The following is a 131,526-nucleotide window of genomic DNA, read 5'->3' as shown; positions in this document are numbered from 1 at the left end:
AGTCTACGAAGTAAACTAGTTAAAGAACTCTTTCTCGAGTTTGTCGAGAATATGAACGTGTATCCTTTGTACTATACTTCTAAAATAGTTTCTAATGGTGGATTTATGATTATACGTCAAAAAGTTTTTATAAATAGTACTAGTATGTGTTATGACTCCTTTATAGTATACGATACTAAAATAGATGGCGAGTTTCATATTATTGACATGAGATGTCAAGTAAAACATATAAGTATTTATTGCAAGAACAAGTTTATTGGCGAGTTTCATATCATTGACATGAGCTGTAAGTCAAACAAATAGGTAATTATTACAAGAACAAGTTTATTGAACTTGACCAAATAATAATAAGCTTATTTTGAGTGTTAATGACTTATTATACATTTTAATAGACATTATATTTAGTAATGGTCTTTAAACCAGAGGCACCACAAATGTCTTATACATAGACATCTATGGTATGTTAAAGTATAAGTAATCAAGAAAGAGATCCAGCAGTAGCTGCCATGGTTGGTTGTATAGAGACGAGTATGGCCAATATGGAATTCATCACTTTGTAATGAACAAAAAGGATGCCCTTTGTAAGTTAATATAGATTGGCTTGAGAAATCCTTCGCCACGGTTAAATATATTTTAAGAAGTTCAAATTATATTTTTCATTCCAACTTTCCAAGTTCATTTAGATTTATTTTGAGATAAAACATAAGTGCTTAACATATTAAATCATAGGCATGCTTTTCTCTGGACATGGATGATGAAAAGACCGGGACATAGAGAAACAATAGAATAGGTTCTATAGATCCAACAATTCTTATTGTTTGAATAGTCGTAAAATACTGATAGGCGTCACTCATGACCTGTAAGAACCTTAAGATCAGTATTGCTAAAGGGCATTAGCAATGCATCTTAAAGTCATTAGAAAAGTTCTAATTGATAACTGAAGAGTCTAGCATATTTTAATAAATAAAGAGTTATTATTAAAATAATTCTACTGTCTTATAATAAAGAACCTAAAAGGTCACACACATAATAGAAATGGAAAAAAGAGTTATTAGAAAATGAGAAGTTAAATTTCTTAATTTTAGGAAAATCGATATTTATGTTATAATTCATTAAAATATGAATATGTATCTTAAATATGATTTAAGATAGAAATTTTGTTATTCCATATATAGTTCAAGGAACAAAATAAATTTCATAAATCTTTTGTCAAACATTATGTTTACGATTGAGCATGTAAAATGATCAGATTGGACATGTTTCGGTTCATAAATAATTATGGACTTCTACACCAATTTTGGGTACAAAATTTTGGACTTTTATTCGACATAATATGGATTAGGAAAAAGCATAAAAACCATGTCAGAGAAATAAGGCCACAATTAACCATTTGATTTTATCAAAATAGGCTTAATTTGTTAAAGACGAAATTAAGCAACTGAGTTATTTATTTATTCAAAATTAATTTAATTAAATAAATTATTAAGGTGATAAGATCACATATAATAGAAAATGACTTAGTGAGTGGGTCTATCTCATAATAATGTTAGGTGTTATTATTGAAAAGATAGTGATGGCTTTACTTGGTGGAATGAATGATCATGAACTAGCATTCATGTTTCTTTGTTATCTCTCTCATTTCGAAAACGAAATTTGGTGATTCCAAATCCAATGAACTCCTATAAAATTTTTTTAAGTGTAGATTGATTAAAGACATCATAATTGGAATAATTTAAGGATCTCAAATCACGCAAAAACAGAAGCTGTTGATGCAGTGGTCTGTTTCATAGGCAGTATTCATAACTTTCAGTTTTTGACCTTTTTCTTCTACCTCACAAAGTTATTTATGAAATTACAAGTGAGATAATTAAAGTTCAGTTTTTTCTCTTAATTTTAATTTTTGAATAAAGCTGATCTAAGGTTTTTAGAGCTTTCGTCATACATTTTAATTTTATTATGCAAAAATTGTGTTTTTAAGAATCTCATGTACAAACATTGTCCTTCAAGATCATGGAACTATATATATACGTGATTTACTAAGGACATGTAGTATATAAATTTTTTAAATTTAATGAGGTCGAACGGGAAGCACGTATCGGGCATGTGGTAACAGCCACATTCTACTGTTACACATGAAATTAACTTGACTTCGTTATTGACAGTTTTCAATTTGCTTCCTTATGCTCTGCAATTAAATTAGAATCCACAATCAGTGATTCTAATTTGGGCCCCGGTCAATATTCTACCTTTATTGTAAAGATGGCTTCACACTTGCATAACTCTTCCAATAATGAATCTGCAAGCAAACTAAAACGTACTGCACAGGATTACAGTTTTAATTCAAGATACGGAAACAATTATGAAAGCAATAGGGAATTATCTTTTCATTAGTAATCCACCACGTAGCAAGTTGATTCACTTTGAGTGGACTGTTAAATCATTTTAACTTTGTTACTGTACGTAAGAGACATCCTACTTGGAATCCACTTCACAAGTGACCTACAATGAAATTAGAATCCTTAAGTGATCTAAAGGATTCTAATTTTAGCCCCCAGACTACGTATTTACTGCCGTCATCGCAGGACCATTTGTCTCTACACGCACGTTTGAGTTTTTCCTATTCAGAATCAGTATCCATTATTAGAATTTGGACTATCCATTCAAGATTAGGAATTAACAATTCTTATCAGGATTAGGAAATTAATAGTATATATTAACTGCATATCTGGCTTGGCATCATCGCTCATCAGGTCATAAAACGTTCTTTAAAATTTTTTTCAGTCTTTCTGAGCAATCAATCAATTACAAGAAGATGTCAGCTTTACAGGATTTTAAGAAGAGAAAGATAAACAAAAACTGGACTCACCTGCAAATTTTATCAGAGATTGCGTTGCTGTCTGATGCTGATGCTGATGCTGATGGTGTTACATCGAAAGAAGAAAGAAATTCGATAGAGAAAAAATTAGCCCTAAAGAAGGGAAAAAAGAGAGTTGATTTTGGACCAAACCCACCTCCAGTTTTGCCTACAAACTTCTTGAATAAAATTAGGCACATGCATGGGAAATATATCGTTAGGGTTATACAGAAACCGTTGTATAAGTCTGATATAAGTAAGCCGGAATGCCGGTTTTCGATACCAGTGAAGCAAGTTCAGCAAGAGTTTCTGACAAAGCAAGAGAAGATATTGCTGGACACTTGTGATTCCCATAAGAAGAAGGCGTCGAGGATTGAAGCAACGTTGATCGATCCTTCGCTTACTGAGAAGAAAATAAGCTTGAGGAAGTGGGAGACGAAGAAAAAGCATCATATATATGGAAGCGGCAGCAGCTATTCAACATCATCATACGTTTTGATGAATAAATGGTGCAACATTGTTGAAGAAAACCAGTTGAAGAAAGGTGATGTTGTTCAGGTGTGGGCTTTTCGAGCCGCCGCAGCCGCCTCCGCCTCAACGTCGTCATCAAGACTCTGCTTTGCTTTGGTTGTTGTCAAAAGATCACCATCAGATGATCAACAAGAAGAAGAAGAAGATAAAGAAAGTGATCATTCCGATGACAAAGTACTTTCCCGTGGAATCCGCTTTCCATTGTTTTGATCAAGATGCATGCTGCGTTTAATTAACGATTAACCGTACTTAACATGTCGTTTCACACAAAAAGTAAATCCGAGGAAATTTGTCCGTCTAGCTCTCCCATCCGCAAGACCGCAACTGATCATCAATTTGCTTCTTCTTTTTTTAAACATATTAATTGCTTGATTTATGATGAATAACATTAGTATACTGATTAACAATCAATAAATATTCTCTACTGAGGTGAGAAAAATGATAAATAAACAAATTAAAAGAAAGAGATATGGTGTTGCCGTGTTGAAGCGTTAATTGATTATTTTTTATTTTTTATTTTTTGCCTCTTACATTGTATGGTATTATAGTTGACTAGGGTTGTTCAAGATCCTATCCAATCCAATTGAATCAGTAGATCCAACTCAAATTAATCTGATTTTTATCGGATTGACCGTTTGATTGGATTGAATTGCGAAATGAAAAATCTACTGTTATCGGGTTAGTTTATGAATTTATGATTTTTAATCTAATATATACCAAATTAATTTTTGTGTTCTTTTTTATTTTTTAAAAAATTTCATGTTTTCTAAATTCACGATTTCTTGCCCAAAATGGTATAATTTAAGGCTTTTTCTATTTTGATCTCTAGAACTTCAGGCGCAGAGAGAACTTCTCCTTCATGGCATCAACTTCCTCTTCACCTCCTGTTACTCTTTCTTCCACTCTTTCTTTACCGAAATCTTGCACTTCTCATACTACTAATAAAATTGAAAATCTTGTAGAATACTCCTACATCCCTGAATCCGCCCAAATCAGTGAATCTTCTTACCCTCTCCTCAGCCCTTATCAGTTGTATAAACGACCTAGCTCCTTTACCCGCAGTATCCGCACCCTTATCTCTACCAGACGCCCTCACCCTAAAGAATACATCCAGTCTTCCCGCCTGGATCAGTGTGCTCTTCAAGCCACCTCTGCTGAGCAATATGTCACTCTGGAGATTCCCTCCGAGTTGCTCTCCAACTGGAAACGAGAAGGTTATACTCATCTTCATCTTGGAGGCATCAGATTAATCCTTACCCTTCATGGGAGAAAAGGATTACCGGTTACCGCTCGACTTGCTATGCTTGATACCCGGTTTAAACAGTACCAAGATGCTGTTATCGGTACTGTCCTCACAACCCTTCATGCAGGAAGTGTTTTACTCACTTTCTATCCCAATTTCAATCTTTCTCTTCAAGATCCAAATTTGCCCACAACCTTGAAAGTCCAAGTTCAGATTCAAGGTGCTGAACAAATTTCTTCTGCAAAAATTGCCACTTTACATCACCAACTGGTCTACAGGCTTCAAAATCATGCCTTAGATCTACCCGCTCCAGAACACCACTCTGACACCCTCATGGTGTTAGCAGAATCTGACCAGATCCCGACAATCATCCAGATTCCCCGACAAATTCCCCGTCATGAGCTCATCAAGCTTATGCCTCTTGAATGGATCTCCAACTATGAACAGTTCCACAACAATACAGCTCCAATTCAGACCTCTGAAAGCATGTTTGAAAGACGACAAGATGGAACAGTCAGAATGACTTTTAAACCACCTCCCAGTGCTCCACAAGAGCCTCCTAGGCTCTCCTTTACCTATTCTTCAATGATCACAGCTGTTCAGACAGCGCAGGAAGATCTGCCCATTACAGGGTTTAATTCTCAAGGCTACCCTGTTTATCCAGCCAAACACAATGGCCATTTCCTATGGGATGCCCCTGGTTCCGGCATGTGTGACCCAAATTGTCCCTGCTGGGATGATTGGGAAGAAGACGATGATTATGCAACCACAAGGAAAAAGAAACCCAAAAAGAAAAAACCTCCTGTCCCATGTCACCACTGTGACCCTAAACCACCATCAGATCCTCCACCTCCACCGGCTCCATTACCCATCTACCGAAAAGAACTCACATGGATTGCAAAGCATTGCAAATCTGAGATTCCATCACCAATCTCAAATCCCACACCACCACTGGCTTGTATGATGTTCTCATCTACTTCATCCGACTATTCTTCCTCTTTTCCTTCTTTAGACACCCACACAGATTCTCAACGAAATGTTGTGTCCAAACCCTTTGTCCCTTCACCAATTACTTCATCTGGCCACCTAGAACCTCCCAAACCTTTTGAATCAGTCCTCAACTGGCAAACCCAAAATGCTAGAGCACAGAATGATACTTTGGTCAATATCAATTCCAAAGTTGAGAAAATCAGTTTACGAACTGAACAGCTTGAGACAAAGGTTGACTCCATCTCTGCACAGATGCAGCAGATCCACCAAAATCTCCAGTCCAGAATTGGCCAACTCGATTCAGAGTTACGAGCCATGCTAGCCCACAGATACAATGGTCCCGAATTTGACCAAAAAGAAAGGGAAATCAGGCGATTAAAAGCTGAACTTGCTCAGATTGAATCTGAAAAACAGAGACCTACCCTTTTCACCAGTTCACCTCTTATTCCTTCTATCGGTCCAACTTACCATCCTTTTGCCTCTATGCTCTCTCCTATTAAACAATATGACCCTTCCAAGTTATTTGGCATGACTCATACTCTTTTCAGAGACAATCCTTTGCCACCGCCACCTAAACCTAAACCCAAACCTAGACCGCAGCCTCGACCTCCCCCTCTTCATCCTTCCTCTCTGACCATCCCTGGCCAACCATCTCCTACTTTTACACCGACATCACCACCAGCTCCTTTATCAGTCCCTGCCCAATCAAAAGATAAAGAACCCATGAACCAATTTACTGCTCACGCAGTCATCCATTCATCTACTGACGATCAAACTTCTGATTCAAATCTAGCTGTTTCAGATAGCCATACCGAAACCGACTCAGAATCTTCAGCATCCACCAGTGACTCTGAAAAGTCCTATGCTGATATTACCAAAATCCTGATGGCTCAACCTGATCAAGGCCAAACCTCTCATACAGAACCATATGTTGATATTCCCTCCGAAGTTGAAGACGAAATGCCTGAATCTTCTGCCACAAACCAACCTTCTCCAGCCCAGCCCAATCCACCCAGTCAAAAATCGTCAAATGGTCCATGGTTCACATTTGATGATCTTCCATCTCATAAATGGCGTGACCGACTCAATGAAATGTCTGCCTGGATTGATCTACAGATGCTAAGACCAGGAGCAACAACTCAATCAGTCCTTAGAGAATTTGCTACTCGTTTTACGGGTGCTCTAAGAGATTGGTTTGATTCGTTAGGACAATATCGCCAGTTACAGTTTGTTGACCTTCCAGAAGTTTCAAGTGCTCTTGCTGTACTTCATGATCAATTCCTTGGCGACCCTTCTGCAGTCTTTGAAGCTGCCAGACGAGACTACCTCAACATGAAATGCTGCTCCCTCAATGCTAAGGATCTTGACTTCCATTATAAGCGAATGTCCCTGCTGTTCTATAAGCTTAATGGATTCAATGAGCCGACATTAAAGCATGTCTTTCTGGCTTCCCTCCCCGAAGAACTCCAACCTGACATCCAGAGACAACTTACAGCATCCAATCTTTCCCTAGACAACATCTCCCTTGGCAAAATCTTCCAGCTTGCCAAAACCTGTCTTGACAAACTTTGCGAGCAAAAACAGTTTTTCAAAGAACTGTTGAAAGACAAAGAACCTTTCCGCAGTGCTTGCAAAAAGCCTTATTTACAGATCAAATGCCACAAGAAAAAGGATTGCGATTGCAGTTCAAAGAAAAAACGGCATTTTCGGAAATTCAAAACTCCAGAATTTTCATCCAAACCTCGCAGATCCCGAAAGCCCTACCGGTTCTTCAGAAAGAAATCTTCCTCCTCCAGAGAATTCAAACGAAAGCAATCAAGCAGATGTTTCATCTGCAAGAGAAAAGGCCACTATGCCAAAGATTGTCCCAACAAAAGAGAAAAGGCCATCCGGTTGGTTGAACATCTTCAAGCAACCACAGACTACTCTCCTGCCAAAGATGAATTGGAATTCTATTTCTCTGAACAAGATGAACCCAACGATGAAACAGTGTTCGCACTACAAAATTCCTCTGACTCAGATAGTGACCAGTCTCAAGTGATTTTCCACCAACAGTTACTCTCCCTTGATACTACAGTTCCTATCCCATCCATCAAACTCCAGATCTTGCCCTCAAAATTCCAAAGGCCCATTCCAGCAATTGGTCTTATAGATACTGGTGCCCAACGAAGCATGTTGAACCCCCATATTCTTCCACCAGAATATTGGACCCAGTCTGAAGAACATTTCAAAGCTGTCAATGGCAAACTCTTCACCACCTCTTTGATTACCAAAAAATCCATTGGTATTCAAATCTTCCCAAATTGTGTCATTTGGACCAAGGTTATTGGTTCCACTCTTCCTAATAAGGATATCTTATTAGGATTTGACATCCTTCACCAAATCAAACACCTCCAAATCATTCCCACTGGAATCCGAGTCAAGTCCATGTTCAAACCATTCACAAACATTCTGAAACTCTACAATTTGTCTGAAACTCCCCAGTCTTACCAGGATATTTCAACCAAACTTTTGAGTTTCTGTCCAGAGTCCCATTCTGAGTTCACCCATCCAAATCCATTGTGGAAAAATAAGTCTTTCTTCATTAAGTTACCCTTCAAACTCAATGAAGACATTAACCCAACTAAAGCTACCCATCCAGGAATGAGTCCTTCTGACTTACTCCTAGCCCAACAAGAATGTTCACAATTGTTAGCCCAAGGTTTAATCGAGCCCACAAGTTCCCAATGGGCTTGCCAAGCCTTTTATGTTGAAAAGCATTCTGAAATTGTCCGAGGAAAGAAACGCCTAGTCATTGACTACCAGCCATTAAACATGTTTTTACAAGATGACAAATTCCCTTTACCTCGCCGACAAAGCATGTTCACTTTTCTCAAAAATGCCCGGATCTTTTCAAAATTTGATTTAAAATCTGGTTTTTGGCAACTAGGCATTGAACCCTCCGAACGTTACAAAACCGCTTTTTGTATTCCCAATGCCCATTTCCAATGGACCGTCCTACCCTTTGGCCTCAAAACTGCCCCCTCCATTTTCCAAAAATCCATGGTCCAAATCTTCCAGCCCATTTTGCATCATGCATTGATTTACATTGACGATATTTTGCTTTTTTCAGGATCGCATGAAGAACATCGCAACCTATTGTCCCAATTCTATGATATTATCCAAAGTCATGGAATCATGTTATCGGCCAAGAAAAGCACCATTGCTACAGATAATATTGCATTCCTTGGTATGATCATTAAAGATGGACACTACCAGCCAGGAAAGCACATTGCCCAAGAATTGCTTCACTTTCCAGATCAGCAACTTTCCAAAAGGCAAATCCAACAGTTTCTCGGCATTATCAATTACATCCGTGATTTCCTCCCACATGTGGACCATCACACTCATCATCTCTCGGCTTTATTGAAAAAGAAGCCCCCAGAATGGAATGCTGACCACACACGTGCTGTCACTACTCTCAAGCAGATTGCGCAAAATCCGCCTCCTTTAAAGTTGATTACTGATGGCAAGCGCATATTACAGACAGACGCAAGTGATGAATCATGGGGTGCCATCCTCCTCGAAGAACTCAATGACAAGGAACACTTTATCGCTTACGCTAGTGGACATTTTTCTGAAACACAGAAGCACTACCATAGCGTGTTTAAAGAAATCTTAGCGGTAAAGAATGGCATCAAAAAGTTTGAGTATCATCTGATTGGACACCATTTTCTCATCCGAATGGACAGCTCAGCCTTCCCCAATATCTTTCATTTCAAAGGTAAAACTGTTCCCGAAAAAATGTTACTCAGATTAAAAGATTGGTTTTCCAAATATGACTTTTCAGTCAAGCATATAAAGGGATCCCAGAACCTCATCCCTGATATGCTCTCCAGACTCTCTAAACCACAAGACCCTCTCACCCTGTTTTCCACCACCTACCATTTTCCAATTATCTCCATGGCTACCTCACTACCCCCAGAAGCTCTCACCAAGAAAACTTTTCCCTTCAACAAAACCTTCTCTTCTGTTTTTGATATCCAAGAATTTGCAAGAAAAGCCCTCTTTCGCTTTTTCATGAAAGCCTACCTTGTCACCGACCCTTTTCCTTTTTCCACTTTCCACCCAGAAAATCTGTTCCTTACAGGTTTAACCCTTGATCCGACCAGAGACACCACTGAAGACGTGTTATGGTACATCTGGTGCCTAACAGTCCTTTACGCAACCAAGTTAGTCCTCCCCATTTCTCCCACTCTGGACCACCTCCTTAATCCAGATAACGCCACCTCTCTTACCTGGACCCTACTTGAATGGTTCTCCCCCATCCCATGGTGGAGAATGAAACTGCAACAACTGTCCGAAATTTACAACCTTGACCGTATGCCTGCCCCTGAAGCACAAATGTTCACATCAGTTTTTATTATTCACAGGCCATACTTCCAACATCCAGACACCCATCTCTTTTGGACTCAAGATCAGGTATATGAATGGTTCACTGCACCACATATAGCTGTGATTGAAAATGACATACAAGACGTCCTGCACAATTACCTTTGCCAATTAAACCACCAACCTCCGCCACTTAAAGATATCTCTCACACCTCCTTAGGTCCACAACATGACCTTCTCATGATACCCACTCCATCTGCCATATCTAAACCTAAGTCCACTGGCATCATCATCAAAGAAGAACGACCAGACTACACTGACTTCCTTTATCAAGACTCACAAGATCCATGGGAAGATTTTCTTCCTCTGAGCCAACACCTCCACCAGTTTCCCCAACCAACAATGGATGAACCTGGCCCCTCCGTACCAGGACCCTCAACCCAATCTTCCAAACGACCAGCTCAACCATCCAAAGTTGACAAAGCCACCCAAACTTCCCCTAAGTATACTCCGAAGTGTACTCCCAGAGACTATAATTGCCCTTATCCACCATGCCGTGGTCCCTCCTGTAAGCATCCAAAGCTCTCCAAAACTTTCTTCCAAAAGCATCCTCACTCTGGTGATACGGACCCAGATGAGACCGAAAGCTCATCCGAAGACGAATACATGAATCTCCGCTCTCCATAAAGTTGTTTGTCTTGTTGCTTTCAATAAAGTAGTTTGTCTTGTTGTCATAATGATGTTTCGCTTTATGTTTGCATAATTATTAAAGTTTGCTTTTACTTTAATACTTTTGTCCAAGTCATGCTTTAATTATTAAAGCACTTTTGTCTTTTGTAATAATTAAAGTCGTGCAATTATGTAAAAGATAGGGGTCCTGTCCTATCTTCTCACGAATCCTCCTCTATATAAAGGATTCTCCCCTTGCTTGTAAGATATAGAAGTTTGAAAGAAATAAACTCGTGTTTTTCTCTTACACCATGAATCCCTAAAACTCTTCTCTCTCTCTGCAAATGAAGCTCTAAGAAAGAAAAAGAATAAAGAATTAAATTTGTTCATTTTGAAAACCTAAGGAAGTATGCTCTGCACTTGCCTTCTAGTAAGGATCCTGTGCATCAGAAAACTTTTGATCATTTCTTATCTGGTTTGGTACCCTGTTTTAGACTAAAGGAAAGTCTGTTTTGGGTTGTATAACCTGAGAAAAATGTTTTAAAGGTTTTTGATTACAGAGGTATATCGGCTGGAAACCCGAGCTTGCGGACTACTGGTCCAAAGAACAGTCTTAACTGTTGTAGTTCTGGTATAACAACGCCACGTACTTCACCATAACTGGTATCGGTAGATGGGTAATGGAGCCGGTGGAGGTGGAGGATCTGATGGTGGTTTAGGGTCACAGTGGTGACATGGGACAGGAGGTTTTTTCTTTTTGGGTTTCTTTTTCCTTGTGGTTGCATAATCATCGTCTTCTTCCCAATCATCCCAGCAGGGACAATTTGGGTCACACATGCCGGAACCAGGGGCATCCCATAGGAAATGGCCATTGTGTTTGGCTGGATAAACAGGGTAGCCTTGAGAATTAAACCCTGTAATGGGCAGATCTTCCTGCGCTGTCTGAACAGCTGTGATCATTGAAGAATAGGAGGTTTGGCCTTGATCAGGTTGAGCCATCAGGATTTTGGTAATATCAGCATAGGACTTTTCAGAGTCACTGGTGGATGCTGAAGATTCTGAGTCGGTTTCGGTATGGCTATCTGAAACAGCTAGATTTGAATCAGAAGTTTGATCGTCAGTAGATGAATGGATGACTGCGTGAGCAGTAAATTGGTTCATGGGTTCTTTATCTTTTGATTGGGCAGGGACTGATAAAGGAGCTGGTGGTGATGTCGGTGTAAAAGTAGGAGATGGTTGGCCAGGGATGGTCAGAGAGGAAGGATGAAGAGGGGGAGGTCGAGGCTGCGGTCTAGGTTTGGGTTTAGGTTTAGGTGGCGGTGGCAAAGGATTGTCTCTGAAAAGAGTATGAGTCATGCCAAATAACTTGGAAGGGTCATATTGTTTAATAGGAGAGAGCATAGAGGCAAAAGGATGGTAAGTTGGACCGATAGAAGGAATAAGAGGTGAACTGGTGAAAAGGGTAGGTCTCTGTTTTTCAGATTCAATCTGAGCAAGTTCAGCTTTTAATCGCCTGATTTCCCTTTCTTTTTGGTCAAATTCGGGACCATATGTTGATATTCCCTCCGAAGTTGAAGACGAAATGCCTGAATCTTCTGCCACAAACCAACCTTCTCCAGCCCAGCCCAATCCACCCAGTCAAAAATCGTCAAATGGTCCATGGTTCACATTTGATGATCTTCCATCTCATAAATGGCGTGACCGACTCAATGAAATGTCTGCCTGGATTGATCTACAGATGCTAAGACCAGGAGCAACAACTCAATCAGTCCTTAGAGAATTTGCTACTCGTTTTACGGGTGCTCTAAGAGATTGGTTTGATTCGTTAGGACAATATCGCCAGTTACAGTTTGTTGACCTTCCAGAAGTTTCAAGTGCTCTTGCTGTACTTCATGATCAATTCCTTGGCGACCCTTCTGCAGTCTTTGAAGCTGCCAGACGAGACTACCTCAACATGAAATGCTGCTCCCTCAATGCTAAGGATCTTGACTTCCATTATAAGCGAATGTCCCTGCTGTTCTATAAGCTTAATGGATTCAATGAGCCGACATTAAAGCATGTCTTTCTGGCTTCCCTCCCCGAAGAACTCCAACCTGACATCCAGAGACAACTTACAGCATCCAATCTTTCCCTAGACAACATCTCCCTTGGCAAAATCTTCCAGCTTGCCAAAACCTGTCTTGACAAACTTTGCGAGCAAAAACAGTTTTTCAAAGAACTGTTGAAAGACAAAGAACCTTTCCGCAGTGCTTGCAAAAAGCCTTATTTACAGATCAAATGCCACAAGAAAAAGGATTGCGATTGCAGTTCAAAGAAAAAACGGCATTTTCGGAAATTCAAAACTCCAGAATTTTCATCCAAACCTCGCAGATCCCGAAAGCCCTACCGGTTCTTCAGAAAGAAATCTTCCTCCTCCAGAGAATTCAAACGAAAGCAATCAAGCAGATGTTTCATCTGCAAGAGAAAAGGCCACTATGCCAAAGATTGTCCCAACAAAAGAGAAAAGGCCATCCGGTTGGTTGAACATCTTCAAGCAACCACAGACTACTCTCCTGCCAAAGATGAATTGGAATTCTATTTCTCTGAACAAGATGAACCCAACGATGAAACAGTGTTCGCACTACAAAATTCCTCTGACTCAGATAGTGACCAGTCTCAAGTGATTTTCCACCAACAGTTACTCTCCCTTGATACTACAGTTCCTATCCCATCCATCAAACTCCAGATCTTGCCCTCAAAATTCCAAAGGCCCATTCCAGCAATTGGTCTTATAGATACTGGTGCCCAACGAAGCATGTTGAACCCCCATATTCTTCCACCAGAATATTGGACCCAGTCTGAAGAACATTTCAAAGCTGTCAATGGCAAACTCTTCACCACCTCTTTGATTACCAAAAAATCCATTGGTATTCAAATCTTCCCAAATTGTGTCATTTGGACCAAGGTTATTGGTTCCACTCTTCCTAATAAGGATATCTTATTAGGATTTGACATCCTTCACCAAATCAAACACCTCCAAATCATTCCCACTGGAATCCGAGTCAAGTCCATGTTCAAACCATTCACAAACATTCTGAAACTCTACAATTTGTCTGAAACTCCCCAGTCTTACCAGGATATTTCAACCAAACTTTTGAGTTTCTGTCCAGAGTCCCATTCTGAGTTCACCCATCCAAATCCATTGTGGAAAAATAAGTCTTTCTTCATTAAGTTACCCTTCAAACTCAATGAAGACATTAACCCAACTAAAGCTACCCATCCAGGAATGAGTCCTTCTGACTTACTCCTAGCCCAACAAGAATGTTCACAATTGTTAGCCCAAGGTTTAATCGAGCCCACAAGTTCCCAATGGGCTTGCCAAGCCTTTTATGTTGAAAAGCATTCTGAAATTGTCCGAGGAAAGAAACGCCTAGTCATTGACTACCAGCCATTAAACATGTTTTTACAAGATGACAAATTCCCTTTACCTCGCCGACAAAGCATGTTCACTTTTCTCAAAAATGCCCGGATCTTTTCAAAATTTGATTTAAAATCTGGTTTTTGGCAACTAGGCATTGAACCCTCCGAACGTTACAAAACCGCTTTTTGTATTCCCAATGCCCATTTCCAATGGACCGTCCTACCCTTTGGCCTCAAAACTGCCCCCTCCATTTTCCAAAAATCCATGGTCCAAATCTTCCAGCCCATTTTGCATCATGCATTGATTTACATTGACGATATTTTGCTTTTTTCAGGATCGCATGAAGAACATCGCAACCTATTGTCCCAATTCTATGATATTATCCAAAGTCATGGAATCATGTTATCGGCCAAGAAAAGCACCATTGCTACAGATAATATTGAATTCCTTGGTATGATCATTAAAGATGGACACTACCAGCCAGGAAAGCACATTGCCCAAGAATTGCTTCACTTTCCAGATCAGCAACTTTCCAAAAGGCAAATCCAACAGTTTCTCGGCATTATCAATTACATCCGTGATTTCCTCCCACATGTGGACCATCACACTCATCATCTCTCGGCTTTATTGAAAAAGAAGCCCCCAGAATGGAATGCTGACCACACACGTGCTGTCACTACTCTCAAGCAGATTGCGCAAAATCCGCCTCCTTTAAAGTTGATTACTGATGGCAAGCGCATATTACAGACAGACGCAAGTGATGAATCATGGGGTGCCATCCTCCTCGAAGAACTCAATGACAAGGAACACTTTATCGCTTACGCTAGTGGACATTTTTCTGAAACACAGAAGCACTACCATAGCGTGTTTAAAGAAATCTTAGCGGTAAAGAATGGCATCAAAAAGTTTGAGTATCATCTGATTGGACACCATTTTCTCATCCGAATGGACAGCTCAGCCTTCCCCAATATCTTTCATTTCAAAGGTAAAACTGTTCCCGAAAAAATGTTACTCAGATTAAAAGATTGGTTTTCCAAATATGACTTTTCAGTCAAGCATATAAAGGGATCCCAGAACCTCATCCCTGATATGCTCTCCAGACTCTCTAAACCACAAGACCCTCTCACCCTGTTTTCCACCACCTACCATTTTCCAATTATCTCCATGGCTACCTCACTACCCCCAGAAGCTCTCACCAAGAAAACTTTTCCCTTCAACAAAACCTTCTCTTCTGTTTTTGATATCCAAGAATTTGCAAGAAAAGCCCTCTTTCGCTTTTTCATGAAAGCCTACCTTGTCACCGACCCTTTTCCTTTTTCCACTTTCCACCCAGAAAATCTGTTCCTTACAGGTTTAACCCTTGATCCGACCAGAGACACCACTGAAGACGTGTTATGGTACATCTGGTGCCTAACAGTCCTTTACGCAACCAAGTTAGTCCTCCCCATTTCTCCCACTCTGGACCACCTCCTTAATCCAGATAACGCCACCTCCCTTACCTGGACCCTACTTGAATGGTTCTCCCCCATCCCATGGTGGAGAATGAAACTGCAACAACTGTCCGAAATTTACAACCTTGACCGTATGCCTGCCCCTGAAGCACAAATGTTCACATCAGTTTTTATTATTCACAGGCCATACTTCCAACATCCAGACACCCATCTCTTTTGGACTCAAGATCAGGTATATGAATGGTTCACTGCACCACATATAGCTGTGATTGAAAATGACATACAAGACGTCCTGCACAATTACCTTTGCCAATTAAACCACCAACCTCCGCCACTTAAAGATATCTCTCACACCTCCTTAGGTCCACAACATGACCTTCTCATGATACCCACTCCATCTGCCATATCTAAACCTAAGTCCACTGGCATCATCATCAAAGAAGAACGACCAGACTACACTGACTTCCTTTATCAAGACTCACAAGATCCATGGGAAGATTTTCTTCCTCTGAGCCAACACCTCCACCAGTTTCCCCAACCAACAATGGATGAACCTGGCCCCTCCGTACCAGGACCCTCAACCCAATCTTCCAAACGACCAGCTCAACCATCCAAAGTTGACAAAGCCACCCAAACTTCCCCTAAGTATACTCCGAAGTGTACTCCCAGAGACTATAATTGCCCTTATCCACCATGCCGTGGTCCCTCCTGTAAGCATCCAAAGCTCTCCAAAACTTTCTTCCAAAAGCATCCTCACTCTGGTGATACGGACCCAGATGAGACCGAAAGCTCATCCGAAGACGAATACATGAATCTCCGCTCTCCATAAAGTTGTTTGTCTTGTTGCTTTCAATAAAGTAGTTTGTCTTGTTGTCATAATGATGTTTCGCTTTATGTTTGCATAATTATTAAAGTTTGCTTTTACTTTAATAATTTTGTCCAAGTCATGCTTTAATTATTAAAGCACTTTTGTCTTTTGTAATAATTAAAGTCGTGCAATTATGTAAAAGATAGGGGTCCTGTCCTATCTTCTCACGAATCCTCCTCTATATAAAGGATTCTCCCCTTGCTTGTAAGATATAGAAGTTTGAAAGAAATAAACTCGTGTTTTTCTCTTACACCATGAATCCCTAAAACTCTTCTCTCTCTCTGCAAATGAAGCTCTAAGAAAGAAAAAGAATAAAGAATTAAATTTGTTCATTTTGAAAACCTAAGGAAGTATGCTCTGCACTTGCCTTCTAGTAAGGATCCTGTGCATCAGAAAACTTTTGATCATTTCTTATCTGGTTTGGTACCCTGTTTTAGACTAAAGGAAAGTCTGTTTTGGGTTGTATAACCTGAGAAAAATGTTTTAAAGGTTTTTGATTACAGAGGTATATCGGCTGGAAACCCGAGCTTGCGGACTACTGGTCCAAAGAACAGTCTTAACTGTTGTAGTTCTGGTATAACAACGCCACGTACTTCACCCTAACTGGTATCAGTTAGGGTGAAGTACGTGGCGTTGTTATACCAGAACTACAACAGTTAAGACTGTTCTTTGGACCAGTAGTCCGCAAGCTCGGGTTTCCAGCCGATATACCTCTGTAATCAAAAACCTTTAAAACATTTTTCTCAGGTTATACAACCCAAAACAGACTTTCCTTTAGTCTAAAACAGGGTACCAAACCAGATAAGAAATGATCAAAAGTTTTCTGATGCACAGGATCCTTACTAGAAGGCAAGTGCAGAGCATACTTCCTTAGGTTTTCAAAATGAACAAATTTAATTCTTTATTCTTTTTCTTTCTTAGAGCTTCATTTGCAGAGAGAGAGAAGAGTTTTAGGGATTCATGGTGTAAGAGAAAAACACGAGTTTATTTCTTTCAAACTTCTATATCTTACAAGCAAGGGGAGAATCCTTTATATAGAGGAGGATTCGTGAGAAGATAGGACAGGACCCCTATCTTTTACATAATTGCACGACTTTAATTATTACAAAAGACAAAAGTGCTTTAATAATTAAAGCATGACTTGGACAAAAGTATTAAAGTAAAAGCAAACTTTAATAATTATGCAAACATAAAGCGAAACATCATTATGACAACAAGACAAACTACTTTATTGAAAGCAACAAGACAAACAACTTTATGGAGAGCGGAGATTCATGTACTCGTCTTCGGATGAGCTTTCGGTCTCATCTGGGTCCGTATCACCAGAGTGAGGATGCTTTTGGAAGAAAGTTTTGGAGAGCTTTGGATGCTTACAGGAGGGACCACGGCATGGTGGATAAGGGCAATTATAGTCTCTGGGAGTACACTTCGGAGTATACTTAGGGGAAGTTTGGGTGGCTTTGTCAACTTTGGATGGTTGAGCTGGTCGTTTGGAAGATTGGGTTGAGGGTCCTGGTACGGAGGGGCCAGGTTCATCCATTGTTGGTTGGGGAAACTGGTGGAGGTGTTGGCTCAGAGGAAGAAAATCTTCCCATGGATCTTGTGAGTCTTGATAAAGGAAGTCAGTGTAGTCTGGTCGTTCTTCTTTGATGATGATGCCAGTGGACTTAGGTTTAGATATGGCAGATGGAGTGGGTATCATGAGAAGGTCATGTTGTGGACCTAAGGAGGTGTGAGAGATATCTTTAAGTGGCGGAGGTTGGTGGTTTAATTGGCAAAGGTAATTGTGCAGGACGTCTTGTATGTCATTTTCAATCACAGCTATATGTGGTGCAGTGAACCATTCATATACCTGATCTTGAGTCCAAAAGAGATGGGTGTCTGGATGTTGGAAGTATGGCCTGTGAATAATAAAAACTGATGTGAACATTTGTGCTTCAGGGGCAGGCATACGGTCAAGGTTGTAAATTTCGGACAGTTGTTGCAGTTTCTTTCTCCACCATGGGATGGGGGAGAACCATTCAAGTAGGGTCCAGGTAAGAGAGGTGGCGTTATCTGGATTAAGGAGGTGGTCCAGAGTGGGAGAAATGGGGAGGACTAACTTGGTTGCGTAAAGGACTGTTAGGCACCAGATGTACCATAACACGTCTTCAGTGGTGTCTCTGGTCGGATCAAGGGTTAAACCTGTAAGGAACAGATTTTCTGGGTGGAAAGTGGAAAAAGGAAAAGGGTCGGTGACAAGGTAGGCTTTCATGAAAAAGCGAAAGAGGGCTTTTCTTGCAAATTCTTGGATATCAAAAACAGAAGAGAAGGTTTTGTTGAAGGGAAAAGTTTTCTTGGTGAGAGCTTCTGGGGGTAGTGAGGTAGCCATGGAGATAATTGGAAAATGGTAGGTGGTGGAAAACAGGGTGAGAGGGTCTTGTGGTTTAGAGAGTCTGGAGAGCATATCAGGGATGAGGTTCTGGGATCCCTTTATATGCTTGACTGAAAAGTCATATTTGGAAAACCAATCTTTTAATCTGAGTAACATTTTTTCGGGAACAGTTTTACCTTTGAAATGAAAGATATTGGGGAAGGCTGAGCTGTCCATTCGGATGAGAAAATGGTGTCCAATCAGATGATACTCAAACTTTTTGATGCCATTCTTTACCGCTAAGATTTCTTTAAACACGCTATGGTAGTGCTTCTGTGTTTCAGAAAAATGTCCACTAGCGTAAGCGATAAAGTGTTCCTTGTCATTGAGTTCTTCGAGGAGGATGGCACCCCATGATTCATCACTTGCGTCTGTCTGTAATATGCGCTTGCCATCAGTAATCAACTTTAAAGGAGGCGGATTTTGCGCAATCTGCTTGAGAGTAGTGACAGCACGTGTGTGGTCAGCATTCCATTCTGGGGGCTTCTTTTTCAATAAAGCCGAGAGATGATGAGTGTGATGGTCCACATGTGGGAGGAAATCACGGATGTAATTGATAATGCCGAGAAACTGTTGGATTTGCCTTTTGGAAAGTTGCTGATCTGGAAAGTGAAGCAATTCTTGGGCAATGTGCTTTCCTGGCTGGTAGTGTCCATCTTTAATGATCATACCAAGGAATTCAATATTATCTGTAGCAATGGTGCTTTTCTTGGCCGATAACATGATTCCATGACTTTGGATAATATCATAGAATTGGGACAATAGGTTGCGATGTTCTTCATGCGATCCTGAAAAAAGCAAAATATCGTCAATGTAAATCAATGCATGATGCAAAATGGGCTGGAAGATTTGGACCATGGATTTTTGGAAAATGGAGGGGGCAGTTTTGAGGCCAAAGGGTAGGACGGTCCATTGGAAATGGGCATTGGGAATACAAAAAGCGGTTTTGTAACGTTCGGAGGGTTCAATGCCTAGTTGCCAAAAACCAGATTTTAAATCAAATTTTGAAAAGATCCGGGCATTTTTGAGAAAAGTGAACATGCTTTGTCGGCGAGGTAAAGGGAATTTGTCATCTTGTAAAAACATGTTTAATGGCTGGTAGTCAATGACTAGGCGTTTCTTTCCTCGGACAATTTCAGAATGCTTTTCAACATAAAAGGCTTGGCAAGCCCATTGGGAACTTGTGGGCTCGATTAAACCTTGGGCTAACAATTGTGAACATTCTTGTTGGGCTAGGAGTAAGTCAGAAGGACTCATTCCTGGATGGGTAGCTTTAGTTGGGTTAATGTCTTCATTGAGTTTGAAGGGTAACTTAATGAAGAAAGACTTATTTTTCCACAATGGATTTGGATGGGTGAACTCAGAATGGGACTCTGGACAGAAACTCAAAAGTTTGGTTGAAATATCCTGGTAAGACTGGGGAGTTTCAGACAAATTGTAGAGTTTCAGAATGTTTGTGAATGGTTTGAACATGGACTTGACTCGGATTCCAGTGGGAATGATTTGGAGGTGTTTGATTTGGTGAAGGATGTCAAATCCTAATAAGATATCCTTATTAGGAAGAGTGGAACCAATAACCTTGGTCCAAATGACACAATTTGGGAAGATTTGAATACCAATGGATTTTTTGGTAATCAAAGAGGTGGTGAAGAGTTTGCCATTGACAGCTTTGAAATGTTCTTCAGACTGGGTCCAATATTCTGGTGGAAGAATATGGGGGTTCAACATGCTTCGTTGGGCACCAGTATCTATAAGACCAATTGCTGGAATGGGCCTTTGGAATTTTGAGGGCAAGATCTGGAGTTTGATGGATGGGATAGGAACTGTAGTATCAAGGGAGAGTAACTGTTGGTGGAAAATCACTTGAGACTGGTCACTATCTGAGTCAGAGGAATTTTGTAGTGCGAACACTGTTTCATCGTTGGGTTCATCTTGTTCAGAGAAATAGAATTCCAATTCATCTTTGGCAGGAGAGTAGTCTGTGGTTGCTTGAAGATGTTCAACCAACCGGATGGCCTTTTCTCTTTTGTTGGGACAATCTTTGGCATAGTGGCCTTTTCTCTTGCAGATGAAACATCTGCTTGATTGCTTTCGTTTGAATTCTCTGGAGGAGGAAGATTTCTTTCTGAAGAACCGGTAGGGCTTTCGGGATCTGCGAGGTTTGGATGAAAATTCTGGAGTTTTGAATTTCCGAAAATGCCGTTTTTTCTTTGAACTGCAATCGCAATCCTTTTTCTTGTGGCATTTGATCTGTAAATAAGGCTTTTTGCAAGCACTGCGGAAAGGTTCTTTGTCTTTCAACAGTTCTTTGAAAAACTGTTTTTGCTCGCAAAGTTTGTCAAGACAGGTTTTGGCAAGCTGGAAGATTTTGCCAAGGGAGATGTTGTCTAGGGAAAGATTGGATGCTGTAAGTTGTCTCTGGATGTCAGGTTGGAGTTCTTCGGGGAGGGAAGCCAGAAAGACATGCTTTAATGTCGGCTCATTGAATCCATTAAGCTTATAGAACAGCAGGGACATTCGCTTATAATGGAAGTCAAGATCCTTAGCATTGAGGGAGCAGCATTTCATGTTGAGGTAGTCTCGTCTGGCAGCTTCAAAGACTGCAGAAGGGTCGCCAAGGAATTGATCATGAAGTACAGCAAGAGCACTTGAAACTTCTGGAAGGTCAACAAACTGTAACTGGCGATATTGTCCTAACGAATCAAACCAATCTCTTAGAGCACCCGTAAAACGAGTAGCAAATTCTCTAAGGACTGATTGAGTTGTTGCTCCTGGTCTTAGCATCTGTAGATCAATCCAGGCAGACATTTCATTGAGTCGGTCACGCCATTTATGAGATGGAAGATCATCAAATGTGAACCATGGACCATTTGACGATTTTTGACTGGGTGGATTGGGCTGGGCTGGAGAAGGTTGGTTTGTGGCAGAAGATTCAGGCATTTCGTCTTCAACTTCGGAGGGAATATCAACATATGGTTCTGTATGAGAGGTTTGGCCTTGATCAGGTTGAGCCATCAGGATTTTGGTAATATCAGCATAGGACTTTTCAGAGTCACTGGTGGATGCTGAAGATTCTGAGTCGGTTTCGGTATGGCTATCTGAAACAGCTAGATTTGAATCAGAAGTTTGATCGTCAGTAGATGAATGGATGACTGCGTGAGCAGTAAATTGGTTCATGGGTTCTTTATCTTTTGATTGGGCAGGGACTGATAAAGGAGCTGGTGGTGATGTCGGTGTAAAAGTAGGAGATGGTTGGCCAGGGATGGTCAGAGAGGAAGGATGAAGAGGGGGAGGTCGAGGCTGCGGTCTAGGTTTGGGTTTAGGTTTAGGTGGCGGTGGCAAAGGATTGTCTCTGAAAAGAGTATGAGTCATGCCAAATAACTTGGAAGGGTCATATTGTTTAATAGGAGAGAGCATAGAGGCAAAAGGATGGTAAGTTGGACCGATAGAAGGAATAAGAGGTGAACTGGTGAAAAGGGTAGGTCTCTGTTTTTCAGATTCAATCTGAGCAAGTTCAGCTTTTAATCGCCTGATTTCCCTTTCTTTTTGGTCAAATTCGGGACCATTGTATCTGTGGGCTAGCATGGCTCGTAACTCTGAATCGAGTTGGCCAATTCTGGACTGGAGATTTTGGTGGATCTGCTGCATCTGTGCAGAGATGGAGTCAACCTTTGTCTCAAGCTGTTCAGTTCGTAAACTGATTTTCTCAACTTTGGAATTGATATTGACCAAAGTATCATTCTGTGCTCTAGCATTTTGGGTTTGCCAGTTGAGGACTGATTCAAAAGGTTTGGGAGGTTCTAGGTGGCCAGATGAAGTAATTGGTGAAGGGACAAAGGGTTTGGACACAACATTTCGTTGAGAATCTGTGTGGGTGTCTAAAGAAGGAAAAGAGGAAGAATAGTCGGATGAAGTAGATGAGAACATCATACAAGCCAGTGGTGGTGTGGGATTTGAGATTGGTGATGGAATCTCAGATTTGCAATGCTTTGCAATCCATGTGAGTTCTTTTCGGTAGATGGGTAATGGAGCCGGTGGAGGTGGAGGATCTGATGGTGGTTTAGGGTCACAGTGGTGACATGGGACAGGAGGTTTTTTCTTTTTGGGTTTCTTTTTCCTTGTGGTTGCATAATCATCGTCTTCTTCCCAATCATCCCAGCAGGGACAATTTGGGTCACACATGCCGGAACCAGGGGCATCCCATAGGAAATGGCCATTGTGTTTGGCTGGATAAACAGGGTAGCCTTGAGAATTAAACCCTGTAATGGGCAGATCTTCCTGCGCTGTCTGAACAGCTGTGATCATTGAAGAATAGGTAAAGGAGAGCCTAGGAGGCTCTTGTGGAGCACTGGGAGGTGGTTTAAAAGTCATTCTGACTGTTCCATCTTGTCGTCTTTCAAACATGCTTTCAGAGGTCTGAATTGGAGCTGTATTGTTGTGGAACTGTTCATAGTTGGAGATCCATTCAAGAGGCATAAGCTTGATGAGCTCATGACGGGGAATTTGTCGGGGAATCTGGATGATTGTCGGGATCTGGTCAGATTCTGCTAACACCATGAGGGTGTCAGAGTGGTGTTCTGGAGCGGGTAGATCTAAGGCATGATTTTGAAGCCTGTAGACCAGTTGGTGATGTAAAGTGGCAATTTTTGCAGAAGAAATTTGTTCAGCACCTTGAATCTGAACTTGGACTTTCAAGGTTGTGGGCAAATTTGGATCTTGAAGAGAAAGATTGAAATTGGGATAGAAAGTGAGTAAAACACTTCCTGCATGAAGGGTTGTGAGGACAGTACCGATAACAGCATCTTGGTACTGTTTAAACCGGGTATCAAGCATAGCAAGTCGAGCGGTAACCGGTAATCCTTTTCTCCCATGAAGGGTAAGGATTAATCTGATGCCTCCAAGATGAAGATGAGTATAACCTTCTCGTTTCCAGTTGGAGAGCAACTCGGAGGGAATCTCCAGAGTGACATATTGCTCAGCAGAGGTGGCTTGAAGAGCACACTGATCCAGGCGGGAAGACTGGATGTATTCTTTAGGGTGAGGGCGTCTGGTAGAGATAAGGGTGCGGATACTGCGGGTAAAGGAGCTAGGTCGTTTATACAACTGATAAGGGCTGAGGAGAGGGTAAGAAGATTCACTGATTTGGGCGGATTCAGGGATGTAGGAGTATTCTACAAGATTTTCAATTTTATTAGTAGTATGAGAAGTGCAAGATTTCGGTAAAGAAAGAGTGGAAGAAAGAGTAACAGGAGGTGAAGAGGAGGTTGATGCCATGAAGGAGAAGTTCTCTCTGCGCCTGAAGTTCTAGAGATCAAAATAGAAAAAGCCTTAAATTATACCATTTTGGGCAAGAAATCGTGAATTTAGAAAACATGAAATTTTCAAGGATGGGTATGGCTCTGATACCAGTTAGGGTGAAGTACGTGGCGTTGTTATACCAGAACTACAACAGTTAAGACTGTTCTTTGGACCAGTAGTCCGCAAGCTCGGGTTTCCAGCCGATATACCTCTGTAATCAAAAACCTTTAAAACATTTTTCTCAGGTTATACAACCCAAAACAGACTTTCCTTTAGTCTAAAACAGGGTACCAAACCAGATAAGAAATGATCAAAAGTTTTCTGATGCACAGGATCCTTACTAGAAGGCAAGTGCAGAGCATACTTCCTTAGGTTTTCAAAATGAACAAATTTAATTCTTTATTCTTTTTCTTTCTTAGAGCTTCATTTGCAGAGAGAGAGAAGAGTTTTAGGGATTCATGGTGTAAGAGAAAAACACGAGTTTATTTCTTTCAAACTTCTATATCTTACAAGCAAGGGGAGAATCCTTTATATAGAGGAGGATTCGTGAGAAGATAGGACAGGACCCCTATCTTTTACATAATTGCACGACTTTAATTATTACAAAAGACAAAAGTGCTTTAATAATTAAAGCATGACTTGGACAAAAGTATGTGCGTTAGGGTGAAGTACGTGGCGTTGTTATACCAGAACTACAACAGTTAAGACTGTTCTTTGGACCAGTAGTCCGCAAGCTCGGGTTTCCAGCCGATATACCTCTGTAATCAAAAACCTTTAAAACATTTTTCTCAGGTTATACAACCCAAAACAGACTTTCCTTTAGTCTAAAACAGGGTACCAAACCAGATAAGAAATGATCAAAAGTTTTCTGATGCACAGGATCCTTACTAGAAGGCAAGTGCAGAGCATACTTCCTTAGGTTTTCAAAATGAACAAATTTAATTCTTTATTCTTTTTCTTTCTTAGAGCTTCATTTGCAGAGAGAGAGAAGAGTTTTAGGGATTCATGGTGTAAGAGAAAAACACGAGTTTATTTCTTTCAAACTTCTATATCTTACAAGCAAGGGGAGAATCCTTTATATAGAGGAGGATTCGTGAGAAGATAGGACAGGACCCCTATCTTTTACATAATTGCACGACTTTAATTATTACAAAAGACAAAAGTGCTTTAATAATTAAAGCATGACTTGGACAAAAGTATTAAAGTAAAAGCAAACTTTAATAATTATGCAAACATAAAGCGAAACATCATTATGACAACAAGACAAACTACTTTATTGAAAGCAACAAGACAAACAACTTTATGGAGAGCGGAGATTCATGTATTCGTCTTCGGATGAGCTTTCGGTCTCATCTGGGTCCGTATCACCAGAGTGAGGATGCTTTTGGAAGAAAGTTTTGGAGAGCTTTGGATGCTTACAGGAGGGACCACGGCATGGTGGATAAGGGCAATTATAGTCTCTGGGAGTACACTTCGGAGTATACTTAGGGGAAGTTTGGGTGGCTTTGTCAACTTTGGATGGTTGAGCTGGTCGTTTGGAAGATTGGGTTGAGGGTCCTGGTACGGAGGGGCCAGGTTCATCCATTGTTGGTTGGGGAAACTGGTGGAGGTGTTGGCTCAGAGGAAGAAAATCTTCCCATGGATCTTGTGAGTCTTGATAAAGGAAGTCAGTGTAGTCTGGTCGTTCTTCTTTGATGATGATGCCAGTGGACTTAGGTTTAGATATGGCAGATGGAGTGGGTATCATGAGAAGGTCATGTTGTGGACCTAAGGAGGTGTGAGAGATATCTTTAAGTGGCGGAGGTTGGTGGTTTAATTGGCAAAGGTAATTGTGCAGGACGTCTTGTATGTCATTTTCAATCACAGCTATATGTGGTGCAGTGAACCATTCATATACCTGATCTTGAGTCCAAAAGAGATGGGTGTCTGGATGTTGGAAGTATGGCCTGTGAATAATAAAAACTGATGTGAACATTTGTGCTTCAGGGGCAGGCATACGGTCAAGGTTGTAAATTTCGGACAGTTGTTGCAGTTTCTTTCTCCACCATGGGATGGGGGAGAACCATTCAAGTAGGGTCCAGGTAAGAGAGGTGGCGTTATCTGGATTAAGGAGGTGGTCCAGAGTGGGAGAAATGGGGAGGACTAACTTGGTTGCGTAAAGGACTGTTAGGCACCAGATGTACCATAACACGTCTTCAGTGGTGTCTCTGGTCGGATCAAGGGTTAAACCTGTAAGGAACAGATTTTCTGGGTGGAAAGTGGAAAAAGGAAAAGGGTCGGTGACAAGGTAGGCTTTCATGAAAAAGCGAAAGAGGGCTTTTCTTGCAAATTCTTGGATATCAAAAACAGAAGAGAAGGTTTTGTTGAAGGGAAAAGTTTTCTTGGTGAGAGCTTCTGGGGGTAGTGAGGTAGCCATGGAGATAATTGGAAAATGGTAGGTGGTGGAAAACAGGGTGAGAGGGTCTTGTGGTTTAGAGAGTCTGGAGAGCATATCAGGGATGAGGTTCTGGGATCCCTTTATATGCTTGACTGAAAAGTCATATTTGGAAAACCAATCTTTTAATCTGAGTAACATTTTTTCGGGAACAGTTTTACCTTTGAAATGAAAGATATTGGGGAAGGCTGAGCTGTCCATTCGGATGAGAAAATGGTGTCCAATCAGATGATACTCAAACTTTTTGATGCCATTCTTTACCGCTAAGATTTCTTTAAACACGCTATGGTAGTGCTTCTGTGTTTCAGAAAAATGTCCACTAGCGTAAGCGATAAAGTGTTCCTTGTCATTGAGTTCTTCGAGGAGGATGGCACCCCATGATTCATCACTTGCGTCTGTCTGTAATATGCGCTTGCCATCAGTAATCAACTTTAAAGGAGGCGGATTTTGCGCAATCTGCTTGAGAGTAGTGACAGCACGTGTGTGGTCAGCATTCCATTCTGGGGGCTTCTTTTTCAATAAAGCCGAGAGATGATGAGTGTGATGGTCCACATGTGGGAGGAAATCACGGATGTAATTGATAATGCCGAGAAACTGTTGGATTTGCCTTTTGGAAAGTTGCTGATCTGGAAAGTGAAGCAATTCTTGGGCAATGTGCTTTCCTGGCTGGTAGTGTCCATCTTTAATGATCATACCAAGGAATTCAATATTATCTGTAGCAATGGTGCTTTTCTTGGCCGATAACATGATTCCATGACTTTGGATAATATCATAGAATTGGGACAATAGGTTGCGATGTTCTTCATGCGATCCTGAAAAAAGCAAAATATCGTCAATGTAAATCAATGCATGATGCAAAATGGGCTGGAAGATTTGGACCATGGATTTTTGGAAAATGGAGGGGGCAGTTTTGAGGCCAAAGGGTAGGACGGTCCATTGGAAATGGGCATTGGGAATACAAAAAGCGGTTTTGTAACGTTCGGAGGGTTCAATGCCTAGTTGCCAAAAACCAGATTTTAAATCAAATTTTGAAAAGATCCGGGCATTTTTGAGAAAAGTGAACATGCTTTGTCGGCGAGGTAAAGGGAATTTGTCATCTTGTAAAAACATGTTTAATGGCTGGTAGTCAATGACTAGGCGTTTCTTTCCTCGGACAATTTCAGAATGCTTTTCAACATAAAAGGCTTGGCAAGCCCATTGGGAACTTGTGGGCTCGATTAAACCTTGGGCTAACAATTGTGAACATTCTTGTTGGGCTAGGAGTAAGTCAGAAGGACTCATTCCTGGATGGGTAGCTTTAGTTGGGTTAATGTCTTCATTGAGTTTGAAGGGTAACTTAATGAAGAAAGACTTATTTTTCCACAATGGATTTGGATGGGTGAACTCAGAATGGGACTCTGGACAGAAACTCAAAAGTTTGGTTGAAATATCCTGGTAAGACTGGGGAGTTTCAGACAAATTGTAGAGTTTCAGAATGTTTGTGAATGGTTTGAACATGGACTTGACTCGGATTCCAGTGGGAATGATTTGGAGGTGTTTGATTTGGTGAAGGATGTCAAATCCTAATAAGATATCCTTATTAGGAAGAGTGGAACCAATAACCTTGGTCCAAATGACACAATTTGGGAAGATTTGAATACCAATGGATTTTTTGGTAATCAAAGAGGTGGTGAAGAGTTTGCCATTGACAGCTTTGAAATGTTCTTCAGACTGGGTCCAATATTCTGGTGGAAGAATATGGGGGTTCAACATGCTTCGTTGGGCACCAGTATCTATAAGACCAATTGCTGGAATGGGCCTTTGGAATTTTGAGGGCAAGATCTGGAGTTTGATGGATGGGATAGGAACTGTAGTATCAAGGGAGAGTAACTGTTGGTGGAAAATCACTTGAGACTGGTCACTATCTGAGTCAGAGGAATTTTGTAGTGCGAACACTGTTTCATCGTTGGGTTCATCTTGTTCAGAGAAATAGAATTCCAATTCATCTTTGGCAGGAGAGTAGTCTGTGGTTGCTTGAAGATGTTCAACCAACCGGATGGCCTTTTCTCTTTTGTTGGGACAATCTTTGGCATAGTGGCCTTTTCTCTTGCAGATGAAACATCTGCTTGATTGCTTTCGTTTGAATTCTCTGGAGGAGGAAGATTTCTTTCTGAAGAACCGGTAGGGCTTTCGGGATCTGCGAGGTTTGGATGAAAATTCTGGAGTTTTGAATTTCCGAAAATGCCGTTTTTTCTTTGAACTGCAATCGCAATCCTTTTCTCCCATGAAGGGTAAGGATTAATCTGATGCCTCCAAGATGAAGATGAGTATAACCTTCTCGTTTCCAGTTGGAGAGCAACTCGGAGGGAATCTCCAGAGTGACATATTGCTCAGCAGAGGTGGCTTGAAGAGCACACTGATCCAGGCGGGAAGACTGGATGTATTCTTTAGGGTGAGGGCGTCTGGTAGAGATAAGGGTGCGGATACTGCGGGTAAAGGAGCTAGGTCGTTTATACAACTGATAAGGGCTGAGGAGAGGGTAAGAAGATTCACTGATTTGGGCGGATTCAGGGATGTAGGAGTATTCTACAAGATTTTCAATTTTATTAGTAGTATGAGAAGTGCAAGATTTCGGTAAAGAAAGAGTGGAAGAAAGAGTAACAGGAGGTGAAGAGGAAGTTGATGCCATGAAGGAGAAGTTCTCTCTGCGCCTGAAGTTCTAGAGATCAAAATAGAAAAAGCCTTAAATTATACCATTTTGGGCAAGAAATCGTGAATTTAGAAAACATGAAATTTTCAAGGATGGGTATGGCTCTGATACCAGTTAGGGTGAAGTACGTGGCGTTGTTATACCAGAACTACAACAGTTAAGACTGTTCTTTGGACCAGTAGTCCGCAAGCTCGGGTTTCCAGCCGATATACCTCTGTAATCAAAAACCTTTAAAACATTTTTCTCAGGTTATACAACCCAAAACAGACTTTCCTTTAGTCTAAAACCAGTTAGGGTGAAGTACGTGGCGTTGTTATACCAGAACTACAACAGTTAAGACTGTTCTTTGGACCAGTAGTCCGCAAGCTCGGGTTTCCAGCCGATATACCTCTGTAATCAAAAACCTTTAAAACATTTTTCTCAGGTTATACAACCCAAAACAGACTTTCCTTTAGTCTAAAACAGGGTACCAAACCAGATAAGAAATGATCAAAAGTTTTCTGATGCACAGGATCCTTACTAGAAGGCAAGTGCAGAGCATACTTCCTTAGGTTTTCAAAATGAACAAATTTAATTCTTTATTCTTTTTCTTTCTTAGAGCTTCATTTGCAGAGAGAGAGAAGAGTTTTAGGGATTCATGGTGTAAGAGAAAAACACGAGTTTATTTCTTTCAAACTTCTATATCTTACAAGCAAGGGGAGAATCCTTTATATAGAGGAGGATTCGTGAGAAGATAGGACAGGACCCCTATCTTTTACATAATTGCACGACTTTAATTATTACAAAAGACAAAAGTGCTTTAATAATTAAAGCATGACTTGGACAAAAGTATTAAAGTAAAAACAAACTTTAATAATTATGCAAACATAAAGCGAAACATCATTATGACAACAAGACAAACTACTTTATTGAAAGCAACAAGACAAACAACTTTATGGAGAGCGGAGATTCATGTATTCGTCTTCGGATGAGCTTTCGGTCTCATCTGGGTCCGTATCACCAGAGTGAGGATGCTTTTGGAAGAAAGTTTTGGAGAGCTTTGGATGCTTACAGGAGGGACCACGGCATGGTGGATAAGGGCAATTATAGTCTCTGGGAGTACACTTCGGAGTATACTTAGGGGAAGTTTGGGTGGCTTTGTCAACTTTGGATGGTTGAGCTGGTCGTTTGGAAGATTGGGTTGAGGGTCCTGGTACGGAGGGGCCAGGTTCATCCATTGTTGGTTGGGGAAACTGGTGGAGGTGTTGGCTCAGAGGAAGAAAATCTTCCCATGGATCTTGTGAGTCTTGGTAAAGAAAGTCAGTGTAGTCTGGTCGTTCTTCTTTGATGATGATGCCAGTGGACTTAGGTTTAGATATAGCAGATGGAGTGGGTATCATGAGAAGGTCATGTTGTGGACCTAAGGAGGTGTGAGAGATATCTTTAAGTGGCGGAGGTGGGTGGTTTAATTGGCAAAGGTAATTGTGCAGGACGTCTTGTATGTCATTTTCAATCACAGCTATATGTGGTGCAGTGAACCATTCATATACCTGATCTTGAGTCCAAAAGAGATGGGTGTCTGGATGTTGGAAGTATGGCCTGTGAATAATAAAAACTGATGTGAACATTTGTGCTTCAGGGGCAGGCATACGGTCAAGGTTGTAAATTTCGGACAGTTGTTGCAGTTTCTTTCTCCACCATGGGATGGGGGAGAACCATTCAAGTAGGGTCCAGGTAAGAGAGGTGGCGTTATCTGGATTAAGGAGGTGGTCCAGAGTGGGAGAAATGGGGAGGACTAACTTGGTTGCGTAAAGGACTGTTAGGCACCAGATGTACCATAACACGTCTTCAGTGGTGTCTCTGGTCGGATCAAGGGTTAAACCTGTAAGGAACAGATTTTCTGGGTGGAAAGTGGAAAAAGGAAAAGGGTCGGTGACAAGGTAGGCTTTCATGAAAAAGCGAAAGAGGGCTTTTCTTGCAAATTCTTGGATATCAAAAACAGAAGAGAAGGTTTTGTTGAAGGGAAAAGTTTTCTTGGTGAGAGCTTCTGGGGGTAGTGAGGTAGCCATGGAGATAATTGGAAAATGGTAGGTGGTGGAAAACAGGGTGAGAGGGTCTTGTGGTTTAGAGAGTCTGGAGAGCATATCAGGGATGAGGTTCTGGGATCCCTTTATATGCTTGACTGAAAAGTCATATTTGGAAAACCAATCTTTTAATCTGAGTAACATTTTTTCGGGAACAGTTTTACCTTTGAAATGAAAGATATTGGGGAAGGCTGAGCTGTCCATTCGGATGAGAAAATGGTGTCCAATCAGATGATACTCAAACTTTTTGATGCCATTCTTTACCGCTAAGATTTCTTTAAACACGCTATGGTAGTGCTTCTGTGTTTCAGAAAAATGTCCACTAGCGTAAGCGATAAAGTGTTCCTTGTCATTGAGTTCTTCGAGGAGGATGGCACCCCATGATTCATCACTTGCGTCTGTCTGTAATATGCGCTTGCCATCAGTAATCAACTTTAAAGGAGGCGGATTTTGCGCAATCTGCTTGAGAGTAGTGACAGCACGTGTGTGGTCAGCATTCCATTCTGGGGGCTTCTTTTTCAATAAAGCCGAGAGATGATGAGTGTGATGGTCCACATGTGGGAGGAAATCACGGATGTAATTGATAATGCCGAGAAACTGTTGGATTTGCCTTTTGGAAAGTTGCTGATCTGGAAAGTGAAGCAATTCTTGGGCAATGTGCTTTCCTGGCTGGTAGTGTCCATCTTTAATGATCATACCAAGGAATTCAATATTATCTGTAGCAATGGTGCTTTTCTTGGCCGATAACATGATTCCATGACTTTGGATAATATCATAGAATTGGGACAATAGGTTGCGATGTTCTTCATGCGATCCTGAAAAAAGCAAAATATCGTCAATGTAAATCAATGCATGATGCAAAATGGGCTGGAAGATTTGGACCATGGATTTTTGGAAAATGGAGGGGGCAGTTTTGAGGCCAAAGGGTAGGACGGTCCATTGGAAATGGGCATTGGGAATACAAAAAGCGGTTTTGTAACGTTCGGAGGGTTCAATGCCTAGTTGCCAAAAACCAGATTTTAAATCAAATTTTGAAAAGATCCGGGCATTTTTGAGAAAAGTGAACATGCTTTGTCGGCGAGGTAAAGGGAATTTGTCATCTTGTAAAAACATGTTTAATGGCTGGTAGTCAATGACTAGGCGTTTCTTTCCTCGGACAATTTCAGAATGCTTTTCAACATAAAAGGCTTGGCAAGCCCATTGGGAACTTGTGGGCTCGATTAAACCTTGGGCTAACAATTGTGAACATTCTTGTTGGGCTAGGAGTAAGTCAGAAGGACTCATTCCTGGATGGGTAGCTTTAGTTGGGTTAATGTCTTCATTGAGTTTGAAGGGTAACTTAATGAAGAAAGACTTATTTTTCCACAATGGATTTGGATGGGTGAACTCAGAATGGGACTCTGGACAGAAACTCAAAAGTTTGGTTGAAATATCCTGGTAAGACTGGGGAGTTTCAGACAAATTGTAGAGTTTCAGAATGTTTGTGAATGGTTTGAACATGGACTTGACTCGGATTCCAGTGGGAATGATTTGGAGGTGTTTGATTTGGTGAAGGATGTCAAATCCTAATAAGATATCCTTATTAGGAAGAGTGGAACCAATAACCTTGGTCCAAATGACACAATTTGGGAAGATTTGAATACCAATGGATTTTTTGGTAATCAAAGAGGTGGTGAAGAGTTTGCCATTGACAGCTTTGAAATGTTCTTCAGACTGGGTCCAATATTCTGGTGGAAGAATATGGGGGTTCAACATGCTTCGTTGGGCACCAGTATCTATAAGACCAATTGCTGGAATGGGCCTTTGGAATTTTGAGGGCAAGATCTGGAGTTTGATGGATGGGATAGGAACTGTAGTATCAAGGGAGAGTAACTGTTGGTGGAAAATCACTTGAGACTGGTCACTATCTGAGTCAGAGGAATTTTGTAGTGCGAACACTGTTTCATCGTTGGGTTCATCTTGTTCAGAGAAATAGAATTCCAATTCATCTTTGGCAGGAGAGTAGTCTGTGGTTGCTTGAAGATGTTCAACCAACCGGATGGCCTTTTCTCTTTTGTTGGGACAATCTTTGGCATAGTGGCCTTTTCTCTTGCAGATGAAACATCTGCTTGATTGCTTTCGTTTGAATTCTCTGGAGGAGGAAGATTTCTTTCTGAAGAACCGGTAGGGCTTTCGGGATCTGCGAGGTTTGGATGAAAATTCTGGAGTTTTGAATTTCCGAAAATGCCGTTTTTTCTTTGAACTGCAATCGCAATCCTTTTTCTTGTGGCATTTGATCTGTAAATAAGGCTTTTTGCAAGCACTGCGGAAAGGTTCTTTGTCTTTCAACAGTTCTTTGAAAAACTGTTTTTGCTCGCAAAGTTTGTCAAGACAGGTTTTGGCAAGCTGGAAGATTTTGCCAAGGGAGATGTTGTCTAGGGAAAGATTGGATGCTGTAAGTTGTCTCTGGATGTCAGGTTGGAGTTCTTCGGGGAGGGAAGCCAGAAAGACATGCTTTAATGTCGGCTCATTGAATCCATTAAGCTTATAGAACAGCAGGGACATTCGCTTATAATGGAAGTCAAGATCCTTAGCATTGAGGGAGCAGCATTTCATGTTGAGGTAGTCTCGTCTGGCAGCTTCAAAGACTGCAGAAGGGTCGCCAAGGAATTGATCATGAAGTACAGCAAGAGCACTTGAAACTTCTGGAAGGTCAACAAACTGTAACTGGCGATATTGTCCTAACGAATCAAACCAATCTCTTAGAGCACCCGTAAAACGAGTAGCAAATTCTCTAAGGACTGATTGAGTTGTTGCTCCTGGTCTTAGCATCTGTAGATCAATCCAGGCAGACATTTCATTGAGTCGGTCACGCCATTTATGAGATGGAAGATCATCAAATGTGAACCATGGACCATTTGACGATTTTTGACTGGGTGGATTGGGCTGGGCTGGAGAAGGTTGGTTTGTGGCAGAAGATTCAGGCATTTCGTCTTCAACTTCGGAGGGAATATCAACATATGGTTCTGTATGAGAGGTTTGGCCTTGATCAGGTTGAGCCATCAGGATTTTGGTAATATCAGCATAGGACTTTTCAGAGTCACTGGTGGATGCTGAAGATTCTGAGTCGGTTTCGGTATGGCTATCTGAAACAGCTAGATTTGAATCAGAAGTTTGATCGTCAGTAGATGAATGGATGACTGCGTGAGCAGTAAATTGGTTCATGGGTTCTTTATCTTTTGATTGGGCAGGGACTGATAAAGGAGCTGGTGGTGATGTCGGTGTAAAAGTAGGAGATGGTTGGCCAGGGATGGTCAGAGAGGAAGGATGAAGAGGGGGAGGTCGAGGCTGCGGTCTAGGTTTGGGTTTAGGTTTAGGTGGCGGTGGCAAAGGATTGTCTCTGAAAAGAGTATGAGTCATGCCAAATAACTTGGAAGGGTCATATTGTTTAATAGGAGAGAGCATAGAGGCAAAAGGATGGTAAGTTGGACCGATAGAAGGAATAAGAGGTGAACTGGTGAAAAGGGTAGGTCTCTGTTTTTCAGATTCAATCTGAGCAAGTTCAGCTTTTAATCGCCTGATTTCCCTTTCTTTTTGGTCAAATTCGGGACCATTGTATCTGTGGGCTAGCATGGCTCGTAACTCTGAATCGAGTTGGCCAATTCTGGACTGGAGATTTTGGTGGATCTGCTGCATCTGTGCAGAGATGGAGTCAACCTTTGTCTCAAGCTGTTCAGTTCGTAAACTGATTTTCTCAACTTTGGAATTGATATTGACCAAAGTATCATTCTGTGCTCTAGCATTTTGGGTTTGCCAGTTGAGGACTGATTCAAAAGGTTTGGGAGGTTCTAGGTGGCCAGATGAAGTAATTGGTGAAGGGACAAAGGGTTTGGACACAACATTTCGTTGAGAATCTGTGTGGGTGTCTAAAGAAGGAAAAGAGGAAGAATAGTCGGATGAAGTAGATGAGAACATCATACAAGCCAGTGGTGGTGTGGGATTTGAGATTGGTGATGGAATCTCAGATTTGCAATGCTTTGCAATCCATGTGAGTTCTTTTCGGTAGATGGGTAATGGAGCCGGTGGAGGTGGAGGATCTGATGGTGGTTTAGGGTCACAGTGGTGACATGGGACAGGAGGTTTTTTCTTTTTGGGTTTCTTTTTCCTTGTGGTTGCATAATCATCGTCTTCTTCCCAATCATCCCAGCAGGGACAATTTGGGTCACACATGCCGGAACCAGGGGCATCCCATAGGAAATGGCCATTGTGTTTGGCTGGATAAACAGGGTAGCCTTGAGAATTAAACCCTGTAATGGGCAGATCTTCCTGCGCTGTCTGAACAGCTGTGATCATTGAAGAATAGGTAAAGGAGAGCCTAGGAGGCTCTTGTGGAGCACTGGGAGGTGGTTTAAAAGTCATTCTGACTGTTCCATCTTGTCGTCTTTCAAACATGCTTTCAGAGGTCTGAATTGGAGCTGTATTGTTGTGGAACTGTTCATAGTTGGAGATCCATTCAAGAGGCATAAGCTTGATGAGCTCATGACGGGGAATTTGTCGGGGAATCTGGATGATTGTCGGGATCTGGTCAGATTCTGCTAACACCATGAGGGTGTCAGAGTGGTGTTCTGGAGCGGGTAGATCTAAGGCATGATTTTGAAGCCTGTAGACCAGTTGGTGATGTAAAGTGGCAATTTTTGCAGAAGAAATTTGTTCAGCACCTTGAATCTGAACTTGGACTTTCAAGGTTGTGGGCAAATTTGGATCTTGAAGAGAAAGATTGAAATTGGGATAGAAAGTGAGTAAAACACTTCCTGCATGAAGGGTTGTGAGGACAGTACCGATAACAGCATCTTGGTACTGTTTAAACCGGGTATCAAGCATAGCAAGTCGAGCGGTAACCGGTAATCCTTTTCTCCCATGAAGGGTAAGGATTAATCTGATGCCTCCAAGATGAAGATGAGTATAACCTTCTCGTTTCCAGTTGGAGAGCAACTCGGAGGGAATCTCCAGAGTGACATATTGCTCAGCAGAGGTGGCTTGAAGAGCACACTGATCCAGGCGGGAAGACTGGATGTATTCTTTAGGGTGAGGGCGTCTGGTAGAGATAAGGGTGCGGATACTGCGGGTAAAGGAGCTAGGTCGTTTATACAACTGATAAGGGCTGAGGAGAGGGTAAGAAGATTCACTGATTTGGGCGGATTCAGGGATGTAGGAGTATTCTACAAGATTTTCAATTTTATTAGTAGTATGAGAAGTGCAAGATTTCGGTAAAGAAAGAGTGGAAGAAAGAGTAACAGGAGGTGAAGAGGAAGTTGATGCCATGAAGGAGAAGTTCTCTCTGCGCCTGAAGTTCTAGAGATCAAAATAGAAAAAGCCTTAAATTATACCATTTTGGGCAAGAAATCGTGAATTTAGAAAACATGAAATTTTCAAGGATGGGTATGGCTCTGATACCAGTTAGGGTGAAGTACGTGGCGTTGTTATACCAGAACTACAACAGTTAAGACTGTTCTTTGGACCAGTAGTCCGCAAGCTCGGGTTTCCAGCCGATATACCTCTGTAACTTGCTAAAAAAATAATTTTCCTAGAAAAATTAAATAAAACCTAATTTTGTATAACTATAAAAATAGGATAATAATGCAAAGTATTGCAACTAGTGTTCTTTTAGTATTCAAATTATAATTATTTTTTTCAACGATATTAATAAAACAGGTGAATCATGAAATATTAAATAAGTTGATATTTTTTTAAAATTGTTAGTAATTAGAACTCTGACAAAACAATTGATAATTTTTATTTCAATAAGATTGATAAGATTAAATTAAATTTAAATTAGCTCTTTATTAATTTGAATTATATTGAATTTCAATCAATAGTTGAATTGGATTAGATCAAAAATATGAAATTTTTATATACGATGTATTGGACCTAAATTTGACAAATCCACGCCCCCATAATTTAAATTATCTTCTTTCTATTTAATTTTTCTGATTACATATCGGCTCATGATTATGGCTGTTTTATTAGGCATGTAAAAATTTGAAATTTGTAAGAGACATGCACGTCAGTCATTTTCTTGTCCCCACTACGCATTAAGTGTAATAATAAGTGCATTTAAAACGACATGCAAAATAAGGGTCCGCTTATAATACAGCCCCTCTATGTCATACACCCAAATTTAATATTTTATTGGAAAAAAAGGGTAGCCATTACATAGAAGAAGTAGGCACATCCAATGTTTAATATGTAAGATTAACCATCTTGGCTACCGGATATGCCAATTATTATTATTTCATCATTTATCTTATTTAAAAATCATAGCTATTGGATTGTGATGCTTCTCTCTATTCTGATTATAACAGCCTTCGTGTTCTCTCTGCCATAATTTGCTGTGTAACTGTTTTCTCTTGAATGTAGTATTTTGGATGAATCAACTTGATATTCAAGAACAGTCACCACCCATCACAGCAAAGAGCAAAGATGTAGTCGAAAGAGTGCCATTTATTCAGGCTTACTCGATCTCTCATTCTCGCTTCAATTTCTAGCGCTCAGCTTCAATCAGTCAATCTCAGCTTCAGTTCGTCACTCTTAACTTCGATTCGTCAATGTCGTGAATCATCTCTCTCGTTGGATCTCTCTCTCTCATTTAATATATGATTAAAAATCTTATCACGTCATTTAAATATGCTTGAAATTCCAATTTTAATAATTTGATTTGCAATTGAGAAATTATTACTAAAAATATTGGGATGATTTCTCAGAATTGATAACTGAATGATAATTTCTAGGGGTCTCATTTTTTTTTTTGAATAGATACAGCTATAATTAAGTCATAATGCAATATTTTATCTTGAGATTCGTTTGTTCACAAAAAGGAAAAAATCAGAAATTGAGGAAAAAAAAAAGGTTACAGTACTGAGGTCAAGCAGCTGAAAATGAGCAACTTTTTTTCCATTATATACAAGAAACCCACAAGAAATAGAAACATCATGCTGTTATTACATGGATCCCAGTTAACTTAAAAAAATTATGCCTAGATAAAAGTGTACATAGCTGATAGGAATATTGACAAAAATGGCCTTTTGCACATGAGTAACTTCTTCCTAGAAGTTGTGAACTTATTGACCAAAACTTGTGACTAAAACTTCTATCAAACAACTACTAATTAGGTTTTGTTTAATGATGCATAATTTGCAGTTAAATCTATTCAACCCATCAAAACACCTCAATTTTTTAGCCTGAAGCTGCTGATTTAAAACTTTTATCCTTTCAAGTAAGGCTTTATTTTTCTTTTGATGCATTACAATTTTTTTGGTTGATGTTAGCAGGATCCTTGACCTGCTTCTAGTGACTTTGAATTGCAGGTAAGGCAAACTCATTTTTTTGAAATTTAATGGATATTGATAGAATAATTGTCCTTCATTTAATTATTTGAAAATTTTCTTTTGGAAGGATAGAAATTGATAATCACCAACGGAAGCGTAAACAACTATCAGTGGGCTTACAGAAAAAAAAAAGTGCTCTTATTGCAAAAGTAGATGATCAGGATGCAGTTCCAACATCTTCAACTTACAGATTTTTCTCTTACTTGTGAGTAGTCATTGCGACTTACCTCTCGGGAAAGAAACACGCGCAAATTAGATAACACTAATTGGATGTTATGCTCTTGTATCAATAAAGAAGTTAAGCGTTTGAGAAGTCAAAACTCATATTTGTCTGTCACTACTGGGGTTAGTATATTGATTAAATGTAGCATGTACAAATATTATTTGTGGGTTTTTAATGTTTTAATACATATTCATTACTTTTTTTTACAGTTAAGATTGGAAAAACCTACAAAGAACTTCCACCTGAACTTCAAGATACTAAAGGAAAGATGAAAGCATGGGTTACTCAAACTTACGTTCTGATAACAATAAAATAGTGGAAACTAAGTGCGTACCTGAGCAGTTTTGTACATTGGTTAAGAATCTTTCAAAAGAGAATAAAAAAACAACAAGAGAAATAGGAAGTTATGGCATTGGTTAATTAATCAACTTAAACTTAAACAGAGCATAATTGAACTTCATGGTTAGAAAGTGAAGCTGTCTCCCAAAATATTTTTGAAAATCATGGATGTAAAAGATAGAGGTATGCCTATGCAGACTAATAGTGCTAGTGAAAATATTGTTGAACTGCGACTTATTTTCTTGCCATTAGTTAAAGGGATTCACATCCACACACTTAAGGAACTGATAGATCGATTAGAAGAAGCCAACAAAGATTTTCAAGGTTTGTGAATAGCTCAATTATAGCAAATGTAATTTCTTACATTGATTGTCTTTTTAATCATAAGTCTTTGTCTGTAGCCCTCATTTTATCTATAGTATTTGTAATTGTAGTTGTATGAAACATTTAAAATTATTTTGAAACATGCGGACACTTAGGCTATTTATCAAGCCTATTAATGCTTGCAACTGTTCACGATGTTGATAATCTTACAAAAAGTTGTCGCAGGTTGTATTTACCTTATTTGCTCTAGCAACATTATTATGTCGAATGTTATATTTCACCAATGTTCTTGCATCCCATTATGGATATCAGCACAATCAAATCACTTAATTCAGCTACGTTCTGTTATAATTGGATGGTGAAGTCTATTTGTAGATTTAAGAATCAACAAGCAGCATACATTAGAGGTTGTCTGCACTTCCTACAGGTGACGTGGTTTTTGTAACTAAAGCTGAGCATATTCTTACCATGAATAGTATCAATAATACTATTTTCTTAATTATGACTTGTTTATTTATATATTTTATTTCCAAAATGTTGCATATGACAACATTCAACTTGACACGAATATGCTTCCTATCACATTCTAGAATGAATCAAGGATCAATAAGTTCATGAAGTGGCTTAGATTTATATGAGGGATTAGAAGTGATAAGGTAATCTTTTCTTGTAGGGCGCTTAATATTTTTTAAAATAGAATATTATTTGCATTAGAGATTACATACATGAATTCATTCTCTATGTCAATTCATTCATAATTTTATTTCAAATAAGCTAATAGATTATCATAAATTTCTTGATATATCACTCATGTTTAATTTCGCATTTAGTTTTTAAATTACAATATCTAAAACTAAAATCTATTATATATTCATATAGTTGATCTTTAAAAAAATACAAGTAAAAATTAAAAAAAAAACAACACTTTAGTAGTGATTGGGTACACTTTTGTATGCCACAACTAGTGCTAGTCTTTGTTTCCTGAGTGGACAGCTGGTCCAGTTTCTGTTTTTACATCTTCTTTATTAATACATTTTTGAGTTTGTTATAAACAAAATTGAAAAAAAAACACTAGTTATTACCCATATAATTAGTTCTCATTCATAAAAATGAAGGATATAGATATTGACCCTTAAATCCAATGGACAATTAAAAAAAAGAAAAAAAACATTATCAATGCTGTAAAAATTCATACATCATTATAAAATTTTCCTAATTTGACATATTGACATTTTCCTAGTTATTTGATGTCATTCATTTTGTGATTAAATAGGTCAAGATGCATTATGTTGACACTAGTGGACTCTTTCAGCAAAACATTGCTGGGTATACTAATAGTGAAGAAATAATTAAGAAACAATATTTTGCATCTAGGATATTGACCCTTAAGGTTGATGAGGTATGGCTGATCAAACTACACTTCTAAATGAAGTATTACATATAAGGAAAACCAATGGCCATCTTCATCTCCTAACAATCGTCTCAGCACAGGTGACACTCAAAATCCATTCCCTGATTTTGTTTGTTTGCAAGAAAAAAAAAATATTGGCACTTTGGTTGTGTAAATTACATCGAATGAAGGTTCAATTTCATGTCGTCGGGCTAGTCCTTGTGATGATTCCATCTAAAACTCAAAGGAAAGACAATTACATGATTTATTATATAGAGTAGAAGGGGCTTTGGATGGTGAAAGTAATGATACATTTCAATCAAAATAATTGGAAATGGACCAGAAAACATCAAAAGTGATTCCTAAGGAATATAGGTATTGATGTGTATTTGTTACAATTGCTTTATGTATTTACCGTTATTGCACTTGGTGATATTACTATACTAATGTAAAATGTATTTTGTGCTATTCATATGCTAGGTGGACATTCTCGAGATAAGAATGACATTTGTAAATATATATATATATATATAGAAAATTTTCAATTCAGAATTTTAAAATACGGAAAAGTTTAGAAAATTTTAAAACCCACAGTTTTATCTAACCCAAAATATTGAAATATTATTTAGTTAGTTGGAATACACAACACAAAAATAGTGAAATTATTAGGTGGAACATGAGAATCATGAAGAGAAACTTTAACAAAATATAGGAACAAATCAAACCCCAAAAAAACTTGAAAAGTATATGTGGTGATTAACTCGTTGTACTGAAATATTACCTAGTTAGTCGAAATACTCAACACAAAGATAGTGAAACAATTAGGTGACAAAATGAAAACCATATTTTGAGAAAGTATAACGAATTGTAGGAACAAACTAAGCCAAAATATGTATATTATTTTTGGTAGATAACCCACAAAAATATAATGTTACCTAATTAGTTGGAATGCTTAACACAATTTTGGTGAAACTATTAGTTGAAATATTTCCATAAGATGAGAAATGATAACGGAATATATAGGAAGAAATCAAATAAAAAAAAAATACTTGATAGCATATTTGGTATTTAACCCATAGTGGTGAAATGTCACATATTTAGTTGGAATACTCAACATAAATCTGATGGATCTATTAGATGAAAGTATAGAACCATAAAATGATAAAGTTTAACGAAATGTAGTAACCGATTTAATCAATTATAATAGCCTATAATATAAACTTGGAATCTAACTCATTTCATTAGAATTTGGCCTTGTTAATTAGAATATGTAACACAAAACTAGTTGAAGCATTAGAACCAATAATAGAGAAAGTTTTACCAAATTCAAAATTTATAAACATAAAACTAGTTGAATGATAAGTTGAAATATATGACCTGGTAATTGAGAAAGTACGACCAAATTAAGAAACATAGGAAATACATTTGGAACAATTACTCTACATATTGATATTTAATCAAATTGTCTGGAATACAATTATTTCATAGGGTTTTTTACAATTCATTATTTTTTTGAAATTAATTTTTTCAAACATTTTACAGCATTCCACTATTTTGCTGATAATTATTTGTAATTTTTCTCTATTTTTAATATTTTTTCTTATACAAAGTCAATTAAATAAATGTAAAAAATATTTACAACCGGTAGAATACCGATAGTCCAAGTTGCCTTTTCACTGTTCAGCTGGTTGTATGTCAACAGCACTGTACTCTAGGATGGCTCACAAAATAATACATCCGACATTTGACTTCACGTCGTTGACTAAGTAAGCGCTAAACTTGCAGTTGCGTAAGCAAGTTTAATCAGAAGCAGGGTAATTTTTAGAGACTTCCCCTAAGGTTTGGAATAATTTCAATAAGTTGATGAAGGGTTTGTTTATTACTGAAGACCCCCAGGTATTCTTCGGCTGACTACTGAGAAATTACTATAGTGCTCTAAACGAAAGATCAAGACTTCTATATTTGTAGAAATTGAATCCCATAAATTTAAAAAAAAAAACACTCAAATAATGAGTTTATCATTCATATTTCGATTTACATTCTCATAATTGAATTATTAAATTTTTTAAATTTATTTAGGGTGTGTTTGGGAGTGAGGTACTGTAACTTTTAAGCTGCAGTTTTTATGGAATAAAAACTATAGCTGTGGAGTAGAAGTTGAGATAAAAAAAATGCTAAGCTGTCAAACCCCAACTATAAATATTACTAAACACTTTAATAACTGGATTTTGACAGTTCAGTTATTTCACCACACTCTCAAATGGACTCTTAGTCCTCACAAACACCCTCTTCAAACCAAATGGAAAAATAAAATTCCAGAGAGTGAAGGAGAGAAGCACATTTATTCCATTTTACCATTATAACCAATTAATATATGCCACATGTTAAACTTCTGTACGAGGGTATACACTAATACACGATCTTTCACCATGTAATAGCAGTTATCCCGCCACTCGGCCTTTGGCAGTTGGAGAGCAGCAGCTCGAACCTCCACAATGCATGTGGGGGTGTTTCCTTCCTCAAATAAAATTGAGTGAAGGCAATCTGCTACCTTGCCCCAGTGCGAGGAGTAGACATCCCTCGAATATTTGAGAGGGTTAAAATCTGGGCAGCGCTCCATTAGCTTTGATGTATATTGGTCCCAGTTATAATCTGATTTGTACATATCAGTTATATTCTCATGTAATATGAGTTATAATCGGAGCAATAATCTCATGTAATCAAAAAAAAAAAAAAATAGCAGTTATCCCAAACCTGAGGGTAGCCTTTTAGAAAATACACTTGATAAGCATGAAATAAAATTTATTTTAAAAAAAAAGTGTCACTGCTCAGTGCTATAAGGTCTGTTTTTAAAACAGCAAGCAGCAGCAGCCGCCTCCACTCCTGCTCCCGCTAGCTTCCAGTTCCGTGTCAATGGCAGCCACCACCGCCGCCGCGGCGTTCTTCACAAACCGACAACCCACTTTCATCTCCTCGTCTCCAAAAACAAAGGCAAACGCATCCCAACTCTTCTTCCATTGCAACAACTCAAAACCGTTCTTCAAAACTACCATCTCATGCTCCCTCCAAAAGCCTCCTCCCTCTCTCTATCCCCGCATCACCGCCACCCGCCCCGAATACATCCCGAACCGAATCCCCGACCCGAACTACGTGCGCGTGTTCGACACCACTCTCCGCGACGGCGAGCAGTCCCCCGGCGCCACCCTCACCTCTAAGGAGAAGCTCGACATCGCGCGTCAGCTGGCCAAACTTGGAGTCGACATCATTGAAGCCGGGTTCCCAGCGGCGTCCAAGGAAGACTTCGAGGCGGTGAGGACGATAGCCAAAGAGGTGGGCAATGCTGTCGATGCTGAGAGTGGGTATGTGCCCGTAATTTGTGGGCTGTCGAGGTGTAATGAGAGGGATATTAAGACGGCTTGGGAGGCCGTAAAGTATGCTAAGAGGCCGAGGATTCATACGTTTATCGCCACGAGTGGGATTCATATGGAGCATAAGCTGAGGAAGACTAAACAGCAAGTTGTTGAAATTGCTAGGAGTATGGTTAAGTTTGCTCGCAGCTTGGGCTGTGATGATGTTGAGTTTAGTCCTGAGGATGCTGGCAGGTTTGGTTTTATAATGTTAATTTGCTTCAATTATGTTTTTAAATTACGTTTCAATATCAGTTTGATAGGCAAATTGAATTTTCAAGTGTGAACGAGAGCTAAGCTTATAACCAATAGGATATGAATTTGGATTAGGTGCTGATGCATTTACAGTAGTTGGTTGAGAGTTAATTGTCGAGAAAAAGATAATGCATAGCTAAGCTTATAGCCTATGGTTATATTGAGATTGTCTATTTTATACCATGTACTGTGGAGGAAGATTATGATTCTTTTTTGGTGCTTCATTTTGTTGCTGTTCAATGCATGCCCTTATTTGTCCAGATAAAGATAGTCGGTAGCTAAGATTTAAAGACATTGTAATTTTCAGTCAATTTTCTTTTTTGCATGCAGAAGAAGGGTTTTAGATTATTTTTCTTACTGAAATATGATGATAAGATAACATCATTATTCAATTGGCTATCAACTAAAGCTAAAAGTTACTTAGGCAGTGCTTAATGAGGTGTGTTGGTTTTTTTAACCTAATTGTTTCTTGATTTTTCCCTTCTAATAGATCAGACAGGGAATTTTTGTATGAGATCTTGGGTGAAGTTATCAAGGCCGGGGCAACGACACTCAACATACCTGATACTGTTGGTATAACCATGCCTACTGAATTTGGAAAACTGATTGCAGACATAAAAGCAAATACACCTGGAATCGAAAATGTTGTTATTTCAACCCACTGCCAGAATGATCTTGGACTTTCTACTGCCAACACTATTGCTGTATGTCATTTCTGTTTTTTTCACTCTATTCAGTTCCTAGGTCACCATAACTGAGTTGCACTCTTATTCTAGCTCTTTTAAGTTCAGGGGGCGTGCGCAGGTGCTAGACAAGTGGAAGTAACAATCAATGGCATTGGTGAAAGGGCTGGAAATGCTTCATTAGAGGAGGTGACCATTGTACTTTGTACTCAAAACATGAGAATTTCTTAAATTTGTTGCCTGGAGATGGTTATTTTTTTCTACATTGTTTTAAACAGCAAGATGATTAGCGAATATTTTTTTATCTCATTAAAGCATAAAAAATCGTAAAATTGGGTTAAATTTATAGATTATTTTGTATGTCAGGGGACGAGAGTTATTTTAATATCCTTTGGCTTATCCAGCCAAATGGTTGTAGAAACCCATCACTTGCTTTAGATGAAGATTACTTTGATTTCTGATGTAGGAATTTATAGAAGCATGGCCTATTAAATAAGTTAACTGAAATTTTTGATGGACATATTTGTACATACCTTGAAAAGGACCAAAATAAGACCGAGTATGGTTTGTGAAAATAAGCAATTTCTAAACTGTAAGTAGACTTGTTTGCCTGTGCCTAGAACACCTGTGCTTGATCAGTAATGTCCAAAAACCATTAGGGTACACCTCACTTCCTGTCAGTTTAATCTGTTAAAAACTTTGTTTCCTTGAATTTCATGTTTATTAATCCATGGATATCCAATGAAAATCATCAATGGAGAGGGAGAGAAGCCACATACGAATAATGGTTATTGTTTTCTTTAACAATACTCATAGGGGTATGAAACATCCCCAAATGCTATTTATTTTGTTTCTTAGTAAATATCTTAGTTAAGTATAATGTTCTGCCACCCAAATTATGCTTACTCTAATAGTGGCTGAAGATTTTCATATCCCTAAAGGAAAAGAAAAGAAAAGGGGGAAAAATAAAAGAAAGGGTTGTTTGCAGCAGATTGTTTTTTACGTCCTATGTCTTATTTGATTGCTCTTTTCAATGTTGGATTTTCGGTTATATTTTTTTATTCACCTATTTTAGTATCTATTATGTAGGTTGTCATGGCCTTTAAATGTCGTGGGGAGCATATATTAGGCGGTCTGTACACTGGCATCAATACTAGACACATTGTTATGGCGAGCAAGATGGTATTGTTTTAAGGGAAAATTTTACTACTAAAACTGATTTCTCTTGGGAATACAAATGTATTTGAGATGGTATTTCTTACTTATTCTCTTGATAATTTAGGTAGAAGAATACACTGGCTTGCATGTTCAGCCACACAAGGCTATTGTTGGTGCTAACGCTTTTGCTCATGAAAGTGGTATCCATCAGGTTTGTGCCATAGAACTCTCAATGTGATGGGATTCGCTGTACATATTAACTTATTGTGTATCCAACCATAGTTTCTATTCCATTACATGATGCCCAGATTGTGTATATTCAGTGCCAATCTACTTTTGGCTGAATTGACTGCGGTATAACTGATCATCAGTTGGCTGCATACATCGTGTTTTAGGATATTATTTGTTTTTCTTGTTTTTCTTATGGTTGAAATTTAGCTGATTTTTGCTCAGCAACTGTTGAAACCAATGTCATAGACTTCTTTTTGGTATCCGGAATATTTAAGCTAGATTATTGTGCTGTTATCGCGCAGCAATTACTTGTGCCTTGTGCAATGGTCTGTACCATCTTGAATTGATACCCTGCTATATTTTTTACTTGGTTTAAATAAGATCTCTGAAAATCACTTCCTTTTCTGCACTCTGTAGGATGGAATGCTGAAACACAAAGGTACATATGAAATTATATCCCCTGAAGATATAGGGCTTGAACGATCCAGTGAAGCTGGTATTGTCCTTGGAAAACTTAGGTGTGTCGTTTATCTCTTTATTTATTATTCATTTTCTGTTTCCTTTTGTTTTCCTTTGCCATCTATCTTCCAATTCATTGGAAGTTAAATACGTTTTGCTGATTATGATGGCATGCAACTGTAAGAATAACTATCTCCATTATTATGTGCCATTAAGCAGATAAAGTGTTGGCTGAATTTAGAATGGCAATTTTCATGGCTGCAATGCATTGTGTAGGAAGAGGCAAAGATCAAATATAGTCTTATGGGAAGGAAATTGAATCATTAACGAACACATTCTCTAAGAAATAGGAAAGCTCACACCTCAGTGGAAGCACCAAAAGTATACAGGAATCAATATATTGACACCAAAATTTTAGTTCTCGTTTAAGATACTGTAAACTAGTTGCAAGTTGCAAAATTTTGTTGCATTGTTTCTTGTACACAAATTAAGACAGTCTTTAAATTGTTGGATTGCTTTATCAAAAACGAGACTACATTTTGCATGCAAAATAAGGAAGGTACATGTCAACTATTATATCAACTGTTCAAAAATGCATTAATATAACACCGAGTTGTGTAGCCTTAAAAAATGGTGATTGCCTGGTGTATTTTATAGATATTTCAATAAGGCAGAAGAATTCTTCTGAATGTTTCTCATACTTTAGCATATAAATCCAGCTCTGTTTGCTTCTTCTTCCTCTTTTTATTTTTTATTTTGCTTTTTGTTTGCATCACCTAACCCTTTCCCCCCCCTCCCCCCCCAAAAAAAATTTTGGGGTAAAGTGGACGGCACGCTTTGAAGGATCGATTGAAAGAGGTATGCCAGTATGTTATATTTATAGATTGATGATATCAGACTCCTCTTTGTGGTTCTGACATAACATTGCCATATTCCTGATTTTTCCAGCTTGGTTATGAGCTTAATGACGAGCAGCTTGGGACTATATTCTGGCATTTCAAAGCAGTGGCTGAACAAAAAAAGGTGATTGAAGAACTTATGATATGTCTTTAATTTTGTTTTTACATTTTTTTTGTTTTTTAAATGATGTCTCTGCATATTCTGAATTTATTTGCTGGTGTCCAGAGAGTTACTGATGCTGACCTAATAGCACTGGTATCAGATGAAATTTTTCAGCCAGAAGTGGTTTGGAAGCTTCTTGATATGCAGGTAAATTTAGATTTTACTTTATTGTATTTTTTGGTTCCTTACATGGTTTGACTTGATTCTATTGTGCAAGATTGTCCGCTGGATTGTCCCGATATTGATCGACTAAGTTAAGAGATTATGGCAATTGAAGGAAAATGCAAAATGCCTAAGGATTGAAGAAAATAAGTAAATAAAATGAAACAATAAGAATGCAAGAGTGTGTGATTTGTGTGTATATTCTTTAACTAAATTTGTTTGAATGCTTTCTGCTCTTTTCTTTCTTTTCCATCCCATTTATTTCATGGTGTGTTTTCTAGATTAATCCATATATTGCTTGAATGTAATTAAGTGAATGACAGAAAGAATTCTTTTTCTACACCAAAAAAAACCAGGTTACTTGTGGAACTCTGGGTCTTTCCACGGCTACTGTTAAGCTCATGGATGCAAATGGGGAAGAACATGTTGCTTGTTCTACCGGAACTGGGCCTGTTGATTCAGCTTACAAGGCTGTTGATCTCATTGTGAAGGTTTGCTGCAGTTCATGAGTAATTTAGTCTTCTTGGTTTAGTTTTGTCCTGTAGAAAATATATATGGAACAACCTTTCAATGAGGGAATCCCTCATTTTAATAAAATGAGGACCAGACCAAAAGACAAGAAACACAAACTCCAATGCAGCGTGTTTTCCCCTTTAGTGAATTGGAGTTTGTGTTTTTTCTATGTTATCTTTTAGCTTGGTCCTCGTTATATTTAGTACAGTTGATGGTAATAGGTTTTGATGCTTAGTTCTTTTTTCTGTTATTGGGATGTGAATTCGTTTTTTGATTTTGTTGCATAACATTTTTGTATCAAATGCCTGAGGTTTTTACTGTTTAGTATGATTAGTGTTGTAATTGAGTCTACTCCCCTTTGTAACCAGGAACCAGCAACTCTTCTCGAGTACTCCATGAATGCAGTTACAGAAGGCATTGATGCAATAGCAACCACCCGTGTTCTAATTCGTGGGGAGAAAAGTCAACTATCAACTCATGCTTCTACTGGTGAAACAGTTCAGCGAACATTTAGGTATGGCATGTTCATAATGTTTGCTTTTGTTCAGTTGACAATGGCATACTTTGTTCTACAACCTCCTGGTTCACATCACTGAACTTTTACATTTTCTGATCCCAGTGGAACCGGGGCAGGAATGGATATCGTTGTTTCTAGTGTTAAGGCATACATTGGGGCTCTTAACAAGATGTTAGGTTTCAAGGACCGGCTGCCAGCAAAGGATTCTGTAGAGACAACTTCAGTGTCTGCTTGAGGAGATGTGGAAAATTTTATATTGCAATGGATCATGTAATCGAACAGAACCCTGGCTTCTTATGCTTTCTTGTGATTGTGCAGAAGTGTGGATCAAATCCCCCAGTGGGTTCCATGTACAAAGATATCAATGTGCAACTGTCCATCAGCTTGAACATGAATGTCATGGGATATTTGGCTGTAGTTTATTATCAGTCTTTACCATATGTAAAGAACTCTAAAGCATTTGTACTTTCTTTTAGATTAAAGAGGATCTGTTTGGTTCATGAAGTGATATCAATTGGCGACAGCTTTTTTTTTTTTTCTTTTTTCCTCCATGGTCTTTTACTCTGTTTGCTGCAGTGCTTGATTGTTCATTAGTCATCAAATATTGGAAGACACTTTACCTATTAGACAATGTTTCTCAGTGCTATCACGTGTTCACAATCGAAATTCATTGGCACACATGAGCACTTCCCAAAGTGTCATCCATCACTCTTTAGCTTAACAACAAATTTATGATGGGATCCTGCGGTTTTCTTTAAGGATTGTAATTGTTTTTTTTCCCCCTTTTTTTATAAGAAAGACTTTATATAATAGCATCATACTTCCAAAGTTGATACTCACATGACAAACAATATGACCCCATAAATTTTATATTATCTATTTATACACACACGCATATATTTTTTTAATTTTACATTTATGTGATGTTTTTAATTTTGAAGTTCGTATGTATTGCATCAATTACTAGTGTTAAAATTTTCACGCTTTTAGGAAATAAATTAAAAATGGTCGTTTCAGTTAAGAGGATAAAAGGAAATTTTGCCCTATAATCTGTAAGTTATTATTTAGGGGCAAGGTACTTAGATCACATCAAAGTTTAAAGATGCCTCATTCTCTTATAAGAGTCTATATAATACCAATGGAAGAAAGTAGATGAAGGGCAAAGTGTTAATAAATAAAGTTTATGTCAATTCTCATTTGACAAGGAATTGAACCAATCATTAGTTGTCTTACTCTTAGAATAAACCATAAAAAGTTGAAAACACAACCATGTCTTCTTAAAATGATTAACAAATGTGAAAATTCCCATACAAAATGAAAGGAGAAACCAACAAAGACCTAAGCTGTCTTTGCCTCATTGGAGAAGACAAACAAATACATTAAAAAAAAAAAAAAACACCAAAACAAAAACAAGAAACCAGTTTTCTCTAACCTACATCATGTTGTTGCCAACAACTCCTACATACTTTCTAAGAATCAGAAGCCCAACATTAACTTGCAACATTTACCAGGGTTTAACCCAAACATAGCGTTAATAGCTAAACCTGATGGATTAATCATAAAAACATGATAACTAAAGTCCATTGAAATGGCTCCTAAAACTTTGTTTAATATTGTGGTACTATAACTTTTAAAATATAACTGTTACTACAAATTAAAAATTGACGTTGTCTAATAAATATAATTTGTAAATAATATTTTAGTAAAACACACAGCTGTGAGGTAAAATCCTCTTAATTTTAAGCTGTTTTTGTAATTTAGTAAAATTTTCTAATATAGCACATCTTAGTTTATTATATAAACTAAACAAGATTACATCATCTTAGCAATAGAGTAATATATCACCTGATGTTTACTTCTCATTTGAGTTCATAATATAAAAGGTATGCATTAATTAAAAATCATATGTTTAAACTCTTTGGAGCAAAGAAAGTCAAATATAAACTACACAGAGATTAGGGAGTAATGGAGAATGACACTTAGGTCTTCTAATATTTTTTTATATTGCCATGTAATTTATTATATCTGACATTATAATTTTAATATTCGAAGTCTACTGTTAGCAGTTCATTTCATTTTACCATTCTTATTACTAAAACTTTTATTCCTGTTTCAATAATAATAAGATACAATATATTTTTTTTCCAAATTTATAGCATTTGCAAAAAATTTGATAGAGCACATTTCAAAGAGAGTCCTCTCCAAAATGCAAAATTTTGAGTACTACTTAAATTTTTTAAACTCTATTTTAATTTTCTTTTTCCTACTTCAAGGCAACTATCACCCATGCTTGTTTTGAAATCTTTCTCAAAAATTTTATTTACACATAAATAGTCATTCATCCTTTTCCGTTAAGAAACATGCTTGTTATGCTAATCATGGTGAAAGATGGCAATTTCTGTAAATTTAATATGAGCTTTAATCAAATTGACTTGGCATAGAAGCAAGTGCTTCTTATCACTAGCCTTGGCAAATCTTGAAGATGTTAACATGTACTTGGAACAATATCCATTTATGTCCATCCATAATTTTGAGGCATGGTTGCAAAATGATCATGTTTTGGTACTTTTTTCTTTCTTTCTTTTTGACAAATAAAATAATATTTCATTATAACTCAAATAACAGTGGTTAAACAAAGAGTCCATAAGACATCTATCAAATTATAGTGATTGATTACAATAAAGAATTAAGAAGATTGGTAAAATCTAATAAAGTGTAGGGAGAGAAACTGGTGCACTTGAAATATCAACAAAACAGACTGCTAAACAAAGTGCATATAATTGATTGAGATTCATATCGCTTGACTCTTTTGAAATATCATCCACCATCATAGCCCGTCTTTCTAACTGATACATTAATAAATTTGTTGCAAGTATCAATCTATAACCTGTAAACTTTTTAGACCACGAATGCATAGACTTTAGATCTAGAAATTTTACATTTAACTTATGAGTTACATACTTACATGTATTCTAATACTCACTTTCATATTTTTCAACATTAATGGCAACAACAATAAGCCCAATGCTATACTAATTTTTTATAAATTTATTATATTCAAAATTTAAACTAATTTTTCAGATTATATCCAAAAATTACTTTAGAAATTATTGAACCAATTATCTTTTTTTTTTAAAAAAAATTATTACGAACTAGTTTACTGACATTGTGTGACAGAACACTTCACAATTATTCATTACACCATTTTCAGTTATTTAATTACTTACTTCTCTAATCTTTTTGTTAGATGCTCTGAATTATTTGTTCAGATTGGTTTGAGATTGTTGTGATTATTAGTTAACCGTACAAGAAAGTAATTATGTATTTTGTAACACTATTTTTTGCAACATGAGAGGTTGAATAAAGAATTTAGGAATTATAAACAAATCAAGTAATGAAATTGAAAGTAAAGCAAATAGTTTGTTAAAATTTTGTTAATAAACATGAGAGTTACAAAACCTCAAAACCAACCAACAGACCTAACAATTGACAAAAAAACATTGATATGATCGAATCCAATGTATAATACTGCTAGAATTGCAAACTAATGATATACCCGTAATTTGGTTTAAAGATAAGGATCGAAATGTTATTATCCCCGAAAAGAAATCCTTGGCTCTTGAGGAACAGCAGAGCAGGTCACCGGCCCATCTTTTCCGAAAGCTAAAGAAATTGTCTTTATTTTTTATTAAATAAATAAATAAATATTTAATTAATTAATTAAAGAAGCAAGAGAAAGAATAAAAAGGAAGCCGCGTTGGTGCATTCGGGTTTGCTTCTATGTCATATGATATTTGATCTTCCAAAAATTTTCATTTCTATTTCTCAAAAGCAAAGCAAAGCAAATAAAAGCAAAAACACCCACCTGTCTATCATTTAAAAAAAAAAAAAATCAATATAAATCAACCAATCAAAAACAAACCCCCGCACAAACCCTAAAGTTTTTTTTTTGAATAAATTTTAAAAAAGGGGTAAATTCTTATTTAGCAACGAGAGAAAGAAAGAGAGAGAGTAATCAGGTAATTGGTTTTTTTTTTTCCCGTTTATCTGATCCTTTGATTTCGCCTAAGATCCTTGGCTGCACTTCGTTTTGCTTATCTGTCTTTGTTATACTTAGTTTTCGTTTTTCTTAATTTCCCTTTTCCTCTTTCTTTTTTAACCCTTTTTTCCTCTTTACTTTGTTTTTTGATTGACCCCATTGCTTTGATTTTTTTTTTCTTTTTTCCCTTGTTTTGGGGTCGGTTCTGTTTTTGATCTCTCTAATTTTCTTTCCTGTTTTTTCATGGACTATGATTATCATCCGCGCGCTTTAGGGGTATGAATTTTATTGTCTTTTGATTGTTAAAGTTGTTGTTTTGAATGATTTTATTGATGGGTCGTGATTGGTATATTTAGAACTTAGTTGGCTTTTTTTTTTCCCCCAATTTTCTGAAATGAAATACCCTTTTGCTGCAAATTTGAATGTCAAATTAACGCTGTATGGTTATACATCATTTTGCTGTCAAATCCTTTTCTCATTTTGAATGTTGGCTTATGATTAATTTGTTTAATTGTCTGGCTGTGGTGCGGAATTTCGTGTGTAACGTGTGCAGGCACATGCACCTTCTCCAGGTTACTTTGTACGATTGGATAAAGGTCCAGAAGACGATCTCTATTTGAAGAAGAGAGTAAAGATGCGTCGCTGGCTCTGTTGTACTTGTCAAGTAGAGGAGTCTTATCCATCTCATGAAAATGAGCGCCTGAAAAGCCCAAAGAATTATCCAGATGGTATGTTTCTTTGGCTCTCGTTGTCTCGATTTATTCTTGAACAGTGAAGCAGCTTTTGAATAGATGTAATACTCTGAATTCCTTGTTTATAGCATCGCTTTTAATTGGTCTTGCAATTATATTTGGGTACATTTAATAATTTGTAATGATTCCAAACTTTTAACTGTTTTATGTTTAGATAGAACGATTTGGACATGGCTTTGATCTCGCATTTTACAGCTTAATAAGATAATTAAAATTCATATTTCATATTTATGATAGGAAATTCTTGATAATTTTAGCACTTGATTTTTAATATTATGTTGGACAATTGCTAGAGATGAGAAACAGCTGGTTATGATAGCTGTTTTGATGATCAGATGGGTACCGATGTCAAGGATTCAGCAATTAATACCACTTTTCCTCATTTGTGGCTACACTCAAACTGAAATTCAAAATTGTTTTGTGAGAGCTTATTGCAGTAGATATTCTATTCTTTTTGCAGAAAATTGATATATCATTTGATTAGTAGCAACTAGTTTCATTGCGACTCCAAGTACATATTTGCTGTTGTAATTAAGTTTATTTTCACATAAGGCCTTCAAAAGTAGCTATTGGCATAATATCATATGGTTAAAAGGATATGAATAGATTTCTTATTTATGAGTAAAGGCATACATCTGTAACTAGGTTCAGTTGTTTCTATACGCTTGTCCTATCTCAATCATTTTTCCACACTTTAGGGCACCACAAAAAGGTCCCAGCTCCGGTGAAACCTGAAGTGCAGAAGGCAGCACCACCTATTGAAGTGCCTGCATTGCCTTTGGATGAACTGAAAGAAAAGACGGACAATTTTGGATCAAAGGCATTGATTGGTGAGGGATCGTATGGAAGGGTGTATTATGCAAACTTAGAAAATGGCAAAGCAGTGGCTGTTAAAAAGCTTGATGTTTCCTCTGAGCCCGAGTCAAATGTTGAATTTTTGACTCAGGTATATCTGAAACTTCACAGAAGCATATTGTATTTATTATTACTTTGTTGTTTTTGTTAGCTGAATTTACGTTTTCAATGCATATGTTTTTGTCCCGCTATTTTGTATCAGGTTTCAGTTGTTTCAAGATTGAAGCATGAAAATCTTGTCGAGTTGCTCGGTTATTGTGTTGAAGGAAATCTCCGTGTTCTTGCTTATGAATTTGCTACAATGGGATCTCTTCATGACATATTGCATGGTACATTGTGCATCTTGCTTAATCTTAACCTGCATTATTGATTCACTTGCTAAGATTGCCTTGATTAGAAGATAGGATGAGCTGATTTGGATTGTACATGTAATTACAGGCAGAAAAGGAGTTCAGGGAGCACAACCAGGTCCAGTGCTTGACTGGATGACACGGGTTAGAATCGCAGTTGATGCAGCAAGGGGTTTGGAGTACTTGCATGAGAAGGTTCAACCTTCAATAATACACAGAGATATCAGATCTAGCAATGTCCTTCTCTTCGAAGATTTCAAAGCAAAGATTGCAGATTTTAACCTTTCAAATCAGGCCCCTGATATGGCAGCTCGCCTTCATTCTACTCGAGTTTTGGGAACCTTTGGTTATCACGCTCCAGAGTAATGCTTCTGAAAATCTTCTGTCCTATTTATTCGTTTTCTCTGTTCTTGATTCATTATTTCCTTGTTTGATGATTGGTTTGGTTCAGTGCTTCTAACTGTCAAAGATAATGCAATTACTGCTGACAAATTTCTATATACGATATGACCTTGATTGATCCCAATCTTGTAACTTTGACTTTTATCCTATCCAGAATGACACTAAGTAAATGTAAAACAGTGAATTTTAAGAATGGATAATGTTCTGTTGAACTGGACTGCTCTGTCAGAGATGGTTTGTAAAGAAATAAAATATATTGATGTTTCTGAGATTTGTTATATCATCTGAAAGAAAAAAACAGTTTCTTGTTACAAAAATACAATGAATGAGGAAATGAAAACTTTAATTAAAAGGTGACATGAAAATATGGAAGAAGCTGAGAAGACTCTTATATTTGGAATTTGAGGGGCTTGGCTTTGCTGTTCTCTATGATCTCTGCCTTCACCATGAAGCATTTTCATTCTTTTAATATTTATTCTCTCTACTGGTCTCCTCTGGACTTAGATGTCTAGATACAAATGCATTGCAGATCTACCCATATTTGTTAGTTGCTTTGATAGATAATTGCCACTTGTTTTTATGGTAAAAGCTAATAGTGCTTGGAGATGTAGAAAGCGAGGTTGCAAATTATGTGGGCCATTCTGGCTGGCTTGTCCTATATTGACAAGATTTTATGGCAATGTCAGTGCTATGATTATTGTATTTTTTTTTTTTTCACATTATCATTGACAATGTTGTTTTGTGTAGATAAATATTTGTTGTGGATGATTACAACTAATTTGTTGCATGCAAAACTGATTTGCAGATATGCGATGACGGGACAATTGACCCAGAAAAGTGACGTGTATAGCTTTGGGGTTGTCCTTCTAGAGCTCCTTACTGGGAGGAAACCTGTTGATCACACCATGCCTCGTGGACAACAGAGTCTTGTTACCTGGGTCAGTCCATCTGTGTACTTTTTCACATCGTTGAAACCTTTTTTGTATCTTTATCTGGAGTGTCTCCTTCCATTTTGATATTTGATTTAGGCTGACAAACTTAATTTTCAACAGGCTACTCCAAGATTGAGTGAAGACAAAGTTAAGCAATGTGTTGACCCAAAGCTTAAGGGTGAATATCCACCCAAAGGAGTTGCTAAGGTATTAATTTCTCATATGCACAAAAATCTGGAGACACACCACGTGCTCATTTATGGTTCAAATACTCGTGATGGCATTAAATCTCCCAAAGAAGTAAAGAAAGACAGTTACCGTCACTTTCTGGTAGTGCTAGCACTAACAATGTCGTCTTGTTATTTTTCTTGGTGATGCAGTTGGCTGCAGTAGCAGCATTATGTGTGCAGTATGAAGCGGAATTCCGGCCAAATATGAGCATTGTTGTCAAGGCTCTTCAACCTCTTCTGAAATCTCCCCCTCCAGCAGCCCCAGTTTCAGAGACTTAAAAGGCAAAAGAATTTAGTTCCGCTGCTAGCTTGAAGTTTCTTGCAGCTTGGTTACAGTTTGTTTCATATGCCTACATATTTCTGCAAATCACTTATATATATACATATATTTTTTAATTTTTCGTATATGAGATTTGATTTCGTATAAGAGAGCAGATTTTTAGGATTGGATTTGTACCGAAGTGTCGTCGATACTTAAAATGTCTGCAGCTGGTATGACACCATGGTACTGTCGGCCTTGGGTTTTTAAGTTAACGATTGGATTGGGTTGTGTGGTGGATATATTTGTTCTGAGTATTTGTTTGATTTCTTTTCTCTCTGGACTCAACTTATATTGTTTATTTGATTTTATTTTATTATTTTTTAAAGAAACTTATTGTTTATCAATACTGAATGGCTAAAGATTGATGTCATGATAATAGATGGGTCAATATTTCATTTTTAATGCAGTAGACTTTGAAGTTAATCATTGACAGGCTTAGATGAATTACAAGGACCATAATACAAATGTCAGAGGCATCTAAGGCAGTTACCAAGTTTTTTTGAGTACATTCCTGTTCCTATCTAATAGTTTTTAATTTCTTTAATTTAAGACCCCATTCATTAATATTTTCTTTATTGTGAAACTAATTTTTATGTGAAATTATTTTTTTTAAACAAAATTTTGTTAACTTAAAGTTTACCTTTGTGTTAAATGTTGGTAAAATTATTTTGCCTAAACCATTTTTTGGTCCTAAATGTCCAACTAAAAACTGAATCAAGGGTTAAGTGACTGTGCCCTTTTCATTTATAAATATTAAAATATTCCCTAACCTCGCTGAAAGGTTTCAGTTCATCCAGTATATTAATCTATTGTTTTAATATTATGCAGCACAAATAGGTGTATTAGTCCATCATTTAAATGCAAAATGAAACCACGTCAACATAGAAATTAAAAGAAAATGAATTCTCACAATAGACATTCGAATTCTCTACCTTAAAAGATCTCTTAAAGTTATTTTTAAATTATACTTTACTATTGTGCTGATACAATGATAAAATTTAACAAACAAGGGTTTAAGTTTTTTCACGCACATTGTAGAAGTAAATTTTCTCTGTTGAAAATTCTAAATATTTTTAAATTAGGTTTCAACTATGATATAGTAAGAGAGACTTGATATATTTCTAGTGCAACCCATATAATAACACAGCTTTGTAATTTTTCCTTTTCTGGAGAAAAAAGAACATAACCTGTGTAACCCAACCGTTTGTTTACAAACACCAAATCGCTTTCGAAAATTAAATTGGGAAAATTGGGGATATAATCGTTTTTCATATATATACATTTACACACATGTTAATAAGTTAAAGGAAGTGTGGCTTCATTACGACTGAAATATGGATTGGGCCTTAATGTGTCTTGAACTTATACTAAATAAAGCCAGTATGTTTTGCGAAGACAAGGTTATCAAAATGAGTGGAGCTATTGGCACCTCGATATTATTCTTATAAAACCTCACTTTAAATAAAATTATAATTAAGGACAATTGAAAATTAAACACATATAAAATTTTTTTCAATAAATTACTTAATTCATAATCAATTCTTTTCAAACAAAAAAAAAATCTATATGTTACTTTCTATCTAACTAAAATAAATTATACACAATTTATGCTCGACTTTCTCTTTTTCCTTGAATTTTTCTGCCCGGCTGCCGCTGGCTCACCATTCTTTCTAATTCGACAAAGAACAAGGTCACTGGATCGAAGGTTTTGTGGCAACAGTGAAGGATTCATAGAGTATTCATACATAATCTAGCAACCATTGTATGGAGACTTGTCCTTCTCATATCGAAACCTTTTCTTGGAACCAATTTTCTTTCTAGAGTTGTGGGACACAACCGCCTTGCCAGCATCTTCTCCTTGCCACGTACCAGTACCGACTTTGCGATCAATCCTGGAACCGTTAACACTCTTCTTCTTCAAGCGAGTGAAAAAGTAAAGATTTTCACCATCTTCTAAATCGAGTTCTCCAAACTACCTCCAAATCGGCCACGGTTCCTTGGAACCGTAGAGATTTTCAATTCTCACGAAATCATCAAGAAAAGGGGCTAGAGTTCCAGAAATCTTGTTGAATAATCTATTGTTCTCTTTTGATTTCTTATTGATTAAATATTTTTATACTTAAAATTATTTTGAAATTATAATTTGAAATATATGTTATTTCTGCCAATGATTAACACTAAAAAAATTATTATCCATATAACCTTTTTATTTGTGTATAGGGTAATATTAAAATTGAAAATAATTAAAAAATAGTACAATAATACTTTGAGTTTTAAAAATAAAACAAATCAAATGAAATTTGAGAACTTAGAAAAGTGTATCTAAAGAAATAAAATGAATATAACTAAAAAGGGGGTTTTATGAGGAGACGAGAGGAGTGCCAATAGTCAAACTCTTATCAAAAATTCAAAATAATAGCACATTCATGCTGGTGGGCTAGGCTCTGGCTTATTTTGTGGTTATCAATTATAATGACCACAAGCCCAGCCCATCACAGAACCAATAAAAATAGGCACAATTGCCTCGCTTTGCCAGTTCTCACTCTGTTGGTGTAAAAGCTCTTGTTCAAGGGTTTTTGTTTTGTTTCTCTGCTCTCTCTCGCTCAGTTCTTAAAGTTGATTGCTTTCTTGCTTCTAATTCTCAAGTGAACAATGGAAATGGCTGATGATGTTAAAGGCTCTGATGCATGCGCCGGCTTCAAGCGAAGAGTCACCGAAACTCCCTCCCAAGACTTGAAAGAAGATTCCTCAAGTCCAATTCAACAGCACACAGAAGAAACCCAACTCGGTTTCTCCAAGAAGGTGAAGTCTTCTTCTTCTTCTTCTTTTGATGAAGATCATTTGGATATCAGCGAAAGCTTGCCTGAAAGAAACGGAGAACTGGGCTTCACTCAGAATCAAGAAAAGGTGCAAGAGAAAGATTGCGTGAAAGCTGAGGTGGGTTCCTCTGGAATTCAAGAATCCATTGTTGAAGGTGATAGCAAAGAAAGCTTGGCTACTGAGTGTGAGACTCACTTGGAGGCTGAAAAAAATCGTTTATTGGCTCAGTTGAATGAACTTGGAGCAGTCTTTGAAGGAAACAAGACCCATGTGGATAACGTGCTGAATGATGGCGAGACTGTTGATGGTATCAAAGTAATGGACGGGGATGTTGGACGTCCTGTAAAGATTCAAGTGATTGATGATACGGCCCTGATTGAATCTGTTCGGGTACCAAGAATTGGAAATGGCTGTTTGAAGGACAGGGGAATAATAGCGGGTACTGCTAAGATGTTGCAGAGGAACGAGAAGAAACAGCAAGTGGATGGAAAGAAGGCTAAAAGATCGAGAAGGAAGGGGAAAGACACAAAAATGGTTTCAGTGAGTGCTAGGCTTGTGCAAGATGAAAAAGACAGTGGCCTAAACAATAGGAAAGAGGCGGAAATTATGTACTCGAGGGAGGAGATGGAGGCTCTGAAGTTTTTCAACGTTGTACAACAACGGAAATTGTGGAGGAATGTATACACTGGACTTGGGCCTGCAGTGATGAATGAATATGATAATTTGGCTTGCTCGAAGCATCAGAAGCCGACCCTCAAGAGTTCTGATACTCGAACGTGCTTTTTGAGCGAGTCAGCGGCTCCTGGGATTCTTGGTGAGTATAATTGTATACCAACTTGTCCTTTAAATATGTAATTTGGGTTTCGTTATTATATTAGTACACGAGAGCATCTTTGGCATGATGATATGTATGTGAAAGTAAATTATGATGATGACTTATTATACTTAGTTGAACTGGTTGATGCTGCAATGTAGTTTATTTTACTTAGTTGAACTGGTTGATGCTGTAATGTAGTTTATTTCTCGTGGTGGCATTAGAATTGTTAATCAATTTTTGACCTTTTTTTTTTCATTATTAATTGTATAATAGTGACTTCTGCCAAAATTTGATTCAGTTTTGACCAATATCTGAAGTTTAATCAAATGGGTTACTATCCAAAAGAGGATATGAGCAAGTCTTGTTTGTATTATAGTTCTTGTGGAGGAAACAGCTTATACAAAACTAATAAATTTAATAATAAGGAGCAGCTTGTAATAAATTTAATCATGTAGCCCCGAGCATTTCTTTCTGGCGATTTTGCTTGATTCATTGAGAAGCTGGCATGAGAAGTGACCAGATAGTTGTGGTCAATTCGCTTCCTCATTCTGTCGAGTTGTTAGATTGACCTTCTAGAAATTTCTTAAATTTGATGAACAGATAGCTGCTTCTTTGTTTACCATGCCAAAGGTTAGGCTTGGGTGACTGATTCATCAAAGAGTACATATGCATATACATATACATATATATATATATATATATATATATAACAAATATACTTTTGCTTTGTTTGTATGTTTATGGCTGTGTTCTCAGTATAATTGAAAAATGTTGCTTTCACTTTGAAAATCTGCAATTAGATCTATTTGGTTGAATCCTTCATCTTTCTTGTCTCTTCCGTGTTTTTATTGCTAAAAATTTCTCTTCTTATTCTTAGCCAATGTGATTGCTTGAATATGGAAGGAACCAGAAGACCAAACCAGAAATTTAATTGCTTAGAATTTACAGATTATTATTATTATTATTTTCTAAATATACACCTCTAGCATTTGTTATGTTGTCTTTCACATGGAGATAGAATTTTTAGATTCTGAAACTTTTGTTCCTTTCAATCTTGAATTGAAGTGCAATTTTATAAATATTTGGATTGCTTTCGTTTAATTTAAAATTATCAACCTTTGACATTTTCTGGAAGATACTTGAGCTGGTTGTTATTGAAACATTTATTATATTCTTTATACATTGAAATTATTCTTTCTTTTCTTTCTTAGTTTGTAAAATTTGTCTTTAATTTTTGTGGGTTGGGCGAAGATCTGATTGAACATTTGTGTTTTCTTTGATTTGGCCTTTTCCCACTAGCTTTTGAGTTGTAGTGTTTGTAGAAAATTTATTTTATTTAAAGTGTTTTTTTCCCCTCTCTGTCTCTCTGTCTCTTCTCTCTCTCTCTCTGATGAAGTTGGAGCCCGTAGACATTTTGTATACTTCCCTGCATCCCTTGTTTCAGCTTGAATTTTTGCCCGTCATTGTCAAGTTGATGGTTTCATTTTCTGTTGTCACAGGTGTGGGTGCTGCAAGGGCAAGAAGGAACCATTTCAATATCTATGTGCATTGAGGATTAGCCTAAGTCAATCTACAAAAGTTCTTTTCAACATGTGTCTCTTGATCTGTGTACATACGCACATTGTTGCAGTTTGTATACTGCTTTTGTAGATGGGAGTCTGGCCTTGATTTCGTTTGGATATACTTTTTGTTGGTGAATATGCATTGGTTGTGTGGATGTTGGTATTGCACATTCATTTGTAATTGAAACTCATAAAGTGATGATACTCTCGAATGAGATTCATCTTTGAATACAACTTTCATGAATAAAAATAGTTGCTTTTGCCTGGCACTGTTCCTAGCTTTGATGTCTTTCTGTGGCTTGAACGTCCTTCGATTTTAGATTTTTGTTAGTGCTTCTAAATTTGCAATTACTTTCAGGGAAAGAGAATTCTAAGAACATGGAAATTGAAACAGAATACGCAGGGGACTATGAGGCAGAAAATATGAATACCACTGAATCTGCTTGTAGCCACAATACAGATGGCGAAGCCTGCATGGTTCTAGAAGGAGAGTGGAGCGAAGATTATGACAGTGATGAAGATTATGCCAGTATTCAGAGGCCTGCCTTTTTGGTTGAGGGAGAGCCTAATTTTGACTCTGGGCCTCCAGAAGATGGATTAGAATATCTTCGGCGTGTCAGGTAATTGATACTTAATTTGTTTCCCACGGTGATGATAAAGATGTTTTTTTTTTCCTCCATATCATCAGGTTCAAGCATGTTTGGTTTTTTTATTATCATTTTTTCCCGTTTTCAAAGAGTTAGCCTCTGATAGCTATCGATCACTTATAATTCTTGTGATTTAGCATGCCCCTTTAAAGTTTCATGGGTTTACTAGTTACATGTTCCATCACAGGTGTTCAGGCTTGTTGTCTTAGACATCACAGCTGCATGCAAGCTGCATCTCACACACACACACACACACACACACACACACAAAAGAAAAAAAAAATTAAACGACATATAAGTTACATTTTCCATCTGGTTCTGAAGGAAAGCAGGGATCTCCTTCGGCCAATAGAATTACTTTTAAGTTTTTTGTTATTGCAATTTTGCAAGAACTTTGGACCTCAAACCGATTTGGTTCTGTGTAACTGTAGCAACAGCTTCTGATGTCATGGATGAGGCAAATAAAATTGTCATGTTTTCACAACTCATCAAATTATTTGTGAGATGGAATGAGAGGAGATAGCATAAAAATGGAATGTCTTTGGTTGTTTAATTCCTTACATTTTGAATTGCGGTATTTAAATCAAAGTGAAAAAAGAATAAAACACTTGTCCAAAGGGAGTAAGCTAATCTGGCAGGTCGTCCACGAGCTCAAGCTATTTGTGGCAGAAGACAATTATTATTTGAGATGTTCTCCTTTGCATGATGTCCTTGCATCATCGGAGATTTTATGTCTGTATTCAATTTGAATTTATTCTTTGAAAGGGATGCAGATTATCAATTCACTCTTTGTCTGCTTTATGGAACATTGGTTGTCTGATAGACATGATGGGATTTTGCATGATTCATTCACTTTATCTCATGTTCCTGGACAATCAGTCATATTCTCTTGTAGTTGTGTATTATGTTTCTGCATTCCTGGGAATGCAAGGAACCTAGAGATAATAGATTTTGTCTAGGCATCTTCCATATGGGTATATTCATAGGGTTATTTTGGTAAGTAAATATGGAAACTGGTAGATGTTGTTCAACCTCTTGGAAGACTTCAAATAATTTTTGAAGGGCATCAATTGCCAAACTTTATTATACATCATCCCCTTTTTAATATTATCTTACCCTTTGGGAATTCTTTTGCAATTTGTTGGAAGGATTGAACACATAAGTTTATTGGGGAAGACATATGCTCTGTAGATGCTTCTTTTTATTACCATAATCTTTTGACTTGCTGTCTAAGTTGATGCCTCTGATGCTGTATGTATGTCGTAATCCTTGGTAGAAATGGCAGAGAAAAAGATGCACTTCTGGACGGTTCCCAGAGTATTTTTCAAGTAAAGGCCATCTTAATGGTAGAACTCTGCTAATAAAGATCAGGAGTTAAACATCCATTTCCTTCTGGCAACCAAATGAAAATAAATATCAAACTTCAAGTTGATGATGTCATCGGATTAATTTCTCAGGAATCAAATCACAGGCCTTTTGTACTCTTATCAATCATAGAACATTATCTTCTTTATAGACGATGGAATAGTTGAACCTGTAATGGATGGAAGCTATTGGCTCATTCACCAACTCACAAACAGAAAATGCAAATATTGGAAAATGGTGGAAACTCTTTTGCTTTTCTGAAGTAGACCACTTGAATGGACCATTCGTTAGGTTATTGATTTTTTTAAAAGCCAAAGTGTTGATAGGACATTTTTTGGGAGTCAGTAGATTTATATCTGACACTATTCGGAGGAACAACTTGAGCTTAGATTGTTAAAGCAGATGACCATCACTTTGTATAATGCTATGATCGTGGTAGAAGATTTAGCTACTAATAGGTGAATATCTTCAAGGGCTGGTTTTTCCATTGTTTGCCATCAGTCCCGCATGACACATTCCCTCACAAAAGACATACTTAACTGCCACGTGTGGTTCCAAATTAATGTTCCAAGCATTCCCATGTATAGTTGCATCTTAAAAGTGCTTCTTTTTTTATTTTAGTTATTTTTTTTTTCAATCTTTAGCAGTCAACATGTGAGCCATCCAAAGCTTTGGAGAAACTTCGAGATGGATTGACATCCTAACAGCCCGAGAGTAATTTGCAATTATCTCATTTGTAAACATACATGCATGCTTATACTAAAGATCTTAAATAAATTAAATGAAAGTAGTCAGTGATTATTTGAACACACGGGCAGCCATACCTTAGGTCTTATTTGTCAGTTTCAGAATCAGAAGATCATGTATTGACCTGGTATTTTTTTCTTATATTAGGATCATCTGTGTCATTGCAATGGTGGTTGTCTTTGCTATGATATAAACAAAAGGGGAGCATTCAAATGCAAATAAAAGAGAAAAAAACATATAGCCAAATAGACGCTTTTTGCATGCCACGGCTTTGAATAAAACAAGTAGCTGAATTTGCTGATATTGCCTCATATTTAATCATCCCTGGAATTAATAAATCATTTTGACAAACTATATTCCTCCTAAACACACGTTTAAAATCATATTAAAAGCTTTTTAGTGCATTTTGAGGATCAGAACAAGTGTACAGGCATAGTTCTTCTGTCTTTAGGCTTTCTTCATCAAAGACGATGAATATGGTATTGCAATTTTTTAGCCCTTCTGCATCTATATATATTTTATTCAATTGAACACAAAACTATAATCATTGGATCAAATTAAACAACTTCTTTCTTATGCTCAGATGGGAAGCTGCTCGCATTCCCAAAGTGAAGGTGGCAAAAAGCAAAGGACAAAAATTAATAAAAGAACAGACTGTTTACATGCCCCAGATTCCAGACATTGCTCCCTGTCCAGAAAGTTTGCTACCACTGAAACAGTGGGAGGATCAATTTCTTGCTGATTTTTCAAAGCTACGATTGGTACGTTTCTCTTTTACGTAGATCTGATGTTCTGCTTGTTTTAAGTGATTGGCACAAAAAGATTAGAAATTGACAGCACTCTGCTGGCATGAATCTTCTTCACACTCAGTAATTGAATCTTTTTGGTTCTTTTTTTGTTTCATCTTGATTCAGGTTGAAATGATTTATACAAAAAGCTAGTATTAGATAAAGATCATTTGTTTGAGAAATGTAGAACTAACTAAATGTGATGTTGACTACATGCTAATTCCTCCCCTTTTCTTTCTCATGCAAGTGATGATATGTAATTCTCTGCTGGAAAATGCTGTTTGTGGAAATTGGCAAAGGTCTGGTTGGTTTTTGCATAATTGAACCAAACCATCTTATTGTTGGTTTTTCCTTCAAAGAGAAAAATTTGCCAGATATAGAAGAAGCTGAAGCTGTCTAATCTAGTGGATGTTGTAAACTTTCATAGATATCACTCGCAGAATTTGATTTCTCCTGCATGTTCTTGGTTCACATTCTATAGAATTGACTTTGTATTTGTCATTTTTGCTCTTGATCTCAGGTTCTGTCAGGTCTTGACAATATGAGTGCTCCATCTGCTGGTAAACTGCAACCAACACTCACTGTTCAGAACAAGAACCACTCTCATCATTCCTGTGAAGATATCATTATTGACAAATTTAATGATCTGAATATCTTTGAATTCAGCTCTGATCAGCCACTTGATGGTTTCAGCCTCAAAAGCTCCATCGACCAGCCGGCTACATCAAATATTACGGATGATCAAAGCTCTCCATCCCCTAGGAATCCTAAATCTTCTTCGAGGGATGATTCTGGCGACTACCCAACATTATCTGCCATTCTGAGGATGGATTCTGTAGCTCGAGTGTCAACATTGAGGAAACGCATAAACTCAGTGGAGGCCTCAGGCAATTTGTCCAGAAATGATTGTTTGTGGCTATTTGCTTTATGTGCAGCGGTTGATACTCCACTAGATGCTGACACTGGTGCTGCTCTTCGGAGTCTGCTCCGGAAATGTGCTGGTCTGAGAGCTGGGAAGTCTGAACTTGATGATGAGGTCGTAATGATTAATATTTTGGCCACAATTTCTGGCAGGTATTTCGGACAGTTGGAAGGCTAAGCATCCTACTTGAAAAGGAAATTGGGTTTTTTTGGTTGTTGACTTTCGTGATGTCTGGACTTTTGTTGTTTTGATGTTAGTTTGATCGAAAATGATAGGTAACATGATATATCTGTGAACTTAGAATTCACGTCCGTTCATGTGTTGTTTCATTTCATTTTTGTTTTAAATCTAAATTTCTTTTTGTATAATCCATTCACATACTGACTCTTACTATCAAATGCCATTGAAATAAAATTTCCCGAGATTCGTCTCTCGCTGGACTTAAAATTTCAGATTTTCAGGTTTCTCATTTTGGAAAATAGAATATGTAGTTCAGAACTTCAGGTTTTTTTTTTTTAACATTAGATGCTAATTCTTATAATTTCAAGTTCTATTAACTTCTTTGTTAGTTGCATAATTCGGCAACAAAGTACTTATCAATCTCATATCGGAGACAGTGTCGCGCTGAGAAGGGTAATGTGGTAAATTCTTAGGTTTAAGGCGATGGCTGCTGCTATGGAATTTAATGAAATTAAAAAAGCTATGATATGGAAAGAGTGGGCGTTTGGTGTGTTGCTTATCAAAGTATAAAACGAGGACACGTGTCATGCTCAGAAACGAGCAAAAGCAACACTCGCAGCCGCTCTTTATAAAACAGGGATGTTTCCCGCTCAGAGTCAGGGAGAAAGGCAATATTCTTTTTTCGATCTGAAAAATGGATCCGACCAAAACCCCTCGATTCACCAAACTCTCTTCTCATTCATTCAAATCTGTATAACTCTTAATCTAACTCTCAACTCAAATCACTCTATTTTCTTCAAAAATGTTTTTTTTTTTTTAATGAAAAGAATATTGCATAGACTACAATTATTTATTTGTTGGTTTGTTTGTACAGGTTACTCTGCACGATTGGTGGCTGGTTAGGGCAGAGGGCAATGGTTTAGCTGTTGGTGGGATTGCTTCTAGAGAGTAATAATTTTTTCTCCCTTTTTTTTTTCTTTTTTTTTTCAATGTTTAGATTATTATAGCTGTTGGATCTTTGGATTAATTAATTAATATTTAATTTAATATTATATACTACTTTGGATCCTTGCATCATCATTATTCTAGTTAGTGAAAATTAATTAGCCTATATATGTTTACTTTGTTCTTATTGCTGAATCTGATTGCTTATTTACTTACAGATTCCTTTGCTGCATCAGTTGCTGCTAATTCTCAAATTCAATTAGTACTTGAAATTTGTACTATGTTTGTTTCTTACTGGTATTTTCATGTCACTGTCATATATTCATAGGAGCCAAGAAGTGAGAGCCTTTTGTTCTGCAGCTATTGCCAAGAGACACAACACCACCACTCTCGAGACAGCCGATGGAATCACTATTACCCTCTCTAACTTGATAAATAGGTCTCGTACAAACCAAAATGGCTTCCCTTCGCAGGTACATCTAACCATTTGCTTCGCTCTCTAACGAAAGTAGTGCAAAATGAATAAGTGATACCTATTGAGAGGTGTGGGTATAGCTAAGATTTAATGTAACAGGTTTGCAATCGTTTCCTGCATGGATTTCCTTTTTACTGGGAAGAGTATGCCGATCAATGTTGTGGTCAGGAATATACGAACAGAGGCTCCTCATTCGGAGCTGCAAACATTTCACTGCCACTTGTTTCCTTGGATGACATTCCTGCGACTAGATTGCGTGATCTTTTGATTTCCCCTCGAGGACATGCTCACAATGGTGCTCTGCAAAGTGAAATATTGGACGTACTGAGACAATGTGGTTGCAGTTCTGTTCGAGATAAAACTCCAAGTAACCACCAGAGTAAGGCTGCATCTGGCCGGAAGTACAGAGCTGCTGTCAAAAGACCTCTAAGTAGAGGTGTTGTTACAAGAAGTATGGCTAAATTGCAGACTCTTGGAAGCCAGCAGAATAAGGACAGTGCTGAGTTTTCAACCCAGATTGAAGGCATGGTCACCGGAAATGGTTCACAAGGGTGTCATGCCGCAACATTTTCTGACAATGATAAGGAACCTCCTAAAAGCCCTGGTAACTCGGCAGTAAGAAGATCTATTAGGTTGAAAAATCAAGCAAAATAATCCAGCTGATTAAAACCATAACCAATGGAAGCTTCATATGTAGAATGATTGCTGGAATGAAACTCTCTCATGATCTCATCGGTGTTGTTGTACTTGAATTATCATATCGTTGCATTTTAAGAAAAAGAAAATGAAACAGAGAAAAAGGAGCATTTCATAGTTGATTCTTGAATTCTTATGTGAATCAACAAAGGTAAATTAGATTTATTATTCAATTCTATATTTGGGCAGAAACAAATGAGATCAATAGACGGCTAATTTACACTTTTAAAACTTGATATTGCAAAAATAAGGAGGCCGGGGGGGGGGGGGGGGGGGGGGGGGGGGGGGGGGGGGGGGGGGGTGTTGCGCAAGTGTACAATGATATAATAAAAAATTCACTGAATTGTCAAGTGTTTAGTATCTGTTTATACTTTCTTCATGTTGATCATCATTGCCTTCACGGGAGAGTACCTAAAATGTAACATAACAGAAAAGGATTCAAGTCACAATCACATGGACTATTTTCACTAACTTCTCTACATATAATATAAGATAAAGATCTCTGAAATCAAACATTAGGTGGAAAAACAATAACAATCTCAGGAAGAGAAGAAAGACATACATGTAGCAGTCCTAGAGCTTCTGCTGCACTTCTGTGACTTTCTTCACTGCAAACCCCAGTAAGCATATTCATTAAAATTTCCCTTTGCTCAAATTTAAGAAGTTTCTCCAGGCCTCGTGCCACCATCTCCAACTCAGGCTGCAAAATCACATATGGCATGACTTATATCACATCATTCAAAATAAGATGTATTTCCACACTATCATTCAAAATAAGATGTATTTCCACACTATCATTCAAAATAAGATGCATTTCCAAACTACAAGACAACTGCATACATAAATGAATCCTAAAGCAGGACCAAGACCGAAGAAGATAGCTCAATAGATATTGATCTAGAGCTACTGAACATGTCAAAATGAATAAGTACTTTATCATCCCAGATGAAAAGACCATGAAAGCACATAGAATCATATAAAACAGACTGTTACAATGGGTCTTAAGTAGTGTGAGGCAAAAATTACTTGTCGAATCTATTTCTTGACCTTTGGGTGCTAGTAATTGAGCAAGAATGCACATACTTCCTATATAACACTAAGAGACAAAAATGAAAGCATTTCTAATAACTTCAAAAGAAATACTTACTTTTTCCTTTTTCACACTTCGATTTAATCACACTTATCAAAGGTAAATTTCAAAAACAGGCTGAAGACAACCTATTCAGGGAACAAGTAAACATTGCACAGCAATAAAAATGGAAAAGAAAATAAAGCACGTACAGAGGACTCTTCAGGGGGAAATATTTGGAAAAAACGACATATCTTCAACAGCTCCTGCAGCGCTTCAGAATGATTGCCTTGCATTTCCAAAGCCTGCAAAAGAGAGCAGATGTAATATAAATCTAATAAATTACTCAAAAGGACAGCAACTACTTTCTGCAAGGTGAAAAAGGTGCATAATCAACAAGTACAGTTTGGCAAGTTGGAACTTTGTGAAGAGAAGGGCTTTAGAGAATTCTGTATTTTTCAAAGAAAAGCAATCTTAACAATTGAAGTCCTGAATTCCAAAAATGTTTTCCAGATTCACAGATCTTATATGGTTCCAAAGAATAAAATGGAGAAGGGCGAAGGATAAGAGTTTCCTTCTTTATAATTCATAAAACTTGTCTATTTCATTTATTTGATGACCAGATCAGGGTATACATCAATTACCAATATTTCGCTCAGAGTTTCCTCAAATGGCACATCAATCACACCATCAATAACCAATCCAGATTTTGAGTTCATTCCTACCAATTAGATGGTACTTTAAAAATCATTCTAGAAACATAAAAAAAAAATGTAAAGAATTCCCAACAGTGATGACATAACTATATGTTGCTTACACATGTACAGAGTCCAAACCTGAACTGGGACTCCTTGCATTAACTGCTCCCAACCAATCCCCCCAAAGAGAAAAAGAAAGAGAGAGAACAAAAGATCCCAAAAAAAAGAAAAATGAAACAAAAGCCAATGAGAGAGTATGAGAAATTACCCAAGCCTGCAGAAAGCAAGACCTTGTGCGTGCAGCAACAGCTGCAGAAACCATTCTTGCAGCACGAATGTTTTCAAGCCCAATGTTATCAGCAAGCCCAGCAATGAATTCCCTAGCATCTTCACCATCAATCTCAACAGTGGTAGAGTTACTCAGTGCCCTGCAATGTTTATTAATATAAATTACAGGAGAAAACCAGCATAAGTAAAATTGTGAAACTGACCTAAAAGCACTAACCTGCTGCAAGCATTCAAAACATAGTCAACGGATGTGCGGTACAAGGAATCCCGTGTGTTTATTGTATCAATTGATACCCGCACTCCAGATATCCTGCATATTCGACGTAACTGCTCACGCATACAGGAAGAAAAAATCCAGCATATATTGAAGGATCAGCTGATGCAATGGAAAAATTTTTACCGCATATTACAATTATCAATTTAAAAGAAAGATTTGGCAGAACCAGCTCAAGTTATGTCCAAAAAAAACTGCAGGCAATCTAAGTGTTATTTGCCCTCTCTATATGAAACATGAAACCAGCTTATTCAAAAGGAAAACCAGTCATGTTTCTACATGTATATGTTAAGAAAATTCATATAGCAATCGTAGAAGAAAGGCACAATTAAGCATTTTGAGCTAAATTCAAAGAATTACTGTGGTCTACTCAGAGATTTGTGTCAGACTAATCAAAATAGAAGTTAAAATTAACTTTTCCAATATGGGGAAAATTTTCGCTCTGGAACTGCTCTATTCAGATTCGAAAACATGCCGAAATGCAATATTTAGCCATACAAAAGCATGTTCCAGAAAATAGAGAAATGATATTGATTACACATCTGATGGTCTAATTCAAATGTGACCAAATTTTGAGCAAGACAAGTCTTGTTTAATACTTATACAACTCTTGTTTCTAGTCCACCAAAACAGGAAAAAAAAAAAGTTTGCCGAAAGGGCCAAATTTTACTTTTCCATTTCAATAGAATGCAATAATTCAAACTACAAGAACATAATGCCAAATCATATTCTTCCCATCGTCATATTTTATAGATCATCACTTAACGCAACTCACATGAAAACCACAGAGTCATCCTAAGTCAATGTTCGTTATTACTTTTATAGAACATGCTATTTATCACCGTCTACTGACCAAACAGATTTTTGAGGATAAACAAGGAGTTGAATTGTAGCCAATTTTTTAAAACTATTCCACTGAAAACACATAATAAAGAGAAGATAACATTGCATAACAATTTGTTGCCTATAACATTGAGATCTTATAACATCAGAAAGGTAAAGGAAGTACTGACTCGATATATATCGTCCTCCGGAATGTCCTGTCCACGGGTTCTTTGATCAATGATCGCTGGAAATCAAATTGATAAGTTGCACTCAAAGAAGAAAACATGAACAGAAAAAGTAAAGAATATGAAAAAGGTCACATTTCACTTGCAAGAAAATTAAGATAAATAATTATCTGACATAACATATTGCAATTGCAATTGCAATTGGAACTGTAAAAGAAGTCTGTTTGTGCAACTAACAAGACCAAGAATTCATTATCTTTTTTATAATTTAGGGCAAACCTAAATTTACGGTGCTTAATTATTCTATTGAATTACGACAGAGGCAGAAGCTGAGACTTTTGCAAATTCCAAATTCAATCAGAATGGCACGGAATTAAGTAACAAGTGCTCCAATAAAATAACATTTGCACCCTTGAACTTTTCAAGTTTTCTCAAATAAGGGCATATTTCGTCCATTTGTATCATATAGGTCCTGACAACTACTGAAAAGATAACAACTCACCTCTAATTAATCTGTTAGCTTCTCTTTGATACTCCTCCTTGTCCACCACCAAAGTCCGGTCCGCAGAAACTTGAACCGACCACCATTTCGGCAACTTTCCTTCACTCATCCGCTGGACCCGATAACTCCTCTTGACCCGACCGGTCAATGCTGACCCGGCATCCCGACCCTCCGACAACGGGTTGTCCAAGACCCTATTTTTCAAATTCCTGGTCAGCTTCGCATCATCGTCTCCCCTTCCCACGGCCACCACAACTTCTTTCCCGCCGAGACTCCTATCTCTCCTAACAACAAAGTTTTGCTTTTGAATCCGGAACCGAGAGCTAAACCCTAACCCTAATTTAACCAAAACCCTGAAGACGAAAACCAAGACAAAGCCGGAAAGCAACACGCCGCCGACGAACTGAAGCGTGGACTTGCGACACGAGACTAGCAGCCGCCCGTTGTCATCGAGTGTGATTACGGTTTTAAGGTCAGCGTAAGCCTGCTCGGCGGAGGAGAGGAAGCGGTGAAGCTTGGATTTGGAGGAGGAGGACAGAATGGAAATTTGGTGAAAGTCGAGGACTAAATTGATATTTTCGCCGTCGAAGGAGGACGGTTTTGAAAGGGGGTTATAAGTGTCGCTGCTGTTATTGTTATCGTTTCTGAGGTGGCGGCGGTGACGGCGAGAACGGCGTCGTGTGGAGAAGGAGAGCTGTGGAGCCGTGAAGTAGGCGACTGCATTGAGAGAGCTCATTTCATTTATTTACTGTTCTGCACCCACAATTTTACCCTCATCGAATGAGCGAGTATAGAGAATACGAGAGCGTATTTTCTTTTTGTCTTTAGTCAGCAGTTACCTGGAAGCAAAGTGAAGACTTTTAAGAGCCGTTGTTCGTTACTTCTTATGTGGGGGTTCAAGCCCTTCAAGGGACCCTTACTTTCTAGTACTTAAAAACTTGACCCTCACTTGTTTTTAAGTACCAGAAAATGTTATTTATTCGTTAAGGTGAAATTCTTGACTTGATGCAAGTTACAGCATAATATTTGTAATGTTAAATTGTTTAAATTTAAGTAAGAAAAGAAAAGTATACTTACTTACAGTTATCTAAAAGTATTTGACAACTAAGTTACATTAAAAAGAAAATTATTTATCGGTAAAATTTCTTGATAATATCTAAATATTCTCGATAAATTGTCCAATAAATATACGCCATGTGTTTCAGATGATTTTTTTTTCTCGTTATTAAATTTATAAAAAAAATTGTGTCAAAATATTACCGAGTATGCATAAATAATGCAGTGAATCTAAGTATTTCCCTAGAAGAGAACACTTTAGGACATAATTTGAATATTTCATTATCTTGTAAAGAATAGTATGAATTGAGAGGATTGATTTAACGCGCGATGCTACGCACAACAAAGCTCTCCAATCATGATTTGTCACGCACGACGTTGCTTGCTGAATCAAAACCCTGGTAAGTGAATGGTTGAATAATAATCGGTGTTTGGTTTTAAGGGCTGTAATTAAATCATGGAAAGAAAAGAACTCCTTTGTACAATGGTGACGATTCTCAAGGCTTTGTCTATGTAAGTGAAAATAGAGGGGCAATTTTGGTACTTAACGCAGTTTAAGCAGTTAACAGACTTAACGGTCAACTGATTTGGGCCTTCTAAGCCGAGAGTAAGCTGTTTGTAAATTTAGGCAATACCTCGTCCGTGCGACACATTTAAGATCCTTTGGTCTGTGCTCATGAAGCATGATTAGAGACTAGGGTTTGTAGGTAGGTGGACATCAAATAGAGATTTTTTTGAAACAAAAATTCATTGAAGATAACCAATCAAATCACTATCGAGGTGCCAAAAATTCCATCAAATAACGATCTCATGTTTGAGTTACTGAAAATTGAACTTGCCACTTTTAATATACCATGAGATGTTCTTAATATAATACTCATACATACACAAAAATAATGTATTAAATATTGGTCGAAAAGAGCAAAGAATTATTATCATTATTATTTTTTCATTTTTCATATAGCAGTCTTGTATGACAAACAAAATTCTATATCCGTACAAAAAAAATATATATAAAGATGATTATTGGGAATAAAAAGATAAAAAAATCTATTCCCGGTCTAAGATAAAGAATACAAAGACATTTACTAACACAAATAGGTATGGTATGTGTTAGGGGAAGGCAGAATTTCAGATAAGTGGGGGCACCAATCCTTTGATTTTCTATTCTCCATCTAAACCTTCTGCCGATGAGCTCTTTTGCATCTGATCCCCGGAAGATGTAAGAAAAGAGATCTTGAAAATGCATAAAAAGAATATATATTTCTATCAATTATTATTCCACAGTGACTTCTCACAATTGAATGATCTCCTATGCCATCCACCAATATCTATGGAAAAAAAGAATACTTCTGAACAAATTTCCTGCCATCAAAATTTGAAATAATTGACTCTCACTTGGGCATATGTGCAAGCATAGAGATGATTATCCATGAAATTCAACAGAAAGATACAGTCAACATAAGAATGAAGACATGACATACTTTTAAGAAGTTTATGTAGGAAGAAGTGGCTGTCTCTCATCGGATCCTATGCGGTGAGCAGCCTGCACAGAGGGCAAATCAAGAAGGAAGCATGATATGAGTCTTACAACAAAGAAAACCTCTTTACAGAAAATGTAAAAACCCACTGACAAATCTGAACCTCTTCATTAGCTCCAGCTGCTATGTCTATAAATGATTCTTTTGACCTGAAAAGTAAATAATAAATTTGCAATTAAAATGGCAGGAATAAATTGACGGGAATTATCTTTTCAAAAATTTCCAGTATCTTATCATAAAAGTTTCTTTAAAGAATAAAATAAGTCAAAAAGTCTGCTGCTAAAACCACAAAATCAGATAGCTTTTTGGCATATTCTGGTTACAGCACATCAGCACCAAGAAAAGCTTTTAATTTACAACAGAGGCATACCATCAGATCACCAAAGTCAAGAGGGGCAAATACCTGTGGTTCTCCTGAACATCTCTCAGTTCGTGCATCCCGTTTTGTTGTTCATCTTTTGCTTTTGAAAGGGATGAAAAGAACTAAGAAAAAGACAAGGTTATATTCAGAGAAAGAATTTTTTATTTATTTATTTATTAATACTAAATGATTCACCAATGAGATTTACTTGTTAATTTACCTGGTGCATAGAGATGAAGACGATAGAAATTCCTAACAGAAAATTCATAGTCAAGGTATGACCAAACAGGACAGCAGATGCTATTCCTGTAAAGATTGTCGCTACTGTCGAAGAGTACTTCTTCAAGATTGCATCTGGATGCATCAAACAACAGCACATATAAATCCACGAAGGAAATAGAAAAATGAAGTGCCATGGTTTACAAGAGCAACAAATATGTATGATAGAATATTACGCTGCCTCTTATCAACTGTAAATTGTTCCAGGCACACAGCTTTATATTTGAACTAAATGCTTGATGCAAAACAGCTGACATAAATAATTGATCAACAAATGTTACCTGCATATTTGAGGAAGAAACAGGACAAAATTCCTTGTGCTGCATTATTAAATATTAAAAGCATGGTGGCTTTTGAATGTCCTTGTAGGATATCAAGGTTATCAGGACCTGAAATATTCAAAACTAAAATTTAAGTTCCCCAACACACAATTTGATTAATAAGTCCCATGATATGAATGCATCAACATTATCAGCTATTTGTGCATCAAGCGTCTCCAACATGTTTTGCGTCGTGATATTATAGGAGTCACTATCAAAGTGAAAATTCACAACATTTTACACATCATAAAATAGTGCAAGGCCAAATTTCTATCCATTTCTGATTTTCTCCATAATAGCTGCCATTTTCATCAATGGCCTCCTTTATACTAACAGTTTTGCAGAGAATACATACAGAAGCACATTAAAGCAATCTACCGTAGGACATTGAAAAGAAACCAAATTGCCAAGAACATGGATACTATCATTAATACAAAATTAGCTGTATTCTCAAACAACACTTCATATGGTAAGTGGGAAGCTCTTGCATTAATGCTTATAGGAATTAGGATCAAATGACAGAGGTCCATACCTTTGAAAATGGCAGTCACTAATATTCCCAGGAAGTTGAATATCGCACCATAACCATATAAAAATAAGTTCTGCAAGCCAAAGAAAGAATTAGAGGGAAGTTGGTAAACTATTTAAATATTACAACTTATATTTTATCCAGACCATTGAAAAAAAAAGTAAAATGAGGAAAGTTTCAAAAATATGTGCAGGTTGCTGCTTTTGCAATTTGTAGCAGAATGGCAACAACACGGTGACCTTGTTATTAAGCCATGTAGTGTCAGTTGTCGCAAGTTGATCCATATGAAAAATATTGGTAACTGCAATTAAAAAAGTATCCCCATTGTGTGCAGTATCCTTGCAAGCAACGTGCTTCGTTAACCTCAACATCCGATAAAAAGAGAGGGCTTAAACACTCACAAACTAACTGAGGTAGAGAGAAAAGTCTTATCTCAAGATTAATCTTTTAAGGTTACAGCACAGGGCACAACATCGACTCAAGGATGGTTAAATAAATATAGTGTCCACAAGGTAACTTTTCCAAGAGAAACGTTCCAGGTTAATAACCTGTGAATTACCCCTTTGATTTGTAGGTACTACAAGTACAGAGGCTAAGGTAATTATTATATTCATTGTAAACAAAACGGGTTATAACAGAACAGAATTCTTAAATCATTCCCCTGGCTTTGCATAAAATAGAATTGCACTTGGTCAAACTATATAACCTGAAGGTAGATGCTTGTGTCATACTGGCTCTTAAGAGCATATTCATTGAAGACAGAAGCCATAGATGGAACAGTTATCTGCACAATTAATTTCCAAGTAAGACTCCTGCTTTGAAGAACATGTCCTAAAGCTAACAAATGTTATGTAAATCAAGACTGCTCCAACAAACTGCTTTCTTAGCAGGAGTCACTCACAAAGATCAAAGTGTAGATGTAAGCACCCATGGCAACAGGAAGGCCCATAGCAGTAGAACCTTCAGGCAGAGAACGCAGCTGATTCACACTAATTCCTATAAGTAGTAATGCAAGAGCTTCCCACTGGAGCAAAAACCATTAATCAATTTCAATAATCTGCCATAAAGACTAAAAGAAGAACATGGCCAGGGGAAGTCCAATTACAACAGCTAACCTGAATGATGGAAAATCGACGTCTCATTATAATCTTTAACAAAACTGCAATTACCAACACCTGCAATTTCACAGTGTCTACAAGTTTAACAATACAAGCCAACATTCTTCTACCAAACTAATCCCCCTTTACGTAGGAGAAAATACAGCATCCATACAAGTGGTGATGTTATGAATGTGGGAAAGAGAGAGAATCTAGACAGCATAAATTTAAAAAATAAATAAATAAGAGCACGCAAGTGGTTGGCAGAACAAGAAACATCAGTAGACATCGATAAGATAGAATCTCTATATCTTAAAGCTAATTTCAGCCGCATAAAACTTTATACAAAATGACAATAAGGATAGTTTATGAATTTCATCTTCTAAGATTAAAGAGATCTTGAAACACAATTTTATTCAGTAAGAATTAAAATTAGAACTTTCTGTCAAAAGGGTAAATCACAAATGTCAATCCAGGATTTTTCTGCCAAAAACTATTTAAAAAAAATTACCACTTGCATCATGAACTACTGAACAACAATAGACTACTAAATCCAACAAAAGGTCATCGTGACTGTACAACAATAACTAAATTCCAAGACTGTAGTTAACATACTTAAGTGCCAAATAAGAATCCTTAAGAGTCAAGCAAATAATAGATGGCAGGTAATATTGCTAAAATCACATAATGAATAACAAAAAACCTTCAGATTGCTCAGCATCTTCACAGTTGCAGGATTGAAATATAACTGCAAAAATCAGCAATTGCCATCAATTATGAATAGCAGAGATGGATTTCAAAATGCTTAAAAACGCTAAGGCATTACCTTATCTGCCAGCTCAAATGCTAGCCTATGTAGCTAAGCAGTTGTTATAAAACCATAAGATGATGTGTATTAAATGTCTCAAAACATTATCGCTAAGTCATTAAGGACATATTATAACATAAAATCAAAAGAAGACAAAGCATTGTAATTCACTAGTTCTGTCAGTATCAAATTTGTTGAAACAAATTGGTGTATCAACTTAAATTCCCCCCCCCCCCCCCCCCCCCCACCCCAACCCTCCACCAAAAAAAAAGGAAAAAAGAAAAAGAAAAGAAAAGAAAGATATGATACAATTAATAAAATATATACAAGAAATTTTACATCAAAATTAAGTCACTTCGCATAAGAGCCACAGATAATGAAGACTAAAACAAAGAAGCTATCCAATAGTCTTACTAAAAGGATTATACCTGCATGATGAATTTTAAATAATTATTGATAGCATATAAAAAAGCTGGAACAGCGAGAAGAACATTGTTGCGAGCTGCCTGCAAAGAAACAGACAGAAGACTGCCATGGTTATTTTATAATTTAAACCAGCTCTTCCAAGAAATTAAGATCTTACAGCCTACATAAGGCAGAAATATTCAAAATCTTACATTCAAAGGAAGACATATATGTGCAGCAATATAATAGAACTTATATCAGCTTCTTCAGAGGATTATTGTTGAACTTGAAATGGCAGGCCAATCAACCAAAATTTAACAGTAATTAAAAATAATTGTACATCGGTAATATCACAATAACCCTAAAAATGATCAGCATTTAACTTCAGAAAACCAGATCAGATGAGAGTCACTAACATGTAGTTCCGTTTGCTTGAAGGCTAGAAGATTCTAAGGTCAAAGGAAACTACCTGAACATGCCAAAACTAGTGTAAACCATAAACTTTATTTATGAGAGCACAGGTTTAAGAGCCCTAAAGATTATGCAAGCAAGATTTTGGAGGTCACCAAATCCATCATTTGGTATCCACATGAAACACCCAATGCTGTCCATTAGCTTTGCAGCATTGGACAGAGGCCAGTAGAGTAGCATGGAGATAAAATTTAAACTGCCTCTTTCTAGAAATCGTGCCAAATCTTCATCTGGCTGATTTAGATCTAATACTCAAACAAATGTTTCTAAAACTCAGCAAACATATATATTGCCGAAAAGCCCAAACTTTAATAACTTAGAAGCTATGGATCACAGAAAATAACATTTTACTTTGGCCTTATATTCAGCAACGTTCAATACTAGTTTTGCAAATGTCCATTAATTTATTTTCATTTCAGCTTTAAAGAAATTGGGTCCTTCATAGTAGACTGAAGAAAAAGGACGGGAGAAGAAAAAGCAGATTGTATATCTGTCACGTGAAAAAGTAGTATTTTCTCGAAAGATAACCAACATCAGAGGAAATGCCACGAATCACACCCATGAGGCTGGCAGAAGGCACTTTTCAGTCAAAACAGTTGCAAATCCTGATCTACTTGATCAATAACCAGGCTAGCATCATTATAGCATCCAAATATGGTACAAATGATCTATATCAAACAACCAAATAAGAAGAAATAGTCCAGGAAAAAGCGGAAGAACATTATCTAAACGAGTTGATGTATCTTACAACTTATAGCAAGCTAAACTAAGAAATCAGTCACTTTATTGAAAAAAAAAATCAACAACCAGTTACCCTAACTACTTCATCCAACTAATTCTAAATCTGAATAACAAATTGATAATATCAGTTAGAATATGGCACCTGGATAAATGTGGATATTGAGAGAAGGGGTTTTTCTCCAACCTTCTGGTGCCTAGCCTGAAACATTAACCAAAACCTTAATAAGAAATCAGGATGCTGATGCAGAATAAAATAAGATAAAGACATAAACTGAGAAAGAGTTCCCAATAAAACAAGTCAATTTAAGAATTTCCATTAACGCAAGTCAATGAAGAATTTGAATAAGCTATCAAAGACAAAATCCCTCATCTCTCCCTCTCTGACACCTATGCCCTTCTATGATCTCTCTCCTATTCCTACACTCGAAGTTCATAATAAATTCCTCCAGTAACTGAAACCCAGATTTAAGAATACAAAAATCCAATCACAACCACAAGCTAGAACGAAATCAGGTTCCTTGAAAAATTCCTTTGATTTTGCCACTATAGCTCCAATGACGTGTCAAGAGAAAATTATGAAAAAAATAAAGGGAAACAATCACATTATTGTACTATAAGAGTAAAGAGAAAGATATATACCTGGAAGAAAAGCATAACTATCGCGAATAGAACCTTTGTCATTTCTGTCAAAAAGTTCACACTAATGGGGCTAAACTTGAAACGCCCATCCACCTTGGACATATAAACCAAAATAGGCTGCCAAAAAGATATTACAAGTTAAACATGTTTATAATCAAGAAATGGGAAATGCCCATAAAAATTATAGGATGAGCACGATGAGTTGAGAGATCCTCCGCTAAGTTTGCAGAATTTCATTTTAAGCCATCTTTTTTCCAAAACATAGGATTTTAGAAGAGACATTAAAAAATAGTACAAAAACAGCATGTGACCCCATAATTCTTTTACTGAATGCTCTAAAGCTGAGTACCTGATGAAAAAGATTATTAAATTAGAAACGAGAATCAATTACCTGTAAACCAACTAGCATACAATCACCAACAACCAAGAAGACATTGAGAACACGTTGCTTTGATGATACCCTGGTCTTGTGTCGATCATAAGCCCTTGATATAGATTTGGTAGTAGGGGAAACTAATTTTGAATGGCACACGCTGCATTCTATCATCCCGTTTTTCATCAAAATTGACCCTAAAAGAATCTGTTACCCAAAAATTCAGATCTGCACAACCAAAGAGAATTAAAAGTAATTTAGCAACTCTAACATCAAAATTCAAAATCATACTCCCAACAGCAATAACTCAGACAATTAACTATGCTTGTCACACTAACCACATATTAGAAATCCAAAATTTCTACTATAAATTTAGATGATGAAATGAGCAAAAATCAAAATCTCACCAACAAAGAAGCAAAAGAGGTTTAATTTTTTGTACAGCTTCAATTCCAGAAAAGCTAAAATCTCTTTCCTACATTTTCTCAACAACCAAACAGAGCATAAGATGTCATGTTTATAGATCCTATATTCAGATAAGATAATTGAATTTATAGTAGATAGACGCATGCTTCAAATTGAAAAAACAAAACAACTAAACCAATCAGATCGTGCCATCAGACAACAAAAAATTCAAAATTTTGTAAAAACTGACAAATAACAAACTAAATCAATGATCTGAAAATCGATAATTGTATCCAAGCAAAAGAATGACCACAGCAGCACAGAGATCAGATCTCGCCGCTTCAAAATCATCACACTTATCTCACCTCTAAAATTAAACGGACAATCCAAGCATTCCTCAGATCTTTGAGCTCTCGAGAGAATTTAAGTTCTCAGAATTTTATTAGCATTAGTTAAAGAAGAAGAAGAGATGCGCAGAATATGCAGAGAGAGAACTTAACGAGAATTTGATTATTTATTAATCACTCTCTCTCTCTCTCTCTCTCTCTCTCTCTCTCTCTCTCTCTCTCTCGCTTTGAATTCACAACAACATTGTGAGAGCGCGTTTTGTTTTCGGTGATTAACACTGACTCCTTACATTATTAGTTTTCTCCATATAAAGACATAGTTCTTCCATTTCTACCAAATATGCCCCTAAAGTAATTTCTCTTTAAATCTGTCTCCACGAAATGGCCCATCTGGTGCTGTTGACCTGCGTCAACTTGGCTGACAGCGAAATTTTAAGTTTTATTTTGGTTATAAAGTTTGTTTTATTGTTTTTGTGTGTTCAAGTTCAACCATGTATTTTTTCTAGATCCGAAACTTGCAAATGTTAAATTACGAAAAAACTTTGGTTGCGGGGAATCAACTTATCTAAAAAAATTACAGAATATTTTAATTCATGCAAAAATATTTAGATCATATCAACTAATTTACTTTATTATTTTAGACGAAAATAGTTTTAAAAAAAAGTGTCTTTGATAGAGCTCGAATTTGTTGTATTTGATTAGAAATTTGCATTTTATGTTTGGAAAAATAATAATAATACAATATAATAGCATGTATTTTTTATGACATGCTGCGAAAGAGTATTTAAATTAATTTCATAAGGTAATTGACCTATTCGATGGAATTAGGACAAATTAATATCTTATTTGAGAAAAAGTAATCAAATTAGGGATATAAATGATATTACTCCTTTTTTATTTTATGTAATTTTAGTTTTATTTAAAAATAAAAATTCCACATCAGAAAACAGAAGGGCTATCGCTAACTGAAGTATAGCGACGGACCAATCATGTTTCACATTTGCGTGTGGTGTCGTTATGTCAAAGTGAATGGAATGTGAGTTGCAGTGATGTGAGCGAGCAGCCAGCGGGTGCTCATTTGTTATTAATTTTGGGTCTGCTTGCGGGTCGGCGGTACCTTTCGCTTAAATTTGTTGCACTTTCAAAGCAAGCTTTTGAAATAATTATTAGGTCACAATTTTTTTTCCTTTTTTGTAATTTAATTGATTTCGATTTCTCTTGTTAGTCAACAACGCCATGCTTAGGTTGTTGTTATGATGGGTTGGCCTAATAGCAAGTTTTTAAAAAATTAATTACTGTGCAATTACTATTTAATTTTATTTTTTAAACTTTTGGATAATATAAATTTACAATATGTATATTTCGACCTCAAATAAGTCAAAAATTAATTTTCAAAAGTCTAACAAAATCTCCTAAATTAAAATCTCGTAAATGGGGGTAGGGCCAGGACCCAGCCAGGAAAGCTTACATCAAGCCCATAATTTACCCACTAAATTTTTTACCCGGATTTGTACCGACACAACCCGCACCCTTCCGGATCCTGCCCAAACAACAGGACAGCACCAGATTATTCTAACAACAAATCGAGTGGAAAGGGGGGAGAGAGAGAGAGCGGTTGATTGATTTCATCGCCTAATCAATATCTTCAGGTAACTGAACAAATCCTGTTTATTCTCTATATATATGTTGCATTGATTACAATTCAATTCTCTTATGTTTTCTTTGTTGTTTTATTTGTTGTCTTATATATGTTGCATTTAATTTTAAGGTTTTATTTAAACCCTGAATGAATCAAATTCAAGTGTAATGCTTTTTTTTAACTGTTCCGTTTATAATTCGTTCTCTATTTTAACACAGGTTATTGATGTTGATGTAATGGCACCTGGGTTAGTTTCTAGTCTTCAAAATTTATGGCCATTTTCGTTTTTCAAGTATGATGATTTGAGAGCATCTAAGGAATTAGTTAACCGACTTTCAATACCTGAGCATACAAAAGAGTTTGTGTTTGCGATTCGAGAACCCAAATCGCAATCTGTGATATATATACTTTGTGCCCAGAATTTGTCCGAGAGATCAGCTATAGACACTGAGTGTCTTATCAGGGAGGTAAGGCCAGATGCTGTTGTGGCTCAAGTGGGTGTTTTGAGTGAGGTACAGTGCGAAGAGAGTGAATTAGGAGATAACGGTAATGACCCTCTTCCGACTTCTTCATTTGGGGTGCTTAAACGATGCTTTGTTGATAAGGTTAATAAGGAGACATATGAGAACGTGGCTGGAAATTTGGTTTTGAGAGAGATTTTTGGGATTGGTTTTCATGGCCATTTATTTGCTGCCAAGAGAGTGGCCAAGGAGGTTGGTTCGTCCTTTATGGTGGTTGAATCACGTATAGTTAGAAACTCAGTTTCTGATAATCCATCAGGAGAAGTTGATGTCATGAACAAGGTTCAAGGTTTAGTTAGTAGTTTGGTTCCACAGAAAGTGGGTTCTGTTGTATCATCAAGGTCAAGGAGTTTTTGCATCACTAATGACGTTGAGTCACAAATGGTGAAATTGTTATCTTCAAATCTTGATTTATTAGGATCGAGGTTTAGTGGGTCAAAGGAAGTTCAGCCCAGAAGCAGTTATCATGTCCCTTCGTTTGCCCAATCCGTTTATCCGTTACTTGTGGATCTGCATGATGTATTCATAGATCTCCCATCAATAACTAGGGCTCTAGCTTTTGCACAAAAAATGTTTTATGATGTGAACAGAGGCAAAGCTGTGGATACTCAGGTTATTTCTGAAGTTTGCACTTTTCGGATTGCAGTTGAGGGTCTGAGAATTGCTCTTAACAATGCTGGCCGCCTACCAATCAACAAATTGAGGGATTCCAACTTATCTAATATTGATTTCTCGGAGCTTCCACTAGAGGACAAATCAAGTGCACTCCTTGCGCAGGCTCTTCAGAACCAAGCTAAAAAGTTCAAGACTGTGGTAGCTGTAGTGGATGCTAGTTGCCTAGCTGGGCTTAGGAAACATTGGAACACTCCTCTTCCTCATGAGGTCGAGGATTTGGTTGGACAGCTAGTGACAAGTTGTGGAGATGATGATGAAAATTCTAACCTGAATAGAAAGTGGTTGTTATCTAGTAAGCCTGTTGTGGCTGTGGGTGCTGGAGCATCAGCTGTTGTAGGAGCTTCGTCGCTCTCTAAAGTTCTTCCTGCATCAACCTTCATGAAGGTTGTATCATTCAAAGCTCCTGCTTCACTTAAGCTTATTATGACCCAAACCCAGAAGGCAGTGGCTATAGCTCTTGGCAAAACTAAGGTGGTAGCCCCAGGACTGGTGACTTCTGGATCCAATACATCACCTATCTTGAAGGCAGCTGCATCTGCTGAGAAAATCAGGACAGTGACCCACAGTGTTATAGCCTCCATGGAGAAAACAAGTTTCTCAGCAATGAGAACAGCATTCTATGAAATAATGAGGAAAAGACGGGTAAAACCAATTGGTGTCCTACCATGGGCAACATTTGGGTGTAGTGTTGCAACTTGCTCGGGGTTGCTTATGTATGGTGATGGGATAGAATGTGTTGCTGAATCTCTTCCAGCAGCTCCTTCAATCGCCAGTTTGGGACGTGGGATTCAAAGTTTACATCTGGCATCTCGGGCAGTGACGCAGACAAACGGCACTAGGATCCAAAAATCTATCGAAACTCTGATGCACAATTTGAAGAGAGTGAAGGTTCAATAGAGTAAGAACTCTATTTATAGCATTTTTTTATACTACCCAATATGATTGGAGGTAAAATAGATTTCTTATGTACATATAGAATGCACAACAAGGTTACTGTATCATCATTGGTGTTTGTATTTGGCTAGAGCAATCGACAAAAATACCTAAAATGAACAATACCAAAAGACCAGAATGATGCTCTATATATACATACATGTAAAATATTGCCATTGTGTGACTCGCCACCCAAGCTACACTTCTACAAAAGGGGCAAAAATAATTTTCACTTATTGGGTATTTAGATTGGAACATTTTTTTTTTTTTTTGTCCCAAATTTTTAATTCAATACATATTTAGGCTATACACAATACCATAATTTTGTGTGAAGATTGTGAACATTCTCCCAGTCTTTTGTCATATCTGGAATAAAAGAATGGGAAAACAATCAAATATTACATGCACATTACAGCCTTGATTGTGACATATGTGATTAGACCCCAACTCATGAGAGTTGAGAAGGAACTTAATTATATTGATTTCTATTCATTAGTATTTCGATGCTCATTTTAGGTGTGTTCATAATACAATCCAATCGGCTCAATTTATTTAATCCGTAGAAATTTGATCCGTAAAAATTTGATTTGTGGATTGGTGAATTAGATTGGATTGAATTAAAAATTTAAAAATCCGCAATAAGTGGATTGGATATGAATTTATTTTTGCAAATCCGTAAAAATCTGTGAATCTGTAAAAAAAATAAAAAAAATTAAACTTGTAAATATGACATTAATACTTATTAGTAAATGAATAAATTTAAATATAGTAACATTGACACCATATTTTATCCTATAATAATAAAAAATAAAAAATAATTAAATAAACAAATATCGTTTCCTAAGCAGTTAATATTCATGTAATTATCTAAACAAATGAGATTTTTTTCTTTTTGGTGTATTATATTTTGAAACATTGAATTTATTTTCTAGCTTCATTTAAACAATTCATTTATTTAAATCTTATTTAATTTTGAATTTAATGGGTAGTAAAATCATTTTTATATTAATTTTTTATTTAGTTAGTTGGTGGATATGACAAAATTAAAAATTTTTAACCCGCAAACCAATCCGCAAAATGATAGATTGGATATGGATTTAGTCAAATTTGCATTTGATTCGTAGGCGTATAGATTGGATTGGATTAAAAATTTATAATTTGCAAAATTGTGGATCGGATATAGATTAATGTTTAATCCGCGAAATCAGATTTGTGAACACCCCTAGCTCATTTTCTAAGTTCTCAAGGATGAAAAAACAAAAGTGTACACAACATGCTTCTCAATTTTTTTTTATTTTATTTGGATGCTGATTATGGTGAACTAACGGTAGAACTTTTAACTCATTCGAGCGTTGTTCATTAGCTTTGTAATATACATAACATTGTAATTGTAATATGACGTACGGATGGTTATGCAACCTTGCATTGAAATCATATGGCTTTGAGAATTAAGAGGTAAGTAGTTTATTTACACTGAGATTATATTTGTTACAATAAAATAAAAATAAAAATAAGTTTTGAGAGGTACTTAGATTAAGGTCTTATTTGGTATTGGGTTATTGTAGGGAAAAGAAATTGTAACTCTCAAATAAAAATTAATAAAATATAGTAAATATAATTTTTAAATAATAATTTTAATAAAAATAATAAAAATTTTATAAAATTTTCATCCTAAAAGTACTTAATTAAATCGAATTAGCTTTCAAGGTACATAAGCATTATTTTGCTGAGTCATTTCATTCCCTCCACTTTCCACGCTTGGCAAGGCTGGACCCAGTAAGTATGGCCATCAGAATGGCGCGGCTGGTGGGCGGGCCATAATGGGCCAGCCTACTTGGCCTTAATCCCAATGAAAAGAAATTCTAATTTGTGTTAACATGCACATGGAAACTATAACAAATGCACATTATTTGTGTGACGGCAATGGACACTGGTATGGACATTCCTGATCATTTATTGTTGACAAAATTCAAAGTTGAAAAAGCTCCCTTTATTTGGTATTCATGCGGCATATTCAGATTTTTTGGGGCCATTTGTAATTAGATAAAAATTAGATAGCTTGATGATATTTAACAATCTTATTTTTCAATTTCACAAAAAGCGAAAAATGGAGAAAACGCAGAGCACTTTGGCTTCTTCTTCTTCGGCTTCTTTTGGGACCGCCATGCCTTCCACTTCAAAACCATCTGCAACACCAATCACTCTCTCTCGTGAAAACCCTAAACCCAACCCTAACCCTAACTCTAATTCAATCATACAGTCCCAGGAGGACTTACCACTCTCACGCGCCACTCACCTCACGCGCCCGGAGCTTCTCCGCCGCCGTTCCCACTGCCTGAAGCAGCTGTCCAAATGCTACAAAGACCACTACTGGGCTTTAATGGAAGAGCTCAAATCCCAGTACAGACGCTACTACTGGGAGTTCGGCATCAGCCCATTTCAACATCAGCAACCACAAAAACAATTTCAAGAAAATAATGATAATAATTTAATTTTTGAAGGCAGTGGAGAGAATGTTAGTAATAAGAATAAGAATATTAACAACCCTAGGTGCTTGTTTGTTGGGTGTAAGCTGAAGGCCATGGCTTTGACCAGTTTTTGTCATCTTCATATCCTTTCTGATTCCAAGCAGAAGCTTTACAAGCCTTGCGATTATGTGATCAAAAGGTATTCTTTTTATCTTTTTATTTCCTTTTTTCCTCCTTAAGTTTAATTATCAATATAATATTTATTTGCTTTGTTTTGCTGGGTTTGAATGGATTTGTATGATATTTATATGTTGCAACAAATGCATACAAAATCAAGCTTTCTTTGATATTATTATGTGCTTTTTGGATGTTTGAGCTTTCATGGTTTCAATTTGCAAGCTTTGTACTTGTAGCTCAATTGATAATTTTTCTTCTTGTTTGTACATATACAGCGCTGTGCAAGGTCCCATAACATGTGGAAAGCCGATAATTAAATCCACTTCGCCTGCTCTCTGCTCGGTCCACTTCCAAAAGGCTCAGAAACATGTTAATAGGGCTTTGAAGAAAGCAGGGCTAAATGTTTCCTCTTCAAGTAAGCTTGCTCCCAAGTTCCATGTGATAGTGGCAGAGTACATTCATCAGATTCAAGCCAAAAGAAGAAATGCTCTAAACAAAGCTAGAAGCAAAGTTGTGGTTCAGGAAGAAAGTGCTAGATGAGCCTCTCATTTGGTGATTATATGACTCATGCTGTAAGACTGCTGGTGTAAACTGATCCGAACATTAATGGTGAGTTGGATGAGTTCCTGTATATAGGTTTTTGGTTTGTCTTTCCGTTTTTAACGTTTTTCCATAACGTCGGCATTGGTGATGTCCTTTTGGTCTCAAGATATTTAACGTCCGCCAAAGAAAAAAAATGTAGATGTTGAAATACTGTATGCAGATTTAGTCATAAAATCTACAAGAGCTTTAATGAAAATGCTCGATACGCTCTCAATTCCCATCAAAGCACCATGCCTGCTTTGTTTATTGTACGTGTTTGTCCACAACTGGGAAAAGAAAGTGTTTTGATTATCTGCCTTAATTGATTATCCTTAATAATTGTGATTAAATGGATGAAAATACTTATTATGGGAAAAACAGGAGTATTAAAAATAATAATAAATTAAAACAAAGACACTAGTTTAAACGGTTACTGGATTCGCTAGTCATGAATGAACTTAGGTTGAAATCTGGAGTATTTCGCATCACATTTCTTATTTTTCTTAATAAACTAGACATCACAAAGAAAGAACCTATGGGGGTGCTTCCCTATGAAGGGCAAGGCACACTTGCATCAGTAAAACTTTTTCTCAAAGTAATGATTTCATACGGTACGCACCTCACTTTAGTACCATAGGCTAGTATTTGGAATATCTTTGACCGCACCGCCTTTATTGTTACTTGAATACTGAAATTCAGGAACAATTTTAGATGTTATCACTTTGCATTTTAGAATTGGTCAGACGGTTATATTGCTGGGAGTGTATTGAGAATTGAGAACTGCAGCTGTGGATTTTTTAAGGCCTAGAAACTCCTATGATTTATTGCACTTTCAATATTAGCATTTTTAATGGTTTAATTTGTTATATGATGATCAAGTTCTGACATTACACGTTGTTCTTCTAATTATTATTATTATTATTTTTTTAACTACAAATGTGCCAAACAGTGGAGTGCAAATCTTGACCATTAACTGCAAGTAGCTCATCGAAATTTAAGATAACCACACGTTGATTACAACAAAAAATAAGAGGTAGAGAATTTTCATAAAGCTTTTAGGATTTTAAGCTTGCGAATTCAGTATGAAAAGCTAGTCAGACAATTTGATTCTAGCTAGATCTCTTGAGGTCCAACAGCTAAAGCAGATGAGAGTTTGGACTTTTTTGGTGAATGGGTACATCTTTTATGCTAAATTCTTGATTGGCTGGTTATAAATAGTCATCAGGAGGAGTAACAAGTACTTACCCTCGATTTAGACCAAGGTGTTATGGGTGATTTCCAAACCACTTCGCAGATATAAATCTATTCTTCTTTATCTTACATAATTCTCATTTTTTTTTTCAAAAGAACCAGAAGTTGAGGGTGATCATCAATTATCTCAAAATTGAACTTGTTTCTCTCTTTCTGTTTTTATCTGGTACACTCAAGCAAGTTCCCTTGTGGTTGGGAGTTCCTTAGTGTCACTTGTCTTTAGTTGTATCACCTCCTTTTGTTTTGTTTGGGTTCATTGTAATGTTCTTGTCATTGTTAGTTTTGCTTTACCTGGTGATCTTGTATCCCTATTATTGATCCAATGAATTGCCGTTTGTATATAATCACGAATAATCATGATTTTAGATTAATTGGTCAAGTTTATAGTAGCTTTTCTTTTCTCTTCATTGGTTTTCATATTTGCTTCAAAAGTTATGTGTATATCTTCAAATATTTAGACTCAGCAATTATGGATTCAGGTCATTTTTTTTTTTTACTCTGCCAAGAGTTGTATGATGGAATATTGATTGTGGGCACTTAGTAAATCCCTACAGCAGAATCCAGTGGGCACTCTGTTTACATTCTAACCCCTTTATAACTATTGATAAACCAGTTACCTCTGTTTCCTTTTTCTACATTGACAGCCATCTCATAAGAAAAAGGTATTGGATTAAAAGGATCAAGATCACCAGATGTAAAAGAAATCAGCGGGGGGTAAAGTCTGATTTTTTATCACAAAATAAACAGACTCTACATTAAGACTAAGGAGTCGTGTTTGAACAACAGCATTAACATTTCGTTAAAGAGAGATCAAATCAGTGTTGGCATCTAATTAAGAGCAAAGCTGCAGACTGTTTCAATCAGATCATGATACGTGTTTCATGTTAAATTCTTTTGTTGCGTTTATTTTTCGTGTTCTTGAAGAAATTAATCATTGGATCGAGACCCCGTAGCTCTTGTTCATCATCTGCCAGAGAAGTTGGCGCAAAAGTTGAAAACCTTTTTCCTCACAAGCCTAAATAGTGTGAAGAATATGCAAATTTTGTTGCTACTCTGGAACGTAAAAATATTGGAATGGCTTTCATCATTTATCTGCTTCACTTAATAAGGACCCGTGCGTGTTACTGCTTTCATTTCTTTTGATTCCATCACATTTTTGTGTTTTCTTGTCCTAGCTTTGGACAAGGATCCTTTCCTTAGTTTTTTTTTTTCCCCTCTCTCTTTTTATTGCTCTTTTATTTGAAGAATGGTTAAGACTAAATTTTGTATTAATTTTTTTCACTTTAATTTCTATCGAACCAATTATTTTTACTAGATCATGAAAGTAAGAAAATGCAAGTAACTAAAAAAACAAGGAGAAAAACTCAAATCTCCGAACTTTATGCGTGTGCTCGATTGGACTTGGGCGCTTATTGTGGAACAATTCTTTTTTTCTTTTTTTTTTTTAAAGTAAAATAGAGTTTATAGAGGAGAAAATCAAATTGATTTCTTTTTTAAACTCTAATTGTCTCTTTAAAGATTGACTTGAGCGATGGAGTAGAATTAGAGATAACGCTACCGGTGGACATATCAGCGTAGGACTGGCTGGGGGACGGGCCCAGATGACTTTTCCCCAACTAGCTTTCGAAAATTTTTTTATGGTTGTTAAAATTATGACTTTTCCCCAACTAGAGACAACGCTCTGCCTACGAAAGGCTACGAGGCTCGCGTGGGAGTTGTGTGAAGAGCGATGACGCTCATCTTATCAAATTCTCTCTTTAATTATGTATTGTTGAAGTTGATTTTTTTATTAATTAAAACATAAGTAAGATTTGAAAATTTCTTTACCGAAACAGATTTATCTTTCAACTATGTGTTATTATTTGAATTTGTAGTATCAAGTACAAAATGAGATATTAAAAGGATAAATCTTGACAGTAATCCACTGTTATTTTCCTGTCATTTGTATCAGCCAGCGGACTATATCAACGTCATGTCAATAATCTAACTATATAATTAATAATTATTCCAAGTTTATGTCATGGGTCCAACTATAGTACTACAGTGGTACCATACCACAGCTGAATCCAGCCATTAGATTTAAAAATCACTATAGACTGGATCCAGCTGTGATATAGTACCACTATGATACCATAATTTTACCCTTATGTCGTCTATGAAAATTGGACTCCATACTCATCTCCTCCAACCACCCCCATAAAAAAAAGTAGTAAGTTACAAGTATCTAATTGATATTATTATATTTACTTCAAAACAATTTTGATTATAGTTGAAGAACGAGAAAACGTGTTTGGCAACTGAGAAAATATGAACTAGATCTGAGTGTTTTCTAGAAACAGAATTTCATTAATCACATTCTTAATGATATGTACAAAGCTGTTGTTATTTATACTAAGCTGAAGCTCAGCACAAATAATTGTTATTTGCTATTACTTATTAACTAATCCTTTCAACTAACTATAACAGCTTATAGCTAATTAACACATGCATAACTGATTACATAGCCACCAGGCTCCAGCTGGCATGCCATGTCATCAACTCGTAACTGCATATGGTTGTTGCTGTGATCCTCTGCTTTGCTGATAATCTTGCAAATGTGAGCTTCCTTAACAATTATTACATCTTGTATCCAAGAAAAGAATCTCTGTTTCGTTTTCTAAAATCATAAAATTTTCCTTGGTCCATGGCTTCATCTTCTTCTTTATCTTCTAGCTTTACTGCTAAAAGCAAGTATGATGTCTTCCTCAGTTTCCTAGGCAAGGATACTGGTATTGGCATTAGGGACCATCTAGCCGCAGCTTTGCGTCGTAAACAAATAGAATTGTTCATTGATGATGAACAAGAACCTCAGAAAGGAGATGAGATTTCGCCTGCCGTTTCGAAGGCAATCGAAACATCAGCTGTTTCCATAATTATCTTCTCAGAAAACTATGCTTATTCAACATGGTGCCTCGATGAACTTGTCAGGATTCTTGATTGCAAGAAACGGAATGGCCAAACCGTGGTGCCGGTTTTCTACAAAGTATCTCCGCCTGCTGTGCGAAAACAGAGGTTGAGTTTCGGAGAAGCTTTTGTTCACCATGAAAGCAACTTTTCGGATAAGGTCCAGGTTCAGAAATGGAGGGATTCATTGACCCAAGCTTCAAATATATCTGGATTTTATGCTTCCAGGTCATTCAGGTAACTCTTTAGCTCTTCCTTTTGTTTTTATCTATGGAAGAAAGAACATTAGTGCTTTGTCCCGTAGCTTGTTCTGTTTCGACTCATCATCGTTGTATTTATATCTTGAGCAACACTTGCTAGGAATGATGCGGAACTTGTGGAAAAGATTGCTGAAGATATTTCTAAGAAATTGAAAGACATGGCAGACCCCCCTAATTTTCCTTCGTCCATGGCTTCATCTTCTTGTTTATCTTCTAGCTTTACTGCTAAATGCAAGTATGATGTGTTCCTCAGTTTTGGAGGGGAGGAAACTCGTACTGGCATTGGGAGCCATCTAGCTGCAGCTTTACGTCGTAAACAAATAGAATTGTTCATTGATGATGAAAAGGAAGCTAATAAAGGGGATGAGATTTCGCCTGCTGTTTCGGATGCAATCGAAACATCATTAATTTTGATAGTTATCTTCTCAAAAGACTATGCTTCTTCCAAATGGTGCCTCGATGAGCTTGTCAAGATTCTTGATTGCTTGATAAAGAATACTGGCCAAATTGTGGTACCAGTTTTCTACCGAATAGATTCATCTGACGTGCACAAACAGAAGGGCAGTTTTAGAAAAGCTTTTGTCCACCATGAAAGGAACTTCCCAGATAAGGTTCAGAAATGGAGAGAGGCACTGACCAAGGCATCAAGTATTTCTGAATTTTTTGTCGTGGATCCCAGGTAACACTTAACTGAACACAGCGAAATTAAAAAATAAAATTCTTTTTTTTTTAAATCAATAATCATTTACGGTCTTAGTTAGAAAATGTAAAGGACATCGATGCTTTATAGCCTAGCTTGGTCTGTTTTGACCCATCATCATTGTATTTATATCTTGAACAACACTTGCTAGGAATGAGGCGGGAGATGTGGAAAAGATTGCTCAAGATATTTCCAAGAAAGTGGAAGAAATGTCAGATTCACCTGATTTAAGTGGCTTCGTTGGATTAAATTTGCAAATCGAGAAAATTAAATCACTTCTATGTCTCGAATTGGGTGATGTTCGAATTGTAGGAATTTGGGGCATGGGTGGAATCGGTAAAACAACCATTGCTAGTGTTATTTTCCACCAAATTTCTGGGGATTTTCAAGGCAAGTGCTTCATGAAAAACGTCGGAGAAGAATCAAGCAAAATGGGAGTAATACATGTTCGAGATGAGGTTATTTCTCAAGTAATGGGAGAAAATATCAAAATAGGAACTCCCACTATAACCCCAAATATCAAGAAAAGGCTCCAACAGAGGAAAGTGCTGATCGTTCTTGATGATGTCGATGATAACTCTAAAAGTTTTGCTGTATGTTTAGATCTATTTAGCCCTGGAAGTAGAATCATTATAACTACTAGAGATAAACGGCTACTTTATAAACGTGGAGTACAAAGCGTATGTGAGGTTAAGGGGTTGAAACACAATTCTGCACTTGAGCTCTTTTGTAGAAAAGCCTTTAGACAAAACAATCGCTCTCCTGATCTCCTGGAGCTCTCAGAGGAGGTAGCGCATTATGCCAATGGCAATCCATTAGCTCTTCAAGTTTTGGGTTCTTCTCTTTATCAAAAGAGCAAAGAACAGTGGAAAGATAAATTGCATAAGTTGAAATTGATTACTGATCCCAATATTTATAAGGTGTTGAAAATCAGTTATGATGGACTAAATTGGGAAGAGAAGGAAATATTTCTTGATGTCGCATGTTTCTTCAAAGGAGAAGATGTAGACTTTGTGACAAGGGTACAAGATGATCCTACATCAATGCGAAATGGACTGAACATTCTTGTTGAGAAGTCACTCATTACAATTTCTGACAACCGGCTGCAAATGCATGATATGTTGCAAGAAATAGGTAAGACAATTATTCGTCAAGAATCTTTCAAAGAACCAGGCAAACGTAGCAAATTATGGGATCACAAGGATGTCTATCAAGTGCTAAAGAAAAATAAGGTAAGAATCTATTTATTTGACATTTTGTACGTGATGCTATATGCAGCATTATTATTATTTTTAATTACTAAAATATATTTACTGGTTAGTAGATGACTAGATGTTACCATAGGGACAAAACTTTTATTTTTTTTTTTTCACACCCATTCACTATAATATCATTTCATTTAAAACTTTAGCAAATGAACATTTTGGCTTCTATATACACTATTAAATGAGGGCATCATTGCAATCGCCAAATGTTAGATTAATTAATGATGGAATTTGTTTAACTGTTATCTTCTCAACTTTTAACTTTTAGAGAAAATTAAAATGAAAAAGACTGTAATGGAGAAGAGCAGAGGATGATCACTAGAATAACCGCACACTTTTTTTTTTAATATATAGATGTTGTATTAATTAAAAAAAATGCACGTTGTATATATTCAATTATATAGGAAACACTTAATCTATTTTTCAAAAAAATTTTTCCCATAGATTTTATGCTTGCTCATTCTTTTTTTAATTTTTTTTTTATTTTTCTTTTTGAAGGGGACTGATGCAATTGAGGGCATATTCTTTGATTTGTCCAAAATAAACTACCTTCATCTAAGTCCTCACGCATTTGCAAATATGTCAAGTCTCACATTGCTTAAGTTCTATATGCCAGAGTGTAATGGTGTTCCAGTTATGAGCTCTAAATTACATCTTGACCAAGATCTTGAATATCTTTCCAAGAAATTGAGATATCTCCATTGGCATGAATATCCTTTGAAAACACTGCCATTTTCTTTCAAACCCAAGTGCCTAATTGAGCTCAACTTGCCTTACAGTAAAGTTGAACAAATCTGGATAGGAGAAAAGGTACAATATACAAATACATAACTATACATTTTTCTTTCTTTAAAGTTATATAGCTAATTGTGGAATCCCAAAATTATACTAATTCGTTCTAGTGACTGTTTCTCTTTTGTTACAGAAGGCTTTCAAGTTAAAATTTATCAACCTCTATAATACACGATATCTCACAAAGTTGCCAGAATTTTCAGAAATCCCAAATCTTGAGAGAATAAATCTAAGTGGAAGTAACTTGGAGAGGTTACCTGCAACCATCAAGCAATTTTCACAGCTGAGATATCTCTACTTGAGAAATTGCAATATGCTTCAGTCATTACCAGAGCTTCCATTGTTTCTAAGTCATTTAGATGCAAGTAATTGCAAGCGGCTCGAATCTTTGCCAGAGATTTCACCATGTCTAGAAGAACTAGATATATCCATACTCGAAAAGTTATCCAAAACTACATTTCCTATGAAGCATGATTGCTCTTTAATGCAGTTTGAATTTCAGAATTGCTCGGAACTAAATGAAGACAAGATTTTGGCAGATTCAGAGCTAAGAATTCAGCGTATGGCAATTGCATCATTGAGACTATTTTATGAAAAGGTATTCATTTCTCTCTTTCTTTCTCTATCTCCTCTCTCCCTTTTCGATACATCTGAAATCTTGATTTTCATTTTACAGGAACAACTCTATTGTCCCAGCATACTGTTACCTGGGAGCGAAATTCCTAAGTGGTTCACATGTCAAGATATTGGACCTTTAATAGCTCTTCACCTGCCAGAGCATTGTTTAATCAACTTAATTGGGGTTGCACTTTGTGCTGTTATTGATTTTAAGCATCTTCCTCCTAATAGTTGGGATTCTTTCTACATCAGCTGTGGAATCCACATTAAAATGAATAAACACGAAGATTTTTCTTTCAGTTGCTCTTTAGCTAGTATTCGCGACGCCATTGATTCAGATCATGTCATACTTGGATTTAGTCCCTTGAGGATAGGTGGGTTTCCTGTCGGTGGTGGTAATCACAACACAACTGTCGTGGTTGATTTCTTCCCTGCTAAGGTGAAATGTTGTGGGGTGAGTCCAGTATATGCAGATCCCAACAAGACCGAACCCAAAACTTTTACTCTAAAATTTGCTGCCGAAATTGGGAAATTGGATGATAAGGCAAGAAAAATTGAAAGCAAGTAAGGCAATCACAACTGAAACATCTACAGGATTTGATATGCCTGATGAAATCGACTTGATTCAAATGTGAATTTCCAGAATTCCTTCTGTAAGTCAATGCTCTAATTCATTTTAATTTCATTATTTTCTTGTGCTTTTGTCTTAATCTAATTTTTTAACACTGACTGTAAATATTGTGATTCGGATTTGTATCTTTTTTTGTAGTTTTTTTCATTTCGAGTCTTATAACACATTTGAAATTTGGATCTAGTCACAGAAGGAGTAATGGGGAAGTTCAGCTTTCTGTGAATTTAGTTAATACCTGCAATTTATTTCATGGAGATTAAGTTTAATGTTGTTTGGAAATGAAGATTCCCCTTCTGTGCTTTAAGGAATCACTCTGATATCTTCTATTTTATCTTGTTTTCTCCTCACCATTTCCGGCTTATTACATTATATGGATAATTATTGGAATCAATGATTTTATGTCCAAATTTAATATTTAATTCATCGCTAGGATATTTCATTTATTCTGGTTACAATTTTTTTGTCTTTGGCACTACGTAGAGTTTAGTCTTAATGTACACGTGTAGAGCTGTATGTCGATCATATCGAAGAGAGGAGCTTCTCAACTCACATTTACACTTCCAGGTCATATCGTATGAGCGTCAGAGATCAGGCTATTATTTTTTTTTCTTTTCCCTCATTGCTTGATTATTTTAAATCAATGAAGGTGTTCTGTGTTGTCGTTGCCGGTGGCTTCACAGCATTTGTCATTGGGTTTATACACAATGAGAGCTCATGGTGTCACAGAAGAGCTTCAGAAGCAATCTATTGAAAGCTTTTTCTTCGTGTGCGAAAATGCTTGAATCAAGCTGTCATTTTGGCAGCTCAGCAAATTACTGCTTTTTACCTGTGTATAAGCTTGTTACAAAAGACGAAGGGGAAAGGGAGAAGGGGGGTGGTGTGGGGGGAGGCAGTAATTCCCCCCCGCCAACAAAAAAAGAAAAAACACTCTTCTTTGTAATGTTTGGATCTCTTTGATTCAATGAATCCTAAGAATCGTAAAGTTATGTTCATTAGAATAAAAGATAAAAAAAGTTGTGATGAATTGAGATATTCAAGCTCTATCAGAACAAATGCGATTAGAAATTCAAACCTTTTATCCCACATTTATAGCTCTGCCTTATATATAATTCAGTTAAAATATGGTTGCATAATCCAATTGATGGCTTTGCTGCTATTTCTTGGTTGTAGTTAGTAAACTCTATGAGAAATGCTAGCTCGCTCCAGTAAATATAAGACCAGGCCCATTCACTCTCGTTATCTCTTTCGAATGGAAAAAGCTTTGGGGTGTTGATTATAACATTTACACGCGCGTGACAAAGAGCAATGCTACTGGCTACTGCTCTCTCATTATTTCTGACTTTGCCTTTTCTTTATGGTCTTCTTACTCTGAATAATAATAATAAAGCATATTGACCCGATCCATCATCTACTTTGAAGCTCTGTTTCTTCATCCATGGCTTCATCTTCTACTAACCTCAATGCTCAAAGCAAATTTGATGTCTTCCTCAGTTTCCGCGGGGAGGATACCCGTACGGGCTTCACCAGCCATGTAGTTGAAGCTTTACGTCGGAAACAAATACAGTTCTTCATAGATGACGAAGAACTTCAGAGAGGAGAAGAGATCTCGCCTGCCCTTTTGAGTGCAATCGAAACATCAGATATTTCTATAATCATCTTCTCAGAAAACTATGCTTCTTCAACATGGTGCCTCGATGAACTTGTCAGGATTCTTGATTGCAAGAAGAGGAATGGCCAAATTGTGGTACCGGTTTTCTACAAAGTAGATCCATCTGATGTGCGAAAGCAGATGGGGAGTTTTGGAGAAGCTTTTGTTCACCACGAAAGGAACTTTCCATGTGAGGTCCGGGTTCAGAAATGGAGAGATTCATTGATCCAAGCTTCAAATATATCTGGATTTCTTGATTCCAGGTCATTCAGGTAACTCTTTTAACTCTTCCTTTTGTTTTTATCAATGAAAGAAAGAACATTAAAGCTTTATAGGCCTAGCTTGGTCTGTTTTGACTCATCATCATTGTATTTATATCTTGAACAACACTTGCTAGGAATGATGCGGAACTTGTGGAAAAGATTGCTGAAGATATTTCTAAGAAATTGGAAGACATGGCAGACCCACCTAATTTTGATGGCTTCGTCGGATTCAATTCACAAATTGAGAGAATCAAATCGCTGCTGTGTCTGGAATTGGATGATGTTCGAATCGTAGGAATTTGGGGCATGGGCGGTATAGGTAAAACAGCCATTGCTGAAGCTGTTTTCCACCAAATTTCTTCTAGAGAATATTCAAACCACTTTGACGGTAAGTGCTTCATGAGAAACGTCAGAGAAGAATCAAGAAATATGGGAGCACTTAATGTTCGAGATGAGGTCATTTCTCGAGTATTAGGAGGAAGTAATCTCAAAATAGGAACTCTTACTATACACCCACATACCAGGAAAAGGCTTCGGCGGAGTAAAGTGTTGATCGTTCTTGATGATGTTGATGACAACTTCATCCAAGAATTAGAAAGTTTAGTTGGACAGCTCAATCTATATGGACCTGGAAGTAGAATTATTATAACCACTAGAAATAGACGAGTACTTGGAGTCAATAGTATTGTGTACAAGGTCAAGGGATTGGAACACGATAAAGCTTGTGAGCTCTTTTGTAGAAAAGCTTTAAGTCGAAAAAACCGCTCTGATGATCTTCTGGAGCTCTCAAAGAAAGTAGCATGTTATGCTGATGGCAATCCGTTAGCTCTTGAAGTATTGGGTTCTTCCCTGAGACAAAAGAGCAAAGAACAATGGTACAATAAATTGCATGACTTGACACTGATTTCTGAACCTAGAATTTATAAAGTGCTGAAAATCAGTTATGATGAGCTAAGTCCGAAACATAGGAAAATATTTCTTGACATTGCATGTTTCTTCAAAGGAGAACAAGTGGACAATGTGACAAGGATACAAGACAAGCCTACGTCTGTGTGCTATGAACTGGAATTCCTTGTTGACAAGTCACTCATTACAATATCGTATAACAGGTTGCAAATGCATGATTTATTGCAAGAAATGGGTCAAACGATTGTTCGCGAAGAATCTGAAGAACCAGGCAAACGGAGCAGGCTATGGGATCATGAAGATGTCTATGACGTGCTAACAAAAAATAAGGTACGAATCAACTTATTTGACATAATTTTTCTCTCTATACATCCGTAGTCTAAGTTACTTGTACGGACAAAACAACATAAACCCCTAAATAATATATAACATAATCCCATTCGCTATACTCTCATTTTGTTTGAAACTTTTACTTAAAAACATTGGTCAGTTTTAGGGTCAAAATATCCACCCCTTTCCATGCAGAGAAAGTAAATAAGAAATCAAACAAACCCCCCATCATATTTTAAGAATTCATTCTAATCCCCTCGATGTTATAACGGTTCTGTTAAGTGTTAATTTTATTTATCATTTTATTATTTCCCCCGGGTGGTCGTGTTGCTTAAATGTTTTGACACAAGGAACTAAGTAAAATGACCTATACTCTAATGATTGTAGATTTTATGCGCATTTTATTCTTCAATTAGGAAGCACTTAACCAATTTTCCAGAAGCTTTGGTAGAATTTATGCTTACTCAGTCTGTCATTCTTTGCTTTGTTTAAAAGGGTACTGAAGTAATTGAGGGCATATTCCTTGATTTGTCCAAAACAAAGGAGATCCGTATGAGTTCTGAGGCCTTTGCAAATATGTCAAATCTCAAATGGCTGAAATTTTACATTCCAGAGCATTGTGACGTTTCAACTATGAGCGTTAGAGTGCATCTTGATCAAGTTCTTAAATATCTTCCTGAGAAATTGAGATATCTCCATTGGCATGGATATCCTTTGAAAATACTGCCATTTTATTTTGAACCAGAGTACCTTATTGAACTGAATTTGCCTTATAGCGAAGTTAGGCAAATTTGGGCTGGAAAAAAGGTATATTGTATTACTATTACCGAAATATATGTTTTTCTTTCTTTATATGGATTTAATTAATTGACAATTTTATTGATGCATAGTAATTTAACATAGTAATTGTCTTTTTTTAACAGGAGGCTCTCAATTTAAAATTTGTCGACCTACGCAACTCCCAATTTCTCACCAGGATCCCACAACCATCTGAAATCCCAAATCTAAGAAAACTAGACTTACGGGAGACTGCAATAGAAAATGTTCCGTCATTACCAGAGCTGAGATACCTTCACTTGGGAAATTGCAAAATGCTTCAGTCATTATCAGAGCTTCCATTGTTTCTAGAGATGTTAATAGCAAGCAATTGCAAGAGGCTTCAATCTTTGCCAAAGCGTCCTTTATGTCCACAAGAACTAGATACATCCATAATGAAAATACTCCCCGTGCCGTTAAAACAAAGTTCAAGGGTATTTATGAACTTCAATTTCAGCAACTGCCTGAAACTGAATGAAAACAGAAACATCGAAATTTTGGCAGATTCAAAAGAGAGAATGCAGGATATGATAGTTCAATCTCTGAAACAATGTCAACAAGCCTTCCGGGATTCAGATGAGGAATTTGCTCACGCAGTTGACGTCGCCCTTTGTTTACCTGGAAGTAAAATTCCCGATTGGTTTATTCATCGAAGCTCAGGATCTTCAATAACACTTGATTGGTCACAGCAATATTTTAACATAGCAAAAAAATTCATTGGATTTGCTTTTTGTGTTGTCACTGAGGGAGGTCAAATAGATGTCCTATGTCGCTACAGATTTAAAATAGAGACACGCTCTGAAACCAAACATTTTGCTGGGCAATTGCGTTTTGGCCCTGACGTCTCCATTGACTCTGATCATGTCATGCTTGGTTTTTTCTCCTGTTGGAATGTTGGGCTGCCTGATGCTGATGGTCCACGCCCTGGAGTTGTCACATTTGACTTCGACGTTGTACATAAATACGTTGGATTCCCGGTATCTTTCTGGTGTGAGTTGAAAGGTTGTGGTGTGTCTCCAGTATATTTGAGTCCCAATAAGACAAAACCCAACACTTGCACTTTGAAATTTGCTGCCACTACTAAAGAAGAATGCAGTCATTATAAGATGGCTGCCGGCACCAGTAAACCTTCTACATGTGTTGGCAGATCTGACGAAGGGGAACTGGGACCAAGTTCCAAGAGAATTCGCAGAGATCAAGTCAACGTTGATTAACGAAGGAGTTGGTTTCTCATATTATTTTTTCTTATGTAAGTTCTATGCTCCCATCAATTTCTGTTTCTTTATCGTATGTGATTATTTTTAATCAATTATCTACTTTTTATTTTTTGCATTTTCTGTAAATTTTTTCCGGAAATGGCTCAAATCAAACTGCATTGTAATCTCTTGGGTTATAAGTTACTGTTGCAATAATTTTTTACACCAAAAGATGTGTAGTCTTTCCTTATATGTTCACAGTTTATTTCCATGATCCGGTACTCCCTGAACTTTCCGATGCATATTTTGAGTATACAATAGTGAAACTATGTAGCATTACGTTCATCGACTCTGGAAAATTGGCATTTGTTTTTGGGTTGTTCTTTATTTTCTTTGGTTGTCATTCAATTTTTGTAGATAGTTTTCTTTGTAATTTTGGTTTATGTACTTATGAGACCATTAGAAACCTCGAAATGCTTATGCTTGTGTGCCTTCCAAGGCATAAAAGAGGACAATTATTAATGGAATTTAATTCATGCTTGATAAGTGTTGAGTGTTAGAAAATGCATATTTATAAAGGAGAAAACCGTCATTTTATATTTTAAGTTTTATTAACAACCTTTACTTTTATGTATTTAACCTTCTTGTGATTTAATTACATGTGTTTTATTTTAATTAAGTATTCTATGTATTTTAGGGGCATTATAGTCATTTCACAATAAAAGAGAGATCAGACGGTAAAACGGACATCACTTTTGAACTCAGGACGGTCGAAAACCTTAGCAGGAGCATAAAAGGAAAAATGGCACTATTCACATGTACGGTACTATTCATGTATACGGTACTGTATACGTTACTGTTCACGGCACTGTTCACATAGACGGATCGATGATGTGGCATTGACCGATGATGTGGCATTGGCTGATGAGGTGTCACGATCCTGTTGGACTAAAATTTTTATGTACTGTTGATGGTGACGTGGCAGCATATCAATGGATGACAAATCTCGCGTACGGTACATGCATCACACAGGATTATTTTCAACCAAACCGCGTTACTGTTCATCCGGGTCAAACCGTGTTACTGTTCATCCGCGTGGTCAAACCGTTGACTGATGACGTGGCGCAATCCTGAGCGTCCAAACTGTTTTTAATCCGATGGTCATGATTTACTCCATGTATCTATAAAAAGGGGGCCTCCCCACCCTAATTTGAGATCCCTGAATCTATTTTTGGACTCTATTTTCTGTAATTCTCTCTCCATCTTGTATTTTCTTTGTATTTTAATAAATTCCCATTTTGCCCCTAGTTCAATTATGAGTAGCTAATTTCCTTTCAAGCTTGGGTTGAAGGTGAAGTCTCAACATGTGTCATAGGCTTTATTTGGTAAATTTATTTTCTCTTCCCCTCTAGTTTTTGTGGATGTTTTGACTTCTCGTCGACAAATAATACTAATCTTGTCTAGTACCGCCTTGGTTTCATCGGCCCTCTAGTACAATGTTATTATTATTTGGCACGATAAGCCCTTAGCACCATATTGATTAGAGCGTGGTTCATGAGGTGTGGATTCCCCCCTCATGTTTTGATTGGCATTAATACGGATTATTTAGCCCATGATGCATGTTGATACGGATCCAGATACCCAAGTACGTCATTTCAATAGAATTCTCTCCAATTTATTTTCGCTATTTCAATTCCAATTTTAGAATTTATTCTCGCCATTTTAATTTAACTTTTAGCATATTCCAAATCACTTCCACCATAAATCTAACCACCCATTTACAAAATTAATTCTATATATAATTAAAATCCACCTCCTCTTGGGATCGACACTCGTCACCATTAGTCTATACTACAATAGATTCGTGCGCTTGCGAGTACATTAAAATTTGCACAACAATAAGTACGACCACATGCGTATTTATTTTTGCTTGCAAGATGGCTGGGCTTTTGGGATACATGTAAGTTGAAGAACGAGAATACTGTGTTAACATAAATATGTTAATAATATTGATTTTGATGATAACAAATTTTAAATGTATTTTGACAAAAATAATGGAGTTATTTCTTAATAAACGAAAACTCTTTTAATCATTGCCTTATTTCTTCATAAAAGATGGATTTCAAATTAGAAAGAAATTCTCTGCAAAAACTTGTTTAAAATTGCAATACTGGTCATAAACGGTGAACCGTTTATTTTAAACGGTTAACCGATTAAAGGCAGAGAGTAACACATTTCCTTAACCTCTAACCGTTCATGGAAAACGGAAAACACCCAAGATGGGAAGGTTACTGGAAACTAACGGTGAACCGTTTATTTTTAAACGGTTAACCGATTATCACCAGAGAGCATCATATTGCCTAAGCTCTAGCCGTTTACGCTTAACAGAAAACACCCAAGATAGGAAGGCTACTGGAAACTAACGGTGAACCGTTTCTTTTTAAACGGTTAACCGATAACGTCCAGAATTGAGGGTTGTCCGCCTCTGGTATTGATTAACTGATGTTCATTTTGCAGGTTACTGGAGACAAACGGCTAACCGATTATTGTTCAAACGGTTAACCGATAATATCCAGAAACGTTACCTCACGCAAGTCCTTAACCGTTTAGCGTAAACGTATAACGAATGCTCATCTTGCAGGTCTCTGGAAGTTAACGGCGAAAGGGCAATCCTAAACGGCAAACTGTTTATTTGAATTCTGGTCCAACGGTAACTTTGAACAAGCGAAACGGTTAACCGTTTATCGTTAACGGCGAACCGTTTTCTGCCCGACAGTTTGTAACGGCTAGATTTTCAGCTCCAGATATAAATAGGCTCATTCAAATTCAAAGAAGGTTGATCACAACACAACCATTTGAGCTAATATTCGAGAATACAATCTTCATAGAGCTTAGAACACATTCTTGCTTCATCTATTCACATATTAAGCATCATTGAGTTATCTTGTATATTGTGGGAGGCAAAATAAATTTGTAATCTTTTACTTTGAGTGATTGTAAGTGTTGGGATACACTTGGGTTAAGAGATTGGGGATAATCTCTTGTTGTAAAGGTCCATTGACACCTCGGAAGTCAAGTGTAAGCATTTGAAGCCTTGGAGGCTTGCTTAGTGGAATCCTCAAGCTCGGAAAGCTTGGAGGCGTGGACGTAGGCGAGGTTGGCCGAACCACGTAAAAATCTCGTGTTTGAATCTCTCTTCCCTTACCTTTTTATATTGTGATCATCTTAATTATTATTGCTTTGAATTTGAGTTATAATTGCATTAAGATTTTCTTTATTATTGAATAATTTTTTAGAATCCCAATTCACCCCCCCTCTTGGGTTGCTTACTTGTATTTCATACTGTTTGGCAGCTGAGAAAATAAGAACTAGATCTGAATATTTTCTATGAACTAAATTTCATTAATCACAACAACTTATTAATATGTACAAAGCTGATTCTATTTATACTAAGCTGAAGCTCAGCACTAATAGATGTAATTAGCTGCAACTAATTCACTTATTCTCTTAACTAACTATAACAGCTTTAGCTAATTAACATATGCACAACTAATTACATAAGCACCAGGTTCCAGCTGGCATGCCATGTCATCTATTCGTAACTGCATGTGGCTGCTGCTGTGATCCTCTGCTTTGCTGGTAATCTTGCAAACATGAGCTTCCTTGACATCCCCCCTCAAGCTCAGTGGCCTGTTGATGACATTGAGCTTGGATTGAAAATAGTTGAACTTGGGAAATGACAGAGCTTTGGTAAGGACATCAGCAACTTGTTCTTCACTAGGAATGTATCTCACTTCTAATTCTTTTCCAAGCACTTTATCTCTAATGTAATGGACATCTAACTCAATATGTTTTGATTTTGAGTGAATAATAGGATTTTTAGCTAACTCTCCTGCACTCTGATTGTCACACCAAAGGATTGGAGTTGGTAATTGGACAATATTAAGTTATGACAGCAGAGATTGCAGCCATGAAAGTTCTGAACTTGCTGAAGAGAGTGCCCTGTATTCACTTTCAGTGCTTGACTTAGCTACAATAGCTTGCTTTTTTGATGACCAAGAAATCAGATTATTACCCAGGTAAATACAGTAGGCTCCAATAGATTTTCGATCATCAACATCACATGCCCAGTCAGCATCAGAGTATCCAGTTAGACCTGCAAGTCCAAGTGTTCCCTCTTTTTGAATATATAAACCATGAGTGGCTGTAGCTTGAAGATACCTGAGAACAACTTGCAAGCTAGCCAGTGCTGGAGTGTAGGATTACTGAGATATTGGCTGAGTTTGTGTACAGAATATGCAATGTCAGGCCTGGTGAGAATCAAATATTGAAGCCCTCCAACAATGCTCCTATAAAGAGCTGGTTCTTCGAATTCTTGCCCCAAAGGACCTTGAATATTTTTCTCGAGTTTGAAACCAGTGCTGAAAGGTGTATCTGACCCTTTGCAATGTTGCATTGAAGCTTTGCTTATCAGATCTTTGATATACTTTGTCTGTGACAGATGCATTCCATGAGTGGTGTAACATACTTCCACTCCAAGAAAATAAGCTAGCAAACCCAGATCTTTAAGAGCAAAAGCCTTACTTAGTTTGGTGATAAATTCTTCAAGTAATGTTGAGTCAGGATCAGTAACCAGAATATCATCAACATAGACCAAGATAATAATAATGCCTTTAGCATCATGTTTGAAAAAAAGAGATGTATCAGCCTTTGAATTGATGAAATTCCAGGCAGTAAGGCAGCCTTTCAGTTTATCATACCAGGCTCTTGGAGCTTGTTTCAATCCATATAGAGCCTTGGTAAGCTTGCATATGTAGCCTTCTTTGGACACAAAACCCTCAGGCTGAACCATATACACATCCTCTGACAAATCCCCATTTAAGAAGGCATTATTCACATCAATTTGTCTGACCTTCCAACAGTTCATAACAGCTAAACTAAGAATCAATCTTACTGTTGAAGACTTCACTACAGGACTAAAAGTTTCTGAATAATCAATACCTGCAGTTTGATGAAATCCCTTGGCTACTGTTGTGCAAATTTTAATGTACTCGCAAGCGCACGAATCTATTGTAGTATAGATCTCTGGTGACGAGTGTCGATCTCACGAGGAGGTGGATTTTAATTGTGTAGAATTAATTTTGTAAATGGATGATTGGATTTATGGTGGAAATGATTTGGAATATGCTAAAACTTAAATTAAAATGGTGAGAATAAATTCTAAAATTGGTATTGAAATGGCGAGAATAAATTGACGAGAATTATATTGAAATGACGTACTTGGGTATCTGGATCCGTATCAATATGCGTCATGTGCTAAATAATCCGTATTAATACCAATTAAATCATGAGGGGGGAATCCACACCTTATGAACCACGCTCTAATCAATATGGTGCTAAGGGCTTATCGTGCCAAATAATAATAACCTTGTACTAGAAGGCCGGTGAAACCAAGGCGGTACTAGACAATATTAGTATTATTTGTCGACGAGAAGTTAAAACATCCACAAAAACTAGAGGGGAAGAGAAAATAAATTTACCAAATAAAGTTCATGACACGTGTTGAGACTTCACCTTCAACCCAAGCTTGAAAGAAAATTAGCCACTCATAATTGAACTAGGGGCAAAATGAGAATTTATTAAAATACGAAGAAAATACAAGATGGAGAAGGAATTACAGAAAATGGATCCCAAAAATGGATTCAGAGATATCAAATTAGGGGGGAAGGCCCCCTTTTTATAGATACATGGAGTAAATCATGGCCATCGAATTAAAAACAGTTTGGACGCTCAGGATTGCGCCACGTCATCAGTCAACAGTCAACAGTCCACGATTTGACCACGCGGATGAACAGTAACACGGTTTGACTCGGATGAACAGTAACGCGGTTTGGTTGAAAATAATCCTGTGTGATGCATATACTATACGCGAGATTTTTCATCCACTTATATGCTGCCACGTCGCCATCAACAGTACATAAGAATTTTAGCCCAACAGGATCGTGACTCCTCATCAGTCAATGCCACATCATCGGTCAATGCCACGTCATCGATCCGTCTATGTGAACAGTAACGTAGTTAGTACCGTACACGTGAATAGTACCGTACATATGAATAGTGCTATTTTTCCTTTTATGCTCCTCCTAAGGTTTTCGACCGTCCTGAGTTCAAAAGTGATGTCCGTTTTGCCGTCTGATCTCTCATTTATTGTGAAATGACTATAATGCCCCTAAAATATATAAAATATTTAATTAAAATAAAACATATGTAATTAAATCACAAGAAGGTTAAATACATAAAAGTAAGGGTTGTTAGTAAGACTTGAAATATAAAATGACGGTTTTCTCCTTTATAAATATGCATTTTCTAACACTCAACACACCCCTCAACCAGCTTATTGCTAGTCCCTAGCAAATGAAGCGAAAATAAAATTCAAATTCAAAATGATTTTTTTTTTAAATTTCGAAACACTCGTGTTTATTCAATGAGATTAATGATAGCAATCAAATAAAAGTATAAGCATTATCTCCAGTCTAAAGTAACATCACACCCACATCAACCATCCACATGAATCAGCCTAGTAGACTTTGTTATAGCTACTTTCAAGAATGACATGTCAAACCCCAAAATCTCACTGGAAGTAGTGACACTCTCACAAAGAAATTAAACCCAATAAAAATAGTCACTTCAATGAATGATAATTGAGAGAAAATAATGAAAAAGTGATATCACATGCTCTCACCAAGATGAAATAAATATGCCCTCAGCTTAAAAATAATACGATCTCAAGTCAAATAAAAACTGTTTTTCAACCCAATTTATTTATTTTTTTTTATATGCACCACTACATCTTTTTAGCCCATATAACTAGCTTCTACTTCAAATTATAGTTCTCTAAAATCAGGAAGGACTTTTATTAGGATGTAACGTAGGCTAGGGACATGGTTAACAAAGAAAGGAAATAAGGAAAACAAAGTGTATGTTTGAGAAAAATGCAGAGAATTTTTTTTTTTTTTGGAAGTTGCAAGGTGGATTTCACCTATTATTGTTATTTTTATTTTTTTGAAACAACAACTTTTGTTTTGTTGTTTTTTTTTTTTTGCTATAACTTCACTGAACAACATAATTATTTACATTTTCTCAAACATAAATAGGTGATGGAACTTATAAGATATCGGGTAATACTCCAAATCGGAGTGGGTCAAGATGATAAGTTGACAAAGAAAATGTTTTTTTTAAAAAAAAAAAAGGCTCAAAAGGGTTAACTATGGATATTTAATAAAAGGGATGGCTAGAAAGGCTCAAACGGATCAAAGATGGCCTTTCCATCGTCTTTTAGGGCTCTAAATAACCTTCCATATTTACTAGTTAGATGGGCCTCCAAATGTAGCAATACACTTTTTTTTTCTTTTTTTTAATTTTTATTAAGGGTTAACTCAAAAGAAATCTAGAGATCGTGTATACAATAATAAACTGTTAAGCTGTATAAAGAATGGGCAAAAGGGTTATTCTCTAAGAAAAATGATAGGCTCAAAAACTCACTTGGTACTTATTATGACATGTTCATTCCTTCAAGCAACCCATATATGTCTCCGACATCAACATGTAGAGTAGCAAACATAATGTAACATCACTTAAGACCAAAGATAATACAAATACTAAAATTTAAAATTAATCATGTCACCCAATGTTAAAACAAATCACACAAATTTTTTTTTTTAAACAACATTCTACCCCCCAACCTATTCTAAACATGAAAGGAAAATATGCATGCAGAAATGTGAAAATGATGCATAAAAACTAATTAGAAAAGTTACACGTAAAATGATAGAAAACGAAAATGATTTTTTATTTTTTTTAAAGAAGATGCGTTTCTAGAGGAACTACACTCCATATTCAGCCATCTTCGACTCAAAAGTTGGAAAATGTATATTTATAGAGGAGAAATTAAAAAGAAGAAAAATAAACATAAACACATAATAAAGAAAAAGAAAATGTCTGAATTTTTTTTAAAGTTTTTTTTTATTTTTTTTTAAACGATGAAGATGCGTTTTCTAGAGTCACTACACTCCATATTCAGCCATCTTCAACACAAAAAGTTAGCAACAGTTAGTTTCTACAACAAAAAATTAGTAAAAACTTAACCAAAATTCCACAATTGTCGACTATTCCCTCCCCCCAACCAGAACGAAACATTGTCCTCAATGTTTGAAATGAAAAAAGTAGAGTTTAGAAGACATCACCTGGGTGGTGCAATACAGAAGAAAATATTTATAGGCGGAGAGTTAAATCTAATTTGTACTTCTTACTGCTACTACTGTTACCATCATTATTTGGATGCTCCAACACAAAGGTCCAGGGGTCTGGCTCCGGTCTATAAGCTTGTAACAGATCAAGTAGCTCATTAGCAGTGTGAGCACAAATAAAGAGTTTTTTTTCACATTAGCGGGAATGAAATAGTTTTTTATTGCATTGTTAAGAAATGCGATAAAGCCATCATAAAAGTTATTGACATTTAACAAACCGATGGGTTTTTGGTGGATGTGCAGATGGGCCCAAGATGCTAGCGTGATAAGTGCCTCTAGTGTTGCAAGATATCCTGGAAGGAAAATAAAAGCATCAGCATGATTAAGCATTTCAGTTATTCTTTCTTGCATACCTGAGACGACTAACTCTTCTCTAGTTGATGAGTCAGACGAACTGCCCAATGGTTTTAAGGCTCTTGGGATGATGCCTAACACTTGACTTCCTCTGATAAAAGCTGCTTCTGAGACCATTTTTGATAACCTTCGATTACCTCCTCCATACACCAAGTGTAATTTTCTCGCTGCTATGCTTCGACCAAGATCTATGGCTGTCTCAACGAACTCTTTATGTTTGCCATATGTAAATCCAGAAAGCACACAAATGTTCTTGAATTGTCTATTGGGAGTAGCTGACATTGTGATACTTCTCAAAAACAATTTGTGAGTGCTTGACAAAAAAGAAATCACATTTAAGAGTCTTGGTGATAGTGGGTCATGGTTGTGTATGAGGTAATATGTCAGCGTCAAATAACGCGTAAAGCACGTGGCTCGCAAGTCAAAAAGAAAACAGTAAAAAGGAAAAAGCAAACAGTAATAAAATTATTAAAGACAATAATGCAAACAATAAGACAACAGTGAAATAAAATAACAATAAAGTAAAAGGATATTTACAGGTAGTTGCGACTGTGGCTCACATCTTCCTCTGGTTTTACGTCCAGAAACAGTTTGAACGCCCTCTATGGGTCGAGGATAGGCTTCCTATCCAGTTTTCTTATAAACTGACAAACAGGGTCGTTTATAGTCAGATTCCCGAGACTATATCGTGCATGCTCTTTCTAGAATAGTGGCCATAACTGGAGAATCGCTCCTTGCACATATCCACTGGGATGCGTTTCAAAAGACAAAAGGATATCATCCAATGACTCCTTATTCAAGCCATCCCTAATGAATTGAATCTTATCTTCCCTGTTATCAGACACCATTCCTAAAGAACATGGGTTTTTATTGCAACTCATTCTGGCACACTTATGACAAGCAACAGAAATTCTTCGAGCTCGTCGTTTTCATGCATAATTTCCTTTACCACAACCAGGCATGTATGCAATAAATTTTGGAGGTAACTCACCTGCCGATCGTACTTTAGCCTCGATTAACCAACGGATGTCAGCAGGTATGTTATTCCTCATGAGTAATCGCATGCGTTCGGACCGAGCTTTATAGATCGTAAAGAGGGCATTCTGAGGAAGTGAAGGGAATCGCTTGTGAAGCTTCGCTAGAATCTCGTTTCTGTCCATACTTTCGCCTCAGAATATCAGTTATTATGTAAAACTAAAGTAACCGACTTGATTGTCACGGAGTACCGTTATCCGTCACTTCACCGGGGTAACAAACTAAAGCACACAAATAGAAAAACAAATTAAAACACACAAAGAAAATTAAAATCGTCCTCTTATTGAATTTACCTCAAGCTCCAACTGGATGTCGTAAACACTTCTCTCAATGTCTCTGAGTTGGCGTTCTAAACCCTCAACATAGGCTACTAACTCTGGTGGTTGTAGAGCCCAAATGCGTTGTGTTTTACAAAATTGAATCTGCCTTTTGAGATGAGTTTTGGCACGTTGAAGTGGTTTAAGAATGTTCATAAGGAACGGTCTAAGTATGAGACTCATGATTAAAAATAAGAAGAGAAAACTTAATGGTAAAATAAACACACTTATGCAAAAACAATTTATATTAGCAAAAGAATAATAATAAAAAGAAATAAAGAAAAATCAAATCAACTAAAAGAAAAAAAAATCAATTCAAATTTGGTGGGTCACTCAAATGTATTTCGGTGTCTTCTTCATGTGGTTGGTATTCTAGATATGGCTTTAATCTTTGACCATTAACTTTAAACGTGACATCGTTCTTTGGGTCCTTAATTTTAATTGCCCCATGTGGAAAAACAGTATGAATAATAAATGGGCCAGACCAACGAGAGCGTAACTTACCTGGGAATAGGTGCAAGTGAGAATTGAATAAAAGCACTTTCTGACCTGGAGTGAACGATTTTATCATAATTTGCTTGTCATGAAAGACTTTCATCCGTTGCTTGTAAATCTTGGCATTTTCATATGCATCATTGCAAATTTCTTCAAGTTCTGCCAGTTGTAATCTTCTTTCTGAGCTGGCTTGCTGCATGTCAAAGTTGAATTTCTTGATGGCCCAATACGCACGATGCTCGAGTTCTACAGGTAGGTGGCAAGCTTTTCCATACACTAGCCTGTAGGGTGACATCCCAATCGGGGTCTTGAAAGCCGTTCTATATGCCCATAATGCATCATCAAGTCTTAATGACCAATCTTTTCTGTCTGGCCTCACCGTCTTTTCTAATATGTGCTTTATTTCTCGATTGGAGATCTCAACTTGGCCACTGGTTTGCGGATGATACGGAGTCGCCACTTTGTGTGTGATTGAATACTTTGTCAAAAGAGCTTTGAATGCTTTGTTACAAAAGTGGGCACCACCATCACTGATTATTGCTCGAGGGAATCCAAAGCGCGAGACAATGTTGCTTTTCAAAAATCCTATCACCACCTTGTGATCATTAGTTCTACATGGAATTGCTTCTACCCATTTCGATACGTAGTCAACAGCAACCAATATGTATTGATGGCCAAAAGACGGGGGAAAGGGTCCCATGAAGTCGATACCCCATACGTCAAAAATCTCAACCACTAAAATTGGATTTAGTGGCATCATGTTCCTTCGTGTAATGCTTCACATTTGTTGACACCTATCACATGAAGAACAGAAAGTGTAAGCGTCTCGAAATATAGATGGCCAATAAAAACCACATTGTAAAACTTTAGTCGCTGTTTTCTTAGCACTGAAATGGCCTCCACAAGCTTGTTCATGGCAGAATGAAAGGATATTCTGAATTTCACTTTCTGGGACACATCGTCTAACAATTTGATCCGCACAATACTTGAACAAATACGGGTCATCCCAAAAGAAATTCTTTATCTCTGCAAAGAATTTTGCCTTGTCTTGCTTGGTCCAATGCTCTAGAAGTTTACCTGTAACAAGATAATTAACTATATCAGCATACCAAGGTAATACTTCCACACTCATTAATTGTTCATCTGGAAATGACTCATTTAATGGTAATGGCTCTGTAATTGTGTCAAAATGGAGACGAGAGAGGTGGTCCGCCACAACATTTTCTGTCCCTTTCTTATCTTTGAATTCCAAGTCAAATTCCTGCAAAAGTAACACCCAACGAATTAGTCTAGCTTTTGCATCTTTCTTTGTGAGAAGATATTTAAGAGCAGCATGATCTGTGAATATAATTATTTTACAACCAATGAGATATGATCGAAATTTTTCCAATGCAAACACTACTGCTAGCATTTCTTTTTCAGTAATTGAATAGTTCAACTGTGCATCATTTAATGTCATACTAGCATAGTAAATAACGTGGGGAATTCGATCAACTCTTTGTCCTAATACTGCTCCTACTGCATGATCAAATGCATCACACATGAGCTCAAATGGTAAGTTCCAGTTCGGGGCCTGAATGATGGGTGATGATGTCAACAACTGTTTTAATTTTTCAAACGCCACAAGACATGAATCATTAAAGACAAAATGTGCATCCTTAGCAAGTAAATTGCATAAGGGTCTAGAAACTTTGCTAAAATCTTTAATGAAACGTCTATAGAAACCAGCATGCCCAAGGAAAGATCTTACTTCTCTGACTGTTTTGGGTGGAGGAAGATTAGAAATGAGATCCACCTTGGCTTTGTCAACCTTAATACCTTTGCTCGAAATGATGTGACCGAGAACAATACCTTATTTTACCATAAAATGACACTTCTCCCAATTTAAGATCAAGTTCTTCTCAATACATCTTTGCAGAACTAGTGTTAGATGATGTAAACATTGATCAAACGAGTAACCAAAGACAGAAAAATCATCCATAAAGACTTCAAGGAATCGTTCCACCATATCAGAAAAAATGATCAACATGCATCGTTGAAATGTAGCAGGTGCATTACATAATCCAAATGGCATTCTCCTATATGCAAATGTGCCAAAAGGGCAAGTGAAAGTAGTTTTCTCTTGATCTTTTGGTGCTATGGGAATCTGATTATATCCTGAGTAGCCATCTAGAAAGCAATAAAATTCATGGCCTGCTAATCTATCAAGCATTTGATCGATAAATGGTAAAGGAAAATGGTCTTTACGTGTGACAGAATTCAACTTTCTATAATCAATGCATACACGCCATCCTGTAGTTACTCTAGTGGGTACCAATTCATTATCGGCATTTATAACTACTGTGACTCCTGACTTTTTGGGGACAACTTGCACAGGACTGACCCATGAACTATCAGAAATTGGGTAAATGATACCTGCATCTAATAGCTTAAGGACTTCTGTTCTAACAACTTCTTTCGTATTAGGATTTAACCGACGTTGCATTTCCCTAGTAGATTTAGCATTTTCATCAAGGTGAATGTAATGCATGCAGTCTACTGGGTTTATACCTTTTATGTCTGCTATGGTCCATCCTAATGCTCCTTTGTGCTCTTTTAAAACATCCAACAACTTACCTTTTTGTTTGTCATTGAGGGATGATGAGATGATTACCGGCAGAGTACTTTCTTCTCCCAAAAATGCATATTCTAATGTGTTGGGCAATAGTTTGAGCTCAAGTTTCGGTGGTGATTCTGATGATGGGATGAGTTTCTTCTCTGATGGTGCTAGTTGTTCAACTCTTGACTTCCATTTATTGGTGTCCATGGATGGTGCTGAGTCAAGTAGGGCGTTGACCTCTTCGACCGATCTGTCAATATCAAAATCAAAACCAAAGTGAGTTAAACATGTCTGTAAAGGATCATCACTAAGGTTTGAAATAAAAGTGTCATCAATTAATGCTTCTATTAAATCCACATCAACAATTCCATCATCTGCATTGTGAGGTTGTTTGGCAATGTTGAAGATGTTCAGCTCTATAGTCATGTTGCCGAAGGACAACTGCATATTTCCGGTCCTGCATTGAATGTGAGCATCCGCAGTTGCCAAGAAAGGTCGGCCTAGAATAATGGGGATGTGCTTCCTCGAATCCTGTATTGGTTGAGTGTCAATTACAATGAAATCAACAGGAAAATAAAACTTGTCTACCTGGATAAGCACGTCCTCCACAATACCACGAGGTATTTTCGTGGACCGATCTGCAAGCTGTAACACCACTGGAGTTGGGTGTAATTCTCCAAGTCCAAGTTTCACGAATACAGAGTAAGGCAAAAGATTTACACTAGCTCCTAAATCCAACAAAGCATTCTCAATTGTGTGGTTCCCTATACTACATGAGATAGTGGGGGAGCCTGGGTCTTTGCATTTTAAAGGAATTTTATGTTGGATTATAGAACTAACGTTTTCTGTTAAAAATGCCTTCTTTTGAACATGCATATTTCTCTTTTTAGTACAAAGGTCTTTAAGAAACTTGGCATAAGATGGAACTTGTTTAATAGCATCAAGCAAAGGGATGTTAAAACTTACCTGTTTAAAGATTTCAAGAATTTCACCTGTGGATATTTCCTTTTTTCCTTTAGCTAACCTCTGAGGAAATGGAGCTTTGGGAATGTATTCTCGTGGGTTGGTTTCTTGTTTCTCCTCCGGTGATGAGTCGTCAACATTTACAGGTATAATTTGATTTTCTTTTGTCGCCGGCATCTCCACTTTGTTGTCGACTTCCTTTCCTTTTCGCAAGGTCATTACTGCTTTGACCTTTCCATGCTGCTGTGGTGAACTAGTACTTGCTTCATGTACTCCTTTAGGATTAGGCACTGGTTGACTTGGAAATTTGCCTTTCTCAACAGTCATTGCCAAGGTTTGAACTGAAGAGGCAAGTTGTCCCACCATCTTCTCGAGGCTTGAAACTGATTGCGCTTGTGAGTTGAAGCCCGCTCTCAATTCATTTCTTAGTCCATCAATGGTGCGGTTCTGTTGCTCAATCGTGGAGTGAGTAAGATTCTTAAGATTCTGGAATGAATCCTCCCATGGTCTGGGCTGAGAGTAATTCTGGTTCTGATTGTATGGTCTAAATGGTGGCTGAGAGGCTTGAGGATTTTGTGGAATTGGTGGAGCTGGAGCTGCTGGTCCATTCTGTTGGAATCCTTGAGACCATGAAAAATTGGGGTGGTCTCTCCATCCAGGGTTATATGTGTTGGAGTATGGGTTGTAATTCGATGGTTTTCTCATTACACCTATGGCATTGGCTTGATCTGAGTATGAGTCATGGTCATGTGGCTCTGTTGATTTAGCAGTCGATAATGATGCTATTTGTCGAGAGAGACCTTCAATTATCGCTTTGACTTCTTTAATTTCTGAACTTGATTCGCCAATGTGAACCTCATTTACTCCCTTAATTCTTCTAGTAGTCCTGAGTGATCGACTCCGTTGTTGGGAATTATCCGCTTGTCGCTGGAAGAATTCCCAAATCTCTGATGCACTTTTTGACATTAGCTCTCATCCACTTGTTGCCATTAGCCATTCTTGCACATTCGGCAATAATCCCTCCAAAAAGTATTGGCATTGATGTCATTTTTCGTACCCATGATGTGAACACTTCAAGAGTAGCCCATTGAATCGCTCCCACGTTTCGAAAAACTGCTCGTCATCTCTCTGGGTAAACTCCGAGATTTCCCTGCGAATAGCGTTGGTTTTATGCACTGGGAAATATTTATTCAAAAATTTCGTTACCATTTGTTCCCATGATGAAATGCTATTAGCAGGCAAAGTATTTAACCATGAACGAGCTCTATCATTTAAAGAAAATGGGAATAATCTAAGTTTAACATCATCGTCTGAAAAATTCTCGTATTTAAAAGTTTGACAAATAGCATGAAAATCATTCAGATGATTATATGGGTCCTCATTTTCTAGGCCACAAAATGTGGGGAGACAATTTAGCACACTAAGTTTTAGTTCAAAGCTCCTAGCAGCTACATTTGGGTATCTTATGCATGATGTGCTCAAATTAGCTAAAAGACTGAAGTAGTCCTTAAATGGCCTCTCCTGTGGTTGCAAATCCATTTTATTTTTAATTTGTTTGTGTGTGCGAAGTGTTTTTTCTAGTTCAAGGTCTATAGGTTCAAGATTAGGTAATAATGATCTACGACCATGCATGCAAAACAAATAAAATGAAAATAAAGATGGGAACAAAACAAATAAAAATAAATAAGAGGGAGAAATTACAATACTAACCTTATTGCGCTATTAAAACCTTTCTATAAAAATACACAAAAATAAATACGTGAAATAAATTAACTAAAAATAAATTAATAAGATAAACAAAAAAAATTACAAAGAAAAATAAATTGAAAATTAAATTACAGAATTTTAAAGAAGAGAAAAAGAAAAGAAATACTAACCTTTAAATGTAGATTCACTTTTTTTTCTTTTTTTTAATAATAAAAAAAGTACAAGAAAACAAATAAAAGAAATTATTCACAAAAATTAATTCTATGAATTAAAATTACTTACCTCCCCGGCAACGGCGCCAAAAACTTGTTGTGCAAATTTTAATGTACTCGCAAGCGCACGAATCTATTGTAGTATAGATCTCTGGTGACGAGTGTCGATCCCACGAGGAGGTGGATTTTAATTGTGTAAAATTAATTTTGTAAATGGGTGATTGGATTTATGGTGGAAATGATTTGGAATATGCTAAAGCTTAAATTAAAATGGCGAGAATAAATTCTAAAATTGGTATTGAAATGGCGAGAATAAATTCTAAAATTGGTATTGAAATGGCGAGAATAAATTGACGAGAATTATATTGAAATGACGTACTTGAGTATCTGGATCCGTATCAATATGCGTCATGGGCTAAATAATCCGTATTAATACCAATTAAATCATGAGGGGGGAATCCACACCTCATGAATCACGCTCTAATCAATATGGTGCTAAGGGCTTATCGTGCCAAATAATAATAACCTTGTACTAGAAAGCCGGTGAAACCAAGGCGGTACTAGACAAGATTAGTATTATTTGTCGACGAGAAGTCAAAACATCCACAAAAACTAGAGGGGAAGAGAAAATAAATTTACCAAATAAAGCCCATGACACATGTTGAGACTTCACCTTCAACCCAAGCTTGAAAGAAAATTAGCCACTCATAATTGAACTAGGGGCAAAATGGGAATTTATTAAAATATGAAGAAAATACAAGATGGAGAATGAATTACAGAAAATGGATCCCAAAAATGGATTCAGAGATATCAAATTAGGGGGGGAGGCCCCCTTTTTATAGATACATGGAGTAAATCATGGCCATCGGATTAAAAACAGTTTGGACGCTCAGGATTGCGCCACGTCATCAGTCAATAGTCCACGGTTTGACCACGCGGATGAACAGTAACACGGTTTGACTCGGATGAACAGTAACGCGGTTTGGTTGAAAATAATCCTGTGTGATGCATGTACCATACGCGAGATTTTTCATCCACTTATATGCTGCCACGTCACCATCAACAGTACATAAGAATTTTAGCCCAACAGGATCATGACACCTCATCAGTCAATGCCACATCATCGGTCAATGCCACGTCATCGATCCGTCTATGTGAATAGTGTTGTGAACAGTAACGTAGTTAATACCGTACACGTGAATAGTACCGTACATATGAATAGTGCCATTTTTCCTTTTATGCTCCTCCTAAGGTTTTCGACCGTCCTGAGTTCAAAAGTGATGTCCGTTTTGCCATCTGATCTCTCCTTTATTGTGAAATGACTATAATGCCCCTAAAATACATAAAATATTTAATTAAAATAAAACATATGTAATTAAATCACAAGAAGGTTAAATACATAAAAGTAAGGGTTGTTAGTAAGACTTGAAATGTAAAATGACGGTTTTCTCCTTTATAAATATGCATTTTCTAACACTCAACAGCTAACAGTCTAGCTTTATGTTTTGAAACTGAGCCATCTGTGTTGTACTTGGTTCTGAACACCCATTTGCACCCAACTAGTTTGTAGGATGGGCACATAGGCACAAGGGTCCAGGTTTTATTCTTAATCAAAGCATCATATTCAGTCTGCATTGCTGCTTTCCATTTGGGATCAGATAATGCTTCTGAAACTGTAGGTGGTTCCAGGCTATTGTGAGCTGTTAGGTAGGCCTTTGGTTTGAATATGCCAGCCTTTGCTCTGGTGATCATTTTGTGTGTGGAGAGATTTGGTTTAAGTTGAAATGAGTGGGTTGGTTGAATCAGGGAGTGAGATACAGTAGGTTGGGAGAATGATGTATTTTGTGTTGTATCAGGTATAAGTATAGGAAGATTGAGCTGAGTTGGTGAAGAAGGTATGGATTGTTGAGATAAAATAATTGGTGGTGAAGATTGTGATGATGTGTTGTGAGAGAGTGGTGAAGATATAGAATCAAGATGATTAGAATGTGAATCATTACCTGCAGTTTCAGCTTCAAAGGTGTTCAAATTGCTATTGGTAATAGGTATAGTGTACTGCTGAAGAAGACTGTACTGAAACTCAGAAGATTTGGATGGAGAAGAAGAACTGAAAATTGAGGAATATGGAAATGAAGTTTCATAAAAAACAACATGACTTGCTATATAGATATTTCCAGAAGGATGGAGACATTTATACCCCTTATGCAAAGGACTATAACCCAGAAAAAATACATTTGGATGTATGAGAATGAAATTTGTGTTGATTATAAGGTCTAAGAAAGGGAAAGCAAGAACATCCAAATGTTTTTAAGAATTTGTAATCTGGAGAGATGTAAAAGATAGACTCATAAGGAGATTTCATTGATAGAACTAGTGTAGGCAGTCTGTTTATAAGGTATGTGGCTGTATGAAAAGACTCCCACCAGAATTTAATGGGTAGGTTTGCTTGTGCAAGTAGAGTAAAACCAAGTTCTGTAATGTGCCTATGCTTTCTCTCTACAATTCCATTTTGATTGTGAGTGTATGGACATGAATGTCTGAAGTGTATACCCTCTGTGTGAAGGAAGTTAACAAAGGATCGAAATTCTCCCCCCCCCCAATCTGATTGAAGACATTTGATAGGTTTGTCAAGTTGTTTTTCTATCTGTTTTTTAAAAATTTTAACGACTGACAGTGTTTCACTTTTGGTTTTCAAAGGAAAGATCCAAGTAAATCTTGTGAAATCATCAACAAAGCTTACATAATATCTGTAGCCTTGTGATGAAATCACAGGGGCTGGTCCCCACAAGTCAGTATGCAATGTTTCCATGGGAAACTTTGTTTTGATATCAGTAGCTGGAAAATGAAGTTGGTGCATTTTTCCTATTTGACAAGCATCACAGAAATTAAAAGTTGTATTCTTATTGTCAAGAGTGAAAGATGAACATGTTTTGAGTAAATGATTCAAAATCTTAGAAGATGGATGTCCCAATCTCTGATGCAATATAGAAGTACTTAACAAACATTCAGAGGGACTGACATATTTGGAACACTCAGAGTTTTTACAAGTAGCTGCAGTAGGCAGACATGAGGTATTATTGAAAGCATTGACAACTGAAAACATTGAAAGAGGAGAAGTTGATACAACTGACTCAGCAACAAGGTTTTGACTAGAAGCAGAAGAGGCTGCCTTATTAGGTGAAACCAATAGCAATTTGTATAGACCTTTTTCAGCTTTGCCCTGCAGTATGATCAAATTCCTCACCTTGTCCTTCACAAAATAGAGATTATTAGTAAACTCAATCACAACATCATTATCCTTTGTGAGTTTAGAGATGCTGATAAGGTTTTTAGTAATTTGTGGCACTAAAAGGATATCATTTAGTTTGAGAGTTAAAGAGGCATTATTGTAGTTGTGTGATTTCAATGCAGCACTTCCAATATGTGTTATATCCAACCCAGCACCATTGCCAACAACAAGTTTAGATATACCTGTAAAAGCTTCAGAAACATGCATGTTGTTGATATCATTTGTCAGATGGTGTGTTGCACCACTATCCAGATACCAGTTAGCATCAGCAGGGCCTTCCATATTAGCTAAATATGCAGATTTTGGATTTCTGTTTGGTGGTGGTCTGTAAGCTCCAGATGCCATGAATTCCTCAAGTTTCCAGCAAATATTTGCAGTGTGGCCTGTTCTACAACAGATTTGACAGGTTGGCTTAGAGACATTCCATTGAGGCTTAATGTTTCCAGATGGTCTGCTATTGTTAACACCTCCATTTCCAGCATTCTGGTTCCAGTTACCTCCACCTCCACCTCTCTGATTATCTCCTTGATAAGCCTTGAACTGATTGTTAGATCCATAAGCATTTCCACTATTAGCATTAAATCCAGAGCCTCCATAACCGCCTTTGTAACCATTACTGTTATTGTTTCCACTGTTTCCATAACCAGAATTATGTCCAAAACCACCAAAACCTCTTCCTCCTGACATATTTCCCTTTTTATAACCTCTGTTATAGGCAAGATTGGCCTCAAAGTTTTGTTTCACATCAGTATTAGCCAGCATATGAGTTTGTTGTTCAATCCTAGCTTCTTGAGTTAGAAGCATAGCATAAGCTTCATTTACATTCATTTTTCCTACTCCTACTTGTCCAGTGATATAGGTAGCAACAAAGTTATAGTCTGGACCTAAACCAGAGAGTACATGCAAGATCAGATCATCATCACTTAATGCACTACCAGCAGCAGCCATATTATCAGCAATACTTTTCATCTTAATGAAATAATCAGTAATTTTCAGATCATCCTTTCTAGTTGAGTTCATCATATATCGTAAGTGCAGAAGCCTAGATTTAGATTGAGATCCAAATTGAACTTCTATAGCTTTCCATACCTCTCGGGAAGTCTCTAGATTGAAGACTAGACTGATGATACCTTCACTCATTGAAGAAAGTAACCAGCCAAGCAGCACCTGATCTTGTGATCTCCAAGTTGCGAATTCTAGATTTTCTACAGATCTCAGTTCATCTTCAATTCGTTGAGCAATGTGTGAAGGAGGTGGAGTGGTTGAATCATTAATGAATTTCTCAAGTCTGTTGCCACGAATTGAGGCAAGAACTTGAGATCTCTAAATCAAATAATTGGATTGATCTAGCTTAATAGGTGTATTGAAAGTGAATGTCACATTTGTTGAATTAACAATTGCTTGAATAATTGGCGCTTGAGAAGAAGAAGAAGCTAGATGGACTGAAGCCATTGTTACTAGCTCTGATACCAAGTTGAAGAAAGAGAATACTGTTTGGCAGCTGAGAAAATAAGAACTAGATCTAAATATTTTCTATGAACTAAATTTCATTAATCACAAAAACTTATTAATATGTACAAAGCTGATTCTATTTATACTAAGTTGAAGCTCAGCACTAATAGATGTAATTAGCTGCAACTAATTAACTTATTCTCTTAACTAACTATAACAGCTTTAGCTAATTAACATATGCACAACTAATTACATAACCACCAGGTTCCAGCTGGCATGCCATGTCATCTATTCGTAACTGCATGTGGCTGCTGCTGTGATCCTCTGCTTTGCTGGTAATCTTGCAAACATGAGCTTCCTTGACAATGTACACTGACAATATCTTTATGTCATTTGTATTTCTATACCATGAGAGCAGCTGTAAATACGGATGATCTTCTGGCAGAGCTGAACAGAGCAACATCTTGTGGAATAGTTAAAATAAGAAGGTGTTTGATGGTTTTCAGATTATGTTCGACGGAATGCCTCAGTGAAGCACTTTGGAAACCATCGTATTTGAACTCTAGAGCAATCAGAGAATCAAGATCAATAATGAATCAAAGGGTCAGCAATAAGTTCCTTGGTTGGCTTGTTGAGCAAGAACAGTCAGGATACCTTGGTGATAAGGATTGAAGGATTGAAGGATTGATGACTCATGATTCGTGAACAATAAGACAAACTGTCAGTTCTGCAACGATGTGTGATCAAATATCAGCCGTCGATGCTGGATGTAGAAAAATACTTCATCTCTGCTTATAGTACTATAAATGTCAATGAACAATAGAGAAAGTTTTATGCTGGGGAAAAGTTAGTTCTTTCTGTGTGCTTGAGTCATTTTCTTAGCTCACAGCTATAAGCGTATCTAGTTTACATTTTTATCTGGAAAGCATTTCATTCAAGGCTTTTTCTTATTATCCTTAATCTCTGCTAAAGAAACCCCCCTCCAGATCAAGAACATGAACATAGTTGAAAGACTCAAGACATTGCAAAACAGATTAAACCAGAACAATCGACAAAACAGAATTTGTGATGACTCAGTCACCTGATATGACGTAATCCCATCCCACAAACAAGTCAATTTCTCTACTGATTTTTTAATGCAAGGCACAAAAATTGTTTTTAATACCACTGAGTACAAACTTGAAGAAAAAACCCCTCACCAATTGTCTCTCTCCAGAAAATGGTGTAACCACCAGCCCAACCGAAGCTCTTTGTCGCTTCCCGTCAAAAATAACGGCTTGACAGCCTTGCTTGTGACCTCAGTCAATTTAAGTGATGCACGTGGGAACTTAGGTGATGAAACTGGAAACTAACAACAGCAAGAACGCTACGTTTTAAGGCTGCTTCTGATTCATGGTCTGGTCTTGCAAATGCAAGATCTATCCAATAAGGGATTGATGTTGAAAATATATAAATTGATTTGGTTCTACATCTACATCTGAGAAACCGTGTTGTTCATAACAGAGGTGCACCTACAAAGTTGTACATCAATCATACAATTTATTCTGTGGCTGTGAGATAATAAAATAATTAACACGTGTTTGTTTGTAGTAATGCACATCTTTTAACATACGAACTTTTTAAGTATAAACATGAGATTAGGACTTATCACAAGATTTAAGATCTGTCTCATGGGTTCACCTTAATCTCCATGCCTTATTGGGAAAATTTGATGTCTGAAGGATATTTTCAGTCTTCTCCAAATTGTTAAGGGGACCAAAAGAGAAAAAAAAAATAATTAAAGGATTTCAACTTCAATTTTTCTAAATATTTATTCTTTAGCAAGGTTGCAAGGGCTTAAATTTTAATTAAAGGAAGTTGCATTATTCTTGGTGCATCTTCAACATCTAATTTTATAATAAATTGCTTTTATAGTTTCTAGATGTTCGGCCACAGAAAGTCAGAGCTGCTAGATTGAAGGATCCTCCTTAAACTAAAAAGTAATCATAATGAGTTTCCAAGAAAGCTCCAAGAAGTCACAGGAAACCTTCTGGAACCGAGACAGAAAGTCAACAATATGTTTAAAAAAAATAAAAAATAAAAACAAGTTCAGAAAAGAAAGCTCCATGCACTTGCACTTGCACAGCTGCATATTTATTGCACTCTGTTTCTGTCCCAAAGAGTAGAAAACTTCCGTTATGGCTTCATCTTCTTCCACCTCTTCTTCTCGTCTAACTTCTCATAGCAATTATGATGTCTTCCTCAGTTTCAGAGGGGAGGATACCCGCGATAACTTTACTAGCCATCTTCATGCTGCTTTGTATCGAAAGAAAATTAAAGCCTTCATTGATGATGAACAACTTAAGAGAGGAGACGAGATTTCGCCTGCCCTTTTGAGAGCAATCGAAGCATCAAAGATTTCAGTTATCATTTTCTCGAAGGACTACGCTTCTTCGAAATGGTGCTTGGATGAACTTGTCAAGGTTCTTGAATGCCGTAAAATGAATGGCCAAATGGTTGTGCCAGTTTTTTACCATGTAGATCCATCTGATGTGCGGAAGCAAACCGGAAGTTTCAGGGATGCCTTCTCTAAGCATGAGAAACAACAGCTCAAGAAGACGCCAGAAAAGGTTCAGAAGTGGAGGCATGCGTTGACAGAAGCATCCAATCTCTCGGGATGGGCTTCCAAGGAAATCAGGTAGCCTTTATTTACCCTTTAGTATCTAAGATTAATAAGAAATTGGAAATATGAAGGAACTGTTGATGTTTCTGTTTATTTTCTCTGTTTTGAACTTGGTCCAATTTGAGTCATTGCTCTTCATATTTGCACTTGCTAGGTCTGAGGCACACCTGCTAGATGTAGTTGTTAAAGATATTTTGAAGAAAGTAGAAAACATTACAGCCTCTACCTACCCCAATGGCCTAGTTGGATTAAATTCACAAATTGAGAAAATTAAATCATTGTTATGCCTCGGACGTTTGGATTTCAAAATTGTAGGAATTTGGGGTATGGGCGGTATAGGTAAAACAACCATTGCTGGCGTTATTTTCAACCAAATTTCTAAGGAATTTGAAAGCAAGTGCTTCTTGGCGAATGTGAGGGAAGAATCAGAGAAAGGAGGTGGATTGTTACATCTACGAGACCAAGTTCTTTCTGAAGTATTTGAAGAAAATCTCAGAATAAGAACTCCCAATCTTCCTGAATATGTTCGCGAAAGGCTCCGACGGACAAAGGTGCTTATAGTTCTTGATGATGTTAATAAAGTTGGTCAGTTGGAATATTTAATTGGGGGGCTTGAACGATTTGGTCCGGGGAGTCGAATCATTGTAACCACTAGAGATAGACGAGTTCTTGATAATTTTGGAGTTGGTAATATATATAAGGTTAATGGATTGAAATATCGTGAAGCTCTCGAGCTCTTCTGTAATTGTGCCTTTAAAGAAAACCATTGCCCTGAAGATCTCTTGGTGCACTCAAAGCGTATACTGGATTATGCCAATGGCAATCCATTAGCAGTGAGAGTGTTGGGTTCTTTCCTTCGTCAGAAGAGCAAGCTAGATTGGGAAAGTGCACTGGATAACTTAAAACGGATTTCCGACCCTGATATCTACGATGTGCTGAAAATCAGTTATAATGAAATAAAGGCGGAAGAAAAGAGTTTGTTTCTAGACATTGCATGTTTTTTCAATGGGCAGGATAAAGATTCTGTGTTAAAGATGATAGGCGATTCAAGTTTTGCGCATTATGGATTGAATGTCCTCGTTGATAAGTCGCTTGTGACAGTATCACGTGGCAATCAGCTGCAAATGCACGATTTATTGCAGGAAATGGGACGAGAAATTGTTCGTCAAGAATCCATTGAGCAGCCAGGGAAGCGTAGTCGGTTGTGGTATTATGAGGATGTTTATAATGTATTGAAAAAAACTAAGGTGAGAATTTACTTAGCTTTTGTGGCCACGGTTATATGTCAAACCAACAATATGCACCAATAATTTTTCTCTTTGCTTAAGGAGCTTCTCTATAGATTTTAATAAATATTTTTTTGTGGACGTTATGCTAATTCAGTTTTTGCTTTTGTTGATAAGGGAACTGATGCAATTGAAGGCATATTCCTTGATTTGTCCAAAATAAAAGTCTTACATCTAGGTCCTAGAGCCTTTGCAAATATGTCAAATCTCAGATTGCTTAAACTTTATATGCCCGAGCATGATGGTATTCCAATTATGAGCTCTAAAGTGTATCTCGACCAAGGTCTCGAATATCTTCCTGAAGAATTGAGATATCTCCATTGGTATGAATATCCTTTAAAATCATTGCCATCAGATTTCGAACCTGAGAACCTTGTTGCACTCAACTTGCCTTATAGTAAAGTCAAGCAAATCTGGGACGGAAAAAAGGTAAATAGTATTACACTATTACTAATATCAAAATGTTTATTCAGTAATCTAAGTCATTTTACTAATTGTTTTTATTCTTTTTTCTACAGGATGCTTCTAAGCTGAATTATATTGACCTCCATCACTCTAATAAGCTCATTAGGATCCCAGAACCATCAGAAATCCCAAATCTTGAGAAAATAAATCTTTGGAATTGTACAAAATTCGCTTACATTTCTCAATACATCCAAAATTTCTCCAACCTTGGTACCTTGTGTCTAAGTGGCTGTGAAAGTCTTAGATGCTTCCCAAGCAACATTCATTTTGCATCTCCTATAAAGATTGATTTCTCCTTTTGTGTTAATCTCTCAGAGTTTCCGCAGATTTTAGGAAATATAAAAGAGCTAAATTTACGTAAGACAGCTATAGGGGAAGTTCCCTTGTCAATCGAGAGACTAACTAGTCTTGAAGGGTTAGATGTGAGTCATTGCACAAGGCTGAAGAGACTTTCAACTAGCATTTGTAAATTGAAATCTCTTTGTAGGCTTGAGCTTCAGCACTGCCCAGAGCTTGAGAGTTTCCCAGAGATCTTGGAGGAAATGGAATGCTTAGAATATATAAATTTAAGCTGGACACCGATTAAAGAGCTGCCATCTTCAATTGAACGCCTTGGAAGGCTTACAGCTTTAGTGGTGTGGAATTGCTCTAAGCTTGATAGTTTGCCAGAGTCTTTTGGTAATTTAAAATCTTTGAAGGACCTCAATGCAATCGGATCAGCCATTAGTCAACTACCATCCTCCGCAGCAGATTTAAATGAATTTAAATCAGTTGCATTTTCAGGATGCAAAAATTTGGTATTACCTCTATTATTACCAGTTCTATCTTCTGTAAGATCTCTAGATTTAAGAGACTGTGGTATAACGGAAATCCCTAAAGAAGTTGGCTCTCTATCATCCATGGAAGTGTTAGATCTAAGTGGAAACAAATTTGAGAGCTTACCTGCAAGTGTCAAGCAACTTTCACAGCTGAAGTGTCTTTACTTGAGAAATTGCAATATGCTTCAATCAATACCAGAGCTTCCACTGCGTCTAGAAAGATTAGATGCAAGGAATTGCAAGCGGCTTCGATCTTTGCCAGAGCTTCCATCATGTCTGCTCAGAGTACATCTGTTTAGCAATTGCCTGAAACTTAATAATAGAGCACGCAACAAAATTTTGAGAGATTTACAACTAAGGGTTTGGCAAACAGCTGTATCTCAGAGACCATACTATGACATGGTACGCATTTGTTTTTCTCTTGCTTAGGCTTTGCTCTTTGTCTTCTCTATTACATTAGGAGTCATGATTTTGACATTTACAGGAATTTTTTACACCACTTGAAAGCAGCATCATTGTACCTGGAAATAAAATTCCAGAGTGGTTCATCAACCAACGTTCAGGATCTTCGATAACTATTCAACTGCCACAGCGTTGTAATAAAGACTTCGTAGGATTTGCTCTTTGTGCTGTTATTGTCTTTGAGAAAGATCCTGAAGCCAGTAGCGCCCAATATTTCCAAGTCGTGTGTAGATACCGTTTGGAAAAAAAACTTGTTAATCACGATTGCTGGTTGGTTATGTACGATACTGTTGACTCAGATCATCTAATGCTTGGATTCGATCCCTGTTGGAGTATTGGGCTTCCTGATGGCGACCACCATACTGCTGTCAAATTGGAGTTCGCCCTTTACTATCTTGACCATGATGGCTCTCGTCTGGAGGTTGACCATAAAAGCAAACGTTACAAGTTGAAGTGTTGTGGGGTGACTCCAGTATATGCAAATCCCGTCCGGACCAAACCCAAAACTCCCAAATTTGCTGCCACTAGTGAAGTGGACTGCACCAGATTTACGAAATTTGATAAGGCCTGCACGGGTGGAACTTTTGGAAGCGTTGGCCGATACGATGAAAAGCAACTGGAATCAAGTAGTATGAGAATTTGCAGAGACCAAATCAACGTTCCTTCTTTCCTCATATCCTATTTTCTTCTGTAAGTCCGACACTCTAATTAATTTCTATCTCATTATTTTCTTATGCGTTTATCTCAATCATGTGTGTTTGTGTTTTACACTTACCGAAAGCTTTGTGATTCAGATTTGCATTTCTTCTGTTCATTTCGAGTCTTAAACCACAATGGAAATTGTGATTTGGTCACTGAATCACTGAAGCAGTAATCGTGAAGGTCAGCTTTGTATCACCTCTAAAGCGAAAAAGGCAAGGACATGAGTTTCAGAAATGACTTTTCCTCATAAGTCGGTGCCATTCAGATCCAAACTGCATGTTTTTTCTCGGGGCAATATTCAGATCCAAACTTTTCGGTGGCTACGTGTAGTATCTCATGTTTGCGTGGCTACTCGTAACAATCTCATAATTTTGAAGAAAGAATAATATTAGTTAGTTTTATACTATCAATGTCTTTTACAAATGAGCACGAGGATAGTAATTAATAAATAAATAATGTGTTTTTTTTCTTCTACTTTGACTTTGAAGCTTCAAGCTATTTAAAGATGGGTGAGGCCATTAATTTGTACCCTAAGATATACTTTGGACATCTTATTTTAATGAAAATTTATACTTAAAATACAATGTTCATTAATTGAAGATTCACATGGGTGTGGTCTGGGTAGAGAACTGAGCCAGCATTAAGTCTGAACTTGGCAAGCTACGAATATGTGAATACAAATTAATACCTAGAGTATTTGCTTAACTTGCAGAAGAAGCAAAGGCGACTCTTCCTCTGGATATCATTGTTGACATATTTGCAAAACTGCCAACCAAGTCTTTATGCAGATTCAAATGTTTATCGGAGTCATTCATGGCTTTGATAACCAATACTTGGTTTCTCAAAGTTGCACCGAGCTCAAAACCAACAAAGAAAAACACTGGTTCTTGCTGGTATTCACAACGGTTTAGTAAGAAACTCTCTTCTCTGCATAGACCTGGACAGCAAAACTATTATGGCCGATCGGCTTATTAATTTCCCAATTGGAAAAGGCTCTTGTGATTCTGTTTGGATCTACTGTTCTTGTAATGGTTTGTTGTGCTTATCCATTGAAGCTGAAACTCAAGCAGAATTTGTCTTTATATATATATACAATTGTTGCACCACAGAGGTCAAGAGAATAATACCAAAAGACTATGAAGCTTTTCAACAAAATAAATACAACAGTACATGGCTCTGGTTATGCTCAGTCAATTGATGACTTCAAGCTTTTGGGAATTTCTCAATCTTACAGAGAGAATATAGTAGGTATGCATGACTTTTCTTAAAGGACTATACTTGGAAAATTTTTGAAACCAAATTTCGATATTTTTAACAAAATTCTTGGGCAATCACACTCAAGGGAAATATCCACTTTGGTTTTTGCAC

At 37.0% G+C, this 131,526-nt stretch overlaps 11 protein-coding genes and 1 non-coding gene across 21 annotated transcripts; 9 read left to right on the top strand and 3 right to left on the bottom strand.

Moving 5' to 3' along the window:
• Window positions 1-43,745: 43,745 nt before the first annotated feature.
• On the top strand, window positions 43,746-49,861 carry LOC102620455 (2-isopropylmalate synthase 1, chloroplastic-like). The gene is made up of 12 exons (XM_052437480.1): window positions 43,746-44,516; window positions 45,067-45,280; window positions 45,368-45,448; window positions 46,349-46,441; window positions 46,542-46,628; window positions 47,066-47,166; window positions 47,932-47,965; window positions 48,056-48,130; window positions 48,233-48,316; window positions 48,688-48,822; window positions 49,213-49,358; window positions 49,464-49,861. The coding sequence occupies exons 1-12, from the start codon at window positions 43,828-43,830 to the stop codon at window positions 49,594-49,596; spliced, it is 1,872 nt and encodes a 623-aa protein (XP_052293440.1). The 5' UTR covers window positions 43,746-43,827; the 3' UTR covers window positions 49,597-49,861.
• A 3,285-nt stretch (window positions 49,862-53,146) lies between these two features.
• Window positions 53,147-57,528, top strand: LOC102619989 (PTI1-like tyrosine-protein kinase 3). Of its 2 annotated transcripts, none has more exons than XM_006478792.4 (8): window positions 53,147-53,380; window positions 53,954-54,128; window positions 54,851-55,098; window positions 55,210-55,336; window positions 55,446-55,719; window positions 56,565-56,697; window positions 56,812-56,898; window positions 57,072-57,528. In XM_006478792.4, exons 2-8 carry the CDS (start codon window positions 54,035-54,037, stop codon window positions 57,198-57,200), a joined length of 1,092 nt encoding a protein of 363 aa, XP_006478855.1. In that variant the 5' UTR covers window positions 53,147-53,380; window positions 53,954-54,034; the 3' UTR covers window positions 57,201-57,528. The 2 variants fall into 2 exon arrangements, with proteins under 2 accessions (XP_006478855.1, XP_006478854.1); XM_006478791.4 differs by lacking the exon at window positions 53,147-53,380 and adding an exon at window positions 53,473-53,676.
• A 2,240-nt stretch (window positions 57,529-59,768) lies between these two features.
• Window positions 59,769-67,358, top strand: LOC102619708 (uncharacterized). 2 transcript variants are annotated; one of them, XM_052438267.1, is made up of 5 exons: window positions 59,769-60,877; window positions 62,801-63,062; window positions 65,785-65,962; window positions 66,510-66,549; window positions 66,656-66,960. In XM_052438267.1, exons 1-5 carry the CDS (start codon window positions 59,896-59,898, stop codon window positions 66,811-66,813), a joined length of 1,620 nt encoding a protein of 539 aa, XP_052294227.1. In that variant the 5' UTR covers window positions 59,769-59,895; the 3' UTR covers window positions 66,814-66,960. The 2 variants fall into 2 exon arrangements, with proteins under 2 accessions (XP_052294227.1, XP_006478853.2); XM_006478790.4 differs by having other exon boundaries at window positions 66,510-67,358.
• Window positions 67,359-67,681: 323 nt separating this feature from the next.
• LOC102619402 (protein EMBRYO DEFECTIVE 1674-like) lies at window positions 67,682-69,497 on the top strand. The gene is made up of 4 exons (XM_006478789.4): window positions 67,682-67,842; window positions 67,966-68,039; window positions 68,365-68,509; window positions 68,611-69,497. The coding sequence occupies exons 1-4, from the start codon at window positions 67,786-67,788 to the stop codon at window positions 69,163-69,165; spliced, it is 831 nt and encodes a 276-aa protein (XP_006478852.2). The 5' UTR covers window positions 67,682-67,785; the 3' UTR covers window positions 69,166-69,497.
• On the bottom strand, window positions 69,318-73,946 carry LOC102619110 (uncharacterized). Its single transcript, XM_006478788.4, has 7 exons — window positions 73,049-73,946; window positions 72,550-72,605; window positions 71,480-71,589; window positions 71,243-71,402; window positions 70,489-70,581; window positions 69,770-69,907; window positions 69,318-69,618 (listed from the first exon to the last, which is right to left on the bottom strand). The coding sequence occupies exons 1-7, from the start codon at window positions 73,782-73,784 to the stop codon at window positions 69,562-69,564; spliced, it is 1,350 nt and encodes a 449-aa protein (XP_006478851.2). The 5' UTR covers window positions 73,785-73,946; the 3' UTR covers window positions 69,318-69,561.
• A 1,066-nt stretch (window positions 73,947-75,012) lies between these two features.
• On the bottom strand, window positions 75,013-82,689 carry LOC102618623 (CMP-sialic acid transporter 3). 4 transcript variants are annotated; one of them, XM_006478787.4, is made up of 17 exons: window positions 82,439-82,688; window positions 82,076-82,143; window positions 81,687-81,896; window positions 81,296-81,412; window positions 80,799-80,855; window positions 79,468-79,545; window positions 78,935-78,979; window positions 78,250-78,309; window positions 78,036-78,158; window positions 77,841-77,918; window positions 77,138-77,207; window positions 76,567-76,674; window positions 76,227-76,360; window positions 76,049-76,128; window positions 75,749-75,794; window positions 75,589-75,650; window positions 75,013-75,469 (listed from the first exon to the last, which is right to left on the bottom strand). In XM_006478787.4, the coding sequence occupies exons 3-16, from the start codon at window positions 81,852-81,854 to the stop codon at window positions 75,600-75,602; spliced, it is 1,215 nt and encodes a 404-aa protein (XP_006478850.2). In that variant the 5' UTR covers window positions 81,855-81,896; window positions 82,076-82,143; window positions 82,439-82,688; the 3' UTR covers window positions 75,013-75,469; window positions 75,589-75,599. The 4 variants fall into 4 exon arrangements, with proteins under 4 accessions (XP_006478850.2, XP_052293979.1, XP_006478849.2 ...); XM_052438019.1 differs by lacking the exon at window positions 82,076-82,143 and having other exon boundaries at window positions 75,013-75,340; XM_006478786.4 differs by lacking the exon at window positions 82,076-82,143 and having other exon boundaries at window positions 82,439-82,687.
• Window positions 82,690-83,914: 1,225 nt separating this feature from the next.
• LOC102618335 (hypothetical protein) lies at window positions 83,915-86,424 on the top strand. The gene is made up of 2 exons (XM_006478785.4): window positions 83,915-84,069; window positions 84,278-86,424. The coding sequence occupies exon 2, from the start codon at window positions 84,296-84,298 to the stop codon at window positions 86,150-86,152; it is 1,857 nt and encodes a 618-aa protein (XP_006478848.2). The 5' UTR covers window positions 83,915-84,069; window positions 84,278-84,295; the 3' UTR covers window positions 86,153-86,424.
• Window positions 86,425-88,237: 1,813 nt separating this feature from the next.
• Window positions 88,238-89,632, top strand: LOC102618048 (uncharacterized). The gene is made up of 2 exons (XM_006478784.4): window positions 88,238-88,855; window positions 89,109-89,632. The coding sequence occupies exons 1-2, from the start codon at window positions 88,251-88,253 to the stop codon at window positions 89,371-89,373; spliced, it is 870 nt and encodes a 289-aa protein (XP_006478847.2). The 5' UTR covers window positions 88,238-88,250; the 3' UTR covers window positions 89,374-89,632.
• Window positions 89,633-93,274: 3,642 nt separating this feature from the next.
• LOC102607061 (disease resistance-like protein DSC1) lies at window positions 93,275-98,940 on the top strand. Of its 4 annotated transcripts, none has more exons than XR_003065245.2 (7): window positions 93,275-93,846; window positions 93,970-94,548; window positions 94,721-95,801; window positions 96,333-96,644; window positions 96,760-97,224; window positions 97,303-97,897; window positions 98,014-98,939. XR_003065245.2 is itself a non-coding variant. In XM_052437301.1 (7 exons), the coding sequence occupies exons 1-7, from the start codon at window positions 93,350-93,352 to the stop codon at window positions 97,810-97,812; spliced, it is 3,324 nt and encodes a 1,107-aa protein (XP_052293261.1). In that variant the 5' UTR covers window positions 93,275-93,349; the 3' UTR covers window positions 97,813-98,940. The 4 variants fall into 4 exon arrangements, 3 of the variants coding, with proteins under 3 accessions (XP_052293261.1, XP_024954015.2, XP_024954014.2); XM_052437301.1 differs by having other exon boundaries at window positions 97,303-97,355; window positions 97,476-98,940; XM_025098247.2 differs by having other exon boundaries at window positions 96,763-97,224; window positions 97,303-98,940.
• A 227-nt stretch (window positions 98,941-99,167) lies between these two features.
• On the top strand, window positions 99,168-104,360 carry LOC107174807 (disease resistance-like protein DSC1). Its single transcript, XM_052437302.1, has 5 exons — window positions 99,168-99,795; window positions 99,921-101,022; window positions 101,518-101,829; window positions 101,946-103,087; window positions 103,732-104,360. Exons 1-4 carry the CDS (start codon window positions 99,311-99,313, stop codon window positions 103,050-103,052), a joined length of 3,006 nt encoding a protein of 1,001 aa, XP_052293262.1. The 5' UTR covers window positions 99,168-99,310; the 3' UTR covers window positions 103,053-103,087; window positions 103,732-104,360.
• Window positions 104,361-123,104: 18,744 nt separating this feature from the next.
• Window positions 123,105-123,241, bottom strand: LOC112496116 (small nucleolar RNA Z247). Its single transcript, XR_003062593.2, has one exon. It is a non-coding gene; the product is annotated as a small nucleolar RNA Z247 (small nucleolar RNA).
• A 2,505-nt stretch (window positions 123,242-125,746) lies between these two features.
• Window positions 125,747-130,628, top strand: LOC102622043 (disease resistance protein RUN1-like). 2 transcript variants are annotated; one of them, XM_052437299.1, is made up of 6 exons: window positions 125,759-126,440; window positions 126,580-127,672; window positions 127,829-128,140; window positions 128,230-129,396; window positions 129,479-130,146; window positions 130,251-130,628. In XM_052437299.1, the coding sequence occupies exons 1-6, from the start codon at window positions 125,941-125,943 to the stop codon at window positions 130,300-130,302; spliced, it is 3,792 nt and encodes a 1,263-aa protein (XP_052293259.1). In that variant the 5' UTR covers window positions 125,759-125,940; the 3' UTR covers window positions 130,303-130,628. The 2 variants fall into 2 exon arrangements, with proteins under 2 accessions (XP_052293260.1, XP_052293259.1); XM_052437300.1 differs by lacking the exon at window positions 130,251-130,628 and having other exon boundaries at window positions 125,747-126,440; window positions 129,505-129,673.
• Window positions 130,629-131,526: the final 898 nt, after the last annotated feature.

Source organism: Citrus sinensis, chromosome 3 (assembly GCF_022201045.2).
Source record: "Citrus sinensis cultivar Valencia sweet orange chromosome 3, DVS_A1.0, whole genome shotgun sequence".
Taxonomy (NCBI): domain Eukaryota; kingdom Viridiplantae; phylum Streptophyta; class Magnoliopsida; order Sapindales; family Rutaceae; genus Citrus; species Citrus sinensis.
This window is presented reverse-complemented; position numbering and strand designations above follow the sequence as displayed.

What these genes read in the sequence shown, in the direction of transcription:
- LOC102620455 (XM_052437480.1), top strand. Translation starts at nt 43,828, where the DNA reads ATGGCAGCCACCACCGCCGCCGCGGCGTTCTTCACAAACCGACAACCC. An exon ending in CTACTGCCAACACTATTGCT is followed by an intron (nt 45,281 to 45,367) that starts GTATGTCATTTC and finishes TTTTAAGTTCAG; the next exon opens with GGGGCGTGCGCAGGTGCTAG. An exon ending in ATGAAAGTGGTATCCATCAG is followed by an intron (nt 46,629 to 47,065) that starts GTTTGTGCCATA and finishes TGCACTCTGTAG; the next exon opens with GATGGAATGCTGAAACACAA.
- LOC102619989 (XM_006478791.4), top strand. Translation starts at nt 53,644, where the DNA reads ATGGACTATGATTATCATCCGCGCGCTTTAGGG. An exon ending in ATCATCCGCGCGCTTTAGGG is followed by an intron (nt 53,677 to 53,953) that starts GTATGAATTTTA and finishes TAACGTGTGCAG; the next exon opens with GCACATGCACCTTCTCCAGG. An exon ending in AACAGAGTCTTGTTACCTGG is followed by an intron (nt 56,698 to 56,811) that starts GTCAGTCCATCT and finishes AATTTTCAACAG; the next exon opens with GCTACTCCAAGATTGAGTGA.
- LOC102619708 (XM_006478790.4), top strand. Translation starts at nt 59,896, where the DNA reads ATGGAAATGGCTGATGATGTTAAAGGCTCTGATGCATGCGCCGGCTTC. An exon ending in AGCGGCTCCTGGGATTCTTG is followed by an intron (nt 60,878 to 62,800) that starts GTGAGTATAATT and finishes AATTACTTTCAG; the next exon opens with GGAAAGAGAATTCTAAGAAC. An exon ending in ATTTTTCAAAGCTACGATTG is followed by an intron (nt 65,963 to 66,509) that starts GTACGTTTCTCT and finishes TCTTGATCTCAG; the next exon opens with GTTCTGTCAGGTCTTGACAA.
- LOC102619402 (XM_006478789.4), top strand. Translation starts at nt 67,786, where the DNA reads ATGGATCCGACCAAAACCCCTCGATTCACCAAACTCTCTTCTCATTCA. An exon ending in CTTCTCATTCATTCAAATCT is followed by an intron (nt 67,843 to 67,965) that starts GTATAACTCTTA and finishes TTGTTTGTACAG; the next exon opens with GTTACTCTGCACGATTGGTG. An exon ending in GGTGGGATTGCTTCTAGAGA is followed by an intron (nt 68,040 to 68,364) that starts GTAATAATTTTT and finishes ATATATTCATAG; the next exon opens with GAGCCAAGAAGTGAGAGCCT.
- LOC102619110 (XM_006478788.4), bottom strand. Translation starts at nt 73,784, where the DNA reads ATGAGCTCTCTCAATGCAGTCGCCTACTTCACGGCTCCACAGCTCTCC. An exon ending in CTTGCTTTCTGCAGGCTTGG is followed by an intron (nt 70,582 to 71,242) that starts GTAATTTCTCAT and finishes TCTCTTTTGCAG; the next exon opens with GCTTTGGAAATGCAAGGCAA. An exon ending in TTCCCCCTGAAGAGTCCTCT is followed by an intron (nt 69,908 to 70,488) that starts GTACGTGCTTTA and finishes GTGATTTTGCAG; the next exon opens with CCTGAGTTGGAGATGGTGGC.
- LOC102618623 (XM_006478787.4), bottom strand. Translation starts at nt 81,854, where the DNA reads ATGAAAAACGGGATGATAGAATGCAGCGTGTGCCATTCAAAATTAGTT. An exon ending in CAATATCCACATTTATCCAG is followed by an intron (nt 79,546 to 80,798) that starts GTGCCATATTCT and finishes GTTTCTTTGCAG; the next exon opens with GCAGCTCGCAACAATGTTCT. An exon ending in ACACAAGCATCTACCTTCAG is followed by an intron (nt 77,208 to 77,840) that starts GTTATATAGTTT and finishes TTTGGCTTGCAG; the next exon opens with AACTTATTTTTATATGGTTA.
- LOC102618335 (XM_006478785.4), top strand. Translation starts at nt 84,296, where the DNA reads ATGGCACCTGGGTTAGTTTCTAGTCTTCAAAATTTATGGCCATTTTCG.
- LOC102618048 (XM_006478784.4), top strand. Translation starts at nt 88,251, where the DNA reads ATGATATTTAACAATCTTATTTTTCAATTTCACAAAAAGCGAAAAATG. An exon ending in TGCGATTATGTGATCAAAAG is followed by an intron (nt 88,856 to 89,108) that starts GTATTCTTTTTA and finishes GTACATATACAG; the next exon opens with CGCTGTGCAAGGTCCCATAA.
- LOC102607061 (XM_025098246.2), top strand. Translation starts at nt 93,350, where the DNA reads ATGGCTTCATCTTCTTCTTTATCTTCTAGCTTTACTGCTAAAAGCAAG. An exon ending in TTTTTTGTCGTGGATCCCAG is followed by an intron (nt 94,549 to 94,720) that starts GTAACACTTAAC and finishes AACACTTGCTAG; the next exon opens with GAATGAGGCGGGAGATGTGG. An exon ending in TGAGACTATTTTATGAAAAG is followed by an intron (nt 97,225 to 97,302) that starts GTATTCATTTCT and finishes TTCATTTTACAG; the next exon opens with GAACAACTCTATTGTCCCAG.
- LOC107174807 (XM_052437302.1), top strand. Translation starts at nt 99,311, where the DNA reads ATGGCTTCATCTTCTACTAACCTCAATGCTCAAAGCAAATTTGATGTC. An exon ending in CTTGATTCCAGGTCATTCAG is followed by an intron (nt 99,796 to 99,920) that starts GTAACTCTTTTA and finishes AACACTTGCTAG; the next exon opens with GAATGATGCGGAACTTGTGG. An exon ending in ACGTGCTAACAAAAAATAAG is followed by an intron (nt 101,023 to 101,517) that starts GTACGAATCAAC and finishes TTTGTTTAAAAG; the next exon opens with GGTACTGAAGTAATTGAGGG.
- LOC102622043 (XM_052437299.1), top strand. Translation starts at nt 125,941, where the DNA reads ATGGCTTCATCTTCTTCCACCTCTTCTTCTCGTCTAACTTCTCATAGC. An exon ending in TGGGCTTCCAAGGAAATCAG is followed by an intron (nt 126,441 to 126,579) that starts GTAGCCTTTATT and finishes TGCACTTGCTAG; the next exon opens with GTCTGAGGCACACCTGCTAG. An exon ending in ATGTATTGAAAAAAACTAAG is followed by an intron (nt 127,673 to 127,828) that starts GTGAGAATTTAC and finishes TTTGTTGATAAG; the next exon opens with GGAACTGATGCAATTGAAGG.